This window comes from Hippocampus bargibanti, linkage group LG22 (genome assembly GCF_051943395.1).
Source record: "Hippocampus bargibanti isolate YZ-2025 linkage group LG22, ASM5194339v1, whole genome shotgun sequence".
NCBI lineage: Eukaryota > Metazoa > Chordata > Actinopteri > Syngnathiformes > Syngnathidae > Hippocampus > Hippocampus bargibanti.
The window spans coordinates 3,026,953-3,152,658 of record NC_142755.1 but is presented as its reverse complement, the minus strand read 5'-3'; the positions used below and the strand labels follow the sequence as shown (position 1 = coordinate 3,152,658).

The following is a 125,706-nucleotide window of genomic DNA, read 5'->3' as shown; positions in this document are numbered from 1 at the left end:
CTTCTGTTGCTAGGAGAGGATACACATTTCATGTTATTCATGAAGTGATGCTTTTTTTTCATAGGGCTAAAAATATCTTTATATTTTCAGTTGTAGACATATCCAATTCATTTTCCTGCACATTTTCAACCCAACTACATGAACCCACGCATGATTTCCCCTCAAATTACACAAAGCAACTCCAATTTCCATCACGCGAGACGAACGATCCGTCTAACAATGCGCCTGCACGTGGATTTAGTTTTGATAAGATGAAGTCCCATTGAAGGTTCCTAATGAGGCCTCCCTCTCTTGATTGCCGTCATCGCGCACCAAGATGGCCGCCCAGATTGCCGCTGTCAGAGCCGGTTTCCATCTCTTTGTTTACTCATCTGCCGATCGAAGCAGTTTAATTTGGATTATCCCCAGTGTCCACTTCCATATTAGGTGCTATTCCGGGCTTGTACTGCGGCCTCTCCCAGTTCTAGCAAGTTTTTCTTTTTACTTTGGTTCTCTTCAGGAGGTACTAAAATGCATGACCTTCCAGATTTTCCTCCCCTGATGACATCCTTTGTTGTCCTCGCGGTGTTTTGGTCTTGTTGATGTGGTGTGAACCCATTGGCCGAGAGTTGGGTACCCAGCGCATGCGGTGTTGGTTCCGCAAGGCCTTTTCATGATGGCACATGGGGGTGGGGCGGGGGAAGGGTAAGGGGTTTCCTTCAACGCCAGGCAGGGACCGGCCAGGACTAGAGTCGAGGTGGGTCTTGCGCCAGCCCTCAGGCCCCCGGCCGGTGCCGCCTCTTTTAAACAGTTTGTTCCGCTTCGGGGCAAGGTGGCGCGTCGTTGCCGCATACGGCTGTGGGGTAGGGCCGCGCGTCGGGCGCAGAGGACAAGGTCAGGCCAGGGTCCGTCGACCGGCAGATCGCCGGCATCCGACCCCTGCCCTCCCCCTGCCCCTGCAGCGCCCGTCGCCGCATTCTCCGCGTCCGCACAGCTTTGCCGCCGCTTGCGTTGGCACCGCAGATGGCTCTTCGTGGCATAACAATGCCAGAGTGGCTTGTTAGCTGCAGCAGACTCCAGATCGAAGCGGTATAATTTGGATTCTCCCCAGTGTCCACATCCATATTAGGTATTTTTCCAGGCTTGTACTGTGGCCTCTCCCAGTTCTAGCAAGTTTTTCTTTTCACTTTGGTTTCCTATTCAGGAGGTACTAAAATGCAGGACCTTCCAGATTCTCTTCCCCTTATAAAAATCCTTTGTTGTCCTTGTAGTGTTTTGGTTTTGTTGATGTGGTGTAAACTCAGTGGCCGAGAGTTGGGTATCCAGCGACTTTGGTGTTGGTTCTGGAGAGGCCTTGTCACAATGGCACATGGGAGCGGGGGTTCCTCCAACAGCGGGCAGGGGACGGTCAGGACTAAAGTCGAGGTGGGTCATACGGCCGTGGGGTAGAGCCGCACGTCAGGCGCACAGGACGGGGTCAGGCCGAGATCCGTCAACCGGCAGATCGCCGGCATCCGACCCCTGCCCTCCCCCTGCAGCGCCCGTCGCCGCCTTCCCCGCGTCCGCACAGCTTTGCCTCCGCTTGCGTTGGCACCGCAGACAGCCACGGAGTCGGCCGCACGTCAGGCGCACAGGACGGGGTCAGGCCGAGATCCGTCAACCGGCAGATCGCCGGCATCCGACCCCTGCCCTCCCCCTGCCCCTGCAGCGCCCGTCGCCGCCTTCCCCGCGTCCACACAGCTTTGCCGCCGCTTGCGTGGGCACCGCAGACAGCCACGGAGTCGGCCGCACGTCAGGCGCACAGGACGGGGTCAGGCCGAGATCCGTCAACCGGCAGATCGCCGGCATCCGACCCCTGCCCTCCCCCTGCCCCTGCAGCGCCCGTCGCCGCCTTCCCCGCGTCCGCACTGCTTTGCCGCCGCTTGCGTTGGCACCGCAGATGGCTCTTCGTGGCATAGCAATGCCAGAGTGGCTTGTTAGCTGCAGCAGACTCCAGATCGAAGCGGTATAATTTGGATTCTCCCCAGTGTCCACATCCATATTAGGTGTTTTTCCAGGCTTGTCCTGCGGCCTCTCCCAGTTCTAGCAAGTTTTTCTTGTCACTTTGGTTTCCTATTCAGTAGGTACTAAAATGCAGGACCTTCCAGATTTTCTTCCCCTTATGACGTCCTTTGTTGTCCTTGTAGTGTTTTGGTTTTGTTGATGTGGTGTAAACTCAGTGGCTGAGAGTTGGGTATCCAGCGACTTTGGTGTTGGTTCTGGAGAGGCCTTGTCACAATGGCACATGGGAGCGGGGGTTCCTCCAACAGCGGGCAGGGCCCGGTCAGGACTAAAGTGAAGTGGGTCATATGGCCGTGGGGTAGAGCCGCACGTCAGGCGCACAGGACGGGGTCAGGCCGAGATCCGTCAACCGGCAGATCGCCGGCATCCGACCCCTGCCCTCCCCCTGCCCCTGCAGCGCCCGTCGCCGCCTTCCCCGCGTCCACACAGCTTTGCCGCCGCTTGCGTTGGCGCCGCAGACAGCCACGGAGTCGGCTGCACGTCAGGCGCACAGGACGGGGTCAGGCCGAGATCCGTCAACCGGCAGATCGCCGGCATCCGACCCCAGCCCTCCCCCTGCCCCTGCAGCGCCCGTCGCCGCCTTCCCCGCGTCCGCACTGCTTTGCCGCCGCTTGCGTTGGCACCGCAGATGGCTCTTCGTGGCATAGCAGTGCCTTTGGTGTTGGTTCTGGAGAGGCCTTGTCATAATGGCACATGGGAGCGGGGGTTCCTCCAACAGCGGGCAGGGCCCGGTCAGGACTAAAGTCAAGGTGGGTCATACGGCCGTGGGGTAGAGACGCACGTCAGGCGCACAAGACGGGGTCAGGCCGAGATCCGTCAACCGGCAGATCGCCGGCATCCGACCCCTGCCCTCCCCCGGCCCCTGCAGCGCCCGTCGCCGCCTTCCCCGCGTCCGCACAGCTTTGCCGCCGCTCGCGTTGGCACCGCAGACAGCCACGGAGTCGGCCGCACGTCAGGCGCACAGGACGGGGTCAGGCCGAGATCCGTCAACCGGCAGATCGCCGGCATCCGACCCCTGCCCTCCCCCTGCAGCGCCCGTCGCCGCCTTCCCCGCGTCCGCACAGCTTTGCCGCCGCTTGCGTTGGCACCGCAGATGGCTTTTCGTGGCATAGCAATGCCAGAGTGGCTTGTTAGCTGCAGCAGACTCCAGATCGAAGCGGTATAATTTGGATTCTCCCCAGTGTCCACATCCATATTAGGTGTTTTTCCAGGCTTGTCCTGCGGCCTCTCCCAGTTCTAGCAAGTTTTTCTTTTCACTTTAGTTTCCTATTTAGGAGGTACTAAAATGCAGGACCTTCCAGATTTTCTTCCCCTTATGACGTTCTTTGTTGTCCTTGTAGTGTTTTGGTTTTGTTGATGTGGTGTAAACTCAGTGGCCGAGAGTTGGGTATCCAGCGCCTTTGGTGTTGGTTCTGGAGAGGCCTTGTCATAATGGCACATGGGAGCGGGGGTTCCTCCAACAGCGGGCAGGGCCCGGTCAGGACTAAAGTCGAGGTGGGTCATATGGCCGTGGGGTAGAGCCGCACGTCAGGCGCACAGGACGGGGTCAGGCCGAGATCCGTCAACCGGCAGATCGCCGGCATCCGACCCCTGCCCTCCCCCTGCCCCTGCTGCGCCCGTCGCCGCCTTCCCCGCGTCCACACAGCTTTGCCGCCGCTTGCGTTGGCGCCGCAGACAGCCACGGAGTCGGCCGCACGTCAGGCGCACAGGACGGGGTCAGGCCGAGATCCGTCAACCGGCAGATCGCCGGCATCCGACCCCTGCCCTCCCCCTGCCCCTGCTGCGCCCGTCGCCGCCTTCCCCGCGTCCGCACTGCTTTGCCGCCGCTTGCGTTGGCACCGCAGATGGCTCTTCGTGGCATAGCAATGCCAGAGTGGCTTGTTAGCTGCAGCAGACTCCAGATCGAAGCGGTATAATTTGGATTCTCCCCAGTGTCCACATCCATATTAGGTGTTTTTCCAGGCTTGTCCTGCGGCCTCTCCCAGTTCTAGCAAGTTTTTCTTTTCACTTTGGTTTCCTATTCAGTAGGTACTAAAATGCAGGACCTTCCAGATTTACTTCCCCTTATGACGTCCTTTGTTGTCCTTGTAGTGTTTTGGTTTTGTTGATGTGGTGTAAACTCAGTGGCTGAGAGTTGGGTATCCAGCGCCTTTGGTGTTGGTTCTGGAGAGGCCTTGTCATAATGGCACATGGGAGCGGGGGTTCCTCCAACAGCGGGCAGGGCCCGGTCAGGACTAAAGTGAAGTGGGTCATATGGCCGTGGGGTAGAGCCGCACGTCAGGCGCACAGGACGGGGTCAGGCCGAGATCCGTCAACCGGCAGATCGCCGGCATCCGACCCCTGCCCTCCCCCTGCCCCTGCAGCGCCCGTCGCCGCCTTCCCCGCGTCCACACAGCTTTGCCGCCGCTTGCGTGGGCACCGCAGACAGCCACGGAGTCGGCCGCACGTCAGGCGCACAGGACGGGGTCAGGCCGAGATCCGTCAACCGGCAGATCGCCGGCATCCGACCCCAGCCCTCCCCCTGCCCCTGCAGCGCCCGTCGCCGCCTTCCCCGCGTCCGCACTGCTTTGCCGCCGCTTGCGTTGGCACCGCAGATGGCTCTTCGTGGCATAGCAGGGCCTTTGGTGTTGGTTCTGGAGAGGCCTTGTCATAATGGCACATGGGAGCGGGGGTTCCTCCAACAGCGGGCAGGGCCCGGTCAGGACTAAAGTCAAGGTGGGTCATACGGCCGTGGGGTAGAGACGCACGTCAGGCGCACAAGACGGGGTCAGGCCGAGATCCGTCAACCGGCAGATCGCCGGCATCCGACCCCTGCCCTCCCCCGGCCCCTGCAGCGCCCGTCGTCGCCTTCCCCGCGTCCGCACAGCTTTGCCGCCGCTTGCGTGGGCACCGCAGACAGCCACGGAGTCGGCCGCACGTCAGGCGCACAGGACGGGGTCAGGCCGAGATCCGTCAACCGGCAGATCGCCGGCATCCGACCCCAGCCCTCCCCCTGCCCCTGCAGCGCCCGTCGCCGCCTTCCCCGCGTCCGCACTGCTTTGCCGCCGCTTGCGTTGGCACCGCAGATGGCTCTTCGTGGCATAGCAATGCCAGAGTGGCTTGTTAGCTGCAGCAGACTCCAGATCGAAGCGGTATAATTTGGATTCTCCCCAGTGTCCACATCCATATTAGGTGTTTTTCCAGGCTTGTCCTGCGGCCTCTCCCAGTTCTAGCAAGTTTTTCTTTTCACTTTGGTTTCCTATTCAGTAGGTACTAAAATGCAGGACCTTCCAGATTTTCTTCCCCTTATGACGTCCTTTGTTGTCCTTGTAGTGTTTTGGTTTTGTTGATGTGGTGTAAACTCATAGGCTGAGAGTTGGGTATCCAGCGCCTTTGGTGTTGGTTCTGGAGAGGCCTTGTCATAATGGCACATGGGAGCGGGGGTTCCTCCAACAGCGGGCAGGGCCCGGTCAGGACTAAAGTCGAAGTGGGTCATATGGCCGTGGGGTAGAGCCGCACGTCAGGCGCACAGGACGGGGTCAGGCCGAGATCCGTCAACCGGCAGATCGCCGGCATCCGACCCCTGCCCTCCCCCTGCCCCTGCAGCGCCCGTCGCCGCCTTCCCCGCGTCCGCACAGCTTTGCCGCCGCGTTGTATGGCACATGGGAGCGGGGGTTCCTCCAACAGCGGGCAGGGCCCGGTCAGGACTAAAGTCAAGGTGGGTCATACGGCCGTGGGGTAGAGACGCACGTCAGGCGCACAAGACGGGGTCAGGCCGAGATCCGTCAACCGGCAGATCGCCGGCATCCGACCCCTGCCCTCCCCCGGCCCCTGCAGCGCCCGTCGCCGCCTTCCCCGCGTCCGCACAGCTTTGCCGCCGCTCGCGTTGGCACCGCAGACAGCCACGGAGTCGGCCGCACGTCAGGCGCACAGGACGGGGTCAGGCCGAGATCCGTCAACCGGCAGATCGCCGGCATCCGACCCCTGCCCTCCCCCTGCCCCTGCAGCGCCCGTCGCCGCCTTCCCCGCGTCCGCACAGCTTTGCCGCCGCTTGCGTTGGCACCGCAGATGGCTTTTCGTGGCATAGCAATGCCAGAGTGGCTTGTTAGCTGCAGCAGACTCCAGATCGAAGCGGTATAATTTGGATTCTCCCCAGTGTCCACATCCATATTAGGTGTTTTTCCAGGCTTGTCCTGCGGCCTCTCCCAGTTCTAGCAAGTTTTTCTTTTCACTTTGGTTTCCTATTCAGGAGGTACTAAAATGCAGGACCTTCCAGATTTTCTTCCCCTTATGACGTTCTTTGTTGTCCTTGTAGTGTTTTGGTTTTGTTGATGTGGTGTAAACTCAGTGGCCGAGAGTTGGGTATCCAGCGCCTTTGGTGTTGGTTCTGGAGAGGCCTTGTCATAATGGCACATGGGAGCTGGGGTTCCTCCAACAGCGGGCAGGGCCCGGTCAGGACTAAAGTCGAGGTGGGTCATATGGCCGTGGGGTAGAGCCGCACGTCAGGCGCACAGGACGGGGTCAGGCCGAGATCCGTCAACCGGCAGATCGCCGGCATCCGACCCCTGCCCTCCCCCTGCCCCTGCTGCGCCCGTTGCCGCCTTCCCCGCGTCCACACAGCTTTGCCGCAGCTTGCGTTGGCGCCGCAGACAGCCACGGAGTCGGCCGCACGTCAGGCGCACAGGACGGGGTCAGGCCGAGATCCGTCAACCGGCAGATCGCCGGCATCCGACCCCTGCCCTCCCCCTGCCCCTGCAGCGCCCGTCGCCGCCTTCCCCGCGTCCGCACTGCTTTGCCGCCGCTTGCGTTGGCACCGCAGATGGCTCTTCGTGGCATAGCAATGCCAGAGTGGCTTGTTAGCTGCAGCAGACTCCAGATCGAAGCGGTATAATTTGGATTTTCCCCAGTGTCCACATCCATATTAGGTGTTTTTCCAGGCTTGTCCTGCGGCCTCTCCCAGTTCTAGCAAGTTTTTTCTTTTCACGTTGGTTTCCTATTCAGTAGGTACTAAAATGCAGGACCTTCCAGATTTACTTCCCCTTATGACGTCCTTTGTTGTCCTTGTAGTGTTTTGGTTTTGTTGATGTGGTGTAAACTCAGTGTCTGAGAGTTGGGTATCCAGCGCCTTTGGTGTTGGTTTTGGAGAGGCCTTGTCATAATGGCACATGGAAGCGGGGGTTCCTCCAACAGCGGGCAGGGCCCGGTCAGGACTTAAGTGAAGTGGGTCATATGGCCGTGGGGTAGAGCCGCACGTCAGGCGCACAGGACGGGGTCAGGCCGAGATCCGTCAACCGGCAGATCGCCGGCATCCGACCCCTGCCCTCCCCCTGCCCCTGCAGCGCCCGTCGCCGCCTTCCCCGCGTCCACACAGCTTTGCCGCCGCTTGCGTGGGCACCGCAGACAGCCACGGAGTCGGCCGCACGTCAGGCGCACAGGACGGGGTCAGGCCGAGATCCGTCAACCGGCAGATCGCCGGCATCCGACCCCAGCCCTCCCCCTGCCCCTGCAGCGCCCGTCGCCGCCTTCCCCGCGTCCGCACTGCTTTGCCGCCGCTTGCGTTGGCACCGCAGATGGCTCTTCGTGGCATAGCAATGCCAGTGTGGCTTGTTAGCTGCAGCAGACTCCAGATCGAAGCGGTATAATTTGGATTCTCCCCAGTGTCCACATCCATATTAGGTATTTTTCCAGGCTTGTCCTGCGGCCTCTCCCAGTTCTAGCAAGTTTTTCTTTTCACTTTGGTTTCCTATTCAGTAGGTACTAAAATGCAGGACCTTCCAGATTTTCTTCCCCTTATGACGTCCTTTGTTGTCCTTGTAGTGTTTTGGTTTTGTTGATGTGGTGTAAACTCATAGGCTGAGAGTTGGGTATCCAGCGCCTTTGGTGTTGGTTCTGGAGAGGCCTTGTCATAATGGCACATGGGAGCGGGGGTTCCTCCAACAGCGGGCAGGGCCCGGTCAGGACTAAAGTGAAGTGGGTCATATGGCCGTGGGGTAGAGCCGCACGTCAGGCGCACAGGACGGGGTCAGGCCGAGATCCGTCAACCGGCAGATCGCCGGCATCCGACCCCTGCCCTCCCCCTGCCCCTGCAGCGCCCGTCGCCGCCTTCCCCGCGTCCACACAGCTTTGCCGCCGCTTGCGTTGGCGCCGCAGACAGCCACGGAGTCGGCCGCACGTCAGGCGCACAGGACGGGGTCAGGCCGAGATCCGTCAACCGGCAGATCGCCGGCATCCGACCCCAGCCCTCCCCCTGCCCCTGCAGCGCCCGTCGCCGCCTTCCCCGCGTCCGCACTGCTTTGCCGCCGCTTGCGTTGGCACCGCAGATGGCTCTTCGTGGCATAGCAATGCCAGAGTGGCTTGTTAGCTGCAGCAGACTCCAGATCGAAGCGGTATAATTTGGATTCTCCCCAGTGTCCACATCCATATTAGGTGTTTTTCCAGGCTTGTCCTGCGGCCTCTCCCAGTTCTAGCAAGTTTTTCTTTTCACTTTGGTTTCCTATTCAGTAGGTACTAAAATGCAGGACCTTCCAGATTTTCTTCCCCTTATGACGTCCTTTGTTGTCCTTGTAGTGTTTTGGTTTTGTTGATGTGGTGTAAACTCATAGGCTGAGAGTTGGGTATCCAGCGCCTTTGGTGTTGGTTCTGGAGAGGCCTTGTCATAATGGCACATGGGAGCGGGGGTTCCTCCAACAGCGGGCAGGGCCCGGTCAGGACTAAAGTGAAGTGGGTCATATGGCCGTGGGGTAGAGCCGCACGTCAGGCGCACAGGACGGGGTCAGGCTGAGATCCGTCAACCGGCAGATCGCCGGCATCCGACCCCTGCCCTCCCCCTGCCCCTGCAGCGCCCGTCGCCGCCTTCCCCGCGTCCACACAGCTTTGCCGCCGCTTGCGTTGGCGCCGCAGACAGCCACGGAGTCGGCCGCACGTCAGGCGCACAGGACGGGGTCAGGCCGAGATCCGTCAACCGGCAGATCGCCGGCATCCGACCCCAGCCCTCCCCCTGCCCCTGCAGCGCCCGTCGCCGCCTTCCCCGCGTCCGCACTGCTTTGCCGCCGCTTGCGTTGGCACCGCAGATGGCTCTTCGTGGCATAGCAATGCCAGAGTGGCTTGTTAGCTGCAGCAGACTCCAGATCGAAGCGGTATAATTTGGATTCTCCCCAGTGTCCACATCCATATTAGGTGTTTTTCCAGGCTTGTCCTGCGGCCTCTCCCAGTTCTAGCAAGTTTTTCTTTTCACTTTGGTTTCCTATTCAGGAGGTACTAAAATGCAGGACCTTCCAGATTTTCTTCCCCTTATGACGTTCTTTGTTGTCCTTGTAGTGTTTTGGTTTTGTTGATGTGGTGTAAACTCAGTGGCCGAGAGTTGGGTATCCAGCGCCTTTGGTGTTGGTTCTGGAGAGGCCTTGTCATAATGGCACATGGGAGCGGGGGTTCCTCCAACAGCGGGCAGGGCCCGGTCAGGACTAAAGTCGAGGTGGGTCATATGGCCGTGGGGTAGAGCCGCACGTCAGGCGCACAGGACGGGGTCAGGCCGAGATCCGTCAACCGGCAGATCGCCGGCATCCGACCCCTGCCCTCCCCCTGCCCCTGCTGCGCCCGTCGCCGCCTTCCCCGCGTCCACACAGCTTTGCCGCCGCTTGCGTTGGCGCCGCAGACAGCCACGGAGTCGGCCGCACGTCAGGCGCACAGGACGGGGTCAGGCCGAGATCCGTCAACCGGCAGATCGCCGGCATCCGACCCCTGCCCTCCCCCTGCCCCTGCAGCGCCCGTCGCCGCCTTCCCCGCGTCCGCACTGCTTTGCCGCCGCTTGCGTTGGCACCGCAGATGGCTCTTCGTGGCATAGCAATGCCAGAGTGGCTTGTTAGCTGAAGCAGACTCCAGATCGAAGCGGTATAATTTGGATTCTCCCCAGTGTCCACATCCATATTAGGTGTTTTTCCAGGCTTGTCCTGCGGCCTCTCCCAGTTCTAGCAAGTTTTTCTTTTCACTTTGGTTTCCTATTCAGTAGGTACTAAAATGCAGGACCTTCCAGATTTTCTTCCGCTTATGACGTCCTTTGTTGTCCTTGTAGTGTTTTGGTTTTGTTGATGTGGTGTAAACTCATAGGCTGAGAGTTGGGTATCCAGCGCCTTTGGTGTTGGTTCTGGAGAGGCCTTGTCATAATGGCACATGGGAGCGGGGGTTCCTCCAACAGCGGGCAGGGCCCGGTCAGGACTAAAGTGAAGTGGGTCATATGGCCGTGGGGTAGAGCCGCACGTCAGGCGCACAGGACGGGGTCAGGCCGAGATCCGTCAACCGGCAGATCGCCGGCATCCGACCCCTGCCCTCCCCCTGCCCCTGCAGCGCCCGTCGCCGCCTTCCCCGCGTCCACACAGCTTTGCCGCCGCTTGCCTGGGCACCGCAGACAGCCACGGAGTAGGCCGCACGTCAGGCGCACAGGACGGGGTCAGGCCGAGATCCGTCAACCGGCAGATCGCCGGCATCCGACCCCAGCCCTCCCCCTGCCCCTGCAGCGCCCGTCGCCGCCTTCCCCGCGTCCGCACTGCTTTGCCGCCGCTTGCGTTGGCACCGCAGATGGCTCTTCGTGGCATAGCAATGCCAGAGTGGCTTGTTAGCTGCAGCAGACTCCAGATCGAAGCGGTATAATTTGGATTCTCCCCAGTGTCCACATCCATATTAGGTGTTTTTCCAGGCTTGTCCTGCGGCCTCTCCCAGTTCTAGCAAGTTTTTCTTTTCACTTTGGTTTCCTATTCAGTAGGTACTAAAATGCAGGACCTTCCAGATTTTCTTCCGCTTATGACGTCCTTTGTTGTCCTTGTAGTGTTTTGGTTTTGTTGATGTGGTGTAAACTCATAGGCTGAGAGTTGGGTATCCAGCGCCTTTGGTGTTGGTTCTGGAGAGGCCTTGTCATAATGGCACATGGGAGCGGGGGTTCCTCCAACAGCGGGCAGGGCCCGGTCAGGACTAAAGTGAAGTGGGTCATATGGCCGTGGGGTAGAGCCGCACGTCAGGCGCACAGGACGGGGTCAGGCCGAGATCCGTCAACCGGCAGATCGCCGGCATCCGACCCCTGCCCTCCCCCTGCCCCTGCAGCGCCCGTCGCCGCCTTCCCCGCGTCCACACAGCTTTGCCGCCGCTTGCGTGGGCACCGCAGACAGCCACGGAGTCGGCCGCACGTCAGGCGCACAGGACGGGGTCAGGCCGAGATCCGTCAACCGGCAGATCGCCGGCATCCGACCCCTGCCCTCCCCCTGCCCCTGCAGCGCCCGTCGCCGCCTTCCCCGCGTCCGCACTGCTTTGCCGCCGCTTGCGTTGGCACCGCAGATGGCTTTTCGTGGCATAGCAATGCCAGAGTGGCTTGTTAGCTGCAGCAGACTCCAGATCGAAGCGGTATAATTTGGATTCTCCCCAGTGTCCACATCCATATTAGGTGTTTTTCCAGGCTTGTCCTGCGGCCTCTCCCAGTTCTAGCAAGTTTTACTTTTCACTTTAGTTTCCTATTTAGGAGGTACTAAAATGCAGGACCTTCCAGATTTTCTTCCCCTTATGACGTTCTTTGTTGTCCTTGTAGTGTTTTGGTTTTGTTGATGTGGTGTAAACTCAGTGGCCGAGAGTTGGGTATCCAGCGCCTTTGGTGTTGGTTCTGGAGAGGCCTTGTCATAATGGCACATGGGAGCGGGGGTTCCTCCAACAGCGGGCAGGGCCCGGTCAGGACTAAAGTCGAGGTGGGTCATATGGCCGTGGGGTAGAGCCGCACGTCAGGCGCACAGGACGGGGTCAGGCCGAGATCCGTCAACCGGCAGATCGCCGGCATCCGACCCCTGCCCTCCCCCTGCCCCTGCTGCGCCCGTCGCCGCCTTCCCCGCGTCCACACAGCTTTGCCGCCGCTTGCGTTGGCGCCGCAGACAGCCACGGAGTCGGCCGCACGTCAGGCGCACAGGACGGGGTCAGGCCGAGATCCGTCAACCGGCAGATCGCCGGCATCCGACCCCTGCCCTCCCCCTGCCCCTGCAGCGCCCGTCGCCGCCTTCCCCGCGTCCGCACTGCTTTGCCGCCGCTTGCGTTGGCACCGCAGATGGCTCTTCGTGGCATAGCAATGCCAGAGTGGCTTGTTAGCTGAAGCAGACTCCAGATCGAAGCGGTATAATTTGGATTCTCCCCAGTGTCCACATCCATATTAGGTGTTTTTCCAGGCTTGTCCTGCGGCCTCTCCCAGTTCTAGCAAGTTTTTCTTTTCACTTTGGTTTCCTATTCAGTAGGTACTAAAATGCAGGACCTTCCAGATTTACTTCCCCTTATGACGTCCTTTGTTGTCCTTGTAGTGTTTTGGTTTTGTTGATGTGGTGTAAACTCAGTGGCTGAGAGTTGGGTATCCAGCGCCTTTGGTGTTGGTTCTGGAGAGGCCTTGTCATAATGGCACATGGAAGCGGGGGTTCCTCCAACAGCGGGCAGGGCCCGGTCAGGACTAAAGTGAAGTGGGTCATATGGCCGTGGGGTAGAGCCGCACGTCAGGCGCACAGGACGGGGTCAGGCCGAGATCCGTCAACCGGCAGATCGCCGGCATCCGACCCCTGCCCTCCCCCTGCCCCTGCAGCGCCCGTCGCCGCCTTCCCCGCGTCCACACAGCTTTGCCGCCGCTTGCGTGGGCACCGCAGACAGCCACGGAGTAGGCCGCACGTCAGGCGCACAGGACGGGGTCAGGCCGAGATCCGTCAACCGGCAGATCGCCGGCATCCGACCCCAGCCCTCCCCCTGCCCCTGCAGCGCCCGTCGCCGCCTTCCCCGCGTCCGCACTGCTTTGCCGCCGCTTGCGTTGGCACCGCAGGTGGCTTTTCGTGGCATAGCAATGCCAGAGTGGCTTGTTAGCTGCAGCAGACTCCAGATCGAAGCGGTATAATTTGGATTCTCCCCAGTGTCCACATCCATATTAGGTGTTTTTCCAGGCTTGTCCTGCGGCCTCTCCCAGTTCTAGCAAGTTTTTCTTTTCACTTTGGTTTCCTATTCAGTAGGTACTAAAATGCAGGACCTTCCAGATTTACTTCCCCTTATGACGTCCTTTGTTGTCCTTGTAGTGTTTTGGTTTTGTTGATGTGGTGTAAACTCAGTGGCTGAGAGTTGGGTATCCAGCGCCTTTGGTGTTGGTTCTGGAGAGGCCTTGTCATAATGGCACATGGAAGCGGGGGTTCCTCCAACAGCGGGCAGGGCCCGGTCAGGACTAAAGTGAAGTGGGTCATATGGCCGTGGGGTAGAGCCGCACGTCAGGCGCACAGGACGGGGTCAGGCCGAGATCCGTCAACCGGCAGATCGCCGGCATCCGACCCCTGCCCTCCCCCTGCCCCTGCAGCGCCCGTCGCCGCCTTCCCCGCGTCCACACAGCTTTGCCGCCGCTTGCGTGGGCACCGCAGACAGCCACGGAGTAGGCCGCACGTCAGGCGCACAGGACGGGGTCAGGCCGAGATCCGTCAACCGGCAGATCGCCGGCATCCGACCCCAGCCCTCCCCCTGCCCCTGCAGCGCCCGTCGCCGCCTTCCCCGCGTCCGCACTGCTTTGCCGCCGCTTGCGTTGGCACCGCAGATGGCTCTTCGTGGCATAGCAATGCCAGAGTGGCTTGTTAGCTGCAGCAGACTCCAGATCGAAGCGGTATAATTTGGATTCTCCCCAGTGTCCACATCCATATTAGGTGTTTTTCCAGGCTTGTCCTGCGGCCTCTCCCAGTTCTAGCAAGTTTTTCTTTTCACTTTGGTTTCCTATTCAGTAGGTACTAAAATGCAGGACCTTCCAGATTTTCTTCCGCTTATGACGTCCTTTGTTGTCCTTGTAGTGTTTTGGTTTTGTTGATGTGGTGTAAACTCATAGGCTGAGAGTTGGGTATCCAGCGCCTTTGGTGTTGGTTCTGGAGAGGCCTTGTCATAATGGCACATGGGAGCGGGGGTTCCTCCAACAGCGGGCAGGGCCCGGTCAGGACTAAAGTCGAGGTGGGTCATATGGCCGTAGGGTAGAGCCGCACGTCAGGCGCACAGGACGGGGTCAGGCCGAGATCCGTCAACCGGCAGATCGCCGGCATCCGACCCCTGCCCTCCCCCTGCCCCTGCTGCGCCCGTCGCCGCCTTCCCCGCGTCCACACAGCTTTGCCGCCGCTTGCGTTGGCGCCGCAGACAGCCACGGAGTCGGCCGCACGTCAGGCGCACAGGACGGGGTCAGGCCGAGATCCGTCAACCGGCAGATCGCCGGCATCCGACCCCTGCCCTCCCCCTGCCCCTGCAGCGCCCGTCGCCGCCTTCCCCGCGTCCGCACTGCTTTGCCGCCGCTTGCGTTGGCACCGCAGATGGCTCTTCGTGGCATAGCAATGCGGGAGTGGCTTGTTAGCTGCAGCAGACTCCAGATCGAAGCGGTATAATTTGGATTTTCCCCAGTGTCCACATCCATATTAGGTGTTTTTCCAGGCTTGTCCTGCGGCCTCTCCCAGTTCTAGCAAGTTTTTTCTTTTCACGTTGGTTTCCTATTCAGTAGGTACTAAAATGCAGGACCTTCCAGATTTACTTCCCCTTATGACGTCCTTTGTTGTCCTTGTAGTGTTTTGGTTTTGTTGATGTGGTGTAAACTCAGTGTCTGAGAGTTGGGTATCCAGCGCCTTTGGTGTTGGTTCTGGAGAGGCCTTGTCATAATGGCACATGGAAGCGGGGGTTCCTCCAACAGCGGGCAGGGCCCGGTCAGGACTTAAGTGAAGTGGGTCATATGGCCGTGGGGTAGAGCCGCACGTCAGGCGCACAGGACGGGGTCAGGCCGAGATCCGTCAACCGGCAGATCGCCGGCATCCGACCCCTGCCCTCCCCCTGCAGCGCCCGTCGCCGCCTTCCCCGCGTCCACACAGCTTTGCCGCCGCTTGCGTGGGCACCGCAGACAGCCACGGAGTCGGCCGCACGTCAGGCGCACAGGACGGGGTCAGGCCGAGATCCGTCAACCGGCAGATCGCCGGCATCCGACCCCAGCCCTCCCCCTGCCCCTGCAGCGCCCGTCGCCGCCTTCCCCGCGTCCGCACTGCTTTGCCGCCGCTTGCGTTGGCACCGCAGATGGCTCTTCGTGGCATAGCAATGCCAGAGTGGCTTGTTAGCTGCAGCAGACTCCAGATCGAAGCGGTATAATTTGGATTCTCCCCAGTGTCCACATCCATATTAGGTATTTTTCCAGGCTTGTCCTGCGGCCTCTCCCAGTTCTAGCAAGTTTTTCTTTTCACTTTGGTTTCCTATTCAGTAGGTACTAAAATGCAGGACCTTCCAGATTTTCTTCCCCTTATGACGTCCTTTGTTGTCCTTGTAGTGTTTTGGTTTTGTTGATGTGGTGTAAACTCATAGGCTGAGAGTTGGGTATCCAGCGCCTTTGGTGTTGGTTCTGGAGAGGCCTTGTCATAATGGCACATGGGAGCGGGGGTTCCTCCAACAGCGGGCAGGGCCCGGTCAGGACTAAAGTGAAGTGGGTCATATGGCCGTGGGGTAGAGCCGCACGTCAGGCGCACAGGACGGGGTCAGGCCGACATCCGTCAACCGGCAGATCGCCGGCATCCGACCCCTGCCCTCCCCCTGCCCCTGCAGCGCCCGTCGCCGCCTTCCCCGCGTCCACACAGCTTTGCCGCCGCTTGCGTGGGCACCGCAGACAGCCACGGAGTCGGCCGCACGTCAGGCGCACAGGACGGGGTCAGGCCGAGATCCGTCAACCGGCAGATCGCCGGCATCCGACCCCTGCCCTCCCCCTGCCCCTGCAGCGCCCGTCGCCGCCTTCCCCGCGTCCGCACTGCTTTGCCGCCGCTTGCGTTGGCACCGCAGATGGCTCTTCGTGGCATAGCAATGCCAGAGTGGCTTGTTAGCTGCAGCAGACTCCAGATCGAAGCGGTATAATTTGGATTCTCCCCAGTGTCCACATCCATATTAGGTGTTTTTCCAGGCTTGTCCTGCGGCCTCTCCCAGTTCTAGCAAGTTTTTCTTTTCACTTTGGTTTCCTATTCAGTAGGTACTAAAATGCAGGACCTTCCAGATTTACTTCCCCTTATGACGTCCTTTGTTGTCCTTGTAGTGTTTTGGTTTTGTTGATGTGGTGTAAACTCAGTGGCTGAGAGTTGGGTATCCAGCGCCTTTGGTGTTGGTTCTGGAGAGGCCTTGTCATAATGGCACATGGGAGCGGGGGTTCCTCCAACAGCGGGCAGGGCCCGGTCAGGACTAAAGTGAAGTGGGTCATATGGCCGTGGGGTAGAGCCGCACGTCAGGCGCACAGGACGGGGTCAGGCCGAGATCCGTCAACCGGCAGATCGCCGGCATCCGACCCCTGCCCTCCCCCTGCCCCTGCAGCGCCCGTCGCCGCCTTCCCCGCGTCCACACAGCTTTGCCGCCGCTTGCGTGGGCACCGCAGACAGCCACGGAGTCGGCCGCACGTCAGGCGCACAGGACGGGGTCAGGCCGAGATCCGTCAACCGGCAGATCGGCGGCATCCGACCCCAGCCCTCCCCCTGCCCCTGCAGCGCCCGTCGCCGCCTTCCCCGCGTCCGCACTGCTTTGCCGCCGCTTGCGTTGGCACCGCAGATGGCTCTTCGTGGCATAGCAGGGCCTTTGGTGTTGGTTCTGGAGAGGCCTTGTCATAATGGCACATGGGCGCGGGGGTTCCTCCAACAGCGGGCAGGGCCCGGTCAGGACTAAAGTCAAGGTGGGTCATACGGCCGTGGGGTAGAGACGCACGTCAGGCGCACAGGACGGGGTCAGGCCGAGATCCGTCAACCGGCAGATCGCCGGCATCCGACCCCAGCCCTCCCAGCCCTCCCCCTGCCCCTGCAGCGCCCGTCGCCGCCTTCCCCGCGTCCGCACTGCTTTGCCGCCGCTTGCGTTGGCACCGCAGATGGCTCTTCGTGGCATAGCAGGGCCTTTGGTGTTGGTTCTGGAGAGGCCTTGTCATAATGGCACATGGGAGCGGGGGTTCCTCCAACAGCGGGCAGGGCCCGGTCAGGACTAAAGTCAAGGTGGGTCATACGGCCGTGGGGTAGAGACGCACGTCAGGCGCACAGTCAAGGTGGGTCATACGGCCGTGGGGTAGAGACGCACGTCAGGCGCACAAGACGGGGTCAGGCCGAGATCCGTCAACCGGCAGATCGCCGGCATCCGACCCCTGCCCTCCCCCGGCCCCTGCAGCGCCCGTCGTCGCCTTCCCCGCGTCCGCACAGCTTTGCCGCCGCTTGCGTGGGCACCGCAGACAGCCACGGAGTCGGCCGCACGTCAGGCGCACAGGACGGGGTCAGGCCGAGATCCGTCAACCGGCAGATCGCCGGCATCCGACCCCAGCCCTCCCCCTGCCCCTGCAGCGCCCGTCGCCGCCTTCCCCGCGTCCGCACTGCTTTGCCGCCGCTTGCGTTGGCACCGCAGATGGCTCTTCGTGGCATAGCAATGCCAGAGTGGCTTGTTATCTGCAGCAGACTCCAGATCGAAGCGGTATAATTTGGATTCTCCCCAGTGTCCACATCCATATTAGGTGTTTTTCCAGGCTTGTCCTGCGGCCTCTCCCAGTTCTAGCAAGTTTTTCTTTTCACTTTGGTTTCCTATTCAGTAGGTACTAAAATGCAGGACCTTCCAGATTTTCTTCCCCTTATGACGTCCTTTGTTGTCCTTGTAGTGTTTTGGTTTTGTTGATGTGGTGTAAACTCATAGGCTGAGAGTTGGGTATCCAGCGCCTTTGGTGTTGGTTCTGGAGAGGCCTTGTCATAATGGCACATGGGAGCGGGGGTTCCTCCAACAGCGGGCAGGGCCCGGTCAGGACTAAAGTCGAAGTGGGTCATATGGCCGTGGGGTAGAGCCGACTAAAGTCGAAGTGGGTCATATGGCCGTGGGGTAGAGCCGCACGTCAGGCGCACAGGACGGGGTCAGGCCGAGATCCGTCAACCGGCAGATCGCCGGCATCCGACCCCTGCCCTCCCCCTGCCCCTGCAGCGCCCGTCGCCGCCTTCCCCGCGTCCGCACTGCTTTGCCGCCGCTTGCGTTGGCACCGCAGATGGCTCTTCGTGGCATAGCAATGCCAGAGTGGCTTGTTAGCTGCAGCAGACTCCAGATCGAAGCGGTATAATTTGGATTCTCCCCAGTGTCCACATCCATATTAGGTGTTTTTCCAGGCTTGTCCTGCGGCCTCTCCCAGTTCTAGCAAGTTTTTCTTTTCACTTTGGTTTCCTATTCAGTAGGTACTAAAATGCAGGACCTTCCAGATTTTCTTCCCCTTATGACGTCCTTTGTTGTCCTTGTAGTGTTTTGGTTTTGTTGATGTGGTGTAAACTCATAGGCTGAGAGTTGGGTATCCAGCGCCTTTGGTGTTGGTTCTGGAGAGGCCTTGTCATAATGGCACATGGGAGCGGGGGTTCCTCCAACAGCGGGCAGGGCCCGGTCAGGACTAAAGTCGAAGTGGGTCATATGGCCGTGGGGTAGAGCCGCACGTCAGGCGCACAGGACGGGGTCAGGCCGAGATCCGTCAACCGGCAGATCGCCGGCATCCGACCCCTGCCCTCCCCCTGCCCCTGCAGCGCCCGTCGCCGCCTTCCCCGCGTCCGCACAGCTTTGCCGCCGCTTGTTGAACATTTGTAAAGACGGTAATGTACACAAGTGGGGTCCAGGGGAGATGCTGAGAGGGCTGCCATGATTACCTCTTCGACTTCCTTCAGACTCTGTCAACTGGATCTGTGCCGTTGATGGGGCAGGGCTGAGGAGTGCTCACTTTTTTTGGTTTGTCGTTTTTCCTATCCACTTCTTGTCCTGGATTACGCTTCACTTTTTACATGCTTGCAAAAACGTTTTAGATAGTCACTGCATTTTATTCAGCACAAAAATAATAAAAAAGTATGGCATCCGGAACTTGTGTGGTTTCATTGCTGTTAGTTTTTTTGCACATTTAGTTTGAGCTGTTGATTGTTCAAATCCACTTGTTAGCAGTGTGAAATACAGATGTGTCTACAGTCAGTTGTGTGTGCTCCTTTATGACTGCTACACTGGATCACGTCGGCGTCACCAGTGCTACACAGGATCACGTCGGGGTCACCAGTGCTACACTGGATCACGTCGGGGTCACCAGTGCTAAACTGGATCACATCGGGGTCACTAGTGCTACACTGGATCACGTCGAGGTCAATAGTGCTACACTGGATCACGTCGGGTCACCAGTGTAGCAGTCAGAAAGGAGTACGCATGACTGACTGAAGACATGTCTTTAGTTCACACTGCTAACAAGTGGATCCAAAAAGAATAATCGGGAAGTGTGCGAAAAAATATTGAACTTAAACACAGCCCCGCTGTATGCCTGCTGGGTGAGAGGCACGGTCCTCGTGCAAGCCACCAAATGACCAAATTTAGGCATGCTGCCTGGAACTGATGTTGTGATGGTCAGGTCATCCATGTAGGCTCGTATGGGGGGGCCTTCCCCGCGTCCACACAGCTTTGCCGCCGCTTGCGTTGGCGCCGCAGACAGCCACGGAGTCGGCCGCACGTCAGGCGCACAGGACGGGGTCAGGCCGAGATCCGTCAACCGGCAGATCGCCGGCATCCGACCCCTGCCCTCCCCCTGCCCCTGCAGCGCCCGTCGCCGCCTTCCCCGCGTCCACACAGCTTTGCCGCCGCTTGCGTGGGCACCGCAGACAGCCACGGAGTAGGCCGCACGTCAGGCGCACAGGACGGGGTCAGGCCGAGATCCGTCAACCGGCAGATCGCCGGCATCCGACCCCAGCCCTCCCCCTGCCCCTGCAGCGCCCGTCGCCGCCTTCCCCGCGTCCGCACTGCTTTGCCGCCGCTTGCGTTGGCACCGCAGATGGCTCTTCGTGGCATAGCAATGCCAGAGTGGCTTGTTAGCTGCAGCAGACTCCAGATCGAAGCGGTATAATTTGGATTCTCCCCAGTGTCCACATCCATATTAGGTATTTTTCCAGGCTTGTCCTGCGGCCTCTCCCAGTTCTAGCAAGTTTTTCTTTTCACTTTGGTTTCCTATTCAGTAGGTACTAAAATGCAGGACCTTCCAGATTTTCTTCCCCTTATGACGTCCTTTGTTGTCCTTGTAGTGTTTTGGTTTTGTTGGTGTGGTGTAAACTCATAGGCTGAGAGTTGGGTATCCAGCGCCTTTGGTGTTGGTTCTGGAGAGGCCTTGTCATAATGGCACATGGGAGCGGGGGTTCCTCCAACAGCGGGCAGGGCCCGGTCAGGACTAAAGTGAAGTGGGTCATATGGCCGTGGGGTAGAGCCGCACGTCAGGCGCACAGGACGGGGTCAGGCCGACATCCGTCAACCGGCAGATCGCCGGCATCCGACCCCTGCCCTCCCCCTGCCCCTGCAGCGCCCGTCGCCGCCTTCCCCGCGTCCACACAGCTTTGCCGCCGCTTGCGTGGGCACCGCAGACAGCCACGGAGTCGGCCGCACGTCAGGCGCACAGGACGGGGTCAGGCCGAGATCCGTCAACCGGCAGATCGCCGGCATCCGACCCCAGCCCTCCCCCTGCCCCTGCAGCGCCCGTCGCCGCCTTCCCCGCGTCCGCACTGCTTTGCCGCCGCTTGCGTTGGCACCGCAGATGGCTCTTCGTGGCATAGCAATGCCAGAGTGGCTTGTTAGCTGCAGCAGACTCCAGATCGAAGCGGTATAATTTGGATTCTCCCCAGTGTCCACATCCATATTAGGTGTTTTTCCAGGCTTGTCCTGCGGCCTCTCCCAGTTCTAGCAAGTTTTTCTTTTCACTTTGGTTTCCTATTCAGTATGTACTAAAATGCAGGACCTTCCAGATTTTCTTCCCCTTATGACGTCCTTTGTTGTCCTTGTAGTGTTTTGGTTTTGTTGATGTGGTGTAAACTCATAGGCTGAGAGTTGAGTATCCAGCGCCTTTGGTGTTGGTTCTGGAGAGGCCTTGTCATAATGGCACATGGGAGCGGGGGTTCCTCCAACAGCGGGCAGGGCCCGGTCAGGACTAAAGTGAAGTGGGTCATATGGCCGTGGGGTAGAGCCGCACGTCAGGCGCACAGGACGGGGTCAGGCCGAGATCCGTCAACCGGCAGATCGCCGGCATCCGACCCCTGCCCTCCCCCTGCCCCTGCAGCGCCCGTCGCCGCCTTCCCCGCATCCACACAGCTTTGCCGCCGCTTGCGTGGGCACCGCAGACAGCCACAGAGTCGGCCGCACGTCAGGCGCACAGGACGGGGTCAGGCCGAGATCCGTCAACCGGCAGATCGCCGGCATCCGACCCCAGCCCTCCCCCTGCCCCTGCAGCGCCCGTCGCCGCCTTCCCCGCGTCCGCACTGCTTTGCCGCCGCTTGCGTTGGCACCGCAGATGGCTTTTCGTGGCATAGCAATGCCAGAGTGGCTTGTTAGCTGCAGCAGACTCCAGATCGAAGCGGTATAATTTGGATTCTCCCCAGTGTCCACATCCATATTAGGTGTTTTTCCAGGCTTGTCCTGCGGCCTCTCCCAGTTCTAGCAAGTTTTTCTTTTCACTTTGGTTTCCTATTCAGGAGGTACTAAAATGCAGGACCTTCCAGATTTTCTTCCCCTTATGACGTTCTTTGTTGTCCTTGTAGTGTTTTGGTTTTGTTGATGTGGTGTAAACTCAGTGGCCGAGAGTTGGGTATCCAGCGCCTTTGGTGTTGGTTCTGGAGAGGCCTTGTCATAATGGCACATGGGAGCGGGGGTTCCTCCAACAGCGGGCAGGGCCCGGTCAGGACTAAAGTCGAGGTGGGTCATATGGCCGTGGGGTAGAGCCGCACGTCAGGCGCACAGGACGGGGTCAGGCCGAGATCCGTCAACCGGCAGATCGCCGGCATCCGACCCCTGCCCTCCCCCTGCCCCTGCTGCGCCCGTCGCCGCCTTCCCCGCGTCCACACAGCTTTGCCGCCGCTTGCGTTGGCGCCGCAGACAGCCACGGAGTCGGCCGCACGTCAGGCGCACAGGACGGGGTCAGGCCGAGATCCGTCAACCGGCAGATCGCCGGCATCCGACCCCTGCCCTCCCCCTGCAGCGCCCGTCGCCGCCTTCCCCGCGTCCGCACTGCTTTGCCGCCGCTTGCGTTGGCACCGCAGATGGCTCTTCGTGGCATAGCAATGCCAGAGTGGCTTGTTAGCTGCAGCAGACTCCAGATCGAAGCGGTATAATTTGGATTCTCCCCAGTGTCCACATCCATATTAGGTGTTTTTCCAGGCTTGTCCTGCGGCCTCTCCCAGTTCTAGCAAGTTTTTCTTTTCACTTTGGTTTCCTATTCAGTAGGTACTAAAATGCAGGACCTTCCAGATTTACTTCCCCTTATGACGTCCTTTGTTGTCCTTGTAGTGTTTTGGTTTTGTTGATGTGGTGTAAACTCAGTGGCTGAGAGTTGGGTATCCAGCGCCTTTGGTGTTGGTTCTGGAGAGGCCTTGTCATAATGGCACATGGGAGCGGGGGTTCCTCCAACAGCGGGCAGGGCCCGGTCAGGACTAAAGTGAAGTGGGTCATATGGCCGTGGGGTAGAGCCGCACGTCAGGCGCACAGGACGGGGTCAGGCCGAGATCCGTCAACCGGCAGATCGCCGGCATCCGACCCCTGCCCTCCCCCTGCCCCTGCAGCGCCCGTCGCCGCCTTCCCCGCGTCCACACAGCTTTGCCGCCGCTTGCGTGGGCACCGCAGACAGCCACGGAGTCGGCCGCACGTCAGGCGCACAGGACGGGGTCAGGCCGAGATCCGTCAACCGGCAGATCGCCGGCATCCGACCCCAGCCCTCCCCCTGCCCCTGCAGCGCCCGTCGCCGCCTTCCCCGCGTCCGCACTGCTTTGCCGCCGCTTGCGTTGGTACCGCAGATGGCTCTTCGTGGCATAGCAGGGCCTTTGGTGTTGGTTCTGGAGAGGCCTTGTCATAATGGCACATGGGAGCGGGGGTTCCTCCAACAGCGGGCAGGGCCCGGTCAGGACTAAAGTCAAGGTGGGTCATACGGCCGTGGGGTAGAGACGCACGTCAGGCGCACAGGACGGGGTCAGGCCGAGATCCGTCAACCGGCAGATCGCCGGCATCCGACCCCAGCCCTCCCCCTGCCCCTGCAGCGCCCGTCGCCGCCTTCCCCGCGTCCGCACTGCTTTGCCGCCGCTTGCATTGGCACCGCAGATGGCTCTTCGTGGCATAGCAATGCGAGAGTGGCTTGTTAGCTGCAGCAGACTCCAGATCGAAGCGGTATAATTTGGATTCTCCCCAGTGTCCACATCCATATTAGGTGTTTTTCCAGGCTTGTCCTGCGGCCTCTCCCAGTTCTAGCAAGTTTTTCTTTTCACTTTGGTTTCCTATTCAGGAGGTACTAAAATGCAGGACCTTCCAGATTTTCTTCCCCTTATGACGTTCTTTGTTGTCCTTGTAGTGTTTTGGTTTTGTTGATGTGGTGTAAACTCAGTGGCCGAGAGTTGGGTATCCAGCGCCTTTGGTGTTGGTTCTGGAGAGGCCTTGTCATAATGGCACATGGGAGCGGGGGTTCCTCCAACAGCGGGCAGGGCCCGGTCAGGACTAAAGTCGAGGTGGGTCATATGGCCGTGGGGTAGAGCCGCACGTCAGGCGCACAGGACGGGGTCAGGCCGAGATCCGTCAACCGGCAGATCGCCGGCATCCGACCCCTGCCCTCCCCCTGCCCCTGCTGCGCCCGTCGCCGCCTTCCCCGCGTCCACACAGCTTTGCCGCCGCTTGCGTTGGCGCCGCAGACAGCCACGGAGTCGGCCGCACGTCAGGCGCACAGGACGGGGTCAGGCCGAGATCCGTCAACCGGCAGATCGCCGGCATTCGACCCCTGCCCTCCCCCTGCCCCTGCAGCGCCCGTCGCCGCCTTCCCCGCGTCCGCACTGCTTTGCCGCCGCTTGCGTTGGCACCGCAGATGGCTCTTCGTGGCATAGCAATGCCAGAGTGGCTTGTTAGCTGAAGCAGACTCCAGATCGAAGCGGTATAATTTGGATTCTCCCCAGTGTCCACATCCATATTAGGTGTTTTTCCAGGCTTGTCCTGCGGCCTCTCCCAGTTCTAGCAAGTTTTTCTTTTCACTTTGGTTTCCTATTCAGTAGGTACTAAAATGCAGGACCTTCCAGATTTACTTCCCCTTATGACGTCCTTTGTTGTCCTTGTAGTGTTTTGGTTTTGTTGATGTGGTGTAAACTCAGTGGCTGAGAGTTGGGTATCCAGCGCCTTTGGTGTTGGTTCTGGAGAGGCCTTGTCATAATGGCACATGGAAGCGGGGGTTCCTCCAACAGCGGGCAGGGCCCGGTCAGGACTAAAGTGAAGTGGGTCATATGGCCGTGGGGTAGAGCCGCACGTCAGGCGCACAGGACGGGGTCAGGCCGAGATCCGTCAACCGGCAGATCGCCGGCATCCGACCCCTGCCCTCCCCCTGCCCCTGCAGCGCCCGTCGCCGCCTTCCCCGCGTCCACACAGCTTTGCCGCCGCTTGCGTGGGCACCGCAGACAGCCACGGAGTAGGCCGCACGTCAGGCGCACAGGACGGGGTCAGGCCGAGATCCGTCAACCGGCAGATCGCCGGCATCCGACCCCAGCCCTCCCCCTGCCCCTGCAGCGCCCGTCGCCGCCTTCCCCGCGTCCGCACTGCTTTGCCGCCGCTTGCGTTGGCACCGCAGATGGCTCTTCGTGGCATAGCAATGCCAGAGTGGCTTGTTAGCTGCAGCAGACTCCAGATCGAAGCGGTATAATTTGGATTCTCCCCAGTGTCCACATCCATATTAGGTGTTTTTCCAGGCTTGTCCTGCGGCCTCTCCCAGTTCTAGCAAGTTTTTCTTTTCACTTTGGTTTCCTATTCAGTAGGTACTAAAATGCAGGACCTTCCAGATTTTCTTCCGCTTATGACGTCCTTTGTTGTCCTTGTAGTGTTTTGGTTTTGTTGATGTGGTGTAAACTCATAGGCTGAGAGTTGGGTATCCAGCGCCTTCGGTGTTGGTTCTGGAGAGGCCTTGTCATAATGGCACATGGGAGCGGGGGTTCCTCCAACAGCGGGCAGGGCCCGGTCAGGACTAAAGTGAAGTGGGTCATATGGCCGTGGGGTAGAGCCGCACGTCAGGCGCACAGGACGGGGTCAGGCCGAGATCCGTCAACCGGCAGATCGCCGGCATCCGACCCCTGCCCTCCCCCTGCCCCTGCAGCGCCCGTCGCCGCCTTCCCCGCGTCCACACAGCTTTGCCGCCGCTTGCGTGGGCACCGCAGACAGCCACGGAGTCGGCCGCACGTCAGGCGCACAGGACGGGGTCAGGCCGAGATCCGTCAACCGGCAGATCGCCGGCATCCGACTCCAGCCCTCCCCCTGCCCCTGCAGCGCCCGTCGCCGCCTTCCCCGCGTCCGCACTGCTTTGCCGCCGCTTGCGTTGGCACCGCAGATGGCTCTTCGTGGCATAGCAGGGCCTTTGGTGTTGGTTCTGGAGAGGCCTTGTCATAATGGCACATGGGAGCGGGGGTTCCTCCAACAGCGGGCAGGGCCCGGTCAGGACTAAAGTCAAGGTGGGTCATACGGCCGTGGGGTAGAGACGCACGTCAGGCGCACAGGACGGGGTCAGGCCGAGATCCGTCAACCGGCAGATCGCCGGCATCCGACCCCAGCCCTCCCCCTGCCCCTGCAGCGCCCGTCGCCGCCTTCCCCGCGTCCGCACTGCTTTGCCGCCGCTTGCGTTGGCACCGCAGATGGCTCTTCGTGGCATAGCAGGGCCTTTGGTGTTGGTTCTGGAGAGGCCTTGTCATAATGGCACATGGGAGCGGGGGTTCCTCCAACAGCGGGCAGGGCCCGGTCAGGACTAAAGTCAAGGTGGGTCATACGGCCGTGGGGTAGAGACGCACGTCAGGCGCACAAGACGGGGTCAGGCCGAGATCCGTCAACCGGCAGATCGCCGGCATCCGACCCCTGCCCTCCCCCGGCCCCTGCAGCGCCCGTCGTCGCCTTCCCCGCGTCCGCACAGCTTTGCCGCCGCTTGCGTTGGCACCGCAGACAGCCACGGAGTCGGCCGCACGTCAGGCGCACAGGACGGGGTCAGGCCGAGATCCGTCAACCGGCAGATCGCCGGCATCCGACCCCTGCCCTCCCCCTGCCCCTGCAGCGCCCGTCGCCGCCTTCCCCGCGTCCGCACTGCTTTGCCGCCGCTTGCGTTGGCACCGCAGATGGCTCTTCGTGGCATAGCAATGCCAGAGTGGCTTGTTAGCTGCAGCAGACTCCAGATCGAAGCGGTATAATTTGGATTCTCCCCAGTGTCCACATCCATATTAGGTGTTTTTCCAGGCTTGTCCTGCGGCCTCTCCCAGTTCTAGCAAGTTTTTCTTTTCACTTTGGTTTCCTATTCAGTAGGTACTAAAATGCAGGACCTTCCAGATTTTCTTCCCCTTATGACGTCCTTTGTTGTCCTTGTAGTGTTTTGGTTTTGTTGATGTGGTGTAAACTCATAGGCTGAGAGTTGGGTATCCAGCGCCTTTGGTGTTGGTTCTGGAGAGGCCTTGTCATAATGGCACATGGGAGCGGGGGTTCCTCCAACAGCGGGCAGGGCCCGGTCAGGACTAAAGTGAAGTGGGTCATATGGCCGTGGGGTAGAGCCGCACGTCAGGCGCACAGGACGGGGTCAGGCCGAGATCCGTCAACCGGCAGATCGCCGGCATCCGACCCCAGCCCTCCCCCTGCCCCTGCAGCGCCCGTCGCCGCCTTCCCCGCGTCCGCACTGCTTTGCCGCCGCTTGCGTGGGCACCGCAGACAGCCACGGAGTCGGCCGCACGTCAGGCGCACAGGACGGGGTCAGGCCGAGATCCGTCAACCGGCAGATCGCCGGCATCCGACCCCAGCCCTCCCCCTGCCCCTGCAGCGCCCGTCGCCGCCTTCCCCGCGTCCGCACTGCTTTGCCGCCGCTTGCGTTGGCACCGCAGATGGCTCTTCGTGGCATAGCAGGGCCTTTGGTGTTGGTTCTGGAGAGGCCTTGTCATAATGGCACATGGGAGCGGGGGTTCCTCCAACAGCGGGCAGGGCCCGGTCAGGACTAAAGTCAAGGTGGGTCATACGGCCGTGGGGTAGAGACGCACGTCAGGCGCACAAGACGGGGTCAGGCCGAGATCCGTCAACCGGCAGATCGCCGGCATCCGACCCCTGCCCTCCCCCGGCCCCTGCAGCGCCCGTCGTCGCCTTCCCCGCGTCCGCACAGCTTTGCCGCCGCTTGCGTTGGCACCGCAGACAGCCACGGAGCCGGCCGCACGTCAGGCGCACAGGACGGGGTCAGGCCGAGATCCGTCAACCGGCAGATCGCCGGCATCCGACCCCAGCCCTCCCCCTGCCCCTGCAGCGCCCGTCGCCGCCTTCCCCGCGTCCGCACTGCTTTGCCGCCGCTTGCGTTGGCACCGCAGATGGCTTTTCGTGGCATAGCAATGCCAGAGTGGCTTGTTAGCTGCAGCAGACTCCAGATCGAAGCGGTATAATTTGGATTCTCCCCAGTGTCCACATCCATATTAGGTGTTTTTCCAGGCTTGTCCTGCGGCCTCTGCCAGTTCTAGCAAGTTTTTCTTTTCACTTTGGTTTCCTATTCAGGAGGTACTAAAATGCAGGACCTTCCAGATTTTCTTCCCCTTATGACGTTCTTTGTTGTCCTTGTAGTGTTTTGGTTTTGTTGATGTGGTGTAAACTCAGTGGCCGAGAGTTGGGTATCCAGCGCCTTTGGTGTTGGTTCTGGAGAGGCCTTGTCATAATGGCACATGGGAGCGGGGGTTCCTCCAACAGCGGGCAGGGCCCGGTCAGGACTAAAGTCAAGGTGGGTCATACGGCCGTGGGGTAGAGACGCACGTCAGGCGCACAGGACGGGGTCAGGCCGAGATCCGTCAACCGGCAGATCGCCGGCATCCGACCCCAGCCCTCCCCCTGCCCCTGCAGCGCCCGTCGCCGCCTTCCCCGCGTCCGCACTGCTTTGCCGCCGCTTGCGTTGGCACCGCAGATGGCTCTTCGTGGCATAGCAGGGCCTTTGGTGTTGGTTCTGGAGAGGCCTTGTCATAATGGCACATGGGAGCGGGGGTTCCTCCAACAGCGGGCAGGGCCCGGTCAGGACTAAAGTCAAGGTGGGTCATACGGCCGTGGGGTAGAGACGCACGTCAGGCGCACAAGACGGGGTCAGGCCGAGATCCGTCAACCGGCAGATCGCCGGCATCCGACCCCTGCCCTCCCCCGGCCCCTGCAGCGCCCGTCGTCGCCTTCCCCGCGTCCGCACAGCTTTGCCGCCGCTTGCGTTGGCACCGCAGACAGCCACGGAGTCGGCCGCACGTCAGGCGCACAGGACGGGGTCAGGCCGAGATCCGTCAACCGGCAGATCGCCGGCATCCGACCCCTGCCCTCCCCCTGCCCCTGTAGCGCCCGTCGCCGCCTTCCCCGCGTCCGCACTGCTTTGCCGCCGCTTGCGTTGGCACCGCAGATGGCTCTTCGTGGCATAGCAATGCCAGAGTGGCTTGTTAGCTGAAGCAGACTCCAGATCGAAGCGGTATAATTTGGATTCTCCCCAGTGTCCACATCCATATTAGGTGTTTTTCCAGGCTTGTCCTGCGGCCTCTCCCAGTTCTAGCAAGTTTTTCTTTTCACTTTGGTTTCCTATTCAGTAGGTACTAAAATGCAGGACCTTCCAGATTTACTTCCCCTTATGACGTCCTTTGTTGTCCTTGTAGTGTTTTGGTTTTGTTGATGTGGTGTAAACTCAGTGGCTGAGAGTTGGGTATCCAGCGCCTTTGGTGTTGGTTCTGGAGAGGCCTTGTCATAATGGCACATGGAAGCGGGGGTTCCTCCAACAGCGGGCAGGGCCCGGTCAGGACTAAAGTGAAGTATGTCATACGGCCGTGGGGTAGAGCCGCACGTCAGGCGCACAGGACGGGGTCAGGCCGAGATCCGTCAACCGGCAGATCGCCGGCATCCGACCCCTGCCCTCCCCCTGCCCCTGCAGCGCCCGTCGCCGCCTTCCCCGCGTCCACACAGCTTTGCCGCCGCTTGCGTGGGCACCGCAGACAGCCACGGAGTCGGCCGTACGTCAGGCGCACAGGACGGGGTCAGGCCGAGATCCGTCAACCGGCAGATCGCCGGCATCCGACCCCAGCCCTCCCCCTGCCCCTGCAGCGCCCGTCGCCGCCTTCCCCGCGTCCGCACTGCTTTGCCGCCGCTTGCGTTGGCACCGCAGATGGCTCTTCGTGGCATAGCAATGCCAGAGTGGCTTGTTAGCTGCAGCAGACTCCAGATCGAAGCGGTATAATTTGGATTCTCCCCAGTGTCCACATCCATATTAGGTGTTTTTCCAGGCTTGTCCTGCGGCCTCTCCCAGTTCTAGCAAGTTTTTCTTTTCACTTTGGTTTCCTATTCAGTAGGTACTAAAATGCAGGACCTTCCAGATTTTCTTCCCCTTATGACGTCCTTTGTTGTCCTTGTAGTGTTTTGGTTTTGTTGATGTGGTGTAAACTCATAGGCTGAGAGTTGGGTATCCAACGCCTTTGGTGTTGGTTCTGGAGAGGCCTTGTCATAATGGCACATGGGAGCGGGGGTTCCTCCAACAGCGGGCAGGGCCCGGTCAGGACGAAAGTGAAGTGGGTCATATGGCCGTGGGGTAGAGCCGCACGTCAGGCGCACAGGACGGGGTCAGGCCGAGATCCGTCAACCGGCAGATCGCCGGCATCCGACCCCTGCCCTCCCCCTGCCCCTGCTGCGCCCGTCGCCGCCTTCCCCGCGTCCACACAGCTTTGCCGCCGCTTGCGTTGGCGCCGCAGACAGCCACGGAGTCGGCCGCACGTCAGGCGCACAGGACGGGGTCAGGCCGAGATCCGTCAACCGGCAGATCGCCGGCATCCGACCCCAGCCCTCCCCCTGCCCCTGCAGCGCCCGTCGCCGCCTTCCCCGCGTCCGCACTGCTTTGCCGCCGCTTGGGTTGGCACCGCAGATGGCTCTTCGTGGCATAGCAGGGCCTTTGGTGTTGGTTCTGGAGAGGCCTTGTCATAATGGCACATGGGAGCGGGGGTTCCTCCAACAGCGGGCAGGGCCCGGTCAGGACTAAAGTCAAGGTGGGTCATACGGCCGTGGGGTAGAGACGCACGTCAGGCGCACAAGACGGGGTCAGGCCGAGATCCGTCAACCGGCAGATCGCCGGCATCCGACCCCTGCCCTCCCCCGGCCCCTGCAGCGCCCGTCGTCGCCTTCCCCGCGTCCGCACAGCTTTGCCGCCGCTTGCGTTGGCACCGCAGACAGCCACGGAGTCGGCCGCACGTCAGGCGCACAGGACGGGGTCAGGCCGAGATCCGTCAACCGGCAGATCGCCGGCATCCGACCCCAGCCCTCCCCCTGCCCCTGCAGCGCCCGTCGCCGCCTTCCCCGCGTCCGCACAGCTTTGCCGCCGCTTGCGTTGGCACCGCAGATGGCTTTTCGTGGCATAGCAATGCCAGAGTGGCTTGTTAGCTGCAGCAGACTCCAGATCGAAGCGGTATAATTTGGATTCTCCCCAGTGTCCACATCCATATTAGGTGTTTTTCCAGGCTTGTCCTGCGGCCTCTCCCAGTTCTAGCAAGTTTTTCTTTTCACTTTGGTTTCCTATTCAGTAGGTACTAAAATGCAGGACCTTCCAGATTTACTCCCCCTTATGACGTCCTTTGTTGTCCTTGTAGTGTTTTGGTTTTGTTGATGTGGTGTAAACTCAGTGGCTGAGAGTTGGGTATCGAGCGCCTTTGGTGTTGGTTCTGGAGAGGCCTTGTCATAATGGCACATGGGAGCGGGGGTTCCTCCAACAGCGGGCAGGGCCCGGTCAGGACTAAAGTGAAGTGGGTCATATGGCCGTGGGGTAGAGCCGCACGTCAGGCGCACAGGACGGGGTCAGGCCGAGATCCGTCAACCGGCAGATCGCCGGCATCCGACCCCTGCCCTCCCCCTGCCCCTGCAGCGCCCGTCGCCGCCTTCCCCGCGTCCGCACAGCTTTGCCGCCGCTTGTTGAACATTTGTAAAGACGGTAATGTACACAAGTGGGGTCCAGGGGAGATGCTGAGAGGGCTGCCATGATTACCTCTTCGACTTCCTTCAGACTCTGTCAACTGGATCTGTGCCGTTGATGGGGCAGGGCTGAGGAGTGCTCACTTTTTTTGGTTTGTCGTTTTTCCTATCCACTTCTTGTCCTGGATTACGCTTCACTTTTTACATGCTTGCAAAAACGTTTTAGATAGTCACTGCATTTTATTCAGCACAAAAATAATAAAAAAGTATGGCATCCGGAACTTGTGTGGTTTCGTTGCTGTTAGTTTTTTTGCACATTTAGTTTGAGCTGTTGATTGTTCAAATCCACTTGTTAGCAGTGTGAAATACAGATGTGTCTACAGTCAGTTGTGTGTGCTCCTTTATGACTGCTACACTGGATCACGTCGGCGTCACCAGTGCTACACAGGATCACGTCGGGGTCACCAGTGCTACACTGGATCACGTCGGGGTCACCAGTGCTAAACTGGATCACATCGGGGTCACTAGTGCTACACTGGATCACGTCGAGGTCAATAGTGCTACACTGGATCACGTCGGGTCACCAGTGTAGCAGTCAGAAAGGAGTACGCATGACTGACTGAAGACATGTCTTTAGTTCACACTGCTAACAAGTGGATCCAAAAAGAATAATCGGGAAGTGTGCGAAAAAATATTGAACTTAAACACAGCCCCGCTGTATGCCTGCTGGGTGAGAGGCATGGTCCTCGTGCAAGCCACCAAATGACCAAATTTAGGCATGCTGCCTGGAACTGATGTTGTGATGGTCAGGTCATCCATGTAGGCTCGTATGGGGGGGCCTTCCCCGCGTCCACACAGCTTTGCCGCCGCTTGCGTGGGCACCGCAGACAGCCACGGAGTCGGCCGCACGTCAGGCGCACAGGACGGGGTCAGGCCGAGATCCGTCAACCGGCAGATCGCCGGCATCCGACCCCTGCCCTCCCCCTGCCCCTGCAGCGCCCGTCGCCGCCTTCCCCGCGTCCGCACTGCTTTGCCGCCGCTTGCGTTGGCACCGCAGATGGCTCTTCGTGGCATAGCAATGCCAGAGTGGCTTGTTAGCTGAAGCAGACTCCAGATCGAAGCGGTATAATTTGGATTCTCCCCAGTGTCCACATCCATATTAGGTGTTTTTCCAGGCTTGTCCTGCGGCCTCTCCCAGTTCTAGCAAGTTTTTCTTTTCACTTTGGTTTCCTATTCAGTAGGTACTAAAATGCAGGACCTTCCAGATTTACTTCCCCTTATGACGTCCTTTGTTGTCCTTGTAGTGTTTTGGTTTTGTTGATGTGGTGTAAACTCAGTGGCTGAGAGTTGGGTATCCAGCGCCTTTGGTGTTGGTTCTGGAGAGGCCTTGTCATAATGGCACATGGAAGCGGGGGTTCCTCCAACAGCGGGCAGGGCCCGGTCAGGACTAAAGTGAAGTGGGTCATACGGCCGTGGGGTAGAGCCGCACGTCAGGCGCACAGGACGGGGTCAGGCCGAGATCCGTCAACCGGCAGATCGCCGGCATCCGACCCCTGCCCTCCCCCTGCCCCTGCAGCGCCCGTCGCCGCCTTCCCCGCGTCCACACAGCTTTGCCGCGGCTTGCGTGGGCACCGCAGACAGCCACGGAGTCGGCCGCACGTCAGGCGCACAGGACGGGGTCAGGCCGAGATCCGTCAACCGGCAGATCGCCGGCATCCGACCCCAGCCCTCCCCCTGCCCCTGCAGCGCCCGTCGCCGCCTTCCCCGCGTCCGCACTGCTTTGCCGCCGCTTGCGTTGGCACCGCAGATGGCTCTTCGTGGCATAGCAATGCCAGAGTGGCTTGTTAGCTGCAGCAGACTCCAGATCGAAGCGGTATAATTTGGATTCTCCCCAGTGTCCACATCCATATTAGGTGTTTTTCCAGGCTTGTCCTGCGGCCTCTCCCAGTTCTAGCAAGTTTTTCTTTTCACTTTGGTTTCCTATTCAGTAGGTACTAAAATGCAGGACCTTCCAGATTTTCTTCCCTTTATGACGTCCTTTGTTGTCCTTGTAGTGTTTTGGTTTTGTTGATGTGGTGTAAACTCATAGGCTGAGAGTTGGGTATCCAGCGCCTTTGGTGTTGGTTCTGGAGAGGCCTTGTCATAATGGCACATGGGAGCGGGGGTTCCTCCAACAGCGGGCAGGGCCCGGTCAGGACTAAAGTGAAGTGGGTCATACGGCCGTGGGGTAGAGACGCACGTCAGGCGCACAAGACGGGGTCAGGCCGAGATCCGTCAACCGGCAGATCGCCGGCATCCGACCCCTGCCCTCCCCCGGCCCCTGCAGCGCCCGTCGTCGCCTTCCCCGCGTCCGCACAGCTTTGCCGCCGCTTGCGTTGGCACCGCAGACAGCCACGGAGTCGGCCGCACGTCAGGCGCACAGGACGGGGTCAGGCCGAGATCCGTCAACCGGCAGATCGCCGGCATCCGACCCCAGCCCTCCCCCTGCCCCTGCAGCGCCCGTCGCCGCCTTCCCCGCGTCCGCACAGCTTTGCCGCCGCTTGCGTTGGCACCGCAGATGGCTTTTCGTGGCATAGCAATGCCAGAGTGGCTTGTTAGCTGCAGCAGACTCCAGATCGAAGCGGTATAATTTGGATTCTCCCCAGTGTCCACATCCATATTAGGTGTTTTTCCAGGCTTGTCCTGCGGCCTCTCCCAGTTCTAGCAAGTTTTTCTTTTCACTTTGGTTTCCTATTCAGGAGGTACTAAAATGCAGGACCTTCCAGATTTTCTTCCCCTTATGACGTTCTTTGTTGTCCTTGTAGTGTTTTGGTTTTGTTGATGTGGTGTAAACTCAGTGGCCAAGAGTTGGGTATCCAGCGCCTTTGGTGTTGGTTCTGGAGAGGCCTTGTCATAATGGCACATGGGAGCGGGGGTTCCTCCAACAGCGGGCAGGGCCCGGTCAGGACTAAAGTCGAGGTGGGTCATATGGCCGTGGGGTAGAGCCGCACGTCAGGCGCACAGGACGGGGTCAGGCCGAGATCCGTCAACCGGCAGATCGCCGGCATCCGACCCCTGCCCTCCCCCTGCCCCTGCTGCGCCCGTCGCCGCCTTCCCCGCGTCCACACAGCTTTGCCGCCGCTTGCGTTGGCGCCGCAGACAGCCACGGAGTCGGCCGCACGTCAGGCGCACAGGACGGGGTCAGGCCGAGATCCGTCAACCGGCAGATCGCCGGCATCCGACCCCTGCCCTCCCCCTGCCCCTGCAGCGCCCGTCGCCGCCTTCCCCGCGTCCGCACTGCTTTGCCGCCGCTTGCGTTGGCACCGCAGATGGCTCTTCGTGGCATAGCAATGCCAGAGTGGCTTGTTAGCTGCAGCAGACTCCAGATCGAAGCGGTATAATTTGGATTTTCCCCAGTGTCCACATCCATATTAGGTGTTTTTCCAGGCTTGTCCTGCGGCCTCTCCCAGTTCTAGCAAGTTTTTTCTTTTCACGTTGGTTTCCTATTCAGTAGGTACTAAAATGCAGGACCTTCCAGATTTACTTCCCCTTATGACGTCCTTTGTTGTCCTTGTAGTGTTTTGGTTTTGTTGATGTGGTGTAAACTCAATGTCTGAGAGTTGGGTATCCAGCGCCTTTGGTGTTGGTTCTGGAGAGGCCTTGTCATAATGGCACATGGAAGCGGGGGTTCCTCCAACAGCGGGCAGGGCCCGGTCAGGACTTAAGTGAAGTGGGTCATATGGCCGTGGGGTAGAGCCGCACGTCAGGCGCACAGGACGGGGTCAGGCCGAGATCCGTCAACCGGCAGATCGCCGGCATCCGACCCCTGCCCTCCCCCTGCCCCTGCAGCGCCCGTCGCCGCCTTCCCCGCGTCCACACAGCTTTGCCGCCGCTTGCGTGGGCACCGCAGACAGCCACGGAGTCGGCCGCACGTCAGGCGCACAGGACGGGGTCAGGCCGAGATCCGTCAACCGGCAGATCGCCGGCATCCGACCCCAGCCCTCCCCCTGCCCCTGCAGCGCCCGTCGCCGCCTTCCCCGCGTCCGCACTGCTTTGCCGCCGCTTGCGTTGGCACCGCAGATGGCTCTTCGTGGCATAGCAATGCCAGAGTGGCTTGTTAGCTGCAGCAGACTCCAGATCGAAGCGGTATAATTTGGATTCTCCCCAGTGTCCACATCCATATTAGGTATTTTTCCAGGCTTGTCCTGCGGCCTCTCCCAGTTCTAGCAAGTTTTTCTTTTCACTTTGGTTTCCTATTCAGTAGGTACTAAAATGCAGGACCTTCCAGATTTTCTTCCCCTTATGACGTCCTTTGTTGTCCTTGTAGTGTTTTGGTTTTGTTGATGTGGTGTAAACTCATAGGCTGAGAGTTGGGTATCCAGCGCCTTTGGTGTTGGTTCTGGAGAGGCCTTGTCATAATGGCACATGGGAGCGGGGGTTCCTCCAACAGCGGGCAGGGCCCGGTCAGGACTAAAGTGAAGTGGGTCATATGGCCGTGGGGTAGAGCCGCACGTCAGGCGCACAGGACGGGGTCAGGCCGAGATCCGTCAACCGGCAGATCGCCGGCATCCGACCCCTGCCCTCCCCCTGCCCCTGCAGCGCCCGTCGCCGCCTTCCCCGCGTCCACACAGCTTTGCCGCCGCTTGCGTGGGCACCGCAGACAGCCACGGAGTCGGCCGCACGTCAGGCGCACAGGACGGGGTCAGGCCGAGATCCGTCAACCGGCAGATCGCCGGCATCCGACCCCAGCCCTCCCCCTGCCCCTGCAGCGCCCGTCGCCGCCTTCCCCGCGTCCGCACTGCTTTGCCGCCGCTTGCGTTGGCACCGCAGATGGCTCTTCGTGGCATAGCAATGCCAGAGTGGCTTGTTAGCTGCAGCAGACTCCAGATCGAAGCGGTATAATTTGGATTCTCCCCAGTGTCCACATCCATATTAGGTGTTTTTCCAGGCTTGTCCTGCGGCCTCTCCCAGTTCTAGCAAGTTTTTCTTTTCACTTTGGTTTCCTATTCAGTAGGTACTAAAATGCAGGACCTTCCAGATTTTCTTCCCCTTATGACGTCCTTTGTTGTCCTTGTAGTGTTTTGGTTTTGTTGATGTGGTGTAAACTCATAGGCTGAGAGTTGGGTATCCAGCGCCTTTGGTGTTGGTTCTGGAGAGGCCTTGTCATAATGGCACATGGGAGCGGGGGTTCCTCCAACAGCGGGCAGGGCCCGGTCAGGACTAAAGTGAAGTGGGTCATATGGCCGTGGGGTAGAGCCGCACGTCAGGCGCACAGGACGGGGTCAGGCCGAGATCCGTCAACCGGCAGATCGCCGGCATCCGACCCCTGCCCTCCCCCTGCCCCTGCAGCGCCCGTCGCCGCCTTCCCCGCGTCCACACAGCTTTGCCGCCGCTTGCGTGGGCACCGCAGACAGCCACGGAGTCGGCCGCACGTCAGGCGCACAGGACGGGGTCAGGCCGAGATCCGTCAACCGGCAGATCGCCGGCATCCGACCCCAGCCCTCCCCCTGCCCCTGCAGCGCCCGTCGCCGCCTTCCCCGCGTCCGCACTGCTTTGCCGCCGCTTGCGTTGGCACCGCAGATGGCTCTTCGTGGCATAGCAATGCCAGAGTGGCTTGTTAGCTGCAGCAGACTCCAGATCGAAGCGGTATAATTTGGATTCTCCCCAGTGTCCACATCCATATTAGGTGTTTTTCCAGGCTTGTCCTGCGGCCTCTCCCAGTTCTAGCAAGTTTTTCTTTTCACTTTGGTTTCCTATTCAGGAGGTACTAAAATGCAGGACCTTCCAGATTTTCTTCCCCTTATGACGTTCTTTGTTGTCCTTGTAGTGTTTTGGTTTTGTTGATGTGGTGTAAACTCAGTGGCCGAGAGTTGGGTATCCAGCGCCTTTGGTGTTGGTTCTGGAGAGGCCTTGTCATAATGGCACATGGGAGCGGGGGTTCCTCCAACAGCGGGCAGGGCCCGGTCAGGACTAAAGTCGAGGTGGGTCATATGGCCGTGGGGTAGAGCCGCACGTCAGGCGCACAGGACGGGGTCAGGCCGAGATCCGTCAACCGGCAGATCGCCGGCATCCGACCCCTGCCCTCCCCCTGCCCCTGCTGCGCCCGTCGCCGCCTTCCCCGCGTCCACACAGCTTTGCCGCCGCTTGCGTTGGCGCCGCAGACAGCCACGGAGTCGGCCGCACGTCAGGCGCACAGGACGGGGTCAGGCCGAGATCCGTCAACCGGCAGATCGCCGGCATCCGACCCCTGCCCTCCCCCTGCCCCTGCAGCGCCCGTCGCCGCCTTCCCCGCGTCCGCACTGCTTTGCCGCCGCTTGCGTTGGCACCGCAGATGGCTCTTCGTGGCATAGCAATGCCAGAGTGGCTTGTTAGCTGCAGCAGACTCCAGATCGAAGCGGTATAATTTGGATTCTCCCCAGTGTCCACATCCATATTAGGTGTTTTTCCAGGCTTGTCCTGCGGCCTCTCCCAGTTCTAGCAAGTTTTTCTTTTCACTTTGGTTTCCTATTCAGTAGGTACTAAAATGCAGGACCTTCCAGATTTTCTTCCCCTTATGACGTCCTTTGTTGTCCTTGTAGTGTTTTGGTTTTGTTGATGTGGTGTAAACTCATAGGCTGAGAGTTGGGTATCCAGCGCCTTTGGTGTTGGTTCTGGAGAGGCCTTGTCATAATGGCACATGGGAGCGGGGGTTCCTCCAACAGCGGGCAGGGCCCGGTCAGGACTAAAGTGAAGTGGGTCATATGGCCGTGGGGTAGAGCCGCACGTCAGGCGCACAGGACGGGGTCAGGCCGAGATCCGTCAACCGGCAGATCGCCGGCATCCGACCCCTGCCCTCCCCCTGCCCCTGCAGCGCCCGTCGCCGCCTTCCCCGCGTCCACACAGCTTTGCCGCCGCTTGCGTGGGCACCGCAGACAGCCACGGAGTCGGCCGCACGTCAGGCGCACAGGACGGGGTCAGGCCGAGATCCGTCAACCGGCAGATCGCCGGCATCCGACCCCAGCCCTCCCCCTGCCCCTGCAGCGCCCGTCGCCGCCTTCCCCGCGTCCGCACTGCTTTGCCGCCGCTTGCGTTGGCACCGCAGATGGCTCTTCGTGGCATAGCAATGCCAGAGTGGCTTGTTAGCTGCAGCAGACTCCAGATCGAAGCGGTATAATTTGGATTCTCCCCAGTGTCCACATCCATATTAGGTGTTTTTCCAGGCTTGTCCTGCGGCCTCTCCCAGTTCTAGCAAGTTTTTCTTTTCACTTTGGTTTCCTATTCAGTAGGTACTAAAATGCAGGACCTTCCAGATTTTCTTCCCCTTATCCGACGTCCTCCCCTGTCCTTGTAGTGTTTTGGTTTTGTTGATGTGGTGTAAACTCATTGGCACCGAGAGTTGGGTATCCAGCGCCTTTGGTGTTGGTTCTGGAGAGGCCTTGTCATAATGGCACATGGGAGCGGGGGTTCCTCCAACAGCGGGCAGGGCCCGGTCAGGACTAAAGTCAAGGTGGGTCATACGGCCGTGGGGTAGAGCCGCACGTCAGGCGCACAAGACGGGGTCAGGCCGAGATCCGTCAACCGGCAGATCGCCGGCATCCGACCCCTGCCCTCCCCCGGCCCCTGCAGCGCCCGTCGCCGCCTTCCCCGCGTCCGCACAGCTTTGCCGCCGCTTGCGTTGGCACCGCAGACAGCCACGGAGTCGGCCGCACGTCAGGCGCACAGGACGGGGTCAGGCCGAGATCCGTCAACCGGCAGATCGCCGGCATCCGACCCCTGCCCTCCCCCTGCCCCTGCAGCGCCCGTCGCCGCCTTCCCCGCGTCCGCACTGCTTTGCCGCCGCTTGCGTTGGCACCGCAGATGGCTCTTCGTGGCATAGCAATGCCAGAGTGGCTTGTTAGCTGCAGCAGACTCCAGATCGAAGCGGTATAATTTGGATTCTCCCCAGTGTCCACATCCATATTAGGTGTTTTTCCAGGCTTGTCCTGCGGCCTCTCCCAGTTCTAGCAAGTTTTTCTTTTCACTTTGGTTTCCTATTCAGTAGGTACTAAAATGCAGGACCTTCCAGATTTTCTTCCCCTTATGACGTTCTTTGTTGTCCTTGTAGTGTTTTGGTTTTGTTGATGTGGTGTAAACTCAGTGGCCGAGAGTTGGGTATCCAGCGCCTTTGGTGTTGGTTCTGGAGAGGCCTTGTCATAATGGCACATGGGAGCGGGGGTTCCTCCAACAGCGGGCAGGGCCCGGTCAGGACTAAAGTGAGGTGGGTCATATGGCCGTGGGGTAGAGCCGCACGTCAGGCGCACAGGACGGGGTCAGGCCGAGATCCGTCAACCGGCAGATCGCCGGCATCCGACCCCTGCCCTCCCCCTGCCCCTGCAGCGCCCGTCGCCGCCTTCCCCGCGTCCACACAGCTTGCCGCCGCTTGCGTGGGCACCGCAGACAGCCACGGAGTCGGCCGCACGTCAGGCGCACAGGACGGGGTCAGGCCGAGATCCGTCAACCGGCAGATCGCCGGCATCCGACCCCAGCCCTCCCCCTGCCCCTGCAGCGCCCGTCGCCGCCTTCCCCGCGTCCGCACTGCTTTGCCGCCGCTTGCGTTGGCACCGCAGATGGCTCTTCGTGGCATAGCAATGCCAGCCTTTGGTGTTGGTTCTGGAGAGGCCTTGTCATAATGGCACATGGGAGCGGGGGTTCCTCCAACAGCGGGCAGGGCCCGGTCAGGACTAAAGTCAAGGTGGGTCATACGGCCGTGGGGTAGAGACGCACGTCAGGCGCACAAGACGGGGTCAGGCCGAGATCCGTCAACCGGCAGATCGCCGGCATCCGACCCCTGCCCTCCCCCGGCCCCTGCAGCGCCCGTCGCCGCCTTCCCCGCGTCCGCACAGCTTTGCCGCCGCTCGCGTTGGCACCGCAGACAGCCACGGAGTCGGCCGCACGTCAGGCGCACAGGACGGGGTCAGGCCGAGATCCGTCAACCGGCAGATCGCCGGCATCCGACCCCTGCCCTCCCCCTGCCCCTGCAGCGCCCGTCGCCGCCTTCCCCGCGTCCGCACAGCTTTGCCGCCGCTTGCGTTGGCACCGCAGATGGCTTTTCGTGGCATAGCAATGCCAGAGTGGCTTGTTAGCTGCAGCAGACTCCAGATCGAAGCGGTATAATTTGGATTCTCCCCAGTGTCCACATCCATATTAGGTGTTTTTCCAGGCTTGTCCTGCGGCCTCTCCCAGTTCTAGCAAGTTTTTCTTTTCACTTTGGTTTCCTATTCAGGAGGTACTAAAATGCAGGACCTTCCAGATTTTCTTCCCCTTATGACGTTCTTTGTTGTCCTTGTAGTGTTTTGGTTTTGTTGATGTGGTGTAAACTCAGTGGCCGAGAGTTGGGTATCCAGCGCCTTTGGTGTTGGTTCTGGAGAGGCCTTGTCATAATGGCACATGGGAGCGGGGGTTCCTCCAACAGCGGGCAGGGCCCGGTCAGGACTAAAGTCGAGGTGGGTCATATGGCCGTGGGGTAGAGCCGCACGTCAGGCGCACAGGACGGGGTCAGGCCGAGATCCGTCAACCGGCAGATCGCCGGCATCCGACCCCTGCCCTCCCCCTGCCCCTGCTGCGCCCGTCGCCGCCTTCCCCGCGTCCACACAGCTTTGCCGCCGCTTGCGTTGGCGCCGCAGACAGCCACGGAGTCGGCCGCACGTCAGGCGCACAGGACGGGGTCAGGCCGAGATCCGTCAACCGGCAGATCGCCGGCATCCGACCCCTGCCCTCCCCCTGCCCCTGCAGCGCCCGTCGCCGCCTTCCCCGCGTCCGCACTGCTTTGCCGCCGCTTGCGTTGGCACCGCAGATGGCTCTTCGTGGCATAGCAATGCCAGAGTGGCTTGTTAGCTGCAGCAGACTCCAGATCGAAGCGGTATAATTTGGATTCTCCCCAGTGTCCACATCCATATTAGGTGTTTTTCCAGGCTTGTCCTGCGGCCTCTCCCAGTTCTAGCAAGTTTTTTCTTTTCACTTTGGTTTCCTATTCAGTAGGTACTAAAATGCAGGACCTTCCAGATTTTCTTCCCCTTATGACGTCCTTTGTTGTCCTTGTAGTGTTTTGGTTTTGTTGATGTGGTGTAAACTCAGTGTCTGAGAGTTGGGTATCCAGCGCCTTTGGTGTTGGTTCTGGAGAGGCCTTGTCATAATGGCACATGGGAGCGGGGGTTCTTCCAACAGCGGGCAGGGCCCGGTCAGGACTAAAGTGAAGTGGGTCATATGGCCGTGGGGTAGAGCCGCACGTCAGGCGCACAGGACGGGGTCAGGCCGAGATCCGTCAACCGGCAGATCGCCGGCATCCGACCCCTGCCCTCCCCCTGCCCCTGCTGCGCCCGTCGCCGCCTTCCCCGCGTCCACACAGCTTTGCCGCCGCTTGCGTTGGCGCCGCAGACAGCCACGGAGTCGGCCGCACGTCAGGCGCACAGGACGGGGTCAGGCCGAGATCCGTCAACCGGCAGATCGCCGGCATCCGACCCCAGCCCTCCCCCTGCCCCTGCAGCGCCCGTCGCCGCCTTCCCCGCGTCCGCACTGCTTTGCCGCCGCTTGCGTTGGCACCGCAGATGGCTCTTCGTGGCATAGCAATGCCAGAGTGGCTTGTTAGCTGCAGCAGACTCCAGATCGAAGCGGTATAATTTGGATTCTCCCCAGTGTCCACATCCATATTAGGTGTTTTTCCAGGCTTGTCCTGCGGCCTCTCCCAGTTCTAGCAAGTTTTTCTTTTCACTTTGGTTTCCTATTCAGGAGGTACTAAAATGCAGGACCTTCCAGATTTTCTTCCCCTTATGACGTTCTTTGTTGTCCTTGTAGTGTTTTGGTTTTGTTGATGTGGTGTAAACTCAGTGGCCGAGAGTTGGGTATCCAGCGCCTTTGGTGTTGGTTCTGGAGAGGCCTTGTCATAATGGCACATGGGAGCGGGGGTTCCTCCAACAGCGGGCAGGGCCCGGTCAGGACTAAAGTCGAGGTGGGTCATATGGCCGTGGGGTAGAGCCGCACGTCAGGCGCACAGGACGGGGTCAGGCCGAGATCCGTCAACCGGCAGATCGCCGGCATCCGACCCCTGCCCTCCCCCTGCCCCTGCAGCGCCCGTCGCCGCCTTCCCCGCGTCCACACAGCTTTGCCGCCGCTTGCGTTGGCGCCGCAGACAGCCACGGAGTCGGCCGCACGTCAGGCGCACAGGACGGGGTCAGGCCGAGATCCGTCAACCGGCAGATCGCCGGCATCCGACCCCTGCCCTCCCCCTGCCCCTGCAGCGCCCGTCGCCGCCTTCCCCGCGTCCGCACTGCTTTGCCGCCGCTTGCGTTGGCACCGCAGATGGCTCTTCGTGGCATAGCAATGCCAGAGTGGCTTGTTAGCTGCAGCAGACTCCAGATCGAAGCGGTATAATTTGGATTCTCCCCAGTGTCCACATCCATATTAGGTGTTTTTCCAGGCTTGTCCTGCGGCCTCTCCCAGTTCTAGCAAGTTTTTCTTTTCACTTTGGTTTCCTATTCAGTAGGTACTAAAATGCAGGACCTTCCAGATTTTCTTCCCCTTATGACGTCCTTTGTTGTCCTTGTAGTGTTTTGGTTTTGTTGATGTGGTGTAAACTCAGTGGCTGAGAGTTGGGTATCCAGCGCCTTTGGTGTTGGTTCTGGAGAGGCCTTGTCATAATGGCACATGGGAGCGGGGGTTCCTCCAACAGCGGGCAGGGCCCGGTCAGGACTAAAGTCGAGGTGGGTCATATGGCCGTGGGGTAGAGCCGCACGTCAGGCGCACAGGACGGGGTCAGGCCGAGATCCGTCAACCGGCAGATCGCCGGCATCCGACCCCTGCCCTCCCCCTGCCCCTGCAGCGCCCGTCGCCGCCTTCCCCGCGTCCACACAGCTTTGCCGCCGCTTGCGTTGGCACCGCAGACAGCCACGGAGTCGGCCGCACGTCAGGCGCACAGGACGGGGTCAGGCCGAGATCCGTCAACCGGCAGATCGCCGGCATCCGACCCCTGCCCTCCCCCTGCCCCTGCAGCGCCCGTCGCCGCCTTCCCCGCGTCCGCACTGCTTTGCCGCCGCTTGCGTTGGCACCGCAGATGGCTCTTCGTGGCATAGCAATGCCAGAGTGGCTTGTTAGCTGCAGCAGACTCCAGATCGAAGCGGTATAATTTGGATTCTCCCCAGTGTCCACATCCATATTAGGTGTTTTTCCAGGCTTGTCCTGCGGCCTCTCCCAGTTCTAGCAAGTTTTTCTTTTCACTTTGGTTTCCTATTCAGTAGGTACTAAAATGCAGGACCTTCCAGATTTTCTTCCCCTTATGACGTCCTTTGTTGTCCTTGTAGTGTTTTGGTTTTGTTGATGTGGTGTAAACTCAGTGGCTGAGAGTTGGGTATCCAGCGCCTTTGGTGTTGGTTCTGGAGAGGCCTTGTCATAATGGCACATGGGAGCGGGGGTTCCTCCAACAGCGGGCAGGGCCCGGTCAGGACTAAAGTCGAGGTGGGTCATATGGCCGTGGGGTAGAGCCGCACGTCAGGCGCACAGGACGGGGTCAGGCCGAGATCCGTCAACCGGCAGATCGCCGGCATCCGACCCCTGCCCTCCCCCTGCCCCTGCAGCGCCCGTCGCCGCCTTCCCCGCGTCCACACAGCTTTGCCGCCGCTTGCGTTGGCACCGCAGACAGCCACGGAGTCGGCCGCACGTCAGGCGCACAGGACGGGGTCAGGCCGAGATCCGTCAACCGGCAGATCGCCGGCATCCGACCCCAGCCCTCCCCCTGCCCCTGCAGCGCCCGTCGCCGCCTTCCCCGCGTCCGCACTGCTTTGCCGCCGCTTGCGTTGGCACCGCAGATGGCTCTTCGTGGCATAGCAATGCCAGAGTGGCTTGTTAGCTGCAGCAGACTCCAGATCGAAGCGGTATAATTTGGATTCTCCCCAGTGTCCACATCCATATTAGGTGTTTTTCCAGGCTTGTCCTGCGGCCTCTCCCAGTTCTAGCAAGTTTTTCTTTTCACTTTGGTTTCCTATTCAGGAGGTACTAAAATGCAGGACCTTCCAGATTTTCTTCCCCTTATGACGTTCTTTGTTGTCCTTGTAGTGTTTTGGTTTTGTTGATGTGGTGTAAACTCAGTGGCCGAGAGTTGGGTATCCAGCGCCTTTGGTGTTGGTTCTGGAGAGGCCTTGTCATAATGGCACATGGGAGCGGGGGTTCCTCCAACAGCGGGCAGGGCCCGGTCAGGACTAAAGTCGAGGTGGGTCATATGGCCGTGGGGTAGAGCCGCACGTCAGGCGCACAGGACGGGGTCAGGCCGAGATCCGTCAACCGGCAGATCGCCGGCATCCGACCCCTGCCCTCCCCCTGCCCCTGCAGCGCCCGTCGCCGCCTTCCCCGCGTCCACACAGCTTTGCCGCCGCTTGCGTTGGCACCGCAGACAGCCACGGAGTCGGCCGCACGTCAGGCGCACAGGACGGGGTCAGGCCGAGATCCGTCAACCGGCAGATCGCCGGCATCCGACCCCTGCCCTCCCCCTGCCCCTGCAGCGCCCGTCGCCGCCTTCCCCGCGTCCGCACTGCTTTGCCGCCGCTTGCGTTGGCACCGCAGATGGCTTTTCGTGGCATAGCAATGCCAGAGTGGCTTGTTAGCTGCAGCAGACTCCAGATCGAAGCGGTATAATTTGGATTCTCCCCAGTGTCCACATCCATATTAGGTGTTTTTCCAGGCTTGTCCTGCGGCCTCTCCCAGTTCTAGCAAGTTTTTCTTTTCACTTTGGTTTCCTATTCAGTAGGTACTAAAATGCAGGACCTTCCAGATTTTCTTCCCCTTATGACGTCCTTTGTTGTCCTTGTAGTGTTTTGGTTTTGTTGATGTGGTGTAAACTCAGTGGCCGAGAGTTGGGTATCCAGCGCCTTTGGTGTTGGTTCTGGAGAGGCCTTGTCATAATGGCACATGGGAGCGGGGGTTCCTCCAACAGCGGGCAGGGCCCGGTCAGGACTAAAGTCGAGGTGGGTCATATGGCCGTGGGGTAGAGCCGCACGTCAGGCGCACAGGACGGGGTCAGGCCGAGATCCGTCAACCGGCAGATCGCCGGCATCCGACCCCTGCCCTCCCCCTGCCCCTGCAGCGCCCGTCGCCGCCTTCCCCGCGTCCGCACAGCTTTGCCGCCGCTTGCGTTGGCACCGCAGACAGCCACGGAGTCGGCCGCACGTCAGGCGCACAGGACGGGGTCAGGCCGAGATCCGTCAACCGGCAGATCGCCGGCATCCGACCCCAGCCCTCCCCCTGCCCCTGCAGCGCCCGTCGCCGCCTTCCCCGCGTCCGCACTGCTTTGCCGCCGCTTGCGTTGGCACCGCAGATGGCTCTTCGTGGCATAGCAATGCCAGAGTGGCTTGTTAGCTGCAGCAGACTCCAGATCGAAGCGGTATAATTTGGATTCTCCCCAGTGTCCACATCCATATTAGGTGTTTTTCCAGGCTTGTCCTGCGGCCTCTCCCAGTTCTAGCAAGTTTTTCTTTTCACTTTGGTTTCCTATTCAGGAGGTACTAAAATGCAGGACCTTCCAGATTTTCTTCCCCTTATGACGTTCTTTGTTGTCCTTGTAGTGTTTTGGTTTTGTTGATGTGGTGTAAACTCAGTGGCCGAGAGTTGGGTATCCAGCGCCTTTGGTGTTGGTTCTGGAGAGGCCTTGTCATAATGGCACATGGGAGCGGGGGTTCCTCCAACAGCGGGCAGGGCCCGGTCAGGACTAAAGTCGAGGTGGGTCATATGGCCGTGGGGTAGAGCCGCACGTCAGGCGCACAGGACGGGGTCAGGCCGAGATCCGTCAACCGGCAGATCGCCGGCATCCGACCCCTGCCCTCCCCCTGCCCCTGCAGCGCCCGTCGCCGCCTTCCCCGCGTCCACACAGCTTTGCCGCCGCTTGCGTTGGCACCGCAGACAGCCACGGAGTCGGCCGCACGTCAGGCGCACAGGACGGGGTCAGGCCGAGATCCGTCAACCGGCAGATCGCCGGCATCCGACCCCTGCCCTCCCCCTGCCCCTGCAGCGCCCGTCGCCGCCTTCCCCGCGTCCGCACTGCTTTGCCGCCGCTTGCGTTGGCACCGCAGATGGCTCTTCGTGGCATAGCAATGCCAGAGTGGCTTGTTAGCTGCAGCAGACTCCAGATCGAAGCGGTATAATTTGGATTCTCCCCAGTGTCCACATCCATATTAGGTGTTTTTCCAGGCTTGTCCTGCGGCCTCTCCCAGTTCTAGCAAGTTTTTCTTTTCACTTTGGTTTCCTATTCAGGGTACTAAAATGCAGGACCTTCCAGATTTTCTTCCCCTTATGACGTTTTGTTGTCCTTGTAGTGTTTTGGTTTTGTTGATGTGGTGTAAACTCAGTGGCTGAGAGTTGGGTATCCAGCGCCTTTGGTGTTGGTTCTGGAGAGGCCTTGTCATAATGGCACATGGGAGCGGGGGTTCCTCCAACAGCGGGCAGGGCCCGGTCAGGACTAAAGTCGAGGTGGGTCATATGGCCGTGGGGTAGAGCCGCACGTCAGGCGCACAGGACGGGGTCAGGCCGAGATCCGTCAACCGGCAGATCGCCGGCATCCGACCCCTGCCCTCCCCCGGCCCCTGCAGCGCCCGTCGCCGCCTTCCCCGCGTCCGCACAGCTTTGCCGCCGCTCGCGTTGGCACCGCAGACAGCCACGGAGTCGGCCGCACGTCAGGCGCACAGGACGGGGTCAGGCCGAGATCCGTCAACCGGCAGATCGCCGGCATCCGACCCCTGCCCTCCCCCTGCCCCTGCAGCGCCCGTCGCCGCCTTCCCCGCGTCCGCACTGCTTTGCCGCCGCTTGCGTTGGCACCGCAGATGGCTCTTCGTGGCATAGCAATGCCAGAGTGGCTTGTTAGCTGCAGCAGACTCCAGATCGAAGCGGTATAATTTGGATTCTCCCCAGTGTCCACATCCATATTAGGTGTTTTTCCAGGCTTGTCCTGCGGCCTCTCCCAGTTCTAGCAAGTTTTTCTTTTCACTTTGGTTTCCTATTCAGTAGGTACTAAAATGCAGGACCTTCCAGATTTTCTTCCCCTTATGACGTCCTTTGTTGTCCTTGTAGTGTTTTGGTTTTGTTGATGTGGTGTAAACTCAGTGGCTGAGAGTTGGGTATCCAGCGCCTTTGGTGTTGGTTCTGGAGAGGCCTTGTCATAATGGCACATGGGAGCGGGGGTTCCTCCAACAGCGGGCAGGGCCCGGTCAGGACTAAAGTGAAGTGGGTCATATGGCCGTGGGGTAGAGCCGCACGTCAGGCGCACAGGACGGGGTCAGGCCGAGATCCGTCAACCGGCAGATCGCCGGCATCCGACCCCTGCCCTCCCCCTGCCCCTGCAGCGCCCGTCGCCGCCTTCCCCGCGTCCACACAGCTTTGCCGCCGCTTGCGTGGGCACCGCAGACAGCCACGGAGTCGGCCGCACGTCAGGCGCACAGGACGGGGTCAGGCCGAGATCCGTCAACCGGCAGATCGCCGGCATCCGACCCCAGCCCTCCCCCTGCCCCTGCAGCGCCCGTCGCCGCCTTCCCCGCGTCCGCACTGCTTTGCCGCCGCTTGCGTTGGCACCGCAGATGGCTCTTCGTGGCATAGCAATGCCAGAGTGGCTTGTTAGCTGCAGCAGACTCCAGATCGAAGCGGTATAATTTGGATTCTCCCCAGTGTCCACATCCATATTAGGTGTTTTTCCAGGCTTGTCCTGCGGCCTCTCCCAGTTCTAGCAAGTTTTTCTTTTCACTTTGGTTTCCTATTCAGTAGGTACTAAAATGCAGGACCTTCCAGATTTTCTTCCCCTTATGACGTCCTTTGTTGTCCTTGTAGTGTTTTGGTTTTGTTGATGTGGTGTAAACTCATAGGCTGAGAGTTGGGTATCCAGCGCCTTTGGTGTTGGTTCTGGAGAGGCCTTGTCATAATGGCACATGGGAGCGGGGGTTCCTCCAACAGCGGGCAGGGCCCGGTCAGGACTAAAGTGAAGTGGGTCATATGGCCGTGGGGTAGAGCCGCACGTCAGGCGCACAGGACGGGGTCAGGCCGAGATCCGTCAACCGGCAGATCGCCGGCATCCGACCCCTGCCCTCCCCCTGCCCCTGCAGCGCCCGTCGCCGCCTTCCCCGCGTCCACACAGCTTTGCCGCCGCTTGCGTGGGCACCGCAGACAGCCACGGAGTCGGCCGCACGTCAGGCGCACAGGACGGGGTCAGGCCGAGATCCGTCAACCGGCAGATCGCCGGCATCCGACCCCAGCCCTCCCCCTGCCCCTGCAGCGCCCGTCGCCGCCTTCCCCGCGTCCGCACTGCTTTGCCGCCGCTTGCGTTGGCACCGCAGATGGCTCTTCGTGGCATAGCAATGCCAGAGTGGCTTGTTAGCTGCAGCAGACTCCAGATCGAAGCGGTATAATTTGGATTCTCCCCAGTGTCCACATCCATATTAGGTGTTTTTCCAGGCTTGTCCTGCGGCCTCTCCCAGTTCTAGCAAGTTTTTCTTTTCACTTTGGTTTCCTATTCAGGAGGTACTAAAATGCAGGACCTTCCAGATTTTCTTCCCCTTATGACGTTCTTTGTTGTCCTTGTAGTGTTTTGGTTTTGTTGATGTGGTGTAAACTCAGTGGCCGAGAGTTGGGTATCCAGCGCCTTTGGTGTTGGTTCTGGAGAGGCCTTGTCATAATGGCACATGGGAGCGGGGGTTCCTCCAACAGCGGGCAGGGCCCGGTCAGGACTAAAGTCGAGGTGGGTCATATGGCCGTGGGGTAGAGCCGCACGTCAGGCGCACAGGACGGGGTCAGGCCGAGATCCGTCAACCGGCAGATCGCCGGCATCCGACCCCTGCCCTCCCCCTGCCCCTGCAGCGCCCGTCGCCGCCTTCCCCGCGTCCACACAGCTTTGCCGCCGCTTGCGTTGGCGCCGCAGACAGCCACGGAGTCGGCCGCACGTCAGGCGCACAGGACGGGGTCAGGCCGAGATCCGTCAACCGGCAGATCGCCGGCATCCGACCCCTGCCCTCCCCCTGCCCCTGCAGCGCCCGTCGCCGCCTTCCCCGCGTCCGCACTGCTTTGCCGCCGCTTGCGTTGGCACCGCAGATGGCTCTTCGTGGCATAGCAGCGCCTTTGGTGTTGGTTCTGGAGAGGCCTTGTCATAATGGCACATGGGAGCGGGGGTTCCTCCAACAGCGGGCAGGGCCCGGTCAGGACTAAAGTCAAGGTGGGTCATACGGCCGTGGGGTAGAGACGCACGTCAGGCGCACAAGACGGGGTCAGGCCGAGATCCGTCAACCGGCAGATCGCCGGCATCCGACCCCTGCCCTCCCCCGGCCCCTGCAGCGCCCGTCGCCGCCTTCCCCGCGTCCGCACAGCTTTGCCGCCGCTCGCGTTGGCACCGCAGACAGCCACGGAGTCGGCCGCACGTCAGGCGCACAGGACGGGGTCAGGCCGAGATCCGTCAACCGGCAGATCGCCGGCATCCGACCCCTGCCCTCCCCCTGCCCCTGCAGCGCCCGTCGCCGCCTTCCCCGCGTCCGCACAGCTTTGCCGCCGCTTGCGTTGGCACCGCAGATGGCTTTTCGTGGCATAGCAATGCCAGAGTGGCTTGTTAGCTGCAGCAGACTCCAGATCGAAGCGGTATAATTTGGATTCTCCCCAGTGTCCACATCCATATTAGGTGTTTTTCCAGGCTTGTCCTGCGGCCTCTCCCAGTTCTAGCAAGTTTTTCTTTTCACTTTGGTTTCCTATTCAGGAGGTACTAAAATGCAGGACCTTCCAGATTTTCTTCCCCTTATGACGTTCTTTGTTGTCCTTGTAGTGTTTTGGTTTTGTTGATGTGGTGTAAACTCAGTGGCCGAGAGTTGGGTATCCAGCGCCTTTGGTGTTGGTTCTGGAGAGGCCTTGTCATAATGGCACATGGGAGCGGGGGTTCCTCCAACAGCGGGCAGGGCCCGGTCAGGACTAAAGTCGAGGTGGGTCATATGGCCGTGGGGTAGAGCCGCACGTCAGGCGCACAGGACGGGGTCAGGCCGAGATCCGTCAACCGGCAGATCGCCGGCATCCGACCCCTGCCCTCCCCCTGCCCCTGCAGCGCCCGTCGCCGCCTTCCCCGCGTCCACACAGCTTTGCCGCCGCTTGCGTGGGCACCGCAGACAGCCACGGAGTCGGCCGCACGTCAGGCGCACAGGACGGGGTCAGGCCGAGATCCGTCAACCGGCAGATCGCCGGCATCCGACCCCAGCCCTCCCCCTGCCCCTGCAGCGCCCGTCGCCGCCTTCCCCGCGTCCGCACTGCTTTGCCGCCGCTTGCGTTGGCACCGCAGATGGCTCTTCGTGGCATAGCAGGGCCTTTGGTGTTGGTTCTGGAGAGGCCTTGTCATAATGGCACATGGGAGCGGGGGTTCCTCCAACAGCGGGCAGGGCCCGGTCAGGACTAAAGTCAAGGTGGGTCATACGGCCGTGGGGTAGAGACGCACGTCAGGCGCACAAGACGGGGTCGGGCCGAGAACCGTCAACCGGCAGATCGCCGGCAATCCGACCCCTGCCCTCCCCCGGCCCCTGCAGCGCCCGTCGCCGCCTTCCCCGCGTCCGCACTGCTTTGCCGCCGCTTGCGTTGGCACCGCAGAATGTTGGTTCTGGAGAGGCCTTGTCATAATGGCACATGGGAGCGGGGGTTCCTCCAACAGCGGGCAGGGCCCGGGCAGGACTAAAGTCAAGGTGGGTCATACGGCCGTGGGGTAGAGACGCACGTCAGGCGCACAAGACGGGGTCAGGCCGAGATCCGTCAACCGGCAGATCGCCGGCATCCGACCCCTGCCCTCCCCCGGCCCCTGCAGCGCCCGTCGCCGCCTTCCCCGCGTCCGCACAGCTTTGCCGCCGCTCGCGTTGGCACCGCAGACAGCCACGGAGTCAGCCGCACGTCAGGCGCACAGGACGGGGTCAGGCCGAGATCCGTCAACCGGCAGATCGCCGGCATCCGACCCCTGCCCTCCCCCTGCCCCTGCAGCGCCCGTCGCCGCCTTCCCCGCGTCCGCACAGCTTTGCCGCCGCTTGCGTTGGCACCGCAGATGGCTTTTCGTGGCATAGCAATGCCAGAGTGGCTTGTTAGCTGCAGCAGACTCCAGATCGAAGCGGTATAATTTGGATTCTCCCCAGTGTCCACATCCATATTAGGTGTTTTTCCAGGCTTGTCCTGCGGCCTCTCCCAGTTCTAGCAAGTTTTTCTTTTCACTTTGGTTTCCTATTCAGGAGGTACTAAAATGCAGGACCTTCCAGATTTTCTTCCCCTTATGACGTTCTTTGTTGTCCTTGTAGTGTTTTGGTTTTGTTGATGTGGTGTAAACTCAGTGGCCGAGAGTTGGGTATCCAGCGCCTTTGGTGTTGGTTCTGGAGAGGCCTTGTCATAATGGCACATGGGAGCGGGGGTTCCTCCAACAGCGGGCAGGGCCCGGTCAGGACTAAAGTCGAGGTGGGTCATATGGCCGTGGGGTAGAGCCGCACGTCAGGCGCACAGGACGGGGTCAGGCCGAGATCCGTCAACCGGCAGATCGCCGGCATCCGACCCCTGCCCTCCCCCTGCCCCTGCAGCGCCCGTCGCCGCCTTCCCCGCGTCCACACAGCTTTGCCGCCGCTTGCGTTGGCGCCGCAGACAGCCACGGAGTCGGCCGCACGTCAGGCGCACAGGACGGGGTCAGGCCGAGATCCGTCAACCGGCAGATCGCCGGCATCCGACCCCTGCCCTCCCCCTGCCCCTGCAGCGCCCGTCGCCGCCTTCCCCGCGTCCGCACTGCTTTGCCGCCGCTTGCGTTGGCACCGCAGATGGCTCTTCGTGGCATAGCAGCGCCTTTGGTGTTGGTTCTGGAGAGGCCTTGTCATAATGGCACATGGGAGCGGGGGTTCCTCCAACAGCGGGCAGGGCCCGGTCAGGACTAAAGTCGAGGTGGGTCATACGGCCGTGGGGTAGAGACGCACGTCAGGCGCACAAGACGGGGTCAGGCCGAGATCCGTCAACCGGCAGATCGCCGGCATCCGACCCCTGCCCTCCCCCGGCCCCTGCAGCGCCCGTCGCCGCCTTCCCCGCGTCCGCACAGCTTTGCCGCCGCTTGCGTTGGCGCCGCAGACAGCCACGGAGTCGGCCGCACGTCAGGCGCACAGGACGGGGTCAGGCCGAGATCCGTCAACCGGCAGATCGCCGGCATCCGACCCCTGCCCTCCCCCTACCCCTGCAGCGCCCGTCGCCGCCTTCCCCGCGTCCGCACAGCTTTGCCGCAGCTTGCGTTGGCACCGCAGATGGCTTTTCGTGGCATAGCAATGCTAGAGTGGCTTGTTAGCTGCAGCAGACTCCAGATCGAAGCGGTATAATTTGGATTCTCCCCAGTGTGCACATCCATATTAGGTGTTTTTCCAGGCTTGTCCTGCGGCCTCTCCCAGTTCTAGCAAGTTTTTCTTTTCACTTTGGTTTCCTATTCAGGAGGTACTAAAATGCAGGACCTTCCATATTTTCTTCCCCTTATGACGTCCTTTGTTGTCCTTGTAGTGTTTTGGTTTTGTTGATGTGGTGTAAACTCAGTGGCCGAGAGGTGGGTATCCAGCGCCTTTGGTGTTGGTTCTGGAGAGGCCTTGTCATAATGGCACATGGGAGCGGGGGTTCCTCCAACAGCGGGCAGGGCCCGGTCAGGACTAAAGTCGAAGTGGGTCATATGGCCGTGGGGTAGAGCCGCACGTCAGGCGCACAGGACGGGGTCAGGCCGAGATCCGTCAACCGGCAGATCGCCGGCATCCGACCCCTGCCCTCCCCCTGCCCCTGCAGCGCCCGTCGCCGCCTTCCCCGCGTCCACACAGCTTTGCCGCCGCTTGCGTGGGCACCGCAGACAGCCACGGAGTCGGCCGCACGTCAGGCGCACAGGACGGGGTCAGGCCGAGATCCGTCAACCGGCAGATCGCCGGCATCCGACCCCAGCCCTCCCCCTGCCCCTGCAGCGCCCGTCGCCGCCTTCCCCGCGTCCGCACTGCTTTGCCGCCGCTTGCGTTGGCACCGCAGATGGCTCTTCGTGGCATAGCAGGGCCTTCGGTGTTGGTTCTGGAGAGGCCTTGTCATAATGGCACATGGGAGCGGGGGTTCCTCCAACAGCGGGCAGGGCCCGGTCAGGACTAAAGTCAAGGTGGGTCATACGGCCGTGGGGTAGAGACGCACGTCAGGCGCACAAGACGGGGTCGGGCCGAGATCCGTCAACCGGCAGATCGCCGGCATCCGACCCCTGCCCTCCCCCGGCCCCTGCAGCGCCCGTCGCCGCCTTCCCCGCGTCCGCACAGCTTTGCCGCCGCTTGCGTTGGCACCGCAGACAGCCACGGAGTCGGCCGCACGTCAGGCCCACAGGACAGGGTCAGGCCGAGATCCGTCAACCGGCAGATCGCCGGCATCCGACCCCTGCCCTCCCCCTACCCCTGCAGCGCCCGTCGCCGCCTTCCCCGCGTCCGCACAGCTTTGCCGCCGCTTGCGTTGGCACCGCAGATGGCTCTTCGTGGCATAGCAATGCCAGAGTGGCTTGTTAGCTGCAGAAGACTCCATATCGAAGCGGTTTAATTTGGATTATCTCCAGTGTCCACTTCCATATTAGGTGCTTTTCTGGGCTTGTACTGCAGCTTCTCCCAGTTATAGCAAGTTTTTCTTCTCACTTTGGTTTGCTCTTCAGGAGGTATTAAAATGCAGGACCTTCCCGATTTTTCTCCCCCGATTAAGTCATTTGTTGTCCTTGCAGTGTTTTGGTCTTGTTGATGTTCATTGTGCTTCTCCTGGTGTCAACCACACACACAGATACACACGACATACCATGTGCCACTACTGTGTGTGTGTGTGTGTGTGTGTGTGTGTGTGTGTGTGTGTGTGTGTGTGTGTGTGTGTGTGTGTGTGTGTGTGTGTGTGTGTGTGTGTGTGTGTGTGTGTGCGATCGGCGAATCCCATATGGCTGCAGGCGGTCCAGCCACTGAGCTGTAATCAAAGCAGGCATACAGGTCGAACTTTATTAGGAGCTACTCGATAGCTGACTAACAAGCACAACCGGTAGGGCGCCGATGCAGCAAAGAGTCAGCGTCGACGAGAGGAGAGCCTCCCGTGGGCATGAGGAGGTAGCTCCAATTGAGCAAAAACATTTTCATTACCTTTTTGAATCAAGCTGCAGTGAAAGAGTTGATGAGGTGGATATTTGCGCGAGGTAAGGCCATTTGTTTTATTCCCACGGAAATCCCACATGGCTGACAAATTCAAACGCTTGATTGTTCATGGAGAGTCCTCATAAAATCTGGTTTATCTTCAAAGAAGTCACCTTACACAAGGATGCATGTTCCTTTGATTGGAATTGAATTTACTTTTCGGTTGGATGATTTCTCCTTCATCCCATTAAAATGTCATCCAAATTTCAAAGCGTGGATCCTTTGCATGGCTGCACAATGTCTTCTCATGAGTGTCAATCATCGCCTACCTATAAATATTGCAACGATATGATTGTGCACTCAGTGCGGTGAACTAATGAAAAGTGGCGATGCGAACATTTTCTAGGCCAATCAATCGCCTGCAATTGCTTCCCTTCTCACTGTGCCGAACCTCTGATACTGGAGTATGAGGTTATTAACGCTGTTGGGTGGTTATATGGCTCCTACGATGTTTTGTGCTATATGATGACCGCCATCCATCGCAGAGTTTGGCAAATTGTTTCGGCCAGTAATAAACCCAATGCCATGATAAAAAAACGAATAATAATAATAATCCTCCAGGTCCATGTGCGAACTAACATTCAATTGTCCGTTGTTCATAGCTTCTCTATTTATTTGCATCCCTCTGCCAAAGAAGCAAAATCTATCTTGAGAACATAACCCGAAGAACCCCAAAAGAATCCACTTTTTCCTTGGCGGTCCCACCATGGGCAAAACCGGACAGAGTACAGTGGACTTAAACTGCTCTACTGACATCAAGCAAGCGGTTCCTTTTGAGCAAATGGCGCATGTGGTACCTCCTGTGGATCGAGAGCAGCCAAGAGAGGAGGCCCCCGACCGAGGCAGCTGGAAAGGAAAGTTTGACTTCCTGCTGTCGTGCGTAGGTTATGCCATCGGCTTGGGGAATGTCTGGAGGTTCCCGTATTTGTGCGGCAAGAATGGCGGAGGTAAGTTCCGCCGGATCAAGACTTCATTTTCACACAACTGATTAATCCACGTCCCGTCAAAGGTGCTTTCTTGATCCCGTACTTTATGACTTTGGTGTTTGCCGGGATACCACTCTTCTTACTGGAGACGTCCCTCGGACAGTTTACCTCAGTGGGAGGGCTGGGAGTGTGGAAGCTCATGCCGATGATGAAGGGTAAAAAAGACGAGAATGTTCCTCAATGACGTAGGGAAGTGAAAACGGTCGAGGTGTTGAGGTCAAATGTGTTTGTGTCGGCAGGTGTCGGTCTGGCCGCCGTGGTGCTCTCCTTCTGGCTCAACATTTATTACATCATCATCATAGCATGGGCTCTCTACTATTTATTCAACTCCTTCGGGTCGGTACGTTCGAAGCAAGATTTCCGTCAAGGCTTTTGTTGGCCAGATTCAGATGTTTTTCCTGTTTCTGGGTGTGCAGGAGCTGCCCTGGAAAAATTGCGACAATCCCTGGAACACGCCGAAGTGCTTCTGTAACTATAGCCTGAAGGACACCACCAACCTGACCAGTGCTGTTACCGAATTCTGGGAGTGAGTCTACATGGTCTTTTCCCTTCCTGAGATTTTGTTTTCACTGTGGCTTTGCGCAAACGGGATAAATCCAAATTGCTCGTTGGTGTTTTCCAAGGCGTAACATGCACCAGCTGTCCGGAGGTCTGGAGGAACCCGGGGAAGTTCGTTGGCCCCTGGTGGGCACCTTGGCGCTCGCTTGGGTTCTGGTCTATTTCTCAATCTGGAAGGGAGTAGAGTGGACGGGGAAGGTCAGATTTTATTGTGTCATTTAAAACATTAATTTTGATCTTCTCTCATTGAAGGTTTAACTTTGACAAATGTCCACCATTGAGGATATTCTTGTTTTCCTTTTGGCAAATCTGTGTCTTCCATCGAATCCCTGTTTTGTCCATAAAAGGATCCATAAATCTTAAACTTACCTCTCCATTCAGGTGGTGTATTTCTCGGCGACCTATCCCTACTTTATGCTCTTCATTCTTTTCTTCCGTGGAGTCACCCTCCCGGGAGCCATCGACGGAATCCGCTTCTATATCACCCCAGATTTCAACAAGCTCATCAGCTCAGAGGTAAAATGTTTTCAATACACATGATTCCATTTCTTCATTGGTCTTGTCTGGAAAAATGAATTACTACATACTTGAATGGAAAATTGTGCGTCCTACTATGGTGTCTTAAGGTGTGGCTGGATGCCGCCACCCAAATCTTCTTCTCCTATGGCCTAGGCCTGGGCTCGCTCATCGCGCTGGGCAGCTACAACAGCTACAATAACGACGTCTACAAGTATGGGCTGTACTTGTACGCCGACGGCCATTTTGTGTCCCGCTGCTGATCGGTCCATCGTGCATTCCAGGGACTCCATCATCGTGTGCTGCATCAACTCCTGCACCAGCATGTTCGCTGGCTTTGTCATCTTCTCCATCGTGGGCTTCATGTCGCACATCACCAAGAAATCCGTTAAGGAGCTGGCCGCTTCGGGTATTCGATAGACGAGATGCGATTTGTTTGGCTCCGAGTGCCGCTAATCAAGTGCTTTTAAACATAGGTCCTGGATTGGCGTTCTTGGCATACCCCCAGGCGGTCACGCAGCTACCCATGTCGTCTCTGTGGGCCATCCTGTTCTTTTCCATGCTAATGATGCTGGGATTGGACAGCCAGGTATAAACAACACACGAGGCAGAGAAAAAACAATAATCCAATAACTCACCCTGTCGCATCCAATCAGTTCTGCACGGTGGAAGGCTTCATCACAGCTCTGATGGACGAGTATCCCTTATTGCTGAGGAAGAGGAAGAAGGTGTTCATCTTGGTGGTCTGCTTTGTGTCCTTCATCATTGGTTTCTCCAATATCACACAGGTACACCACATGACAAAACAACTCTGGGACGTGCTTCATCTTCTACGCATGTCTTCCAGGGTGGCCTGTATGTGTTCAAGCTGTTTGACTATTACTCCGCTAGCGGAATGTGTCTCCTCTATCTCGTCTTCTTCGAGACTATTTCCATCGCCTGGTTTTACGGTAGGATGTCTGCCGGCCAGGTGGTAACTTTGCATCCTTTTGCCCTGACCTCGATTTGATGGCGCAGGAGCCGAGAGGTTCTACAAGGATATCGAGGACATGATCGGCTACCGACCCTGCGTTTGGTGGAAGCTCTGTTGGAAGTATTTCACGCCGCTCATTTGCCTGGTAGGCGGACAGGAAATGATTTCATTGAACAGACCTCTGTGACACCAATCTGTCACTGCCATGTTGTCACTCAGTCAAACTGGTGACGATCAATATGTTTGGTAGTGTCGCGGTGGAGAAACAATGATGGTCAAAATAGTGAAATACGGCGACTGCTAGAAGGGGCTTGCTACTATTAAAACATTGGAATCAAACCTAGCTTCCTTGGGGTAGTTAGCTGAGAGATTCAAAACACAGATGTAGCTAACATGCTAATAGGTATTCGACACATTTTAAAATATTTTTCTTACATTAATAACACGATAATGTGGCTAGCATGCATGCATATCATTAACACCCCGCCGTTGTGTGTCTTTTAAGCACATTATGCAAATTAATTTATTGAATTCAAAACATAAATCATTTGTTCAGTTCAATACAAAATCACCAGTGTCGTCTGTTTATGTGCAAGGTTGACTCCAAATGAACGCAGACTTGTCGCATCACATCCCCCCTGTGTAAGTCAAATGTCTTTATTTCAGGGTGTCTTTACCTTCAGCGCAGTGGAGATGACGCCGCCGACTCTGGGCAAGTATGTATACCCTGTGTGGGGACAAACCATTGGCTGGTTCATGGCCTTGTTGTCCATGGTGCTCATCCCGGGCTACGTGGTCTACATGCTGTGCACCACGCCGGGACCCGTCGAGGAGGTACCGCGTCACCCTCGCATACTTTCTCTACTTAGAAATGATGCAGGAGTAGTGGGTTAACGGAAACAATAAATATTCCTCTTTTGTGACCTTCAGCGCTGGAAGAGGATGACGACGTCGCAGCAGGAAGTCAAGCCAGCGGGTCATGACATTTCTACGCACACTGGGAATTTTGGTGAAGCCCTCGTCTAGCCCACCCTTCTGTCATCCCTGAAAAAATAATCACGCCGTGACGGCAGATTTAGTGACACTTGGATGTATTTTACGAGGGCGTTTTACAGCTTTAAAAACAAGGAAACTGTCAATCAGCCGTCATACAGTAATGTGATACATTAGCGTATATAATAACATAGGCCACACTTTGAGTTATTGATGACGAAAAAGCAATGCATGTCACATTTACAATGTCGAATGTGTTTATATATTGTCAGCAAATTGTGTTTTTGGTGAGATTAAAATAGAAATAAAAATCAGGACAGAATACGATTTTTCTCAGGTGTGCTTCATGACCTGCCCTGTGCTATATGAACAGTTTGCACCAATGTATATAAATACTTTAATCTGTAAAAAACTGTCCAAAAATCGAGCATGGCAAACACAGATAGACTTGTATGATGTTTAATAGCATGTTGATATACTGCAAAAACAGTTTGAGAAAGGAATTCACCCACGGGAAGTGATGGCTCATTACACCCACATTCCCTTATGTTTAACTAATTAAATGTAAATTCCCTAATATTTGTCATTGTGTCATTCATGAAGCAGTGCAATGGTATATATGGGAGAGCCCTTTGGTCAGTGTCCTGTCATAGCTGAAGGTCAGCCACTTGCGGGATCCCCTAAATGCTACATTGGTTACATCCCGTGCACGCGCACGCGGACATAAAGCATCTCCCAAGAAAATGAGACAATTATGCAGGAGGGCGGTGGAGGGGGTTGGGGAGAATCCGACATTTCCACCATATGGGGCCAACATGCAAAACAAATGATATAGGTGGAACAAATGATATGCTTTGTTTTTCAAGCTAATAAAAATAAATAAACCAAAGTGCTCATTCTTGCTATTTTACTGTACCTTAGCGTGTTGATGCGATGTGAAAATCTCTCCAAATAGCACGAAGACCTGCAATAACACTGATATTGTGACGATGCATTAAGCAGGATTTGCTCACATTTCTCATTTGAGAAACAGTTATCTTTTTTTACTTACTTTTAAGTCCAAGGGATGATAGAGGTGAATAAAACAGGGAGTGAAAAGAAAAAAAGAATCAATAAATCTGCCTGGTGGCTGACAAATGACTGGTCGGGTCTGGGAGGTCAAGCTCACTTGGGGGGCATTTTTTGTTTGAATGCATAAAAGATGAGGAGCGGGGCATCGGGTGACCCGCTTCAGAGTGAGGGTCATGTGATTATTAAAAGGCTGCTTGTCCTTTCTGACATCTTTAGGATGTGATATTTACAATCCGGGCTCGAGGGGGGAAAAAAAGATCAGATAACACCCCGCTTATTCTCATCAACATTTTGTGGCGGGATGGGGTTGTTGGGATTATCCAGTTTGTTATTCTTACTTTTGGGGGATAAATGTCAGGCTACAAAGATTAGCAGGAGATATGAGAAGACAACACGCACAAAGGCTTCGAAAAATAAATAAAGGGGGGAAATTTGACATTCCCTGAAAATTCTCCATTTCCTGGAGAAGCAAAACAAAAAAAGTAGTAGCCAGCGTGGGAGCAGTGTCCATCCATCCGTCATGAATAAATGTTTGGCTTTGCAAATATCACTTTTCTTTCTTTTTTTGGCACAATAGTCGCAGGTGAGGATATTTCTGCTCTTTGTCCATCCACAATTTGAGTTAAAAAGGTGTTTTGAAAAATCAAGTCACGTGTCATCAACACATGGCGTTGCTCGGTTCTTGTTTTTCAAATCTAAGCATATTTTGGTAAATATAATTATATACGTATTTAGGGTATTCTTCTTTTGATATTTTTTTATCCATATGTACATTTGTACCGTTAAATGGTGTGAATGGGGTGCATGAGATGATATTTTTTTACAGCATGCTCCGGGAGCCGCTAGGGGTCCGATGTAGTCCGGGTCCGATGTAGTCCGGGGGGATGTATTGATGTGGGTGGTTGTACGGCGGCGGCGGCGGGGGGAGAGGGGGTTGGTGGCCATCGCCGCCGTCGCAGCACTGCGAGGCGTCGGGCGAGCGCAGCGGCGTAGACGTAGCCGACTGGCTCAGCTGGTAGTGCTGGTAGTAGTGATGCGGGTGGTAATGGGGGAGCGAATGCGGGTGGCCGAGGAACGCCTCCATGCGGGCGTGGCCGCCATTGTCCATCATGATGACCTTGACGATCTGCTGGCATTGGATGAGCGCCTCGGGCCGCAGGTCGGCCACGCTGGTGGCGGGTTGGGGGCGTGGCCACTGGGCCGGGGCGCTGGAGTGTTGGGGGGAGTGGGCGAGCCCCGGGTGGAAGAGCAGCTCCCCCCCGTGGTTAAGAAGGCCCGCGCTCTCGGGACTGCTGCTGCTGAGCTGGTACGTCTGAAGCCTGTTGTGAATTGACACCTAGTTTAGAAAACAGCCAAGAGAACAGCATCAAATGTTATCAAGCTGGTTCCTCCGCAACGATCCGTCAAGCCCTCTTTTTTTTGGGAGGGGGGGTGAAGGTGGTGGTGATGTCAGAACACACACGCACACACGTGGGAGGTGGTCCTCCGTGGATGCTGGGAACACCGATGGGAGTTGTGTGTGAGAGGGGGTGGTGAGTGAGCCCGGTGGTTCTAAAGGGGGACACTGAGGGCACTTGTATCGCCCTTCCAAACCACTGTGTGGCGCTATGCGGGAAAGGGAGCGGCGGACACGAGGATACTCGGAGGGAGGAGGTAGAAGAGGAGGGTTGGGAAAGCACACAAGACGTCCAACAAGCAACGGGGTGGCACAATGCACAGGTCACATGATTAAGACTTCGAATTCTGGATGTGTCGCTTGTCTCTGAGATGAAGACAAAGTCGATCAATCGATGACATAACAGCACACGGCTGGGATTTTGCATAAATCTCAAACTAATTTAGTTTTTCCCTTTTTGAGTTGTTGGGAATTTGGTTGGCTTGATTCAGTTTTTACAGCAGGATTCTTTGTTGATGCAGAGTTGCAAGTCGAGTCGTCACCTTGTAGAATCCTGGTCACTGATTCAACATGAACACGATAGTCATCCAGTTCTGAAGCAGAAGTTCCTGGGAGTGTTCCGTCAATTTTGGAATGTCTGATCCAAGATAGGTGAGGTTTTCCCTTGATGGGGTTGTGATCATCTTTCAACACAAATGATTGGGTGCGGCTCTGACACAATCAGCCTTTAATGCGCCTGTAATGCTATTACTTTCATCACTCTGCTGCTGTAAAATCTAAATTTCCCCACTGCGAGACTCATCAAGGCTAATCTAATCTAATCCGGCCTGTGGTATGTCCTCGATTGGCTACCCAGCCAGGTTTTCATGCCGGTAATATTTCAGATTTTCAGCGCAGGTTGACGGTCTCAACCGCGTTTGGCGGCTCCTCTGCAGTTCTTGAACCTTCAGGGTAATGATCCTTATGCTACTTATTCCTGCTCAGGTCTTCATCTTTTATCATATGAATCAGTTTTGACAATCTTGTTGACTCCTTTGTTGACAGGCACTATTCCTTTCCGACACTTTGTGTCACGTCAGTATCGGCGAGCAGCTGTTTGATGACTTTGCGCGGCAAACTTCCTCCAACCGCGGATGGGATGAAAGGATGGAGACCCCAAGAGCTGCGCTCTGCATTGCGGCGACAGCCCAACAGCCCCACCCGCCGGCAATCCACGTCCTCTCCTCTCCCGGACGAATGCGCTGTGACAAGCTAACGTTTCCTTCGCGCCAGCTGCTGACATTTACTGCAGCGTGTGGAAGGACGGAGAGGACAATCTTCCACAATGAGAATAAGCTAAAATCTCAAATTAAATCAATAGCTACCTCCACTCCCCCCCCCCCAAAAAAAAAAGCTCAATATCTAATTAAGCCACAAGGAAAACAGGTCCGTGTTATTTTCAATGTCAACTTGGGGCTATGTGCATGTCCTTTGCCTCCTGGGGGCGCTCCGCCCAGTCAGCGTGGTTGGCGACGACGTGTAATTAGCATCAACCGCGGCGTTTAATTACAGCGATAAAGAACCACGCCGTGTGGTGGCGCACGTCGACGCTGAAAAGGTCATCCTGTAGCAACAAAGCCTCCATGTTAATGTCATCGAGATGGATTCTCTTTGCACGAGATGCTTGTCCAGGGGTTTTGTATGAGCGGAAAGAGGGGATCCAAATGGATTTGTTGTTGTCCTCGTTGATGCTGTTCTTGATTCGACGCTGATGCGGATATACATTTTGTATCGATCCGGGTTCCTCCTAACGACGCTAGTTTGAGCACTTACCTGTCGTAGGGGACTTGTCCTTGTCGTTAAGCACTTACCTCCATGGCATTTTGTCCACTTCTGTCCTCCGCCTCCTGGTTTCCTGAAGCCACAGTGTTATATTAAAAAGGACAAAAACACCCGCATTTATTCCAACATGTTTTAAAATCAAATGAGAAGAAAATTAATTTATCAAGTAATTATCACACTACCACATCAAAGGTAATTTAGCTCGTAAGCCGTTTTGTCACACAGGAAGCGAACAAGCTTTTAAAATCAGCGTAGTCAAGCCTCATACTACCTACCTGGCGCATCGCCGTGCTTTCCCCGCAGCTCCAATTGCGTGCCGTTGTTGATCGGCTGCGTCTTGGATCCCTGCTGCTTCTCCAGCTCCCCTGAAGCGAGCGAATGAGAGCATAAGACACGCACCGTCGCACCCATCAGCATCGGCATCATGGCGGCAGTTACGCCATTGCACAAGCGTCGACGTGCGCCACCACACGGCGTGGTTCTTTATCGCTGTAATTAAACGCCGCGGTTGATGCTAATTGCACGTCGTCGCCAACCACGCTGACTGTGCAATGTTTTGACTTCTAATGTCCCCTTTTTGAAGTTTTGGGTTGTAAAAAAATAAGGAAGGAAAAACCTTACACTCAATGCGGATCTGTTCCATCTCTGAGACTTCAGCAATAGACTCCTTCAGATCCTCCACAAATTTGAAAAGCTCCTCAGCGCTTTGTGCGCAGAAGTTGAGCATCTGTTTCTTGTCGTAGCCGAACGGCGACAGGATGGTGATGCCGTGAGGGTAGTCTGACGAGCAGTTGATAAATTAAAAATTAAAAGCAAATTTCAGTGTGCTAAAACAATTCAGACACGGTCACTTACATTCGTTGTCAAATAAGTGAAACTGCATGCCGAGAAGGCCCAGGGCTTTGCAGAAGGTGTAGGCCGCTGAACTCTTCTTCTTTGGACATAGCTTTAATATCTATGGATGACCCAAAGAAAATAGAGAAAATGTATTTGTCTGATCTTGTGGTAATATTAGAATTATTTAATATTTTTTGTGTTTACATCGCGTTGATTTTAAAAATAATTGACTCTCAGAACAAACCAAAGTTTTGTTCCCTGACGAAAAGGAATCATTACGACTTTGCTGTGACATTTCTCTCACTTTTTGAACACGACGATGAGTATTTATCCCAACGTTAATTGACCGTGAAAACGATTGGCACGAAATGTGCCTTTAACCTCATTTCCCCCCCTCCGGAGTTGACAATTATTAGCACGTCACTTTCGTCCTCCCCTTTGTTTAAGATCAGCATTTTGCATGATGACATCTGCCGATCGACTTTGAGACGATAACCCCGCGAGGTGACTCCTAACGGGAACGCTAATTATGTCAGACACAAAGTCTTTAGTTTGCGCCGTGACCTGAGTCAAACGTCGCAGATTACGGCTGCTTTGCTCAGGGGGATAAAAGTGAGCATATCTTTCCCGTTCTACTTAATAAGAAGAAACACACGCAGATATCTCAACAGTATAAGATGCTTTCATACGTGCACTCGGCGTGGGGAGGGAGGTTGGAACCATCATTCGTCAAAACGGAATCCTCCAATGTGGGGGATAAAAAATAAAATAAATATTAAACGTGTCTTTAAAAGTTACCACAATGAGATCGTTGAAGAGGAACACTTCACGCTGGTGCGCCGCCTGTTTCTGGGCCTTGTTGACGTCCGTCACCTCGAAGAGACGGCTGCAGCATACTAGTCGTCTGTGAGGCACCGAGAGAACCTGCGGAGACATTCAGGACAAACTAATCAATCCCCGCATGCCATGATGGAAGCGTAATTGTTTCAAAAAAAGAATCAAAATAAATAATTATACTTTTTAATTTCTGCTATTTGGCATGATGGAAGTAATGTTGACACAAACTGGAACTAGTCTGGTAATGAACTATTTTTTAGATTGAGAAATACTTACTCCCGAATGTATTTCATTCGTAATTTTACCATTTCGTAATTTTCCATTTCAAGTTCACACCAGTCAACTTGAAGATACATAAAGACGATAGAAGGAGGCGGTGGCATATTCCTTACTTCCTCCTCTTGCTCTATAATCCAACCGTGTTGATTGTGACCGGTGCGGCTCCCGTCATGGCGCGCGATTAAAAGGAGTCACATAAAGGTTTATCACAAAATTGCCTTTGCGGTGTGCTCCAATCACATCATTTGATAAAAAAGGAAGCAATGGAAAAGCGCCTGTCACAAGCATTTCATTTGCGATTCGATCCGAATGCACGGCCCGGCATTTCCGCTTTTTATTTTTCTGCCGGCACCGCTCCCTCCACTGTGGATAATTTGCACAACCGTCTGCTTGTCGCAGCGGGGATGGTGGATATTTCCTGCTCGCCTCCTTTTTTTATTTTATTTTTTAAATCTCAGGTCATGTCAGCAAAGGCATGTGATTACATAATGAAAATGAAACCCGACAGTGTTATGATGAACTGCCCAGTTTGTCCGAAATAAATGTAGAACTGTATGTAGAACGGATTTACGTGGGACAGGAGATGTGAGACAATATCTCTTTTCGTCAATGGATGCTACAGCTTTGTGTTTGCTTTCAACATTTAGCTTGTAGCAGACGTGCACATTTCACCATGACGTCCCTGATTCACTGGTGAAAAGGACGCTTTAATCTTCTCTTCTCTCATCTAGAACTGCTTCATATGACAAAGAGGGTGCAGAAAGTGCTTAAGATTCAATGACTGTCTGTGTCTTGTGTTGTGTCACATTAATTGTTATTTATGTATTTTTTACTAAGATTTTTACTAAGATGGCACTTATATTGTTTTTTTCTACTTCTTCCTTACCTTTCCTCTTAATTTCATCACATCGCTGCTGTGAAATATAAATTTCTCCACTGCGAGACTAAAAAGGCTAATCCAATCCAATTGACAAACGTATTTATGGCAAATATTTGGGACGCAGTGAGGACCACTGAGCTTTAATCAAGTCTTAAAATATTCATACCCGCCAAACTTCCACCATGGAGAAAGACTGCATTTACTTTTTAAAGTATGCTTGATTTCTCAGCACCTATTCTCAATCTTGCATCACTCTCCTAATAAGATGCAAAAGAGGCTTGCCTCAAGCAATCTATTTGTCATTCTCATTTGAAGTTTACTTTAAAACTGACACACAAAAACAAACAAAAGGGACTTGTACCCCGCCCACAATATTTTTTTTTCTCTCCTACTGCCTTTTGTGGAGCTGACAGCTCCTTGTGGGCAGGAGGAGACACTTTCTGTCTCAACAATCCATCATTTGGGAAATCTGACTATGCTCTCTCTCTGTCATCCGTTGGCTACCCATTCATCACCGACAAGGTTGCGGTAGGAGAGGGGACGGCAGACGGTTGAGGAAGACGTTAGCAATCACTGTCTCAATGTCATTGAGGAGGTCGACAGGAGAATCGCGAGAGTAACTTTTTGCACTGAGTCATCGTCGAAAGGGAATAAGAGGGGAGGTTAAGAGTTCAGAATGTTGAAGTGATGTTGAGCTTGAAAGGCCCATAGCATGCTAGGCAAGAAGATATAGCGAAATTGATCTTAGTAACATAGCTATCCACTCTTAGGGCTGCTGTTCTCAAGCTAAATCGCAGCCTTGGTATAGGCTGTAGCATTATTCAAAACGTCTCAACTCAAAACGATCGGGGAGCATTCTGGGTAATGAGTTTCAGGTACTCATTTGTCTTCTAATGGATCACAAATGTGCTCCGCTAACGCTACTTAAGCCAGGTGATCGTGATTAAGGCCTTGAGTGATGACTGACTGGAGCATGGAGAGCGCGTGAGTGCCGGTACTCGTGATAAATTGGCGTCTGGAACTCGGCTACGGGGAGGAGGAAGGGGGTGAGGTTGTGTCTGCTCACCGTTTTCATGCCGACGATGGATTGCTCCACCTTGGAGACGTAGGTGACGTGGTCCTCGTTGGAGCGCAGTTCTCTCATCTGTATTCGCTCGTAGATGCCCACTACCATGTCGCGGGGGATATCCGCCCCGTCGTCCACGCCTGAGAAAATGGGCGACGAACAGACACGTCTGGTGCCGTGTCTTTCTCTGCACAAACGACTTAACAACGAGGCGTTCTGAAGCGGCCGCGTCAGCAGAATATGCTTAAGCGTTCTATAATTGTGTTTAACTCACTCACTGCCATTCCCGGACGTAATCTGGGATTGAAAAGCATGACGTGCGCCATACCGGAATTTGTTGGGGTTTTGATTTTTCTTGGGTTGGCAATAAAGCACTGGTCAGACCTCCGGCAATGTTTTTTTCCATTCACGATGGGGCAGAATTTGCCTTTTGTCCACGTTAGCGCTTTGTTACAACTTTAGCTGTTGTTAAAGCGCTATTATAAATCAATGTGTATGTATTGTATTGTATTTTGTACAGCCGCCCCTATTTCAAGCTCAGATAACTACAGACCCTTATAACTTAGGAATTAAACATTTTTTTTCTGATGAAAGAAGACAGTCTAAGGTTTCTTAATTTGAATTGAATGCTTATATTCTGTGGGTTCTGCAATTTGAGTGAAAATGACAAAAACTCTGGCACTGGAGTGGATACATTTTTGCACATTGTCTGGCAGTGAATGAGTTTGTTTTTGCTTTTTATATGAACAAAAAACTAGATAAACAGACCAATACTCAACCCGTCTCAGCTGTCTTTTGTTCAACCTCTGCCGTCTCCATTTCAGGTTGACAAGGGGTCACGGGAGTGGAGGTTAATAGCCGAGTGAATGGTTTCCACCTGAGCGCGGCATGTGTCAAGCTGCCAGATGTTGCGATACTCATCGCTCACCTCTGAATCAAGTTTTTAAAAGCCCATCAGATCTGTTGAAGCCTTTGGATGATTGTTTTAAATTATGTCAGCCTGAAAACTCAGACAATTAATCAACTTGTGTTGGGGGGCTGAAGGTGCGGGGTCCATGCCCAAAATGAGATTAATGACAAGGGTAATAAATAGATGGAGAGATGATACAAAAACTCCAAAGACAAATAGACCGGCTGGGACGGCGCAGCGTGTTTTCATTTGCGTAAAATGCCCGGATTGATTTTTCCGGGCTGATTTAATCACCGAGCGCCGCCTGGATGAATTTCCTCAAGTTGGTGCACATCGAACTCCTGATTGATCAGCATTTGCGTTTACGTACCTCGGAGGTTGCGTATGAAGTCTTCCAGTAGCATCTTGCGGTCAGGTTTGATGTTGGGACTGTACATGTCGGTGTTGAGGAGAATGATGGCGAAAGCCAGGATGAAGATGGTGTCTGGGTTGTGGAACTGCTGCACCACATCAGGGTTGCACATGCAGTAACGTTGGCTGCAGAGGGGCAAACATATACACCGAAAGTATTCGTTAGTAGGTGGACAAACATGACCCTGATATCAAATGCTCCGAAATTGCAGGATTTTTTTCCACCCACCATTCAAAAAATAAATAACATCAAAATAATATAGAAGCAGATGAAAGCAAGTATGGATTTATAGCTTTAATTTGACTTGGTATGACAGTAAAATATTCCCCTCTGAGGGTTTTAAAGCATATTTGTCCTACCGTCCTGAACACATCATATATCACGCGGCGCTCCACGCCGGTAGATAAACACGTCAAAGCTTTTTTGTCAAGTATCTGCACACCCGGAGAGAATATCATACTGGAGCGCCGCAAGATTCTAACTCATCGCCGAATATAGTCGGACGATCGCGTCTGTGAGAGAGGGATTACTTTAGTCAAACGGATACAATAGGAAAGCTCCCAGGCTGGGGGAAAAAAATATACAATAGTACAACGGCGTGTGAGGATTTTGATAGTAAGTCAAGAATGAAATGTGCGCATCATGTAATAGTTGATTTGAGCAGTCAACAGTTGCACACCGAAAAGCGCGTGGAAGACGTTTTACAGGCCTGATGAGCCGGGTAATGTCTCTGTGGCATTTATTTACTCGTTTTGGTATTCATCAAATACACATAAATAAGAATGAGGCAAGTATTTTTTTTAAATATGGGATATGGTATTTTTTGGGGGATGAGTCATTGTCCCCGTTTGTTTTTAGAAGCTCTTCTGATCTCAGCAGGGAGGGTAAGAGAGAAAGGGGGCGGCGGGTGGACGTTACACAACATTGGTTATTTATAAATCCACAACCCTCCTTTTGTTTTTGTGCCCTTTTCAAATCCGCCTCCCCACACACCCCAAGGTTTGTTCCGCTCTCACGCCTCTGCTCTAACACGCAGATGACCGGCCGGGCATTGCCAAGGTCCCTCGCTACACTTTTTTGTTTACCTCCTTGTCGTGCACCTCAAATGGGGAAAGCTAGTACATACATATGGATTTATATAGAGCTTTAACAACAGCTGTAACTGTAACAAAGCGATAACATGGAAAAAAGGCAAATGCTGCCCTCTCGTGGAAGGGAAAAAACATTGGCAGAGGTCTGACCAGCGCCTTATCAGCAACCCTACAAGAAAAACGAAAACCTGAACAAATTTGGGAATGTCACAATTTTCAATTGCTGAATAAATTTGGGAATGGCTGTGAATGAGTTAAAAAAATGAAAATATACTTTAAAAATATTGACATTTATATCATAGCAACGTGCGCACATCACTTTCAAATGACCTGAAAGCTTCGATGAGACGCTCCACCTTCTGGGCTTCTCCTTGGACACGAATGTGGGCCTGGAATTTCCTCAATGCGTCGTCCAGCTCCATGCCGGAGAAATCCATCTCGTCCACCACACAGCTGTGGAAGAAGCGTCGGGTGAGAGTTAGCCGCGGAGCGAGCCAAAACGTAATCAGTGTGCGTCAGCGCGACGGGATCGATGAGCCCGGGGATGCAGACTGGAGATAAGGATTTCCTAATTCAATGCGCCGAGGAGGAAGAGGAGGAGGAACGGAGCAACGGAGAAGAATCAAGATGCTGGCAAGCAAACACGTGGAAATCTCCCAGAGCGTAAAATCCTCCTTGAACCTGACTGCTAAATCTTAATTACCTTAATTAAAAAACAAAAAAAGTTTGAGACATGAGTTCACAAGAAGCTAGCTACAAATTGGTTCAAGTGAAATGAAGTTTAGAAGTTTCGATGGACTTTTATTCATACATCTCGTTTAGACAGTTGAAGCTGGAACAAAGCGCTAACATGGACAGAAGGCAAATGCTGCCCCCTCGTGGAAGTGAAAAAACATTGCCAGAGGTCTGACCAACGCTTTCCCGGCCTCAGCTTGTTGTAGCTATCTGCTAATATGTATAAATTTTACTATTACTAATAAATTGATTCTTTTACAGTTTATGTATTTTCCATCCCACATGTTTCCAAAGAACCTTACAGCTCAACATCCGTCAATGGGACTCGTCCCGCGGGACAAATCAATGGCGACTTAATTGACTTAGCGACATTTTAATGCGCTCGGTTTATGCTTAAGGAAACGTGCGGGGAATGTAGCATCGTCGGCACGCCACAGGGGACACATTAGAGGTCAAAGCAAAAAATGTTGGGTCCATTTATGCTGAGATTAAAACATATCCGCGACCTTGGCGATATTAAAAGCGGCAAAAGACAAATTGCTCAAAGGACTGCGAAGGGGGAGCTTTGTTCGTCCTCTTTGGATCATCGAAATGATTTGATTTATCTCAAAGCGGATGTTACAGAGATGCAAAGATAAGCAAGGCAGAAAAAAAGGGATTGAAATGCAAACGTGAGATTTCCATCCCCGAGGCAACGGAGGCGAGCTGATACAAAGGCCTCCCCGCACTCACTCGAGGACGTCCCTGTTGAAGGGCTTCTTGCTGTTGCCCAGGAACTCGCCGATCATCTGCCGACTCAGACCTTTCCTTTGGAGCAGGAAGTGGGCCACGCCGATGGGCGTGTCCGGGATGAAGCCGCGTGAGATCAGGAACTGAAGGCCCTTGTCGGGATTCCTGGAGAAAAAAATGGGGAGATGGTGGTTAGCATTGTGGCTAGATTGGATTGGATTGGATTTGACTTTATTAGTCTCGCAGTGGAGAAATTTACATTTCACAGCAGCAAAGTTGTGAAAGAAATGAAAGTAGAAAAGCAAAACACAGGAGCTGCTGGAAAGGCTGCCACTCTCGCGGCGCCGTCTTGAAGTCAAAAGAACAAAAAAAAAAATGTGGCTTGAGAAGCCCGCCGATGCGTGTGTGCAACTGTCGCGGCGTGGAATTGAAGCGGATTTACGTGGGACGGGAGATGTGAGACAATCTCTTTTCGTCAATGGATGCTACAGCTTTGTGTTTGCATTCAACCTTTATCCTGTAGCAGATGTGCACATTTCACCATGACGTCCTTGATCCATTGGTGAAAAGGCCGCTTTGATCCTCCTTTTGTCTGGAACTGCTTCATACAACAAAGAAGGTGCAGAAAATGCTTAAGCTTGAATGACGGTGTCTTTTGTGTTGTGTCACGTTATTTGTTATTTAGTTTTTTGTTGTTGTTTTGACTCCAAGATGGCACCGCGAGAGTGGCTGCCTTTACAGTTTGTTTTTTTACTTCTTCCTTTTCCTTTCCTCTTACTTTCCTCACTTCACTGCTGTGAAATGTAAATTTCTCCACAGAATTTCTCCAAGACTAATACAAGCTAATCCAATCCAATTCAATTAGCAACTAGCCACAAAAAATGTAAACCCAAAGGCTTTTTGGGTTCTTATTTGAATTTTTAGATAATTTTTTGAACCTGAAAATTTAGGTCAAATAGTTCCGATTCCTGGTGTCCGCTGTATTCGCAAAGTGATTAGGTGGGAGAGAAGCAGATACACTTGCGTAGAGGACCAGACAGAGCAGATGTGAGCAAATGGCAGCATGAGCTAGCCGGCGGTGTCGGCTCTGAAAGCATATGCTCGCCCACTCTCCTAACGGCTGAGATGTCGCTGAGTGAATTTGGCAGATGACTTGATGTTTTCCCAACAGGCGCGCCAATCCCACACGCCGAATATCATTTGCGACAGCAAATGGGATGAAGTGGTGAGAGGTGGAAATTCGAGACGAATTGGGAATGAGTGGCGAAGAATGAAGGGTAGACAATCTTGACAATGTGAGGATCAATATTGGGGTTCCTGCATCGCACCGGGACGGCTTTGGGGTGTTCCGACCAGCTCAGTTTGCTAGGTTAGATATGATGAGACTTTTTTCTAGCACTGCAAAGCAACAACTCCAAAATCTCGAATTTATTTGGGATCTGAAAAGCATGAATGTGGAGTGCCCATAAAAAAACACTTCAAATGTTAATATTTCCAAGTGCGTAAACTCCTTGATATTGATGACACTCCTCCTTTTTTTTCCAGAGCGTCACGCTTGCGAAGCATAAGTTAATCGGCTTTACGGTCGTCTTTTTTATTGCCTGTTCCACATTTGTGAGAGGAGTCTTAATTGGGGCAATATCGCTGTGAAATCTTGTCGGCGGGTCCTGGAGTATCCATCATGACAAGGAGGTTTTGACAGGCATGTTGCTGTGACAACACAACCAACGGTGGGGGGGGGGGTGTTAACGACATTTCCAGCCGGAGGTGATGAGCCACGCCAAAGGAGTTTCAAATTACATCCTGAATTGCACAGCAGCGACCGCTAATGACCACTTGAGATTTTTGTATACGGTTTGCGGATTTACCTGAAATCTGATTTGATTAGTGAGATATTACACCCACACATTAAAATGGGATACCACTCAACAATACATGTATTTACTGTACATTTATGGACATACATGTAACGTAGATCAATTTTTGCTACAGTCCAATTGCACGACATACCTAACAAAGCGGCCAGCCAAAGCAACGCCATGTTGCGCAACTAACTTGACCTCCTCCAAACCAACGGAGTGTGACACGTTTAATGCAGGCGTCTTCCGCCCCCCCTCCCCGTCCACTCTTGTCGCCATGGCAACACCCCCTCTCAAAGGTCTACCGCAGTCACGCGAGAACCACTTCGGTTTTGTCTGTCACGACCCTTCACGTCCTCAACCGCCTGCTGCCGTCTTTCCCTTTCACTCGCCGATATGAAACAAAAACGGACAGCGGACACTTTAAGAGACTTCTAAGAAAGATTGCATGACCCTAATCCGCGCCGCATTGCCATCCGTCTAAGGGCTTGAGCTCTTTTTGAAGTGGAATGGGTTCCTGACTGAGAATCGGGAAGCAGTGGTTACCATGGCAGAGTGAAGTAGTCACAACCTGCACTTAATTCGAAGTGACTTTTTTTCTTTCCTTGTTAGCACCCAAAAAAATGTAAATCGCAGTTGAATTTAGATCTCTAAATTAACATATTTTTTATGGACGGCGGAAAAAAATCATTGCCTTCCCACTCTTGAGGACTTGCACACTGATAGAACGAAGACAGGGGCACGGAAAATCAGACTGGATCCTCCGCACACTGCCCACCACCTTTTCCAGCAACGACCCTCACAACCCTGTGGAACAGCATCCCACTGTCATCATTGTAGCACCAACTCTGTACTCACTTGGTATGCTTGTTACATGCACATTGCCTCACAGTTGTTCCTGAGAACTACTACCTATATTCAGGGATTAGATTACATTAGATTAGATTAGCCTTTATGAGTGTTCTCCATACCTATTTGTCAAGTCTTTTCTATGATGATACTAGTGCAGCATGTTCTACCGAAGACAAATTCCTTGTGTGTTCTACTACTTGGCGAATAAACATGATTCTGATTCTGATTATCGTCATCTGTGGAGACTGAAATGGGTTAATTTTCAATTTCAGCTACCTGGAGAATCATACTCACACATTGAAGAGGTTGAGGCCAATGCGGTAGAGGCGTTTCCGCATGACGTCGGTGGACAACGTGGGAGACTTGCAGCTCGAAGGATTTTCGCACTGGTAGCGCGGCAGGCTGAGGATCATGGCCTGAAGAGCCTCTTTGGAGAAGGCCTCCGAAGTGGAACGGACCTCCGTGGACGCGCTGCTGCTGCTCATCTGCTCCGAGCTGTTGTCGGCAGTCTCGGAGCCGCTGCGATCGACCCCAAGGTGCGGCTCAGACACGGGTGGCGGAGGTTTTGGGGGTTCAGGGGGAGGCGGGGGCACTACCGCCGCCTCCTGATGGGAAGCCATTTTGTCCAAGGGTGTCGAGGGGGGTTGGTCCTCACTGCCGAGCTCTTCCTCGCTGGGAGGAGGAGCGGGGAACTCCACATCCTGATCGTATAAGTCGATTTCTGGGGGAATCGGGTGCTCTTGAGGGGGCGGAGGGGGATCAATCGGCTCAGAGGATGGCGGAGCTGGTGGTTTTTCAGGTGGGATGGACTGAGGGTTCGTAGCGATGGCTGCGGCTCCCTCTTGACGGGCGCAGTTGCCCAGGGTGACAGACTCCATGACGGAAGACGAAACGCGAAAATTCTGGCTGTCGATCTGGACCGTCACGTCCCGGAAGGCCATCATGAGCTTGCTGGCGCTTTTGGATAGGTCGCCGGGGTCCAACGGGACTTGATGGTTGGACGAGTCTCCGACGATGCACCCCTCTCCTCCCGCACCGAACTGATAAGTCCCGCCTTCTTGTAGCGAGCACATGGTCTTCAGGCTCCAGTTGCTGAGCGCATCATCGATGGACTTCGCCAGGGACTGGACCTGCTCGGTGAAGGAGTCCTCCAGGTCGGTCAGGCTGCCGCCCACCGTGGCAGGCAGCGACGGCGACCGCACCAGAGGGATACCCGCTAAGTTACTGCCTTCCGCTAGGGCTCGTTCAGCCGAGAAACTTTCGGTGTTCTGCATGCGCACTTTGCGCAGGGAAATCCGGCGCGGCATGCGACTCTCGAGAAGGGAGTTGCGGATCTTCTCAAAGTTCTTGCTGAGCTGGTACTGGCGGAAGGCGGTTTGGATCTTACAGGCGGCGCGGCGGGAAATGAGGTGGCCTCCGTATTTGTGCTCTAGCATTTCGATCTGGAAGGAAGGATAGAGAGGAGGGTGAATATCCAAAAAGGTCAGAATGCGGATGGGGTACATGAACAAAGAAACTGAGGAGTCACAGTTGAGTCGGACGTATCTCCGTCTTCTTTGGTCTCGTGGACATAAAAACTACATGTGCAGCCGTCTCAGAGCTCATTTCGTCCGCAAACAATCCCATAATCTCCGTCAAATCCGCAGAGGGGTCCCTTTAAAATGGTCCGAGAGCCAAGGCGGCTGTTAATCTCGCCTGTGAAGGATGGACCAAAGTCTGTGGGAAAGCGATAGACGTCACGTCACCGCGCCGTTGTCTGGCGGACACTGAAATACTTGAAGAAGCCCCCCCGATCCCCGCTTTTTGTTTCTCAGCCGGAACAATCAAGCCTCGTGTATCTCTAGAAACACCCGAATACTGGCGCTTATCTCAGCAAGTCACATTGTGTGTCAAACATCTTTTGAACCCCACCTCCTCCTCCTAAAACTAGCCTGGCATTTCGACTCAGCAAATTAAAGACTATTCCGCCAGATGAGAAAATTGACACGTAAACAACACAGCGGCGAACAATGTAGGACGAGATACGAAGGAGTCACTCTAAAGTACTGATCACTTTACTAAGTGCTGATGGAGAGATTAATCTGCAGATCGCTGTGGCCGCAGGCTGGCCTCGCTCAATCGATTTTGATTTGAAGGGCGGATTGAACCTTGCGTGGTAAACTAAGCTACAATGGGGGAAGTAAACAACGCATTTACGGAAGGGTGGGATAAAAAAGGGACATCTTAATATTTTCAAGACTTCAAAGCCACTACGGTAGAAGATAATTGCACGAAAAGCGAAGTTATCGGAAGTTCACGTTGACGAAGGAGCATTTTCAAGTGCTTCCACGCATCGCAGAGTTCGGTGGCGTGATGAATAAAGCGACTCCATTTTTCAAGTGTTTGGAATCCAACCGGAGGTCAAGCCGTGTTACAAAAACATCAAAACACTCCGCTATGAATCATCAAAACGGGTCAGCGAACCGAGTGCACGTTCAGAGAGGGGGGTGGGGGGGTTGTTAGCTTGCGCTGGCGCAAATGACTCAAAGCGTAGAAACAGCTGCGTGATTAACGAGCCGATTACGCAAAGGCAAAGAAGTGGGACGCGACACCGCATCACGTTCCCGTGCCAAGTAGAGACAATAATTAAAAGAGGTGACGTGATTGTTTTGCCCATGAATATTTGACAACGACGAGGGGCACTAACTACGTCAGAAAAGTGCTATGATTAAAAAATAAAATAAAAAATAGAAGAAAAATAATGCAGTATATTTTTTAACACACAAACTGAGGCGACTGCACTGCAATCAAGGTATCTCCCTCCCGTACGTCTAATTCGTCCATTATTGATTGGCGGACGCATTCATTCCACGCACGCTTCACTCCATGGACAGAAAGTCAATGGAAGCAATCTACGTCTCTCTCGGTGTGACAGCGCCGTCGAAAAAAAAAGGCAAGTGGAACAGGAAACAGGAAGTTGACTCTGAACAAAAGTGAAATGTAAAGCAGGACTACATTTATGTCAGTGTTGAATTTGTGTCCAAGAGACACCAATTCGATTTCCTTACCTGGGTTAGTTGACGGACGCAAAACTATACTGATGTTGGTCCGGGGGGAGGAAATAGAGATGGTGATGATTGGATGACATAGTGAATGGAAAGTGGAAAGACAAAACAGGATGAGCGGCAGCGCGTGTTTGCACACAAATTCACATCTTTACAGGCACTCATCGGTACAATACGAAATGGGGGGGGGACAATCGTGGCCCCGAAGCGGCATAGAGGAAAGTAAAGAAATGCCATTGTTTTGGGGGGAAAAATGCCATTAAAGCATTTAAGATCATGGTGAGAACAATAAAAGAATGATGAGGGATCGATGGTGGTGAGAATGATCAAGATGGCGAACGGAAACGGTTTGGCAAGTCCACTTGCCCCAAGAGAATAGAAAAATCTCCCCCGTCGGGGGTTGCACACACGCCCCATCCCAAGCGCACCCCTACCTGCTTGTTTTTGAGGTCAAGCGAGAGCTCATAGTCAGAAGTGGCCGAGTGCGAACCGGACCCATTGCGTTGCACCCTCATGGGCGACGCCGTGTGATGGAGGCTTGCTCTCCTCCCCGTGTTGCTCCCCTTCGCTCCTTCGCCTTCGTCCTCCTCCTCCCGAACTTCTTCTTCTTCAACTTCGGCCTCTTCCTGGGCGTCCTCGACATCCTGCTTTCCGTTTACTTCCTCTTCATCCGAATTTATTAGCTCCACGGTTTCCCTTGCCTCCTCCTCGGACGGGTCATCAAATTGAGGTTCGGGTTGGGCTTCGACTTCTGTTTGTGGTTCGGTTTCAGGCTCTGGGTCCGTCTGCAATTGGATGGGTTCGGCCTCCGGCGCCGCCTCTTGTTGGGACTGCGGTTGTGATGGGGCCTCACTCTGCAGCTCCCCTTCTCCTCCCTTCCCTTCCTCCCCCACTGACGGGTCTGGAGAAAGGTCATCGCTGCAGAAAGGAGGAGAAAACGCAGAGTGAGGGTGGCTTGCCGCATCCGCCGCGAACTCTTCTCTCTTTCGCTCGCTCCTGGGATGGACGTGGCAAAATGCGGGGACCCCATCTTTTGTTTTTAATTTATATTTCTATTACTATTTCGACAGTGATTGTTTACTTGACAGACAGAGACAAAGTGGACGAGAGGACATAGCTGAAAAAAAGCCCAGAGAGGTTGGAGCACGAAAAAAAGTTGGATGGAAAAGAAATAGAGCGGCAACTTCAGGAAAAAGAAAGGTGAAACTGACAAGCCAGTAGTGAGACACACACAAAAAAACACACAAAAATTACAAACCAAAACGGTCATACTCGATGCTTTTGTTTTGTCGGTTTGTGCCCAAAACAAGAAATGCCCTTTTAGAAGTTTTTTTTTTTTTTTAATGAACAAAAGTACAAACGAATATTGACCCCTGACAAAACGATTAATTCAACACCAATGTAATTTTTTCAGTACTTTCCACCTGACCTATTTACTAGATTTGTCTCCAAATTGCCCGCCAAAAAAAGGGAAATTGACGTTATTTTGGCACAGCGCAGTTGCCAGAACACGACTGCCACGGATTCCTCTGCTGGCACATCACGGCACAAAACGGAAACCTGCCGGCGACACGCTCGTCGGCCAACGCTGAACTTTTGGACGACAGCTTAGTCAAAATGTTCCTGTCAACGCATCCTCGTTTGTTCTCGGTTTCGGTGCGCATGGCGGGGCTTTAGCTGGCGTCGGAAAGTATCTGTAATGGGTTCAAGCGGGGGATCCTTCGAAAATAGACAAGACGTACGTGGAATGAATAATGGAGAGAGAAAGAAAGTGGTTTCTTCACTCAGCTGCAGGTGAGCAAAAAATAGATGTGGGAGAGTTGTATGGGATCTGAATCTGTCTTTTGAAAGGGTAGCCTGCTAGATGTCGGCTTGCTGTCTTTTCTAATGAAGCACTGACTTTTTTTAAGCGGCGGGTTATGTTCGTGACTTGTGGGATTTATTTATTTATTTATTTATTTATTTATTTATATCTATTTAGTTATTTTTTTATTGTATTTATCTATTTATTTTAATGGTTTATTTATTTATTTAATCTATTTACTTTTTTTTAATCTATTTAGCTATTTATTTGTAATTGTTTTTTATTTATTCGTCTATTCATTTATTATTTTTTAATTTATTTATCCATGTAGTTATTTTTATTTATTTATTCATCTATTCACCTTTTTTAAAATGTATTTATTTGTAATTGTTTTTATTTATTTATCTATTTATTATTTTTAATGTGTCTATGTAGTTTTTTATTTATTTATTCATCTATTTACCTTTTTTAATCGATGTATTTATTTATTTATTTATTTGTTTAGTCATTTAGTCATTTTAATTTATTTATCTATTTTTTGATTTATCTATTTATTTTTAGTTGTTTTAAATGTATGTATTTATTTGTTTGTTGATTTAGTTGATTTTTAATAGCTCTTTAAAGAAGGTTTATTTATTTTAATTGTTTTAAAAATTACAATCTAGCAACATTTTTATTTTTATTTTTAATTTTCGTTGGGGGATAAATAAAGTCTTTGCCGGCTCAGTGCGAAAATGGCAAGACGAATCATCGAGCGTGCAAACTGAAAGACGTGCCACTTATGCATATTCACACGCCTCATCTGGAATGTCAGCACCAAAGCGTTAGCTTTGCTCGTCTCCGTACTCTCTTCACGGCCGCTGTCAAGCCGCCCATCGTCTATCCATAACATCCCCTGTTAGGAAGGAAGATTTATCGCCTTCGGGGTGTCGGAGTGGGCCAACGAGGGTGAAGACGAACGAGCGCTTTTCCTTTTAATTCCGAGACGTGAACTGGGTTTATTTTAAAGCTGCGTCTTGTCGCTTGGACTCAATCTCTTTTTTTTTTCTCCCGCCTCTTATGTACAGTATCTCCTGGCCCTCGCTGCGAATGACTCATCCAGCATGGAAGCTTCTGCATTAATAAGCATCTCTTTGCTCGTACGCTGAGAGATGGAGACGTATGGTCTGTTTTTATCATTCGACTGCGTTTTTACCGCCAAGAACTCGAAGGATGGCGTTCCAGCGGACCGTAGTAAAACCTGACATAAGAGAGGACGATAGAAATCTGAGAATATTGACCGGCGGAAAGCAGAAATTCCAAGAACTTGGCCATTTGAAGTTATCAAGTTTCGGAAAAGTCAATACTGTAGATTTTTGTTTTTAATTGTTTACGATTAAAAACAGTAACCAAGAGTGCGAAAACCATCAGCAGCGGCCATCTTGTGCGATGATTTATAGCAGCGGCCATCTTGTGCGATGAATCATCAAAAACGACGACACCATGAAGGAGATTATTTTGTCACTCAGAGTGACCTTGTAAATAACACTCTTTTAGCAAAGCCGCCATCAAATAAAGTAAGCGTGAATTTACACCTTAAGATTTAATGGACTGCAGCCAACAAAAGTCTATGGACTTATTTCTGGCTGTTTTCGAGTAAAACACCATAAAACGCAGCTGTGTACGTGCACCAGCTGGTAGTAAGAAGATTTATTCGGCACCTGGAAGCTTGCGCTTTTTGTTTTCTTTGCGCACGTGTGTAGCCCCCCCCCCCCCCCCCCACACACACACACACACACACACACATTTTAGAACTTGATATTCCCATCTTGCAAGTTAAAGCTCCCGGCTAACGCTTGCTTCAATAGTGGTTGCATGGGGACGGCTCCCATAAACAAGCACACATAACCCTTCCGCATTCGCCCTATTAATATTCGTTTTCATTCTTTTTTTATTACATTTACCCCTCCCTGCCGTTTGTAATAGATAATTCGGGAAGACAGGCTGAGCCAAAGCAGAGGCGACACCTGGAGTGACAGAGTGATGCTGCAAGCATGACTCAGCACACGAGTGGGGGGGATTGAGGCACTTGGTGTCAAAAGCGTGACATAGCCCAAAAATGTTAAAAAAGGAACCATGCTGATTTTTTAGGAACCATTTCAGGGTTAACGGTTACTCCAGTGGCCATTTTAGCATGTTATCATGTTACAGGGTGCATGTTTGCGTCACATAGGCACTTTGTATTGATTTTGGAATTGCGGAGCATAATGCTAAAGCTGTTGTATAATATTTTATCCCAGGTGACTCATCGGGTAGTGGAAGGAAAAATAATTAGATATATATCACATTATTACTGTAGTATTTGTGAGTACATGTGTACAGTTTTAGGAAGTGGTGAGTGTCACGAGTGTCAGTGAATGAGAACGTCGTGTTGGCTGCTAACTCGCTGAGTGGATCAATGGGGAGTGCGAAGGTGCTTACGGTGTGTTTGTTTTCCTCCATAAAAGGATTGATAGTGCAGCGGGGATAAGGCCGGGCTACGGTACGCCTCGCCAGATAAGCTAAAATCAATACGTTCCTTTGTATCGGGGGATCGTGGACTTGCTGTTGCGGCACTCATTTGATTTTCTTTTTGCGATTTTGCTTCAATCATATTTTGCAATCAAAAATGACCGTATTTTCTGGAATAGAAGGCGCACCTTCAATGAATGACATATTTGAAAACGTTTTCCATGCATAAGGTGCACCGCATTATGCATGGTCAGCTTATGAAAAAAAAACATTTCTTTTAAGTGTGCCTTATAGCGTAGAAAATACGGTGCTCGTCGCAGCTCCGTTTCGCTTCACTTCTGTGATCTCAACGGCACAACTCCTCTTAAATCCTCTCCAAATAATGCCTTACAAGCGCTTTTTTTTTTTGCTTGTTCTCCCTGATCTCCCATTTAAGGCCCAGTTGTAGCATCAGAAGATGTACGCATACTTTGGGGCTATAAAGGACAATGTGAGCTATCACGAGGCTAAACGGGTAGAGGGCGACTGATTTTCCCGATACAAAAAATAAAGAAACAAAGAAAGAAATCGCCTTATAAAATCAAACATGGAGCACTAGGAGACCATATAGATCATTTTAACGTAATTTAAAAAGGTCTCTATGCCGCTATATCTTCAGGTTTTACCGCTCAGGCTTGGCGACAGTCTGCCTCCATATGCTCAGCTGTTCAAAATGCGGGTTGTCACCTAATTGGCACCCTCACAACGCGGCTCGGCGGGCACTTTAAGTAAACATTTTCTTTTGTGGTTGCTTCTTCGCATGCACAAAACCCTCACCCTCGCATTGTACCGCTGAGACGTCGACGGCGCCTGCGCAATTCTTACAAATACCTCCCCGAGAGACGAATAAGATGCCATGTAATGACATCGGCGCCGGCTTGAGTTGTCTGTGCCGCACCGAGTGCAGAGTATCATCCCGTGAGAGAGGACTGCTGTGTTTATTCTCCACCATGCAGTACAAGGAAGAGCCCCTGAGCTGCATTTGGGTTTATTAAAGCTTTTTTTTCTTTTTATGCAAAGCTATTACAGCGTGGCGAAATGGTAGGTAGTGTATATTATTCAACAGTGCTGGAGGGAGAATTGTATGGGTTAGTCACAAGAGAGGGCGGGGGAAAATTAGCAGAATATTTGTGATTGTATATTTTTTTTAGAATTCAGCAACACATTGGATAATAAATTGGTTCTTGCTTTTTAAATCTTCTATATGATGAAAAATTGCTGTGATGAGTTGAGGCAGCAAAAAAAAGGTTAAAAATGCTGATTCGGAAGGCAGGGAAGATGCAGCGGACGCACGCGGGAGATGCTGCCGCAAAGTCATCAAAACGTGCCGCGTTTATGAAAACTAATTCCACCCCCCCCCCCCCTTTTCTATCTTTTAGGCTTCACGTAACAAGCCATGGAATGGAAAGGAAAAGAAACCTTCAGATGTGGCGAGCGAGCACCTTTCTGGTGAAATGTGTCGGTTGGTCAAGCAAAGCCTTGGGGCTGCTCATAAGCTAAGTAATTAAAAGTGACTGAGTGCTGAGGGTTGGAATACGAATTCAGGCCAACGCGGCTCCCGGAGGACATTTTTAAACAGCTGACTGGACCAGCTCATGGGAAAGAGGCACATATCGCAACTCCTGATTGGTTTAGGAGGAGAAAAGGTGAAGACATTTTAGTTTTAATCAGCATTAATTGTCATGCATGAATGTATTCAGTAATTGAAAATATGATGTAGAGCGTCATTCCCGAATTTCTTTGGATTTTGGTTTTTCTTGCAGGGGTGCTGAAAAAGCGCTGGTCACACCTCTAGCAATGTTTTTTCTCTTCCATGAGGGGGCAGCATTTGCCTTTTGCCCACGTTTGTGCTTTGTTATAGCTTCAGCTGTTGTTCAAGCGCTATATAAATCAATTGTATTGTATTTTGTACAGCCACCCTCATTTCAAGGTCATATAACTCCAGACGCATATAATTTAGGAATTAAATCATTTTTTCTGGTGAAGAGTATAAGGTTTCTAACGCTGTATTGAATGTTGATGTAGTCCTAAAACTCAATATTCTGTAGGTATTTCAGTACCAATGACAAAAACCCTGGCACTGGAGTGGACACATTTTTGCAGTTAAAATTCATCTCAACATTTTTTTCAAATTCTTCCCTGATACTATTTGTATTGAATATTGAAATAAGGCTGTTCAACAATGATTTTGACCTTTGAAAAAAATAACATAAAAATAAATCACATAAATCATTTCTGAACACTTGATCACATTGTGATATATCTTTAAGGGTGAAAAACAAAAAACATTTAAAAAGTACAGAATCTTCCCGTTATGTCACCTCGACTGACAGTACACAAAAGACAAAGAGTTACATTCTAATGACTGCCAAATTAAAAGCATGCCACATTTTTTTATTTTTACTCCCCGTGCCTCCACATGAACACAAATGTATTACATGTGCTCACCATTACTTCCCAGCATGACTTCACACACATTGAGCACACACATCGATGCCCCCTCCCCCTGCTTCCACTGCACAAATATTATTTGTGGTGGTTGAAAAATGATCATAAATCGGGACACTTGACGTGGCCACAGTGGACAGACAAAAGGCCCGCATGGTGTGAACAATAGACGAGTAATGGACGAGATGGGGTGCGGCGTTTTGGAAGTGTTTATGGGAAGAGGGCCAGGGGGGGTGATGATGACACAGGAAATCACGGACAACAAGGTGGAAATCAACAATAAAACAGCAGTTGGACGAAAGGGGGTGCGAGAGGGGCGGGACAAGATATGATCATCAAACAATAACAACAAAAAAGGACTTAGCCCCCCAGGGAAGTAGTTGGGGGTTTGAGGTTGGTTTGCAAGTTTGATCTCGATAAGCAGTTTATATTATAGAGCGAAAAGAAATGCATTTTGGTGCATCCATTTGAACCTGCTTAATTTTATTTATTTATTTTAATTTATTGTTTTAGGTTCTTTTTAATGTTTTTATGCATTTATTTATTGTTTATTTGTTTTTATTTATTTATTTTTATGATTTATTTAAATTTTTACATTTAAGTTTTTTAATCATCACTTTTTTCATTTATTCATTTGTTCATTTATTCTTTTGTCTTGTGTTTTCATTCATTTATTGATTCATCCATTCCTTTATTTATGTATTCATTTATTCATTCATTTATTAATTCACATATTTATTCATTCATTTATTTAACTATTTATTTCACTTTTTTGTTTGTTTATTTATGTATTTATTTACGTATTATGTATTTATGTATTAATGTATTTATTTATGTATTTATTTATTTTTAGCGCACTCGCTCCTAAGGCATATGGACAGCCAAACTGGAATTTGAAAATCGGGCCACAACCTCAAAACGTACCCAATAAACCACTTCAGGGGACCACCCGGGGTAGTTGTGTCCTTTTCCAAGCATGAGCAACTAATTGCGAGTACATCGAAGACACGTTTTATTTTATTTTATTTTTTCTGCGAGCGTCTTACCTGGGGACACAGGCAGACGACGACGTCTCAACCTCGGGGGCCTCCGGGGCCGGGCAGCAGAACTGATGGAGCACCGTTTGGTTGCTGGGTAAATAGAAGAGAGCAGAAATGAGGATTCAGACGAAGGGGAAGTGGAGACGACGTCGCCACGGTGACAGACACCAAGACATTTTGCTTTTCTTTGAGACGAAGAGGAAAATAAGAGAATGAGCTACTGTGGGACGCTTTGTCTTCTCCAACAAAGATAAATAAAAGTGGTGAAATAGCAGGAGCAACATCTTTCAAAATGCAAATAGTCGAGACACTTTTCGGTTAGGGGATTATTGTGCTACTTTAAGACCATCAGTCTTATTTTCGAGTAAATCTTTAGGTTCACTTCAAAGTTGGCCACTTTTCAAGTCCTGAAATATACATTACATACATTAATTAATCTCACAAAGTAAAAAATGCACTTCACACAATTCTTTATTCTTTTCAAATCATTTAAGCCATTTAAAGCATCATTGCAATGGGAACATTTTAGCCGCTGGAGGATTTGCTATACAACCTGTAAATGTTTCCAATGTTTCACATTTACTTAATATCTTTATCTATCTATTTGCCTCTCTCCACACACACACACACACACACACACACACACACAGGCGCTTGATCAATGCAGCCTTCCCGAGATTAAATTGAACTTGCGCGACCCCGCTTCCTGTCCCTCCTCGCTTCCCCTGCCGGCCAAAACTGGCTAATACCGCCTGGATAGCGAAACCTCAAAATTCAGAGGAGGAGAGAGAACATGGGGGTCTAATCTGAGCAGCTAGCTCCCACCACGTTGCATTAACCTCCTGTTTTCTCCGCTTATGAGGGCCCTAAACGGCAACACACACACAGAACAGGGAAAAAAACAGGGTGAGAATGACATTTAGTGCCATGTAAGTGCCAACTCGACCTCTGAAAAGCAATTAACGCTGTTGTTACACGACATTTGTTTCACAGATGTCAGTTCCGTTGATGAGAATATGGTTAAAAAGCCCTGCCTAATGAATGAGGATGTGACAAAAAGGGGAAAATGGCGCTGGGGTAGGTATGCATCAGGGGAATTGCGCCAGGGCCTTTCAAAGACATCTTCAGTTCATCCTAGAAGCCAAAGACAAGCACAAATAGACTTGAAAGCTTTGCGTCAGTGCTTTTGCTCTCAGGAGACTGAGTCCAATGGACAAAGAGCAACCTTAAAAGCGCAAGAAATGTGTCTTTTTTGTCCTTAAAAAAAGAAAGGAAGAAAGAAAAGGGTTCAAGGTCAATACGGTCATTCTAGACACAGCACATTATTCTTATTGAGCTCTAAAATAGGGAATGAAGTGTACAAAGTTGATGTACTTTGGTTTTAAATCATACCTTTACGACTTTAGTTGTCTTTTGAAAATAAAAAAGGGGACTGGTGGTCACATAAATACTGTAAGGCTACTGCTAGCAGTTTAGCATTTTGGTTGACGTTTTTAATTAGCATTCCACTGAGTCTCGTTTTTCACGCCCAGACGACGTTTTATCGAGTTAAACCGCTGTATAATGTCGAAAAATATCGAATACAATGACATTATACTTCAACGACTTTAAAACAATAAACGTATGTAATAGATATTACATGTTCTAGACGAAGAGAAAGTACCTGATATTGCCGCTTCGAGCGCAGAAGGCGCGCTTTCAACTTCCGAGTTGCAAGACAGACATTACTAATCAATCAACGCTCGTTCGTTGTATTTTTTTTAATACTACTTTTTAATATTATTACAAATGCGACGCTATAGTTACACACATTGACAATTGGCAAGTTTACATTTTTATTTTTGTATAATTTACAAATATTTATGATGACACAGCTATGTCACCACACTCATGTCAGTTACCATTAGCAGCTGGCCTCCCTTGTGAACAGTGACACACTCGTCAATAGACATGGGTGTAAAGGCGAAAATATATTTCATACTAAATGAAGTTATGATAATGGTAAATTTTGCTTGTTGCGAGGTTTATTCGCGCTTAGTTCTACTGTACTGTATACTGTACTTGAATGTGCTGACACTAGGCATTACCAATCAAATCTCGCACGATTCAGAATTTGAAACGTTCCCCGTTTCCTGAAAAAAAAATGATTCCTCGAAATAAAAAAGTGTTTTAATACATTTAAGTAATTTCTTGTTTTTTGTGAAGCTAAGAAAAATCCCAACAGATCATGTCATCACCCTCAACATCAAATAAGCATCCTCAGTCCCATTTTTTTTCCTCTCATCAACAACCCAACTCCCCTCTCACAGGAAAAATAAAAATTTGAAAGGCTTTTTCAAGAGTGAAGAGAAACAGAACTGACATGTAAAGAAAGCCAGAGCATGGGGAGCTCGAAGAATGAACCAGACTACTTCTTGGAGTTTTGCCGTCCATGGACAGGCAAATGATTTATTGCAGTGAAGTTTGGGGAATGCAATTTTTTTGCCCACTTGGGGATTATTTTGAAGGATGTCTAACTCAGCCTATGTACTGTAGCCGAGGCAAAGGTTAATGATCAGTCCGGCAAACTAATTAGTTGCATCCTCACTTTGTTTTTGGTCACGTTAAATCCAATTCAAACAAATCAATGTTGATGAATCAAAGGTTGATTGGACTTAACATGGCTGTTTTGCTTGCCTCTGTCACGCTAGGAAGGCCCGAGGTAGATAGCGAAGAGCATAGCGTTCCTTGGTGGAGCTAACCATACCTGACCTATCCCCAGGTCACTTTCATCGCTATAACAATAATATAATAATTTCATTTATAAGCACCTTTCAAAATGTACAAAAGTGCTTGAGTCGGGATTGAGGTGCAGAGTTATCTTTTTTTGTTAGTTACTTTGCATATTTGTTTGTATTTTTCTTTTGTTGGTGGTGATGTTTTAAGAAAAGGTTTCATTTTAGGTTGCTTTGTAGTTTTAGTATGAGTTTTAGTTTGCTTTTTTTAATGCAGGTGTTATTATTCTTTTCTTGTCTATTTATTTATTTATTTATTTTCATTTATTTTTTTCATGCATTTATTTATTTTATCCATCTATTCATCGATTTATTTGTTGTTTATTTGTCATTTATTTTTCTTTTTTACCATTTGTCTATTTATTTATGAAATTTTAATTTGCAGATTTATTTATTCATTCATTCAATTAAAAGCTTTATTTATTTATTTATTTATTTATTTATTATTTTTATTCATCATTTATTTTTTATTTATTTATTTTTTCATTTGGCTATTTGTCTATTTATTCGTGAAATTTTAATTTGTCTATTTATTCATGAAATTTTAATGTGTCTATTTATTAATGAAATTTTAATGTCTCTACTTATTTATTTATTTATTTATTTATTGTTTATTGTTTATTGTTTATTTATTTATGTAGTTATTTAGTTAGTTAATTAAAATACATTTATGTATTTATTTATTAAATTAAAATACATGATTTTTTTTCTTAAAATACATTTATTTAGTTATTTATTACATTAAAATACATGTATTTAGTTATTTATTATTTTTTTAAAAATATTTATTTATTTATTTATTGAATTAAAAACATATTTATTTATTCATTCATGTATTTATTTATTTATTCCTGTATTCCTTCGTGAGTTGCTTTCATCAAAGCATGAGATGGGGCTTCATTTACTACCTGTCAAATAGATTACCCGCCCTTTCTTTTTTTTCTTTTTTTTTTAATCAAGCAAATGAACTAGAGAAAAAAATCCCAGCGATGAGCCGATCCCGCATCATCCTAAGAATTGATTGATGTCAGGTTGAGGCATCTGTCATAAAAAAAATCCAATCTTTTTTCCACCCAGGTTGGATCTGCGTGACACATCTGGGTGATGTTCTCTCAAACGCGGCCACTCAAAGTCATCTCGGTTCCCATTGCCGGGATAACCTTCATGTTTACATCCCGCGTGGCCCGTTAAACGTCATCCGGGCTTCTATTGGTGCTCGCTTATGTGATGTCATCTAAAGTTCAACCACGATTACTTCGCTTGTCAACTCGCATCCACGAGTTCCTTTCCTTTCCTTCATTTTTTCCCCCCCCTCTGTGCCTGCGACGGTACGCGCTTGCGGAATCACGTCTTCGTGAATCAATCAGGATTATCAAACAATGCAGCCGAGGGCAGCAGATAGAGCTCGGCGGGCCAAGCCGGTGACCTTGAGTGCACGGCGGAGGGCAAACAAGCTCTGATGTAGATTTAAGGCCCTACTCTTGTATACCGCCATTGCTACCATATACTGTACCAATACACAAATAACATAATTTCTTTTCGAATGCTCTTACAGCTATATCAGCAATCCACTTTCCTCAAAACTTTGTTCATTCGTGATTGTCAGAACTAAAAACAACCGAAAAATAATCCAGATTTGCAGTCTACAGGCCTCATAATGCAGCACAGCTCCTGCAGAGTGAGCAACAGCTAATCGATTTATTCAGTTAAGTTATTTTTCGACACTTAAAAAAAGGCTCACAAAGTTACAAACGACTTGCGACTAAACCACCAGTCACGATTATTGGAAGAAAATATGAATCTGAAGTATATTTGGTACGTGGTTTGTATCTGTGATGATTTGAAGATCGTACATGATAATAATCTGGCAATAAAAACAGATTAGGAATGCTGAAAATGTTGAATCGTGTGTGAAAATGTAATTTGATTGCACTCATCTAGCGGCAAAAATAAATAAATACATAAATAAATACAAAGATGGATGGATAGCTAGAAAGCTAGCTAGCTAGCTAGCTAGCTAAATAATTGCACAACTAAATAAATAAATAAATCTCTTCATTAATGAATGAATAAATAAATAATAAAACATTAATACAAATAAATGACGAATAAATAAATAATAATAAATACATTCAAAATGAATACATAAATAATAAAAATAAATACATAAATAAATAAATACTCCCAAAAAGTCATGCCTCGATAGATCAATAGAATTAATCAATTGATTAATCAATCGATATTTACCTAATAAATAAGTAAATAATAAAATTACATTAAATTATGTTGAATTAATTTAAATGACAACCAATTAAATTAAAGTACATTAAATTAAATTAAATTACATTCAAATTAAATTAAATTCCAATTAAATTAAATTAAATTAAAATACAGTAAAGTCTCGTTATATCGATATCGGTTATATCGATGGTCCCGCTTATTACGATACTATTTCTATGCACGCACGGTGAAAATTACATGCGCGCAGGGTCGGATATATCGATAGTCCCGGTTATATCGATATTTTTCGGACTCCCTAGAATATCGATATAACGAGACTTTACTGTAGATGGATAACACTAAATTTATAGATGGATAAAATTCTGCGAAAACAACAATTACTTCACAAAAAAAAAGAAGCTCGACCGATGGATACATAGATAGATGCATCGGTGATCTTAAAAATCAATAACTATTAAGCATTCATTGATCAAGCTGCAGACAGCTGGCTGACCAGATGCCACTGCCAATGTCTGATGTCCAGAATGAAGCTTTAACTTGGCATGCGGTGTCATTTATTTATTTAGTTATTTATTTTGGACCGTATTGATTTGGGTTTTGACAGCTCAAGGTGCAAAGGTCATTCGAAACTGTTACGACAATGCTTGCAATGAAAATACTCACTCCGCCTTCCTGGCTAGTCCCACCGAGCGACACAGCGTGGCGGTGGGGGTCTGCGGGACCAGCGACTTGCAGCATGGGCTCCGTTTACCCTCCTCGGTCGTCTCCGGGTTGCTCTGTCCGGTTTGCGGGCTCGCTTGCGAGGCGGCGGGCACCAGCTGCAGATGCTGCGGGTGGTGCTGCGGCGCAGGCGCCGGTGCGGAGTTCGCGGCGGAAGGAGCCGATGGAGGAGGGGAGGCGGAACGCTGCTGTTGATGGTGGTGCTGATGCTGGCCGCTCGGAGCTTTATTGTGATGCTGAGGCGGGTGGGCGTGCGGCTGGGGGGACGGCGGCTGCGGCTGAGGTTGAGGCGTCGGGTGATGGCGGTGGCGGTGCTGATGCTGCACGTAGTGATGGGGGTCCCGCAGTTGTCGGTTCTCGCCGATTAGATCCTCCACCTTGCGCTCGAGATCGTCGATACGCTGCCGCTGCGTCTGGATGAGGCTCTGCTGATTCTGCACGATGGTGGTGAGCTCTTTGAGGTAAAGCACCGCTTTCATGGGGTTATCCAGCAGGCTCTCCATCACGAGCGGCGGCGGCGGTTGGAGGGGGGGAGGCAGATCCGGGAGACTGACGCTGCTTGGAGTGTGTCGTCTCTCGCTCTTTCTCGGATGGAGAGGGGAGGGGGGGGGTGACGAAGGGTGGGAGTGTCGGCATCGGTGGAGTGAGGGGGAGTGGTCATGGGCGACCAATGACGTCACGGTGTAAGCGCACAAGGGGAAGAGTGGGGGAATCACCATTTTGACCCATTTCTGTTATTTCCGCATTTGCATGAATGCATTTCAATATTAATCGCGCACGCTATGAAACCCCATAGAGATTTATTTTCGATGTAAAACAACTACTTAAATAACAATTACATTAATATTGGACATATCTAAAACTGTTTCCAAGGATCCAATTCAAATATAATAAATCATAAGTGAAATACGAATAACCTAATGCATTTTCACCAGTGATATTTTGACACTCACTGCTAGAGGGAGCCAGAAATTTGGTGGACATGTCTAACGGGGAGACCCTCACCCAAAATAAAATAAAAAAAATAATATATAAAAAATAATATACTATAACAAATAATATATAAAAAGATTAATATATAAAAAAATAATATAAAAAATATAAAAATAAAAACTAATAACGATGATAAAACATACAAAAATTAAAATAAAATAAACAAATACAAAATATAAAATAAAATTAAAATGAAATTACAATTAAAAATAAAAATAAATAAAAACAATAAAAATAAGATACAAATAAAATACAAATAAAATAAGATAAAAATAAGTTAAAAATAAGATACAAATAAAATACAAGTAAAATAAAAATAAAAATATCCTCTCAAAAAGTCATGCCTAAAACCAGGTTGCCATTTTGCTTTGAAGGATTTCAAAAACGACCGACTGCTAGATTTTAAACCAAATAGACGATGCAAAAAAATGTCACAAATTGGGATTTTTATCATACCGTGTGGGTGGAGCACACCAGCAGACTTTGAAGGGTCACCATAAAAACTCAAATAAATCAGCTCCGCAAGGTCAGACCTGAAGCAAAGGGACTATTAATCACAAACATCTATTACGAATGCTTTGGTGAGACGAATTGGTTTTACAGAAATGGTTGTCGGGTTTGGGAATTCAAAACACGGCTCCTGCCATCCCATACAAAGGTCAAATAGAGTTGGGATCCACGCCTTGGCTCATTAACAGTCTTTCTTGTGATTTATGGATCGTCCATTGGGCCCTGGAGGACATCGTCAATACTTAAAGGGGGGTAAAAAAAATCAGCCTGCATCCTTAAAGGCTATTATGACAAAGCACGTGAACGAACATGATCTCATGTATAAAATAACCCCAAGGCGTCCAGTCAGGGGTTTTAATCAGCAGTTGCCTACAAAACCGCTTCCGGTATTGTCACCCCCTTTTTCAGTGGTGAATAGACGCTTTGTTTCTAATAAAAAGATGCTTATCGGAGTTTATTATGTTTTTTTTCTCAATTCAGAGTCGCGTGGAACTTTGCTGCCATCTAGCGGACGATTTTGGAAAAGCCTCGTTTATTGTATGCTTAGTATGTGTCATCTGTCAATAAGATTCCACCACGGCGCCATTTGTTTTAAGCACATCTGGAGTATTTGTTGTATGTGACTGTTGTACTTATTTATAAACGAAACTGTCAAGACCAGCCATTGTTTTACGAGGGGAGGCTTAGTAAGCGGATATTCAAAGGCGAACACGGAGACGAGGAAACACGCTTGTCATCTATGGTGCCTTCCAAAGATAAAGTCAGCCGCTAAAAATACAATTTGGCCTGTTAGTGTGGGATTTAGCGCCACCTACTGGTCGCAGGGGTGTCAAAGTTATGTTTTTTGCCACGGGCCACATTTTAGTTAATAATAATAATAATAATAATAATAATAATAATAATAATAATAATAATAATAACACATTTCATTTAGAAGCGCCTTTCAAAACTCTTAAAGGGAAGCCATTAAAATGTTTAATCCCATGTTACATATAGAGCGTATGACAAATTAATAAATACGTAGTTAGCAAATTTGAAGTAAAAAATAAAGACCGTTATTGTGATTTCCATGGGATAATTAGAATTTTTGGTTTGGAATTCAGCAAGCATGATGGAATTTTACAAGTTTAATTTACTTTCGCGGGCTGAAGAAAATGATATGGCGGGCCAGATTTGGCCCCCGGGCCTTAACTTTGACACCTGTACCCTAAACCAATGAGAATATTTTTAAAAAGTGAATTGCGCCTTACTAGTGTATTGCTATTGTGACAAAATAGCAAAAAAATGGTCATCCCCTAGGCAGGTTACACATAAAATATAATGAACTATATTTCAAATGACAAAAAAAAGTATTTATTTCCCTTTTAACTGGCCAATGAACAATACAAACCTGTGCCAAGTTGAAATTTGTGATTCGTTTAAATAATGTCCATCAGTCATTCCTAATTTTTCCACCTCGGGACTTCAATCTTGGGAGTTATCCTCACTGAGCAGCACCGCCGGTGTCAAACATCTTCTTGCGGCCCTCCATACCCGACATGGCTTCCACGTTCTTACGCCAGTCGCCCACTTCGCTCGTGAGGACCTGGAAGGAGAAGAAGTTGAATTGTCATGTGATTACAGGCAGGTAGGTGTGGTGGGACATACCTTGTCCTGTTTGACATCTTCCTTCTTGACCGATTTGAGGTTGGCGCGGAGGTCCATGGAGCCTTTGTGCTTGGAGCCCAGGAGGGCTCTCATCATCTCGTCGGCGGACACCCTCACCTTCCTTAGGGCGGGTTTTTTGAACTTGCCCCCCAAGTCCTGAACCTTCAGTTTCAGCTCACGAATCTACACGGCAGTCATTGTTGGTGTAATGTCATCCCGTGGCCACCGGAGGGCACTAATACGCGTTTTTAAATGTTTTGTTAAATAACATTAAACGGGACAAACATAAAATATAGATATTTACCAAATATAAAATCTATAAATATTAACATAATCCAAATATAGCTATACCTTTTAGTTAAACGATACTGTAATTTTATCGTAATTCATCATGTTTAAACGCCGAGTCGTCGGTTTGTGTGACCCTAATTAGTTTTCTGCCACTATACGTCAGTATTATTTCACTAAACAATTCGTGGAGTTATGCCGGTTTTATTAATTGTAAATTAATAAAATTAGATACCCAGTGTGGAAAATAAAATTAAACTCACGTCGATGTTGTGCTTGTTGACTTTGTTTTCACAGTCGTATCTTTCCTCATCCACCACATCCACCTTGGAGTGTAGCTGCTTGCACAGATTCTGAGGAGGCGAGACAAATTTCAAGACGGTTCTTTTTATATATATTTTTTAACTATATTTTTAATGGCCATGTGACGTACTTGCAGCTCGTCCATAGACAACCCGGAAAGCTGCAGTGGAGGCAACTTTTCCTCCAGGTAACGCACTTTCTCTTCCTCTCGCTCCAACCTCTCGTTCTCCAGATCCTCACAGGCTCTCGTCAGGAGGAGCATCTGATTGGACGGAAGGGAACGTCAATCAAAATGTATACAATGTCGTCGGATAGTAAAGTTTTTACCTTTAAGGACAGCTTCCGGGAAGCCGTGATCTTCGATTTCGGCTGGAAAATAAAAAACATCTCTTACAAACAATGTAAATCATGAAAGATAAGTCAAAGTAAATTCTGTAAATGTATTATTTTTTTTTTTATAAATGCACAAATTACACATTAAACGAAATCTAACTTTTATTTTTATTTGTGTACCTTTAGATGATCAAGACAAGATGGTGTTTAAAAAACATCAACAATTACACAAAATAATAATACAAAATTAATGTAATAGTCATGTTTCAACTTTAAAAAAGTTACATTTCATAACCTTGGAACCTTTTATTTCCTCCAAATTAATAGAATGCACCCAGGTAAACGCATGACAACATTTAGTGATTTTCTGTCACTTTTACATGCTACTATTTTGCTAACTAGCACATCTAAAAGCAGCCCGTGTCATATATGGTGAAACCACACATGCTCAACTGCAAATCGACCGGCATGTGAAAAGATAAAAAGTTGTATTAATAGACAGAACACTTATGTGGATGCCGATAACAACAGAGAAGGGGCGGTGGGAGTATGGTGGCCTTTTAGGGTACAGGGCAGATTATCATGAACCGGTAATTTGACGTATATCCAAAACAAGGACGTCATGTCCCCTTTTTGCTGACATGGAGAATTAGGGGTGCGTGAATACTCACCTTATCCCACTTGGCATTGATCGCTGTTCTGCTCTGCATCTAAAAATAAATAAATACATACATAAATAAATGCATGAACAAATGAATAAATAAAATAATAAATTAAATAATAAATAAATGAATAAATACAGGTGCTTGTAAATTAAATATATTATTATTATTATTATTATTATTATTATTATTATTATAAATAAATGAACAAAAGAATAAATAAATGAATAAATAAAGGCGCTTGTAAATTAAATGTATTATTATTATTAATATTATTATTATTATTATTAGTAGTAGTAGTAGTAGTAGTAGTAGTAGTAAATAAATAAATAATTAAATACATAAATAAATGAACAAAAGAATAAATAAAAGAATAAATAAATAAATAAATGCACGAACAAATGAATACATAAAATAAAAAATACATAAAAAATACATACAAGAATAAATAAATAAATAAATACATAAATAAATAAATAAATAAATACATACATACATACATACATACATACATACATACATACATACATACATACATACATACATACATACATACATACATACATACATACATACATACATACATACACACATACATACATATATGGGGGAGGTAAGGATAAGGCAACCATCATTAGTTTGATTTGAAAATAGACTTGTAAAGTAATCTTAAATAAATTTAAGTGAACTCAAATATATTGACTTCCCGCACATTGAATTTGGTATTAGCATGTTTCATATTGTCTCATCATCCTTTTATTTTCTATACTTAGCTTTAGTTAAGCCAAATTCGCAAAATATTAACTCCCCGTCCTAAAATGGAGTACTTACATTGACCAAGGTTGCCTCTGAAATGCTCTCGGAGTTGAACAGTGAACCCCCCTCAAACAATGTGTGCCTTTATATCAGCCAGCGGACGATGAGATAAAGCGTCTGGTCCAGGAAGAATGTGCTGGCACGCGCCCAGGCCTGACATCTGACCTGCACGGACACTGCCGTCACAGTGGGGAAGAAAACGGAAGAATAAATCATGATGAACCTCAGCTACTACAACACATGCTGTGTTGACACATTTTTGGCTCTTGTTTATGCAAAAATAGTGGGGGAAAATAAAGAGTGGCAGATCAGCAAAATACAGGAAGGATCATCATCTGTCTGTCCATCCTTCCATCCATCCATCCTGGGTGTTCTGTCATTGCTCTTCAGTGATCCTCAGCAGGTGGACGCGCTATTCCTGATGCAACCCAACTCCGCACATGCACTCACAAAAAGAGCAGATGATGTCACAACTTTCTTGTCATTGTCTCCCATTGTTTTATTTTATCAAGCTCGTTTTAATGGCCACAAATTGATTTAAAAAATTAATACACTTTAAAAACATCAAATCATTGAATAAACAATGTTTATCTGTATGTGTGTTTTTAATGGATTCTTTTAAAATATGAAGAAAAAAACTTGGTTTAAAATGACTTGTTTTAAATATCAAGATGGAATAGCAATCGCCAGTTCAGAAAATAGCAGCTTTATTCACGTGTCAATACTCAAATTGGCCAGCAGAGGGAAGCAGAGAGTCATATTTAAACTGCCATGGTGTTCGTCAAGTTAGCAACAACGAAACCGGAAGTTAAACTACATATTTCCACAATGTAGTAATGTCTTCGGTTTTCTATTTTACCGTGTGTATGACATCTTAGAACGCATTTTCACATTTCTGTATACTTAGTACTAGTAAGACTCTTCTAGTAAGACTAAGCACCCCTCTCAAACCAACAATACAGTAAGTACTATTATTATTATTATTATTATTATTATTATTATTATTATTATTATTATTATTATTATTTGAGTTGTTAATTTAGCAGTTTTTAGCTTTTGTGTGCTTAAAGGACTTTGAAGTTCTGTTTGTGATGTAATATAGGGAAAGAGATGATCATTTAGATATATATACCGTGACTGGAAAATAAAGCATTTGAAGTTCTGTTTGTGGTGTAATGTAAGAAAAGAGATGCCCATTTCACGGTAAGATCAGAGCATTGTCATCAAACTGTGAGTATAGTTTTTGCTTTTTTGAATGTTGCTGTGCCGATTACGGCACACACACATGCGTGTAATGTTGCTTGTTCTGTAGCCACAAAGGGACATATGTCTTCTTGTGTCCGGTTCCAAGCCTGGATAAATACAGAGGGTTGTGTCAGGTGGGGCATCCGACATAAAAGCTTCGTAAAAAAAACAACTTAAAACAGGCCATTAAACTGAAAGCCTACAGGCGAGTTATTCCACTATTTAAAAACTGTTGAGCACTTCCGCATGCTCTTAATCACGTTAAATGCACTAAAAACCACGCTAATACAGTATCAGACGTCGTCAAACAGGATAAAGCGTTTTTAAAACAAGTGTTATTGAATTATTCAAAAAAACCATGCCTTTTTTTACACACGATAATGCAACATTGTGGCATCTCTTCAAATAAATGATTATTTCCCCGTAAATGTCTACGACGTGCTCGCACTTCCACTGTTGTGCCTCTCAATTGTGAATTCCCGTCGAGGGTACAAGTGTGCAGGTGTGTCCCAATTCGGTGAAGTGCTGTCAATCAATCCAAACAAATGTTGCAAAAGAAAATGCATCAAGCAGACATTTTTTTGGATTGATAAATTGCAGTTTTATATGTTGTGGTTTTTAATAATTTATGTAGCAGGCAACAGTTGATGCACGGTGGTCATAAAAAGGAAGAAAAAATAAGTTTCTGTCGTTTTATAAGCCGCTATTGCCATTATTTTCAAATCTATATCGCCACGAATGCCCGGTCTTTTATTTTGAATTGCAACCACCACTTCCGGTCTGGCAGTGCACCTGGTCTGTCAGTGCACCTCCCTTGCAAAAAAAAAAGGGGTCCGCACTCGAGTGGGGGAGCTTCAATGTAGTCGCACCCGCGAAGCCCCCACAAAAGGCCTTTGACGAACCGGGGGAGGGGGGCGACTGGGTAAGCAGCGCCAGTTTTGGGGTCGAGGATTTTGGGTTAGGGGGTTAGGGGGGTAGGACACCCGCAAGCGGTCTTGTCTTGCAACGATGGCGAAACAGGCAAATCCCGCATTTCCTTCGCGAGCGACGCGCTTCTCAATTTGAGCAGAACGGCCATCAAATCAAAACCGGTCCGGCAAGGCAAACGGCGAAGCGCCCGACCCGGTCCGACCCGACCCGTCTGTCAGTCACACTCCGCCCCGCGTGTGTTCGGCATGAGGCGGAGGCTCCCTTTCAGCTTTCCGCTGGTTATAATCGTCTGACAGGCGGCGTGGGGAGACTGACAAAGCCGGGGAGGATGTTGATGCGGTGGTGCTACCGGGCCAAGCTGTCTGCGTGGGCCGCCTTGTGCGTCCTGGTGCTGGGTTGGTACTACGTGTTCCCCGTGTACCGGATGCCAAGGGACAAGGACATCGTGGAAGAGGTACTGAGACAGCAGGGCCACGTGTGGAAGAAGAATCAGACCGGCATCGACCTTTACAGGTATGCGCGAGCACGCACGCGCGTACACACATTCATTTTTCATCAATCGGGATTGTCGTTATTTACAATGTGTAAAATTTGGCAGGGGTGATTGTTCCTTTTTTTATTGTCCCCAAAAATATTGCTTTTTAACTCATTCCCGAATAAATTCGTGAATGAATTGAAAATATGACTGAAAGGCACCATTCCCGAATTTGTTCGGGTTGTGTTTTTTTCTCGTTTGGATCCCGATAAAGCACTGGCTGATCAGATATTTTACTTTTTACTCAGAATCCTACTTTAAGTCTGAAATGAGGCAAACCAATGTGAATAAAAATGTTCAATTCAATCAAAAAGCAATCAAATCAACCAATTTTGCTTGCAATTATTTTATAAATGCATTTTTCTTTTGCAAAATGATCCGATATTAGATTTTTTTTTCTGAACTCATTCATTGCCATTCACAAATGTATTCGGCAATTGAAAATATGACGTAGAGCGCCATTTCCAAATGTGTTCGTTTTTTTTCTTGCTTCGGTGCCGATAAAGTGTTGGTCAGACCTCTGGTCATGTTTTTCCCTTCCACAAGGGGTCAGCATTTCCCTTTTTTCCATGTTAGCGCTTTGTTCCAGCTTCATCTGTTTTTTTTTAAGGACTATATAAACCAATATGTATGTCCTGCATTGTATTTTGTCCAAACGCCCCCATTTCAAGCTCATATAACTCCAGACCCATGTAATTTAGGAATTAACTCGTTTTTATCTGGTGAAAGAAGAGAGTCTAAGGTTTCTTACGCTGCATTGAATGTTTATATAGTCCTAAAAAGTAATATTCTGTGGGTCCTGGAATTCGAGTGACAATAATAATAATAATATTTTTTTAAACAAATAATAAAAACACATTTTTTTCACGCGTCTGGCAGTGAATGAGTTAATTTGAATATCACAACGTACAATTCGTTTGGTTGACATAAATTGTCATTGTCACTTAGTAGCAGAAACATTGCATCAACATAAATCTGACTCAATGTTTTATGCTGCTTTCAATTGTAAATGTCTTTTTTAAACATCCATTTTTGAGTGACGGACATTTTGTTTTGGATTATTTATCCCAATTAAAACCCAAATATTTTTTGGGGCCGTTAAATTTCATAGCGCACGTGGTTTACATCTCTCTTCAGGAAGTTGCTGAGCGATTGCTGCGACCCGAAACATCTGTTTGCGTTGACTAAGGAGAACTCGCCCTTGGGCAAGGTGCTGTGGTACGATGGCGAGTTCTACCATTCGCATACCGTCAACAATGAAACCCACTCGTTGTTTGTGCAGGTGAGTTTGTGTAATTTTTTTTTGCTTGTTGTGGATCTATAATATGTTTTTTTTTCCAAATCAAATTAGGCTTCCTTGTTTTTTGGGGTGTTTTGGGTTCCTTCTAATCCTTCAGATAATGACCAAGGCCTCAAAGCGTCGCTTTAATATTCCGCTTGAGGGGAAGCCAAGTGTGGGGGGATGAGATGAATATCTGACCCTAATTTGCAGGCGCTAGCTGTGCATACACATTCATGAAGTGGGTGAGGGGGTGAATAGTGGAAAAAAAGGTATAATAGAAGCAGAGTGGGCTATGCTAATGCTTCGAGAGGTAAACGTGGGGGGTCGGGGGGATGTTAGAAGGATGAGGATGGAAATTATACGAAAGCATAGCAGTATTTTAAGATGAAACGACACTGTTTTCCATTTATGTTGCAGCGCTTCACTTTCGTTATGGCAGGGAGTGTAAAACTAGCATGTTTTTATGTTAATTATTTATTGTTATTTATTTTATTTTCATAAACTGGCATAGGATTTTTAGGTTAAAAAAATATAGTTAGGAATATGGCTAATGTCGTGACAAAATGCAAAAAACATGCTTAAGATTTTTAGCGAGCATGCTATTTTTGTAGCATTCCCAAATTATAAAAAACACTGCCCCCAATTGTGTCGGGGTGTCAATTGCAAGGAATTATAGCAATTCTCCACATATTATTTTCCATTTATTTTACAGCACTTCATTGTAGTCATGGCAAGGAGTGTGAAAACTAGCATGTTTTTATTTTATTTATTTATGTTAATTTTATTTTCATAATCTGAAATATTCACATTGGCGTTATGTGTTTGTAGAATTTTGAGGTAAAAAATATATAGTGAGGAATAAGGCTAATAATGTCACGAAATGTGGAAAATGTGCTAAGGATTTCAGCGAGCATGCTATTTTTGTAGCATTCCCATATTGGATTGGATTGGATTGGATTTGCCTTTATTAGTCTCACAGTGGAGAAATTTACATTTCACAGCAGCAAAGTGATGAAAGGAATGAAAGTATTGTAAACAAAAAAACACATGCTGCCCCCCATTGTTTTGGGGTGTCAATTGCAAGGAATTATAGCCATTCTCCACATACTATTTTCCATTTATTTTGCAGCACTTCATTTTCGCCATGGCATGGAGTTTTTATGTTATTTTTTTTTATTTTTTCATAATCCGGCATGTTCACGTTAGCATTATGTGTTGTTTGTAGAATTTTTAGTTTAAAAAAATATTTATAGCAAGGAATAAGGCTAATAATGTCACAAAATGTGGAAAACATGCTAAGGATTATAGCTAGCATGCTATTTTTGTAGCATTCCCATATTGTAAACATGAAAAACACATCGTGCCCCCCATTGTTTTGGTGTGCCAATTGCAAGGAATTATTCCACATTACAAAAAAGCTCTGAGGAATGTTTCCAGAGGAATAAAACACCTAATTTGCATAGCCCCCCACCCTGGTATTCGGTTGCGCATTTTTTTTTTTTGCATTAGCGCGTGACTTTGCGCCGTACGTCTATTTTTAGTGCTTCATTTTACAGGCCTGTTTAGCTACTTTGGATGCACACTCAGACTGTCGTTTATTTTTTTTCCCCCTTCAAGAGCTGCAATTTAATGCTCACCGCACAGATTACCTTCCATTCCAAGTGGTCTAATTGCGCTAAAACGAGATGCTAAGCTAGTTGCACGGCCTGAGTTTTTTTTTCTAATTTGGCTGTGTTTTTTAGACTATATTCAAAACAGTGTGTACATACTTGGCTGCCGCGAGTGTTTTATGAGGATGTCATGTCCTAAACATTCCATGTAAATGAACACATGCACATTTAAACAGGCCGTACGAGGAAGAAATACAGGTGTGTGTTTGTGTATCTGTCACTTTGTGTTTAACTCCAAAACACACCAATGCACTTCTGACCTAATTGTTTTGTACACATTTTTACGTGAGTGTTGGATCACGAGCTCATATAACTCCAGACCCATATAATTTAGGAATTAACCCACCCCTATTTCAAGCTCATATAACTCCAGACCCATATAATTTAGGAATTAACTATTTTTTTTGCTAATGAAAGAAGAACACCTAAGGTTTTTAACGCTGCATTGAATGTTTATGTCGTCTTAAAACTGAATATTCTGCGGCTCCTGTAATTTGAGTGACAATGACAAAAACCCTGGCACTGGATTGGACACATTTTTGCACATTGTCTGGCACTGAATGAGTGAAATAAAATTAAATACTATGACTACATTTGAATCCAATTAATCTCAATTAAAATTTAACTATAAAGTTAGCATTCAAATCCATGCTGATTATATTTCAATATGTCAATCACATATTTGATTTATTATTTTTATTATTTTTCCTCTACACTCCCGCAGTCCAACCCTCTGCCCCTCCCCCTGAAGAAATGCGCAGTGGTGGGCAACGGCGGAATCCTGCGGCACAGCCAGTGCGGTCGCGACATTGACCGGGCCGACTTTGTCATGAGGTGACGACTCCCGCCGCCAAACCGTCGGAGAAACTCCGGTTGGACTCGCTGCTCTCGTTATTAGACCGAAACGAAAATGGCGACGGTTATTTTCCAAATTAAATGATGAGATCTTCGTGATAAGACTTAAACATACCAATGAGATCATGCTTAGTACTCACACCAGTTTCGAGTCGTAAACTCCCATGCTTTCAAATTTAGCCCAAAAAAACAAACCTGGCCAAACAAGACATGCGAGTACGACCTAACGACTCGCCCAAAACCAGTCTCGGCGGTTGTTTAGTTGTCATACATACGAATGTTGATGTCATGCAACATAAGGGATCGTAGGTTAATTATCATGATTATTTATTATTATTTTTTGGTTGACGCAGGTGTAACCTCCCACCGCTCTCGAAGGAATATGTGGATGACGTTGGCACCAAAACGCACCTCGTCACGGCTAACCCGAGCATCATTGAGAAGAGGTGAGCGCGCACGCGACTAAATACTACTACTACTACTAAGAATAGTCAACAAATAGTTTGTGATCAAAGTGTTTATCATGTTAAATCTAAAAGGGAAGACAAGCTAGCTATCTATTAGCTATCTAGGTAGCTATTTATCAGCTGGCTTTCTATCTATTTGAGTTACTTCCGGGTTGAGTGAATGCTGACGTGTGTGGCAGCCGCTGGTCACCCATAGAAAAACTTCTCCTGTGACTTTAAAGTGACCTTGAGAGTTTTCAAAGGTGCTTAGAAATTAGATGTATTATTATTGTTTAAATTGAAGTGTACACACATAGACAGGAGCATGGGAAACACGCACATGACTAAATATTACTACTACTACTACTACCACTGCTACTACAGCTGCTACTACTGCTACTACTACTACTAGTAAAAATAGTCAACAAATAGTTTGTTGACCGTAAAATTGTAACCCAATTGATTCATTCACCTAATGAATCCCCCCCCCCCCTCAGATTCCAGAACCTGTTGTGGTCCCGCAAGTCCTTCGTGGACAGCATGAAAGCATACGGGACCAGTTTCGTTTACATGCCGGCGTTCTCCATGCGTCCCAGCACCGACCCGTCGCTACGTGCTACCTACGCCCTCGCTGACACTTCGTCCGACCTCACCATGCTCTTCGCCAACCCCGCCTTCCTTCGCAACGTGGGCCAATTCTGGAAATCGCGTGGCGTCCACGCCCGCCGGCTCTCCACCGGGCTATTCATCGTCAGCTTGGCGCTGGGACTGTGCGACGAGGTTAGCGTTTACGGGTTCTGGCCCTTCCCCTCGGATCTCGCACAGCAACCCATTAGCCACCATTACTATGACGACATGCAGCCCTACCACTGGTTCCACGCTATGTCTGAAGAATTCGTGCAACTGTGGGACTTGCACAAAAGCGGGACTCTGCGAGTTAATCTGGGACGCTGCGATTAAGTTGATGCGCTCCCAGAACTGAATATTCATGCGACTAGCGATGGATGGGGTATTTATAGTCAATCTTACTCGAATTTGATATTTTTATTCCTCCCTGGCATCACGAAGACTTTTGGAGAGATTTTTGCGCCCTTATTTAAGATCCTACACGCGCATTGCACTATCCCATGTATGAGAATTAGCTTTGTATTCACCAGTAAAACAACGTAGGGTCCAACCAGTTCATCAGCCGACTGATTTAATCAAGCGATATTTGCTTTAGTAAACAAAGTAGTCCACCATTCCTTCTATCGGGGGAAAATAAAAGATAATCTCAGCAGATTTCTCACTCTGATGTAAAGTTAAACACTAAAATCATGTCATTAATGATCTTAAATTAGCATTAGCATTATGGGACCAAAAAAAAGGTTATCAGTCATTACCATTTTTTTTGATTAATTGGCTAAATAATCGGAATTTTACTCTGCCAAATATCGGAATCAGAAAAAAAACCTACGACTCATTACTTGTTGCTCTTTTTCCCCACCAATGCGTAACATTCCTCTTCATTTTTTTAAACGATTATGAAATTTTGCACACTGTGAAAAATGTTTTCACTAGTATCTGCAAACTAGTAGCTTGGACAGTAGTACAACTACTTACTTCCTAGCCAGTGCGCTAGTTAGGTCTCAAATAAATGTCCCGACGCCTCTCCCTGCGGAACCGTATGAGTATTGAGCATGTCGACCTCGCAGTTTAAGGGTTCAGCCCCCCCCCCCCACCCCCACCCCGTAGGGTGTTTTTAACCACCCACATGCTAAAAGCGTGCATGCTCGGTCCATTGAAGATGTGAAATTGTCCATAGGTACGATTGAGAGGGCTTGTTTGCTACATACAACCTAGCCGGTATGCTAATGATGCTAATAAGGAGAAGCAGGAGAAAATGTCCATGTATTTTTATTTTCTTTTGTCTCAATGCCACATGAAATAGGCGTTTTGGAAGCCGTTAGTCAACAAAAAAAGGGAACTACTGTTGCTGTAATTTTTTTTGTGCTCAGGAGCCAAGAGGAAGCATCAGTACCACGCACACGATGACTTTTTTTTTCACCACAAGCACAACGTTCCTAATTGCTAAGTGTAGGTTTCACGCTCATTTGGTGCGCGGTTGTTTTTGTATTAAAAATGTGATTTTGCGCACGTGCACAAGGGCCAAAAAAAATAGTACCGGAGCAGCTAGAGGAACAAAGTGCACCAAAGTGGACTACTGACTTGATGTTGTTTTGTACAAGAATGTGCCATTTTCTCTTTTTTCATGATTTTTGTTTTTGTTTTGGGGGTCAAGATGACGGTTGAGTGCCTTTAAAAAAATCTGGGCGCTGTTGATCAGCCTGATGACATGATCTCTGTTAACTTATTGAACAAAATTGTGTAAAAGTACATGCTGGTGGATGACATGTGATTCATGAAACATTATTATTATTATTATTATTATTTTATAAATGTGCTCATTCCATCCTATTTGTTACTGCGAGGCGGTTGGGGGAGTGAAATGTGATGTGATTTACCGCTACAGATTTAGATTAAAGCTTCATTTTGTAGTTTACGCCTGCCACTGACTGCTAATGTCCTATCGCTCATATAATCCGGCATATCGAAAAAAAATGTCAACTTCCTTTCAGCTCGTCAGTACGACACTAATATTCATCACCCTCTGCAAGCCTTAAAGAACACATGAGTGAGCGCTGACGGGAGCAGGAGCAATGCTAGTTGACGGAAGCACTAACCTTGTAAAGAGGCCCGTGAGACATTCAAATGCATCCGTTTTCCCAAACGTCATCTGATTACCAACAACCCCCATCTGCCCCCCCCCCCCCCATGGGCCAATTACTGTGTTATTTTACAAAGGGGGGAGAGGAAACACAGAAGGGATATTAGCAAGTAGGGGAATGTTGTTCGCGCATTTGTACAGATGTATATCATCATATTGCATTGAAATGGAATCAGTATATTTTCTCAACAGATTAAATGTAACATTTTGTTCACACAGGGTGAGGTCACATGCTCCCATATGAGGAAAAATAAGACAGAGAGGTCTTGTATCCGAGTGACTGTGCCATCCCTCCCTACCCTGCTGCTCCCCTCTCAGCAAATTCATAATTTACCACACAGTGAGGAGGGGCTCGAGGGGCCGCCGGAATGCCTATTGGGTGCTTTCCAAAAAAGGAGCTTAACGTAGAGGGTTGGTTTGTAAGGCAGCAATCTCAATGGTAGTTTCTTACATCTTTTGTGCTGTTATTTGGCACCAAAGGTGAACAGAACCCTTGTTCTCTGGGTTTTTGAACTAACCTTTGAATGTTAACCCGATAAGAAAACTTTGGAGTGTTGCATTGATTTGACCTGGTCAATTTGTCACTAATTGATTGGTGAGTACAGTCATGTGTTGCACAGATGCGGAATTTGATTATTCATGTCACAAAGTACAGCCATGTGATGTTGAAAATAGCCCTAAAAGCACTTTTGAAGCTGGTTTAACTTTGCGACATGAAATTCGGTCGTCATAATTATCGTGAGGGGGGCCATTGAAAAGTCTCCAGAAACAAATTGGTAAAATATACAGGAAGTCTGCCATTTTGGTTTGAAGTTTGGATTTTACAGGGGTTTTGGTGGCGATGAGTGGACGTGACAAGTGAGTGGACACACCCGGGGGGGAAAAAAAGTCCAAGAAACCCTAGCATGCAGAATTTGAATTATTCCTACTTACCGATCATCATACCAAAGAAAACCGCATCCGTCTTTGTGTGGGTGTTTGCAGGTTGCAGCGATGCTTGCAGTAAGCGCCAGGTCTCCTTCAAGATATTTATAGAGCTCATTAGACATATCCTGCTCGAGTTAGGGTCACGGCACAATGGCGTGTTTCAAAACCCAGACACATAAACACACACAAATGTACACACAGACAGCAGATAGTTGTGTTCACTTAAGATCCCAGACGAGAATGTATAACAGCATTCCAATTCAGTCTGAATCAAAATCAGTCAGAATCTGAATCAGAGTCAAAGTCAGAATCAGAGAGTCAGAAACAGAATTAGTCAGTTAAGATCCCAGACAAGAATGTGTAACAGCATTCCAATTCAGTCAGAATCAGAATCAGAGTCAGTCAGAAACAGTCAGAATCATAGTCGGTTAAGATCCCAGACAATAGCATTCCAATTCAATCAGAATCAGGGTCAGTCATAATCAGAGTCAGTCAGAAACAGAATCATAGCCAGAGTCAAAGTCAGAATCAATCAGAGTAAATATCAGAGTCAGAATTAATCAGTGTCAGAATCACAGTCAGATTCAGAGTCAAAATCAGAGCCAGAATCAATCAAGAGTCAAAATCAGATTCAGAATCAGTCAGAATCTTTATTGGCAGAGTGTGTTGAACACAAGGGGAATTTGCTGCTCTTGTTGCTAGGGAGAGTTCGGGGAGCCGCCACAAACAGCAGAGAGGACACAGAATCCACAGAAGGAATTCAACTCTGTACATGCGGAAATGAGATCATCAAATATCTTTCGAGGTCAAGCATCACGTGACAGGGTCCCACGGAGGCTCACAATAATTTTATCTCGACATAAAGCAACGCAGTAATCCATTGTGGGTTACTGCGAACTTGCAAGTGGCAGACTGAGTGGTGTCTTTTTGGGATGATGCCCTTGGGCCTAGTGCCATTTTTCTCTCTCTGGCTGCCTCCCTCAACCTTAGCGAGCCGCCGCACTGCAGAGGAAACTTGAACTGTGCCCAGCTAGCGTCATTAACTCGCCGGTTGCACTCAAACTACACGTTTACACATTAAGTGTTAGTTTTCGTTCCCTAAGGGGACATCATTAAAAGTCTATTGATTGCAGTGTGGCTACTTAATCACAGCGCAGTCATCCTCAATGAATCATATTTATTGACACCAAGAGCTCACACGTGGTTGAAATACCGTTAAGTTATCAAAGGATTGTTCTCAGACCATCTTTACTTTTGCTTCCTCATCCTGCGACCTGCCTTAAAAAGGAGAACAAAGACAACACACATCCAGAGGACACATGGGGGAAGGAAAGTGGACTTTGCAGGGAATTTGGAGGTCCAGCAATAGCTGTTTTTTGCCCCCTTGTGTCACACATTCTCGCCTTTAAAAAAAAAAATGGCCTCCTTTTATGAGACGACACTGACATCTAGTGGCCAATAAGAGAAGTACAGAACAAAGCTCTGGATGTAGATATTGACAGAATACAACTTATGGAGTAACAAATTTACATAACAAAAACATTACTTTTTTTTTTTTCAATTTAGTGGACCTGTAGTAATATCACACCACACTTGCAGCTGATTGATTCAGACGTAGCAGTGCACTACTGAAGGCCTAAGAGTGCAATGCACGGCCCGCCACTGAATTTATCCAATATCTGAACTCAACTCAACTGTATTTATATCGGAAAACGCTACTGAAGGCCGAAGGCAGTTGCTAAGATACATAATTGAGATTTACCCAAACATTTTAGTTACAGCCTACCTACTGTGTATAGTACAGAGCTAAATGAATAAAGCATCGAGTAATATCTCACTACTGTTTCATCAGGTTTTACTGAGCCTTACACAGGTAACATTTTGTCAAATGTAGACCATCATCAATTCGCCAAAAAAGTTAATTTAATTTAAGTGACCCTAATGAGGAATAAGCGGTACGGAAAATGAGATGAGATGAGACTTCAAGTTGACCGCAGAGATTCATGTGGGTATTATTGGATTCGTTGTAAGAAAGTGTGACGTTACTCCGTTCCACAAGGAGGCAGCAACGCCTTAAAGGCGACTGAAGCGATGCATGATGGGTAAATGCTTTGAATAAAACAATGTACGCCATTTTCACAGTCGACGTTCTATTTACGCGTACATGTCGCGTTGGACCGTCTGCTTAAATACCCGATTTTTGCCACTGCAAGGCTCATATTTTTTCGAATTTTAACAAGAGCCGCACAATTTTTGAAATGTATATCGCGGCAATGGATGTGACAAATTCGAAACACATGGACACAGTGCGGCTAACCTTGAATCCCGGAACCAAGCTACGGTGGACTAAACTTCATGTGGCCGCAGAGGAGGACGAAGGATGTCAACGCAGCGTCGCCGGTGTCAAGTCCACCGGTACCAGGAAGCGACAGGGACGGGACCGTCGTCGAAAGTTGACCAATGGCCCTTATAAAACGGAGACGAGAGAGGAGCGACGAGTTGGATCGTGCAGTCGACGACTTCACCCGGGAGCAATGGCGCCGGAGAACACGACGCAGTACTTGATAGAGGAGCGTGAAAGCAACATGGCGACGAGTAGTAAAAACGTCAAGAACGACCCCCCTTCGTCCGGTACTTCGTCTCTTCTTTACGGCGAATGCCTTTCACCCAGCAGTGTGTACACAGCGTTGGATTCTGATGATTATGACAATTGTCTTGCTTTCCAACATAAGGATTTTGAGGAAATGTTTGGCCCGTGTTGGTAACACCCAGGACGGAAATGACGAAACAGCAACTTCCCCCCTCCTCTCGGAAAAGGTGTGAATACTGAATTTACGCCTTTTTTGGGGGACCGAATCAAACAAAAGCCATGCTGCAATGTCAAATGTCATTTGTCGCACGATTCATGGGGTGTATTTTTCTCGCAGTGAGCGCCCAGTAAGGGAGTGCTATTGCCCCCCAGAAAAAGCCTCCCGGCCCCCTCGACGAGGTGAGCGGAGCTAAAGGCACCCGAGCTGGCGGTGTGGCCACTGCTTGAAAAGTCAGGTAACCAAGCAGCAAAGAAGGGCAGGTATTGTTGCACTGCTTTGTCCTTCAATGGTGCCATGCAACCTGTCACTGTGAGCGTTTTCCAGGTCAGCCCTGCCTGTCTGCCCACCCGGGACCGCAGGCTCTGCTGCAGGAGACCCAGGAGCTCCTGAAAGGTGACTTTAATACAAAGACATAATTTGTGTCTGAGCTCGATTATGAGAGTCGCGGATCGGTTACGGATCAAGTTTATTGTACAGTATAATGCGCGTTGCGTGAAAGCAATGTTGATCAAGATTTATCATGAGTGTGCAGTTTGTTCAAAATAAAAGCACATGATTCTTACTAAAACCTGTTCTGTTTTGACTTGTTATATGATGCCAAAATAATGGCAATACAGTAATATGCAGCAGACCAAGAAGCAGGTAAGGTGTTGGATCCTCATAGTTCCAGTACATATGCATCTGTGATGTAACTGAAAGGCATCAAAATGATTCAGTCTGCTGTATATTGCACAGATGATTTTAGTTTCACAACTACAGAAGCTGAGCTGGTGTGAGTTTCCCCCCTGCTATCAACAAACACAAAATGACGAATATAAGATCACTAGACAGTTGCTCAATCTTAAACCACTTTTTCCTGCATACGCTTTCATGTTTGAAGCAGTGGATCAAAGATGTGTTGACAATGCACACGTCTGCTTCAAGCTATTTTTCAACAAACTAGCTTCCATTGGCAACAAAAGCTTGTCAATAACAAAAGAAGCAAGGATCTTGAGGAATTACCTCCCGGTCTGGGATGTAGAATACTATCATAAAGCAAAAGCTCCAAAAGTGGAGAATTGATAAGATTAAATTTGTGGATTTATTACAAAAACATGAAAGAATTATGTAATTTCTGTAGTTTAAAACTTCAGTGAATCTCACATGAAGGCAAATGTATCCTTTAATCCATTGTTAAAACTATTTTTACTCTGCTAATCCATTTATGAAATGTTAAACCGTAGACCGTGACAGCCTGAAAGAATTAACCAGCAACCAAAAGGTCAAAGGTCGAATTTCCCACATTGAGTACAATACTTGAATATAGTCGTGATAATCGAACAGTACAGTAGCAAGGGATCACTATTGAATATGTAGCTCCTTTTTATAATTTTCTACAACCATTTATGACTAATTCCAATGTAATTTTAATTTGAAGGCCCCTTTAGTACACCAAATTACCACATGGTGGCAGTGTAGTCTCACAATAGAGCATCCACCTCTCACGTGACTCTCAAACGTGAATTCCACGGATGCTGCATAACAACATTCCTCCCATCCTTAATTGGCCGTATGCAGCTTCTCAGAATTTTAAACCTGAAGCTTCACCCAATTGCGTGCATGGGCGTTTAAACACTTGGACAGGACCGCCAGTGCAGGATTAATGAACATTCCCGTAAAATTGCCACGCCATCCATCAATTTGCGATTGCTCCGAGCCCAGGTGTCGCGTTTATCCTGTTACTAACTATAGTTTACTCGCCATGCATAGATCAATTAGTTGAATAGTCACCATGGCAGCCACCCTTCATCTAATTCCAGTGCCCGAGAAACACAATGCACCTCACGTCCTTGACACAGTTAAAGATACACCACTTTTTATTGTCAAACCTCCCTGTCCATGTCTCTGCAGAGGCCAAAATAGAGTGTAGGGGAAGTGGGGGTGAGGACGGAAATAGATATGGTACAAGCGTCCCTCCCTCGCACCCTTCTTGACTAATGAGCCGGGACGACAGGACGGGTCAACTCCCTGAGAGGTAACAGCCTCTTCTTCTCCTTGTCCCCCCACCCCCCCAGAAATAAGCTTTCTCAGAACACAAATAGTACATCGCATACTATTAATGCAAATGTTCAGAAATATAAATCAGCAGCACTATGGAGAAGTTAATTATCTTTGTGTAGAGCTAATCTGTGTCAACCTCAATGAGTTGGAGAGATTACCGTAATCCCTCGTTTATCACTGTCAATGCGGACCGGGACCACTCGCGATAGATGAAAAACAGCGATGTGGCGAATCTTACATGTATTGGTAAATTTACATGTGTTTGCGTCCCAAAAAATATTTATAAAGCCACATTTAGTTTAACACAGTACAGCACATGCATAAAGAAGCACAGTAAATGGTTGTGGTACAGTACAAAACTAATGCAATAAAGTAAACAGTCCATTATCAACATATAGTATATACAGTGTAATATTACGCTAATTGCATTTAATTTTTTTGCCCGCTAACGAGCAATCACGTGTTCTTTGTGCATTTTCTGTAGATGGCTGTGACATGAGCGCCTCGCCAGCATCGGCGGCCATCTTTGACGAGTCTCCGACGATGTGTGGCTCAGGTGCGCAAGTTACGGTACCCTTGTTAAACCATTCTGACTTTTGATCTCGACCTTGTACCCTCTCGGCCTCTAATAAGGCCGAGATGCCATCTGAGGTCATTGTCAAAAAAAAATGTCAGCGCAGGATATCAACAATGCCACCGTTCTGCTGAAAAAAGAACCCAAGATCCAAAACGCTTCTGACTGTATCCTTATTTCCCCCCTAAACAATTCCAATCTAACCTAAATTTAACCATGGATATGCTAGTGTTGTTTTGAAGTGCTTTCTGGAATATTTTACATTCAAAATGGCGCTTTGAAAGACACCAAGCAGCAGTTAATGACACCCTGTCCTGGTTTGATTCAACAGCTTTAGGGCAGCGATTCTATTTTGCTTGGATGTAATGAAAATGAATAAATTGTTTAAAAAAAACAGAAAGCTTCGGGGGCCTTTGCTGTCACCCATAATATGATTTCTCCTTTTTCCATTAACAGGCATTTGGCCTCAAAAGCTCTGAACCAATCTTAGTTTAAAAACAAAGTCCCCAGTAACGAGTGACAAAGCAGATCGATACGGCGTTGAGCGCCAAGGACAATACGAGCGTGAACCCCCTCCGCCACCACCAATCCAACACCTGCCACTCGACACGAGGCCTGTCAACTATTTGTCACCCTATCGCGATACAAGTCACACGCTGTCCTGTCCTCACGCCTGTATTCCGTTTGTGCGCATGGCAATGTGAGCTCAGCATGTCGACTTTCACTGTTAGCATGCTAGAAAGTATGTTACTTTTCTGTGTGGAGTAATATGATTACAGTTGCTCATCTTCAAGATGAAAGTCCAGCCACTGTTTTGAGTTTGGGTCAGCCAAAGAAGATTTTTAGATGGGATGCACATTGGATTGGATTGAATTAGCCTTTATTAGTCTCGCAGTGAAGAAATTTACATTTCACAGCAACAAAGTGATGAAAGTAAGAGGAAAGGAAAGGAAGAAGTAGAAAAACAAAACACTCTTGCTGCGCCATCTTGGAAGTGAAAACAACAACAAAAAACTACTGTAAATATAAGACACGCAGTCATTCAATCTTAAGCACTTTTCTTTGTTGTATGAAGCAGTTCTGGATGAAAGAGGAGAGGATCAAAGCGTCCTTTTCACCAGCGGATCAGGGACGTCATGGTGAAATGTGCACGTCTGCTACAAGCTAAATGTTGAAAGCAAATGGTACCAATATCCCTCCCAATCAAAAACAGTGCTGGCATATTTGTCCTGTCGAAAGTGCTATCGAAAAAAGCGCTATTGACATTCGAACATTTGACCAATACCCCCGCCCCCAAACGTTTAGCGTCTCTGTTTCTATACTTGGCTAGTATTTTGTTGAAAAAGACACAATTTTATTGACCAAATTTAACACAAATTGCGAATCAAACCTCTAAAGATGGAGGACACTGATTTGCTGTGGCGACCCCTTGAAGGGAAAAGCCGAAAGGAAAAGAAGAAGAAATCCGTATTAGCATGGGTCATTGCCCCACCTTGCAATCCCATTTCGAACCACTAGAAGGCAATCTAGAAAACATCGAGTTCTTTGTACATTCCGATTTATGAGACGTTTTCAAAATAGAAGCTTATCTTCTAAACTATGGACAGCACTCCGATATATAGGACAATGGTGGTGCAATCGATTATCCCATCGCTGCCTCACTGGGCCCCAGAAGTGAAAGGTTAAAAAAAAGGGGAAAAAAAGAGAATTTTTGCTAAATTCTCACCAGTGAAGCATGACTCACTGTCTCACCGCCTGGAGATAGAAAAAGAAATGGCAAAGTGACAGCACAGAGAAGAAGAAAAACAATTCTCATCATGCTCTGCGGGAAAAAAATGGCACTGCGCAGGGGGGAGGCGGCCATCTTACCTCTTCGCCATCTAGTTTTTAGAAGTGATTTTTTTTTGGGAGCCACGGGGAGGATGGCCGTGGGAGGCTGGCCGAGGCCGAGGGAATGAGCTGTCTGAGGGAGGCAGGTTGACGCGGCGTGGGCGGGTGATGACACAGATGGGAGAGGAGGGCATCCAAGGGATGGCGAAACAACGCGGCGACGCGCCGCTAAGACAGCGAGTGGCCGAGAGCACTCTGACAATAGCGATTGAAGCGCCGCGGGGAGGAAGTGTGAGCCTCTGAAAATGGAAAATATTAACCAAAAAAATCACAGTAAAAAGTTGCTAGGGTCGTTTTGTGCCATGAATGTTGGTTCGTGATGCTAGCTTGGGCCGCGCTTGGGATGCTAGCTTGATCTGCATGGCTACTTTTTGCCACTACGTGGCAACAGTGAGCAACATAAATTATTTTTATTTTTCATAATTATTTTTGTAAAGGTTTTACAGCATTATCAACTAATTCACTGTCAGACGGTGTGCAAATGTGTCCACTCTGTGCCAGGGTTTTTGTCATAGTCACTCAAATTCCAGGAGTCATAGAATATTGAGTTTTAAGATGACATATGCATTCAATGCAGCCTAAGAAACCTTAGAAACTCATCTTTTATCAGAAAAAAAGTTACTTCCTAAGTTATATGGATCTGGAGTTATCTGAGCTTGAAATGGTGGTGGGTGTACAAAATCCAATACATATTTATTTATATAGCGCTTTAACAACAGCTGAAGCTGTAACAAAGCCCTAACATGGGCAAAAGGCAAATGCTGCCCCCTCGTGGAAGAGAAAAACATTGTCAGAGGTCTGACCAGCGCTATATCGGCAAGAAAAATCAACACCCGAACAAATTTGGGAATGGCGGTTCCACGACTGTCACAATTTGCAAGGTGGTGGTGGTGGTAGACCCTAAAAAAGCACGCAAAACAGGGAGAAGCAAGGTGCATTTGACATATTGTATTAAATAAAGTCAGCAAGAACAAAATCGCAAACAACAGAGTCATCAGAACAGAAAGGTCCAAAGTAGCAAAGAACACCAAAACTATGCACAATTTAAAAAAAAATTGGTATTCGATTTCAGTTGTACATTTGAACTTCACAAAGCCCAATTTAAAGAATAAATAAATAAAATTGTCCCACTGGCGCTGCGGAATGCTCTGCGGTTTTGCTCATCACTGCAGCATTCGCTCATTTTCTCTCTCCCTGGTGCGTCTCCCCTGACAACCGTATCTGCTATTCATGATTATGCAAATGATACCCCCCTCCACCCCTCCGCCGCCAGCACCACCGCAACGGCGCCAAAGAGACACTCATAAACAAGCAAGTCCTTTTCAAGCGTTCACCGTATTTGTCTCTGCAAAAGTGTCGGCGTGATTGGAGACGCTGGCGTCTAATTGAATGTCACGGCTCATTAATTTCCTCATAATGGCACAAAAGGTCATTAAACAAGTGATCATTTTGTGTGCGCTGCCTCTTAAAATTGCAAACTTTCATGAACAAACATTTGGCTTACTTGTTTTTAAATAATAAAATAAATATGGCATCATAAGGATACACTGGTCAGAATTTATTTTTAATATGTATCGTACATTCCGTATTCTATCTTGAAACATGTTTAGAATTAAAATATAGGTCGATAGGACGATGACCTTCGCTTTAATATTAATACGCAGTTTTAATATTATTATTAGTTTTTTTTAACTAATCACATTTTGTAAAATAATCATCCAAATGAAACGATCAAAAACATAACTCATTGTCACCTATTAATTCTAAATTGAGGCAGTTTCGATGCCAACGTATTTAACTCATTCACTACCATTCCCGAATTTATTCCAGAATTGAAAAGCATGACATAGAGCGCCATTCCCGAATGTGTTAGGGGTTTTTTTTCATGCTTGGGTGCCGATAAAGCGCTGGTCAGACCTCTGGCAATGTTTTCCCTTTCTACATGGGAGCAGCATTTCATGTTCCATGTTATCACAATGTTACAGCTTTGCGATATAAATCAATGTGTATTGTATTTTGTACATCTGCCCCCATTTCAAGCTCAGATAACTCCAGACTCATATCATTTAGGAATTAACTGTTTTCTTTCTGATGAAAGAAGAGAGTCTAAGGTTTCTAACGCTACATTCAATGTTTATGTAGTCCTAAAACTCAATATTCTGTGGGCCCTGCAATTTGAATGACAATGACAAAAACCCTGGCACTGGAGTGGACACATTTTTGCACATTGTCTGCCCCCCCCTCCACCCCATCTTGCTGCTCTTGGAGAATTATGATTGCCTCTATTATGCTTAATATTATTCTTGAGATGAGATAGAATTTCATTTCAGTCCATATCACTTCTGAAATGAACTGAATTAGACATAATATATATATAAATATACATATTTTGCGGTGGGTGGGGTCATATCACACAATTAGCCTGTCACACCAGGATGTATCGTATGGTCTAATACATTCCGCTATTTCCCGAAGCAGAAATGCGGCGCGTGAGTCATGTGTGTGTTGTGTTTCCGCGGCGTTGCCTGGCAGCGCTCTCTCCGCGGGGATATTTGTGCACACGTGAGATTGTATGTATATGTGTGTATACGTTAGCGACAAATGAGTATGGGAGGCTGTCTATTTACCCCCACATGACAAAATCATTTCGTTGACTGTGCGGAAAATCAATCTCTCTCTCTCTCTCTCTCTTTTTTTTCTTCCAGTGGAGACATTGACGCCCGCCGCACGGCGGCACTCCGAATCCACACCCGTTCGGTCGCAGCCGCGTCATGAAAGGGTGAGTCTTTGCAAATGGCGTAACCAATCACGAGATAGCAAAGAGCTTGCTTGGTTCTGTCTCCGCCTCGGGTCGACAACATGAGGGGCCTGTCTCTTCTCATTTGGGGGTGTGTGTGCGATGAAATGCCCTATGGAGGAGTGTGTATGTTGAGCGCTGGCACGCTTGTGTGTGTGTGTGTGTGTGTGTGTGTGTGTGTGTCCAAGCGATGTGGTAGAGGGGGGTAGGTAATAGATTTTAATAAGCAAATGTTGTTATTTGGAGTCACAGCAAAGATTGACCGTGATTGCATTCAGCACGGTAAACACACTAAGCATACACTGGAGTTATTTTTAGCACCCTTCACCCCCTTCCAGTGCATACAAACCCCACCACTGCCATGCAGGAAAAGATTCATCATCAGGATTTATCCCCCCCCCCCCCCCCACCGTGACAACATGGCAGCTCAGGATAGGGGGTAAAAAAATGCTTTCTTTGCACCTGCTGTCTCTCCCATTAATGGCCCTTCTCTGATCACTTATTTGGAACTTCAAGATGACTTCCTAGCCGCGCTTTGAATGAGGCAATGGCTATTTCGGTCCGACTCTCGTTTCATGTAACTGGTTATGGAATGTGAGAGGGAACTGCAGCCGAGGAAATGAAATATTGCTGTGGCGAAAGTAGGATTCGGTATGTTTGTTGTAAATCGATATCTTCATCATCATCTTCGTCATCTTAAAAAGTTGTGAAGTTATCAGGTAATTAATTGCCAGTAGCTAACATGCTACTTTTGTTTTCCCTCCCACAGGAGCTCACCATAGCTGAACTCAAGAAATCTCGGCTTGGTAAGTGTTAAATCCGAATTCCATTGGAATCAGAAACCTTTATTCGTCCCACAATGGGGAAATTTGCAATCCACAGCAGCAATTGAAAAGGGATGGGGTTGGGGTGGGGGTGAAAGAATAGAAAACAATATATTCTAAGCATAACAAAATAACAATGTCAACTGTATACTGTGCAAATGTAAATGTGCAAAACCGTGTGTGCAAGTCCCTGTTCTGCTGCCCCCTATTGGCTCGGAGGACCAAATAGGAACCTACAGTTCTAAATTCATTGTTAACTCATTGGCAGATGATGTGCAAAAATGTGTCCACTCCAGTGCCAGGGTTTTTGTCATTGTCACTCAAATTGCATCAGAAATTTTACACTCTCTTCTTTCATCAGAAAAAAGAGTTAATTCCGAAGTTAGATGGGTCTGGAGTTATCTGAGCTTGAAATGGGGGAAGCTGTACAAAATACAATACATACATATTGATTTATATAGCAAAGCTGTAACAAAGCGCTAACATGGACAAAAGGCAAATGCTGCCCCCTCGTGGGCGGTAAAACCATTGTCTGACCAGCACTTTAACAGCACCCCTCGGCAAGAAAAATCAAACCCAAACAAATTTGGGAATGATTCTCCACGTCACACTTTTCAATTCCCGAATAAATTTGTGGATGAGTGTAAATGTGTCAAATGTACCATTCTATGTCGCTAACCTACCAGTTACATAAATGGGACATCATCCTGTTGTTAACAAGCTAATTTTACTGCGGATATCCGTACACACACAAACGCACATACCGGTATGTCCTTCCTTAGGGAGTCAGTGCTAAGTTTGGGTGCCGATAAGTCTCCCCGCGAAACCCAACCCCACTCATTGTCCCCTAGGGGAGGTGGAAGCTAACACCTCACTTGTGACATTTGGAGAACTATGGCGAGGCCAAGGCTGAATAAGCTAACGGGAGGTGGGGGGGGGGGGGGTTGTCTTTTCTGCATGGCGTGGGCGCTAATTGAAAGTTCACCGCTAGCCAAGGAGGCGAAACCGCGGCCGGGGCGTGAGGTGTTTGACACTGGGGGGTGGAGGATGGTGAAGGCGAGAACTTCACACTTCCTGTTTCGGGGCAGGTTGTCTTTAAGCAAGGGTGACATTCGACGAAAATGACCAATGATCGGCCGGTTCATGCCTGTGGCGGGGTGGGAATAAGATGCTGGAAAGTCAGAACGCTCCAGGTCATCCAAAGGTTGCGTGAGTTTTAAACTTGGAGACCCCTGAAAGGCATTTACTGTATGTGAGCATTAACTCATTCACTTCCAGATGATGTACAAAAATGTGTCCACTCGAGGGACTGTGTTTTTGTCATTTTCACCAAATTCCAGGACCCAGAGAGTATTGAAATTTAAAACTACATAAACATGCAATTCAGCGTAAGAAACTCTAGACTCTCTTCTTTCATCATAAAAAAAGAGTTAATTCCTAAATTATATGGGTCTGGAGTTATATGAGCTTGAAATGAGGGCCGCTGTCCAAAATACAATGCAATACATACATATTGGTTTATATGGCACTTTAACAACAGCTGAAGCTTTAACAACGCACTAAAATAGACAAAAGGCAAATGCTGCTCCCTTGTGGAAGGCAAAAACATTGTCAGAGGTCTGACCAACACTTTATCGGCAACCCCCTGTAAGAAAAACCAAAACCCCGAACAAATTCGGGAATGGCGCTCCACGTCGTGCTTTTCAATTCACGAATAAATTTGGAAATGCCAGTGAATGAGTGAAAAATGACATCTTGGCTCCCTGACGCTAATTAGCAACTAGCAATTAGCTCGCTTACCTTGACCGTGTGTTCTTCTGCATCAAATATTCTCTTATGCACATCTGATGACGCCTATTTTTGAACTTAGGGTGTGTTATTTTGTTGTGAGGGTGGTCAATGGTTGTCTGACACCCCACCCAAAAAAAAAACCCAAAACAAAGAGGCGTCGCTGTGCCTCGCTTGTAATGAAACCCTGTGCCCAACAAGCCATCCTTTGGGGGCTTTTTAATCATCTAATTAATTGCTTTGCTGATGACAGAAAACAATTCCAGCGTACAATGACCAATCAATTACTGTTTACTACAAAGTCGGAAGGAGGCGCACAAATATCGCTCCTTAAATTACACTTCTCAACATCGGGAGGGTCAATCAATCCCCAGCCCTGGTCCTGCGGCGGTTGCCGTGGAAACAGGCAACTTTATTCCCACGATCAATCCCCCGGCAATTACTTGTCGCAGCGTGGCCATTTTTACTGGCTTTTGTCAACTTTGGGCAGCCATGAAATTGTGTCATCAACGTGTCACCTCTTTATTTTGTTTTTATGGTCGCACAAGGTAGTTAAAAAAGACAAAACACATCACCAAGTTTATCAAGCGCCACGTTTGTCTTTCACATCCTTCACCATGTATGCGTAAGAATCCACCCCCCTCCCCCCTTCCGAATGCCTTTGGGCAGAGGTCACGACTCCTCTCCCCATAGTTGAAAGATCATCACCTTATTGTTGTCCCGCCAAAATAAATAAATAAAATAAAATAACCGACGCACAATGGACCCTACTCTCAAGCAGCGACTCATGCTGCATTAGAGCGAAACCTTCACAAAAGTCTATTGAAAAGGCGCCACATAATCGAAGTGACGGCAGCAGCGGGGGAAAAAAAGAAAAAGAAACTCACTTTATTTGCCAAGGTAGCTACGTTCTTTTCATCAACACAGACGCAGCGTGCCCTGCGGAGAGCGAGAAATAATGCGCTGCTCTGTCTTTATTAGGAAGATGGCTTTCATTCAATCGCTGAATGCCCGCCGTGATTGCTGCTTGAATAAGTGCAACAGGCTTGATTTACAAGGCTCGCATTTGGCCCTTACAAAAAAAAAAACTACCGCAGGGGAACACAAGGCAGCTCTCTTGAATTTTTGTGGGTGTACTGATCATCGACATGGCTACAATATGTCACGGTGACATGCTCCTAAATCATTCGCTGCCATTCCCGAATTTATTATTTATAAGGTTTCAAACATTGTATTGAATGTATATGTAGTCCTAAAACTCAATATTAACTGGGTCCTGCAATTTGAGTGACAATGACAAAAACCCTGGCACCGCAGTGGACACATTTTTGCACATCCTCTGCCAGTGAATACGTTAACCTTTGATTTCAGTCGGTATAAATCTATAACCAAACCATCAAAAAAGGAAATTTATAGTGAATGAATCAATATTCAAAACATTGTGCATCATCGGTGCGGCACTAATACTAAAGTGGAATATTGAGTATGTGCGACATATTAGCCAGTGGAGTGTATGGTGATGCTCTCGAGGAATTTGTGACAATGACTACGTCGACATTTGCGCTCATTTGCTCTATTTTACGCCCGCCAAGGGGTTTGCTCCACTTTTTATTCTTAGACTCCGCTCTTGATGGCGGAATCTTACCCCCAGCGCCCCGTTTATCCATCATGTCGTCCTCACATCTTTAAACCTCAAAGGGCGTATACGAATCAACTGCTTCCATTTTTTAAAATGTTTATTTATTTTATTTCTTAAATGCGCCCGGATGTGGTCACCGCATGACGTATACCGGCGGTGGTCTATGATGTGACATCATGCTAGGAAAGGCCCTGCCGTTTATTGATTTGTACCGTCGAGTTCCCTTTGTAGCCCATCAGCATCACGGTGACGTGGAGACGCCCCGTCGCGTACAGATTACCAACCCCGATATAGATCAACCTCGGTCATCTACTGTCTTATTTTCCTGTCACCATGCAACCCCCCCTCATTATTATAACTGACAATCAAAACGCCGCAAATTGTCTTAAATCTTCCTACAAATGTTCATCTTCATGTTCTGCATCATGTCACAATGGCTTTCAAAAATTATTTCAACATTTAAAAAAAAAAGATCAACATAAATGGAGCATGAGAAACTAGTTTCATATTATTTTGTCATGTGGATTGTAGTTGACAAAAGGTTGGTGGCCTTGTGATGAAACCTTCTGTCACCGCGAGTGTGTGTGGGCGATGTCGGCTTTAAGCGTATCATCTGTCAACACGTACACACACACATTTTGCTATCTTGCACTCAACGACCAAGAGAGGGCAAAAAAATGTTTGCTCGCCCGTGTGTCACTCTTGTGTATGCTGCTTGTTTGTACGTGACATCCAGTTATTGAGACAAAGCACATGCCTGAAACTATCTGAGCCCCGGCTCGAGCAGCGCGGCATAGCATGGAAGTCAAATACCACGCAAACATCCAACGCATGCTCAACAATTTTGAACCGGCAAGAATGCAAGTTAAATATTTGCAAGTACGCTCAGAAAATCCGGCACTCCAAAATATGCGATGGCGCTTCCTTGATGAGTCTACGTACCCACAACAAGTGGACCAACTGGAGCTCTGGCGCTTCCGACGTTGAACACGCTCAAGACGGTAGAGATGATAGTAGACCCCTCACACTGTCCAACTACTCCGTGTCAACCGTCGAGAACTTCAAGTTTCTGGGAATCGCGCTCCCCCAAGACGTGAAGTGGGACTCCATCTTGAGAAAAGCCCAACAGAGGATGTACTGTACTTCCTGAGGCTGCTGAAGAAGCATAACCTGCCACAGGAGCTGCTACGACATTTCTACACGGCGGTCATTGAATCAATCCTGTGTTTCTTCCATCACGGAAGACAAAAATGGACAAAATCCGACTTCAACGGACAGTTAGGACGGCGGAAACAATCACTGGCACCACCCTACCCACTCTTGAAGACTTGCACACTGCAAGAATCAAGACAAGAGGGTGGAAAAATCCTACCGGACCTTACGCACCCTGCCGACTACCTTTTCCAGCTACTACCCTCACCGTTATAATCATTGTAGCTCCATCTCTGTACTCACTTGAACCATTGTGTCATAGATGTACCATTTACATGAAGGAATTAGATTAGATTAGATGAGCCTTTATTAGAAAATCCTACTGGACCCTCCACACCCTGCCCACTACCTTGTCCAGCGACTACCCTCACAGTTATAATCATTGTAGCTCCATCTCTGTACTCACTTGAACCATTGTGTCACATATGTACCATTTACATGAAGGAATTAGATTAGATTAGCCCTTATTAGTGTCCTCCATATCTTTTTTATGATGATACTAGTGCAGCGTGTTCTACCGGAGACAAATTCCTTGTGTGTTGTACATACTGTACTTGGCCAATAAAGATGATTCTGCTTCTGATGTTACAAGTGGGTGTAGGGATGATACATACAGATGAAAAAAAATCAAATCAAATAAGATATTTGAGTAACGTGTAATGAAAACCACATGTCCTACATGTCAAAATACAAGATTACGACAAAAAGGTCATTTATCACCCCCCCGCTACGCATAAGCAATTATTTATTTCCCGGTCAACATTGATTTCACGCGCGTACGTCGCCGCGCTAAGAATAGACCCTGAAATCCCTCCTCCGCCAAACCGGAAGTGGCTATATTTAACTCCTTCAAGTCAGGTTACTATGACGAACGAGGGGCAGCGCGTCCCATATTGCATTAGCGGGGCACCGTGACAGACTCGGCTTTGGCCTCAAAATGAGTTTGAAAGATCAGATCGATAGCGAGGGCTCGGCTGCGCGGTCTTATCAAAGGTTATAAAAATGCTTATCTGGACATTGGCTGTGCATCTTCATCCGTCCTCTGTTTTGGTCTTCCTTCTCTTGTCTGAATCTGATAAAAATCCGCCATTGATGTCATTTTTTTTAGGCCAGATGATTCCACCGCTAAAAGATTAGCTCATGTGAGTGGAAAGAGAGGGGCGGCCGCACCGATAGATTATTTGCGTAAAAGTATTTTGAGCTCTGATGACTTGTCGGTTAACTTGTAAAAAGCATAGGTGGTAGAAAAAGTCTAAACACCCTTCTTGAAAACAAAAACAGAAATCACTTGAAAATGGATTCATGTGACTCATGACCCGTGTTGACAGATAGCGTACCGCTCCCGTTGTTCATTTTAGCGTCTGCCTACGTGTATTTCGGAGACAAAGTAATTGAGAGAAATCAGATTACGTTAGATCAACACAAAGGATTAGGATGCTGGGTCAAATCTCAAACTCGGGTGCCCGCTAATCCATGACAGATTACATTTTGTTTTAAATGAGCCTGCGCCGTGTTGTGCGTCGCTAGTTGGAGTCTAAAGACGACGCATATCGCTTCTGAAGTCGAGTAAATTCTCAACTAGTCGGCTAGTTCTTCCTCTTAACTGTAGCATGTAAGAGGGAGCATGTGATTTCTATTTAAAATTCTCAATTAGTCGTCTAGTTCTTCCTCTTAACAGGAGCATGTAAGAGGGAGCACACAATTCCTATATAAAATGCTCAACTAGTCGGCTGGTTGTGCATATTAACTGGAGCATGTAAGCGGGAGCACATGATTCCTCCATAAATTCTCAGTTAGCCGGCTAGGTCTTCCTCTTAACTGGAGCATGTAAGCGGGAGCACATGATTTCTATTTAAAATTCTCAACTAGCCGGCTATTTCTTCCTAATAACTGAAACATTCAAGAGGGAGCACATGCTTCCTATTTAAAATTCTCAGCTAGTCGGGTAGTTCTTCCTCTTAACTGGAGCATGTAAGAGGGAGCACACTACTCCTATTGCGAAATATTTGTGTTTCATGTTACACACTTGAATTTGGAGTCAACCAGTCCTCCTTTAAACTCACCCCTTAACCGAGACTTTGAAAACGCTATTCCGTTTTGATAAAAATTACTTTTAATAGCACAGAGATTTATTCTCATCATCGTACACCACGAGGGATTGTGGGTCTCTTGCCATTCCTGATCAGACAGATGAGTAGGAGAGGGCATCGTGGTCTTCGCATCCCGACGCATTAGTGAGCTGGCCCGTGAAGGGAATCGTGTATGAGCCACGTCCCCCTCGCGCACGTCGTGGGTTACCGCTCTTTAATGCAGCCCATCATGTTGCATCACGCTCACTTCGCGCCGCGGCTATGGCAACCAAATATCAGACTAGACATAATCTAGAAAGTTAAAGTCAGGACATGTGGTACAAATATTTATTTGTGAAATAATTGCAGGCTATTACGGCGATAAATTGTTGTGGTTGAGGTGTGTGCAATTTTGCATGTGTGTGTGGATGGATGTGTGTTTTGCCCCAGGCTGTGTGTTCCCACCTCACTGAGCACCAAATGGATAAATCAATTTGAAAGCTCATGGGAAAAAGAATTGTACGGCTTCTGTGTGTCCCCGTGTGTGAGTATTTGTGTATGTGTGGGCTGGGCTATGCAAAAAAAAAAAAAATTACACACGCCGCAATACGCATGTAATTGATTGCAAAAATGCACGCACAGTGTCCCATTAACATATTGCGAGATTATGCTGCATCTTTAGCGCGGCGCACGGCGCTAAGGGCATGCTACACGATTGCCAGTGGCGCTAAGCTATCGGTCACGTTAGCAATCTTAGCTTTGCGGCTCATCTGTGATGATTGCAATGTTTAGGTTGTGTTGATCCAGCTTTATTTCCTTTCTCATTTAAATAAAAACTGGAGTTTAAGTATGACATCGGCGTATTATACAGCTAACGCCCGTAATATTGAAAATGGACATCGCAGTTCATACAGCGACGATAATAGGTAGACGAACCTCCTGTCACTCCTAGCAATTTTTTTTCCAGCTCATTCAATGCACCTCGGTTGTATTTCTGGCAAAACATTTATAGATTAGATTTACTTTAATGAGTCAAAACACCCGCCGGAGGAGTCTTGTAATCTATTTCGGTGAAAATGTTGCATGGGACCCGCGCGCTCGCGAAGAAATCGCGCTGGGATGGGTGCTTTCTGCACCCTTTTTGTTGCATGAAGCAGTTCTAGATGAAAGCGGATCAAAGCGTCCTTTTCACCAGTGAATCAGGAGACGTCATGGTGAAAGTTTTAATAGCAAACAGGAAACTGTAGCATCCATTGACGAAAAGAGATTGTCTCAGTTCTCCTGTCCCACATAAATCCGCTTCAATTCCAAGCCGCGGCAGTTCCACATACGCATCGTCAAATGGCACAGAAAAATTCCTTTGGCCTTGTCCAAATTTCTATCATTTGCTATCCAAAGCCGCAACATCACTTCAAATCTATACTCCTGAAAATGATCAATCTTTTATTTTCATATAGAAATCGTTTGACATAGCAGCGGGTAGCGCTTATTTCCATATGTCCTTTATATGCTGGAGTCAGGAGTAAATACTGCACATGGCCCACTTGACACGTCACTCTCCCGCTCAAGTGTTGCGGCTGCAGCATCGGTGACACCTCTCATCCCCCTGTAATGTCCTGCTAATGGAAGCAGTTAGCTTAAGGAGCTTTGGCTAATCGACGCCATTTGAAGAGGCGCTCAGAGAGCAGGATCGTCCTCCAACGTCTCTCGCTCTCTTTCCCTCGTTGCGCTTTACTGCCCGTTTGGACTCAGTCCATCTGGACCCGAAGATAATGCGGTGAGCATTGGCGGATGTGTCACGGCGGCATCCGTGTCGCACACGCCTGACAGGAGCTGTGACGCCATCCGAGGGGGGCCATTAAACCTGAGTGTGAGCGACACAGCAGGGGCTCGTGGGGTTGCGGGGTGGTTTATTAAACAGTTCTGCAAACCTGAGGCGGATTCTGCTAGCGCCAACTTTATGATTAGCTTGGAAATACTCTAGTTTATGGACCTTTAACTCATTCGTTTCCATTACCGAATTTATTCGGGAATTGAAAAGCATGATGTGGCGCACCATTCCTGGTTTTGTTTTTTCTTGTGAGGGTGCAGATAACGCGCTGGTCAGACCTCTGGCAATGATTTTCCCTTCCACTAGGGGGAAACATTGCCTTTTGTCCATTTTAGTGCTATGTTACAATACATATTGATTTATAGTATATACAGCTGAAGGTGTAGCAAAGCGCTTAACATGGACAACTACCGGATATAAAGCAGTCACAAAGATAGTAGAAATCACCTGGAAGTAAAACTAAGATCAAGCTAAGCTAAGTTACAGCTGATGTTAAAGTGCTATAT

The 125,706-nt window shown here is 50.3% G+C and overlaps 4 protein-coding genes and 2 long non-coding RNA genes across 12 annotated transcripts in view; 4 read left to right on the top strand and 2 right to left on the bottom strand.

Moving 5' to 3' along the window:
- Positions 1 to 53,975: 53,975 nt before the first annotated feature.
- LOC148881632 (sodium- and chloride-dependent GABA transporter 1-like) lies at positions 53,976 to 58,219 on the top strand. 2 transcript variants are annotated; one of them, XM_088988850.1, is made up of 14 exons: positions 53,976 to 55,063; positions 55,126 to 55,257; positions 55,342 to 55,442; positions 55,519 to 55,628; positions 55,726 to 55,858; positions 56,042 to 56,176; positions 56,287 to 56,390; positions 56,461 to 56,585; positions 56,653 to 56,765; positions 56,833 to 56,964; positions 57,024 to 57,126; positions 57,194 to 57,294; positions 57,816 to 57,983; positions 58,080 to 58,219. In XM_088988850.1, the coding sequence occupies exons 1-14, from the start codon at positions 54,823 to 54,825 to the stop codon at positions 58,173 to 58,175; spliced, it is 1,794 nt and encodes a 597-aa protein (XP_088844976.1). In that variant the 5' UTR covers positions 53,976 to 54,822; the 3' UTR covers positions 58,176 to 58,219. The 2 variants fall into 2 exon arrangements, with proteins under 2 accessions (XP_088844976.1, XP_088844975.1); XM_088988849.1 differs by having other exon boundaries at positions 56,333 to 56,390; positions 56,461 to 56,765.
- On the bottom strand, positions 58,063 to 90,138 carry iqsec3a (IQ motif and Sec7 domain ArfGEF 3a). Of its 5 annotated transcripts, XR_016113673.1 has the most exons (16): positions 89,461 to 90,132; positions 83,789 to 83,872; positions 76,396 to 76,879; positions 73,212 to 74,359; positions 70,210 to 70,371; positions 69,073 to 69,195; positions 67,610 to 67,776; positions 66,330 to 66,469; positions 64,066 to 64,191; positions 63,286 to 63,385; positions 63,052 to 63,210; positions 62,706 to 62,795; positions 62,460 to 62,503; positions 59,194 to 60,549; positions 59,059 to 59,106; positions 58,063 to 58,193 (listed from the first exon to the last, which is right to left on the bottom strand). XR_016113673.1 is itself a non-coding variant. In XM_088988834.1 (14 exons), exons 1-14 carry the CDS (start codon positions 90,018 to 90,020, stop codon positions 60,034 to 60,036), a joined length of 3,903 nt encoding a protein of 1,300 aa, XP_088844960.1. In that variant the 5' UTR covers positions 90,021 to 90,132; the 3' UTR covers positions 58,210 to 60,033. The 5 variants fall into 5 exon arrangements, 2 of the variants coding, with proteins under 2 accessions (XP_088844960.1, XP_088844962.1); XR_016113671.1 differs by having other exon boundaries at positions 59,059 to 60,549; XR_016113672.1 differs by lacking the exon at positions 58,063 to 58,193 and having other exon boundaries at positions 58,210 to 59,106.
- A 2,212-nt stretch (positions 90,139 to 92,350) lies between these two features.
- LOC148881629 (troponin I, slow skeletal muscle-like) lies at positions 92,351 to 108,183 on the bottom strand. The gene is made up of 9 exons (XM_088988863.1): positions 108,044 to 108,183; positions 105,733 to 105,817; positions 95,085 to 95,245; positions 94,263 to 94,301; positions 93,586 to 93,627; positions 93,389 to 93,520; positions 93,219 to 93,308; positions 92,668 to 92,850; positions 92,351 to 92,605 (listed from the first exon to the last, which is right to left on the bottom strand). The coding sequence occupies exons 4-9, from the start codon at positions 94,299 to 94,301 to the stop codon at positions 92,504 to 92,506; spliced, it is 588 nt and encodes a 195-aa protein (XP_088844989.1). The 5' UTR covers positions 95,085 to 95,245; positions 105,733 to 105,817; positions 108,044 to 108,183; the 3' UTR covers positions 92,351 to 92,503.
- On the top strand, positions 97,148 to 104,574 carry st8sia1 (ST8 alpha-N-acetyl-neuraminide alpha-2,8-sialyltransferase 1). Of its 2 annotated transcripts, XM_088988855.1 has the most exons (6): positions 97,148 to 97,236; positions 97,541 to 97,757; positions 98,917 to 99,061; positions 101,456 to 101,565; positions 101,940 to 102,032; positions 102,530 to 104,574. In XM_088988855.1, the coding sequence occupies exons 2-6, from the start codon at positions 97,573 to 97,575 to the stop codon at positions 102,990 to 102,992; spliced, it is 996 nt and encodes a 331-aa protein (XP_088844981.1). In that variant the 5' UTR covers positions 97,148 to 97,236; positions 97,541 to 97,572; the 3' UTR covers positions 102,993 to 104,574. The 2 variants fall into 2 exon arrangements, with proteins under 2 accessions (XP_088844981.1, XP_088844980.1); XM_088988854.1 differs by lacking the exon at positions 97,148 to 97,236 and having other exon boundaries at positions 97,271 to 97,757.
- A 35-nt stretch (positions 108,184 to 108,218) lies between the features above and the next one.
- Positions 108,219 to 109,098, top strand: LOC148881628 (uncharacterized). The gene is made up of 3 exons (XR_016113676.1): positions 108,219 to 108,357; positions 108,459 to 108,543; positions 108,654 to 109,098. It is a non-coding gene; the product is annotated as an uncharacterized LOC148881628 (long non-coding RNA).
- A 6,539-nt stretch (positions 109,099 to 115,637) lies between these two features.
- Positions 115,638 to 125,706, top strand: part of LOC148881627 (uncharacterized) — a 31,203-nt gene continuing 21,134 nt past the window's right edge. The window contains exons 1-2 of the long non-coding RNA XR_016113644.1: positions 115,638 to 115,819; positions 116,607 to 116,643. This is a non-coding gene — a long non-coding RNA (uncharacterized LOC148881627). The remainder of the gene's footprint in view (positions 115,820 to 116,606; positions 116,644 to 125,706) is intronic.

Coding starts and splice junctions, on each gene's coding strand:
- iqsec3a (XM_088988834.1), bottom strand. CDS start 90,020: ATGGAGAGCCTGCTGGATAACCCCATGAAAGCGGTGCTTTACCTCAAA. Junction 76,880..83,788: donor TCGTCTGCCTGTGTCCCCAG/GTAAGACGCTCG, acceptor TCCTTTCTGCAG/CGATGACCTTTCTCCAGACC. Junction 69,196..70,209: donor TTCAACAGGGACGTCCTCGA/GTGAGTGCGGGG, acceptor CTTCTTCCACAG/CTGTGTGGTGGACGAGATGG.
- st8sia1 (XM_088988855.1), top strand. CDS start 97,573: ATGTTGATGCGGTGGTGCTACCGGGCCAAGCTGTCTGCGTGGGCCGCC. Junction 97,758..98,916: donor ACCGGCATCGACCTTTACAG/GTATGCGCGAGC, acceptor ATCTCTCTTCAG/GAAGTTGCTGAGCGATTGCT. Junction 102,033..102,529: donor CCGAGCATCATTGAGAAGAG/GTGAGCGCGCAC, acceptor CCCCCCCCTCAG/ATTCCAGAACCTGTTGTGGT.
- LOC148881632 (XM_088988849.1), top strand. CDS start 54,823: ATGGGCAAAACCGGACAGAGTACAGTGGACTTAAACTGCTCTACTGAC. Junction 55,629..55,725: donor GCTGTTACCGAATTCTGGGA/GTGAGTCTACAT, acceptor GTGTTTTCCAAG/GCGTAACATGCACCAGCTGT. Junction 57,127..57,193: donor TTCCATCGCCTGGTTTTACG/GTAGGATGTCTG, acceptor TTGATGGCGCAG/GAGCCGAGAGGTTCTACAAG.
- LOC148881629 (XM_088988863.1), bottom strand. CDS start 94,301: ATGCAGAGCAGAACAGCGATCAATGCCAAGTGGGATAAG. Junction 93,521..93,585: donor CCCGGAAGCTGTCCTTAAAG/GTAAAAACTTTA, acceptor CCGTCCAATCAG/ATGCTCCTCCTGACGAGAGC. Junction 93,309..93,388: donor TGTCTATGGACGAGCTGCAA/GTACGTCACATG, acceptor TCGCCTCCTCAG/AATCTGTGCAAGCAGCTACA.